Raw genomic sequence first — 130,197 nt, forward strand, 5'->3', positions numbered from 1 at the left:
ATTTTGTAGGCGTAAGGCAGATAACACATGCCAGATCTGTTTAAATTAATGCTGTTCTTGTGTATGAAAAGTAGAACTTTGAGTGAGTGTCTGTTCATATTCTCAGGGGAGATTCTTGGATGTGACTATTGGATACTCAGCACATAACCAACCATAAAACCACACATTTCTGATCGTATTAAACAAATAGTGATGAAGAGAAGAGATATAGCTCTGTCTTTATGCTAAGCTAAGCTAATTGCCTGTTGGCTGTAGATATTAATTGAAAAGATCAAACATCAAACTCTTTGTCTGAAAATGTAAGCCTATGTGGAAGTACCTGCATTCTCTTTAATAACCAGCAGGGGGCGACTCCTGGTTGCAAAAAGAAGCGCAATTGTATGGAAGTCTATGAAAACATTTACCCAATTTCTCACTTGATTTATTACCTAAGTAACGATTTTGCTAAATAGTGCTTTGTTCTCAATCATCAGTTTTAAGTCTCCTTCAGCGAACCATGATTAAAGTATATATTTAGAGTAAAATACACGATAAAGCAGGGTTATGTTTTAAGGCGGGGCTTGTATGTGATTGACAGGTTACTATGAAGTTTGTGTTGTATGTCTTAAAACTTTAACCCTTTCACTTCATGCAAGTTAATTCCAAAGTGTTAGTCACCTTAAATGTCCTCTTCAGCTTTCAGTTCCACCCTTTTGAGTTGCTACTGGTGCCAAAAAACTGAGAAATGCAAAACAAGGAGGTGACGAAGTCCACTTCTTATAGTGTATGGTTCAGATTTGAGTTTTATTGATCTTGTTTTCCTTCTCTTCGCAAAACCTTTAAAAAAGTAAATTTCTTTAATATCACTAAATGACTTCTGAAAAGGCGAAGTACATCTTGTGTAAAGCTTTTGTTGGAAGAAAATTTGAGCCAAATAATATGTAAAGTTTGTATATTTGTGTGATAAGTACATTGTAAAGATTCTCTAAATGCTTATTTGGTTGTTTGTTCATGAGTTCATGGGTATGAGCTCAGTTTGTTTACTTGTTGTGCGGTGTGCTCCTTAATTTAATCATGTAGGCTAAATCCTTTACCAACAACTCTTTAATATCACTAAATGACTTCTGAAAAGGCGAAGTACATCTTGTGTAAAGCTTTTGTTGGAAGAAAATGTCAAATGTAATCTTTGAGCCAAATAATATGTAAAGTTTGTATATTTGTGTGATAAGTACATTGTAAAGATTCTCTAAATGCTTATTTGGTTGTTTGTTCATGAGAAAATATATGAAGGCATGACAGAGTTTTGTGATGTGTTCTTGTCCGCCTTAGGTTCAGGTTTCTGTTGTTTTGCTCTGGTCAGTGATTTTTATACCCTGGGCCTCTCACGTGGCTTTTTTTATAAACTGGTTCCATGTGTATTTCACAGGGTAATCAAAACCACATGTTTTTTGAGATGAGAAGCCCTTCACTCATTATTTACAGTTTTAACCTTTGCAATTAGTTTTTGAAGCGAAGCATTGTCATCACCTAACAGCACTCTTGGGGTCTACTTTCTAAAGTATTCAGCTGGGGCCGTGCCAGATGATTTGTGGCTTATTCATGCTTTGTGCACATAAATGAAGGATAGCAAACAGCTGCAAATTGCTCAAGCTTCCTTCACTTCATCACAGTAAGATACAACACTCCAAATACAATTAAAGTAAAGAAAGTTGTTTTTAAAGTAAAGTTGTTAATGATGTTATACATCATTAACAGCTATGATGTGCCTTTCTGAGCAAGATTTTAACAGGTTGCAACACTTACTGTTTGTATTCTCACGCAGCAGCCTTAATAACAGCTTGTAATATTTTTGACGGTTTTCTTGCAAGTTAAAGTCATTACTTTTAATGGATGACAGTTGACTTGTAGTGAACACATTGTTCTGAGAAATCAGCCTAGTCACTGAACTGCTCTGAACATCTGTTTTTCATTACTGGCTCTTCCAATAGCCCTCTTTCTCAATTGCGCAACATCAGAGTAAAATGCAAATGGATAAAAGGTGTATAAACATGTTGGGGTACATGGTCATAAAGTGGAGCAGAAGTGCACTTTTCCTGGGAAAATATAGAGATCTGAGAGAAGAGCGAGAGATGAGTGCTGGGTGGTGGTATTGCGGAGAGATGGCATGATAAACATGTGACCCAAAACGGAAACAATCAGGCCTTATTACAGACCCCACGTCAGAGCCAGGGCGAGTCATGCAGCTTTGGACGACACACACCAAAACACACGTTCACAGCGAGACATGCATCTACGTTCTGCAACGTCATGATTTTTAGGCATTTCCAAAGCGGTTTGTACAGCCTGTACAATGGGTATGAGCTCAGTTTGTTTACTTGTTGTGCGGTGTGCTCCTTAATTTAATCACGTAGGCTAAATCCTTTACCAACAACTCTGGCATTGTAAAAACAACAAAGATTAAAATCCTTGCAACGGACAGAGTCATGTCAAAACAAGAGATAGGAAAAGGCACAGAGAACTATCCAACAGTCCTTATCAACAGAGCAAATTCAAAAATAATTTTAATTTCATCATATTTCCTGAAAGTTAGCAATTCACTGTCAAAGGCCAGATTTCTTCCACCATTCTGTAAATATTCAATTAGTGAGCTTTACAAAGTCTGAGTTAGTGGCTGAGGTTCTTGCCCCCTGGTCTGTATCCATTTTTAGACGACCCCTGCTCTCATCCAACCCAGTCTCACGGTATTTCGTGTTATAGTCACGACATTTAATCTATTGATTCGTGTTCACCAACACGATTTTCCCCTTTTTTTTTCGTGTCACACAGAACGATTTTAAAAGCAATGTATTTCTATTGGTAGTGTGTTTCGTGCCTGCAACACGTCTTTTTGTCCGGTCGGGTCTTGGAAGACCGGAAGCTGTGTGGTTCATAAAAACATGTTCTTACTCAATATCAAGCCACGATTATTGTTTTTAATTTTAAAACGTATAATGTCGGACTTTCTTGCCGTCCGTGAGGAAAATAAATGGGGCTCAGCCTCAGAATACTGAAATCTGTATTTTTTAAATCTTTTTTTCCTTCTAATTTGTTATTCTTTTCTAAATAACACACTGTTATTTACTCAACAATAACACACAATTATCCTTGTTTTTATTTATTTGTTTAATTCTATAATCTCTGGCTTTTTTGGCGTCCGTCAGGAACTGAATTTCAAAATAAAATAACCGGAAATAGATACACACCCACTGAACTGATTACCCAAGATCCTCAGCTATGGTTTAAGCTCGGTGATTGGATTGTTTAGCCGCAATGCACGTTGGGATATGGTGTTTATGCTATATGAAATCCGAAAAACATTTTTAAAAAAAGAAGAAAATAATACTTTATTCCGAGTGTGCTTGCTTTTCTCTTTGGAAGTCATCACATAACGGCATTGTAATACACGGTTTGGCTGCATTAAATATTACACATCTGCAGTAGTTCTTTATTTATAGAGCCCTGATTAGAAGACCTTTGGACAAACTGGAAGAACTGCCACCGAAACTGAATATGTGACGTGGATCATAAATATATCAGCAATTAAACCACATCTTCAATTTCTCTTCACACAATACGTCTCCTTGCAGTATCAACATTAATTCGGCTGACTTTTATATTTGATCCAATTAGTAGATAGGCTGTATTTACACCATAACGGTGCACAGCTGATAGAAAAGGACTTGTAGTTTTTAAAGATATTACTGATTTTCTTTGAATATAAGAATGTAAATACTGAGTTGAGAGAATAGTCAGGGGGTTTTGGGTGATGGTAGACACATCTATGGAATCACAATTTCAATAGCTTACCATTAAATGACGGATATATTTCTGTCTGTGATGTTTTACAAATCAGATATTAATGTGTAGAAGTAAAACATGTGAAATAATATAGCAATATCCTGTAAAATTATGTGAAAACATGAATAAAACTACACATCTTCAGAAGCTATGCATACATAAGTGTCCTACACTAATAATAAAATGCTATTATGGCTCTGTGTACCTTGTGTGCACCGCCTAGTGGTTAAAGCACGTTATTGAATTATTTTTTTAATGTTACATTTGATGAAAAAAATATTAAGAGTACATACAAAATAGGGGGAAAGTAGAAGGTCAATGATAGAAATATAGAATATAAAAAATCAAGAAGATACTGTAAGTGATCTCTACAATAAAACAGTTTAGTGCCGGATGTACAAAGATATTAATAGGAGGATGTGCAAAACAGAAAAACTAATTAACCTTTATTTAAACATTAAAGAATACTTTAGGTTAAGGTCTTCATTTAAATAATAAAAAAGCTTTGGGGGTATCTACAGATAAATATTAAGCCTGACAGAGTACTTAACGTCTAATATATTGCTTTCCTGCAATGTTAACTATGTTGAAGCACTTATTTTAACTGAAGGGCCCATGTCATGCTTTTCTGGTTATTAGACGGCCCCTTGTGTGTTATGAAGGTTTTTATGCATGTAAACGGTCTGCAGAGTCAAAAACCCTCAAAGTACACCCTGTAGCGAGTAAAACTCTAACACATTCTATGCTGCCCCAAAACGCCTCGTTGGAGATTTCTCATTTTCCATTGTTTACTTCCTGGGTACTGTGACGTGTGAATACCCAGAGGCCACACCCTCTGCCAGCATTTCACGAAACAAAGCTTCACAAACCTTTCAGCGATTCATGCTGGATATGTACAGCGTAGGGCACTGAAGAACGATGCTGTTCCTTTGTTTGGACCAGCGGGAGATTCGGGTACACAACCTGTAAGTATTCATTGTTGTTTGTGTATTTATGATGTTTAAAACAAACAAGGTATCTACCACGACTGTTTAAATGGGTAAACGTTTTTCGGGCTGCTAAATTGGGATCGCGGAGAAATGCTCTCTGCAGACCCATTCTCACAGCGTTATAAACCTTTTTCTTACTCAATAACAAGCCACACTTATTGTTTTTACTTCGGCTGTGAGTGTTTGTGTGTGCTCAGGATTAGTTTCGCTTGTTCTCGCTGTATCGCCGACCCGGAAGCCTGTCCGCTCCTCGCAGCAGATCGCAGCAACGAGCCTCGCAACTTCCCGACCAATCAGAGCACACTGGGCTCACAGGGAGGGGGGGGGGGGGGCGGGGGGGGGGCAGGAGCTCCAACAAGCCGTTTAGGACAGAGAGTGAATACCGGTGAATACACATACTTTACAGAGATGCTGTATGAGAAACCAATGTGAGTTTGGAAAATTGTACAGTATAAATCTATTTTAGTATACCTCAACAATGGAATTATGATCAGTAGAAATGGCCATGACATGGGCCCTTTAACTGATATTATACATATGAATTATACTCTTATGTAGATAGTATAAGAAATGTGCAGAATATGACAGTTTAATGGTGGAGGTATACACACATATTGATAGATGTCTTGTTGAGGAACCTGTGACCCAAGTTGTTCATTCATTGCATAACTTCAACGTAGTTGTGTATATGATATGTCAATAAACCTTTGGGGGGTCTGGTCCCGTTCGAGTCCAGTTTTGGATAGTCTGCCGTGGTTTCGTTCCATTTCAAAGTGCTGTTTGACGCTCGGCGTAACCTTGGCGCACTGCCACTCCAACATCCAATCCCAGAGCTTGAAGATGAATCACGGGGACTGTAGTCCCAAACGATATCTGAGGATTATGGGTAGTGTAGTGTCTTCGGCCATCCTAAACTCCGAAATGTTTTTCGGATTTCATATCGAAATGTCCCATATAGGCCTACGTCTGTTTCCGGTTATTTTATTTTTAAATTCAGTTCTTGACGGACGCCAAAAAAGCCCAAGATTATAGAATTAAACAAATAAATAAAAACAAGGATAATTGTGTGTTATTGTTGAGTAAATAACAGTGTGTTATTTAGAAAAGAATAACAAATTAGAAGGAAAAAAAGATTAAAAAAATACAGATTTCAGTATTCTGAGGCTCTGAGCTCCATTTCTTTTCCTCACGGACGGCAAAAAAAGTCCGACATTATACGATTTAAAATAAAAACAATAATCGTGGCTTGATAATGAGTAAGAACATGTTTTTATGAACCACACAGCTTCCGGTCTTCCAAGACCCGACCGGACAAAAAGACGTGGTGCAGGCACGAAACACACTACCAATAGAAATACATTGCTTTTAAAATCGTTCTGTGTGAAACGAAAAAATGGGGAAAATCGTGTTGGTGAACACGAATCAATAGATTAAATGTTGTGACTATAACACGAAATGCCGTGAGACTGGGTTGTCTCATCGTACATGAGAGGTCAGTCATTGACTTTCTGAAACATCTCACTGCACTTGTCATTAGTGAGCTGCTGCCAAATACTTTTTTAAGGAAGATTTCCAGAAGTTTCCAGAACTGCTGCTTGAGCTACAACACATATTGTTTGACTGTATGGGAAATCAGTGCATATGCAGCAGCAAATAAGAGGTAGCAGATGTGTTACATTATCATCATGTTCTAACAATATACACATTGTTTTATGATTGCATAAGTTATATTTATCCCACCTTTAACCTAACATTTTTGACTGAATTGGCCATGGGTTGCACAATCCTTTTAAATAAAATCTACTTATTGGCTTTATGGCTGAAAGTTAGATGAAAAAGTGCAAGCTAGCAGACAGTTACTGTAGCTTTAAGGCTTTAACAAGGTATTCACAACATGCCCATTAGTCAGTCTCCCTACAGTTACCTATAAAGAAACCTTTTTTGAGAAGCCGCTTACTTACATTCACTTTGTCTGACCTGTAAAGCTACAGTAGGAATGTAAACATGAAAACAACACCATTTTTAATTAGTAGGTTGTTGTTCTTCATAAAGATAATGTTGAAAAGTATTTCAGACATACAGAATTACAAAAGACAGATCTAAAATGATGTTATTTGAGCATTAAATAATGTAAACAACCCTTTTTCAATGCTAAATCTGCTATTTTATCCTGGTTTTGTTTGTTATGTTAAACTAAGCTTGAACATACTTCCCAATATGTCAACAAAAAACGTCATGTCTATCTTCATCTTTATCCTATTCAACCTTAATTCTGCTTTGGCATTGTAATTTACCAGACAGAGCAAAGACATCACACTTTTAATAAGTATTTCTATGACCCACATTCTTAACAAGATAGTTTACACATTTCAGAGCATGAATCTGATCTGAATCTTTATTTATCTTCAATGTATGTTGGTACACAAAAGGAAAAACACTATGCCCTTACAAGCTAGTTCACTTTCATAGAAAAAACTGGGGAAACTGAAGCAGATACTGGATATTTTTTTGGTTTTTCGTTCACATTTTCCCTTTTGCGAACAGGTTTTCCATCAAAGCTGTCTGCATCTGCTAGCTGTCAGCCATCCATGTTGTTCATTAGCGAGCCACTCCACTCAGTTTCCCATGGTTCTTTGTTTGTGTGTCATGTATGAACTATGACCTGTGAGCTGATACTGTCGGACTAAATGATCTGAATGTCAGCAATGCATTGTATCAGCTTCTTTTTCAAATAATAGAAAGGAAAGTTGACAGGACAAGATGCTATGATTGATAATGTGGAAAAAATAACTGAAAAACAACATTAGCGTGGCATTTGACCCACAATATTAACATTTACCTTGATGTTAGATAATGACATTTCTAGGGTGATTTCCTTTAAAGAAACAGTAGGGATCAGGGTTTAGTTCACAGTTAAGGAGACTGTTCATGTTGGATATGTTAAATATTTATTGTTTTAAGAAACTGTTACCATTTCTCTTCCCAACAGAATTCAACCTTTTTCTGCAAAGGCATTGACACGGATAAAATAACCTCTTAACATTAAGTAACTTACAAATGTACATACAAAGTTATCTACTCTGTTGTAAAAATAATAATAAATTAGAACAATAAATAGTGTTATTTGACACAAGCAGCAGAGGTATCGAAAGTCTTTTAAACAAAGTATTTCTGTGACTGCATTTCCTTCGGGTTGTATCCATTACGGTCACATAATTAGGTGCCCCCAAGTCCACTCTTGAGTTTCGCCGGCAGATAATAACTGTCCAAATAAGGCAATTTACCATAAAAGTGATGGAAGGGTCAAATGATGAGTTGGAGATATGTTGGCGGCACATTGCTATATTACAGAGTTGCAGTTCAGATTGTTTGTTGCCCAGGAATGTGAACAACCCCTGCCCCTATGTCCTGTCCGACTCCCCCATCCCACCATCTTAAAAGTTGCCCAGAATGCCGTTCAGTTCTCCAAATTGAGTGTTGTTTCTCAACCCCCCACACCTTGCTATCGCTGTAGCTCGGGGGAGTGGAAAAGAGGCATGTGAAGTGGGAAACAGCATTGGGGTAGATAACCCTGCCACTAGGAGCCCTTGCACAGCGCCTACGTATCAGGAGGCTGCAGGAGGCAGGAGGTCGGACCGCAGAGTTCATGTCTTGTCAGGTTGCCTCAGGGGGGGTCATTCCACTGCGCCAGGACACATGAAGTGCTGATTAGTGTTTGCATCGAGTGGGGAGGCCAGAGATAAGTGGAGAGGAAGACAGATGTCAGTGGAAAAGAGAGGGAGGGGGATGAATGGCCCGCTGGTTCCCACCAGGCCGCCTGACTGTAGGCTGTGAAATCTTGTGCATTTCCTTTCTATGACGACGCACCTTGGCATCCCTACCGGCAACATGTTGACTGTTGATCCGCAGCAGACTGTCTTCATTCTGTCTGTTTCTGTTAAGCTGTTTAAAACAAACATTTTCCACAATCATTAATTTAAGAGCGCACATAGTTTCATAAATAGTGAATGAACGATTCCAGTCTCATTAAGTAACTCGTGCAGAGATTCTTGCCAGACATTTTTGGCTAACCTCTCTTTTCAGTTTATTGTTGTGTCTTTCCTCTTATTGTAAGACTTTACGATGAGTAAAACTCCCTCAAACCATGGACTATCTGCAGCCACACTCAGCCACCGCCATGCCCTCAAACTTGTACTTGTAGGTGACTATGCCTGTGTCGTCCAAGTACAACAGGGAGATGGGGTCCAGCTTGGTGGGCACACAACAAGCCCTTGCAGCCTTCTGAGGGCTGTTGATGTTGATCAGAGTCTGGACTATGGCATGCTTTGTGGGCGTGACATGCTTTGTCAGTGGGAATGAACAAACGCCAGTGCACTCAAAGGCATCGTAACCAGTCGGGGCGAGGATCCAACTGTCCCATCCAATGTCCTTGAACTCTACGTACAGAGATTGTTTCTTGCAGTGGTTTCCCTTGGCATTGCGACGAATGCGAGATGCCGTGTCGTAGATCAGATTGGAGCGCATTTGGATTAGGTCCTCTTCATCTGGCTCTGATTCTTCATCCCCCTCATCCTTCCCCAGCTCCCCCCACAGATCGTTCAGGCCCAAGTCATTTTGAAGAACCATGTTTGAGGTTTCGTGGTCGATCATCTCGTTCAGCTCGCGTTTGTCATCCCGGTGATCGGTACTTTGGTCATCAGAGAAAACAATCAGCAAAGGTTTGTGTTTCTCCTCAGGGCTGGTGTCGATCTTCATATCCCCTTCAAATCCGTCTTTGTTGTCCTCTGTCATGCTTTGAACATTTTCCTCATTAGCCATGCTTACAATGTGCACCTCCAACCGATGCGTGGTGCCATAGTCCAAATTACGCCAACGTTGAACAGCAGCAGTGAGGTCAAAGGCCTCCCAGCCGTTATCGGTGCCGTAGACCTGCCGTGAAGCCAACTCCACCAGCTCTATCCGTTCTTCGTCCTCTTTCAATACATCTCCTCTCAAAGTATTGTTATCAGTCATGTTGTCATCCACGATATGCGAATCCAGCTCATATATCGTCACCTTTCGGTCGACACCAGCATAGAGGTGGCGGTCAGTCTGGACAAGTGTGTAGAGGCGAAGCTCTGCCGCTGTGATGCGTTCATGATGGGGAACTGACACATTAAAGAGTAGTGGGTGACGCCTCACTCCTCCAACACCCACACCACTAGGAGATGAATCTAGGGAAGATAAATACATTGTCAAAGTTGAGCTTTGGTTTATTTTGTTTCTTTAATAAGGTTTTCAGCTTTGCAAAAATGTCCTAACCTAATTTCATCCTCAATTTCATCCGCATTTGGAAAAGATTAAACAATGATATTTATGTAATTGGAAGTAGTTCCATTTCAGAGTAATACTTTTGACATGTTTTGACATACTTATCAGTGCAAGGACATTGCTTTGCACTGAGAACTAATAAGGAACAGGGTCATGACTAAGGCTTGGAATTTAAAACAAAATGTTAGTTCGTACAAGCTTGAAGCTTCAATCTATTAAAAACTTAACATACACAAGAAGACCCTTTTTCTAAGTATCTTACTATGTGTGATGGGGAAAATAAATAATACATGGCAGCAACGAAGAAGTAAAAGGTGGCTCTTAAATTGACTCAATCTATTTGATCAACAGGGGCATTATCAAATGGAGCACTGGATCTTTACCTTCATTTTTGAAGCTGCGGATAATGTTGGCAGTGGGCATGGCAGTGCGGTCATTAGCGAAACGGTTGTAGAGTTCCATCATGTACTCAGGTGGCTCTTCCCTTGTGCTTCCAGGAGGCAGGGGCTGAGGATCCAAGCCAGACAGATTAAAAGTCCGCAGAAACTGTTCCTTCAGGCTCTGCAACAGGCTCTGCATGCTTATGTTGTTGTCCTGCTCCATCAGTGATGTATCCACCACCCCTCCATGCCCGTCTGCCCGATGCCTCTGATTGGTGTTGGAGATAGGGCTGCTCAGTCCACAGAGCCCCTGGAGCAGCAGGATGGAAAACAGCACCAGCAAAGTCTTGGAGCTGCAGATCGTTCCCAGTTGAGAGACCCAAATGCTCGCCATGGGAAAATCTGCAAGTTTCTATTTTATGCCCTTTGGGGTTAGATAAACTGAGGCACCAGTAAAACAAAAATAATTGTGTTTTCTGAACGCCTTAATCCAAATGTTAATCGAAATTGTGGTCAGTTCATCTATAGGCAAAGAAAGGTCTAGATCCCTGTCAGTAGACGTTAGTGGTGTTGACCCTCGCACTGACTGCTCTCTTCCAGATCTCACAGCATTTATTTCATGCACACCTTTTGATGTCCTTTGCAAAAGGGTTGCAGTTCCGGTGACAGGGTGGCCAGGGCTTGGCTTTGTCCGTCCGAGTCATCTCTGTTGTGTCTTCTCCTGTCTCGGTCTCTCTGTGCTCTGCTCTGTTCTTCCCAGCTCTTTCTTTTTGTCCCTTATCTATGATATGGTGGGCTCTGCATTGCTCAGTGCTTATGGTCTCTTTTGCTGGTGTGTGTGTGTGTGTGTGTGCGTGCATGTGCGTGCCTTTAACTTTGTGTGAGGCACATGAGCGTGTGTTATCTCACAACTTCCTTAATGAGGATTTTGTAAACACTGTCCTGTAGCCTCTTCCTTGTGGAAGCGCTATTTTGTTTGGGTGGGTGCTCCAGGGTTGATATTCCTCATTTGTTTATTTGCTTTGTAAATGGTGGAGTTCTGCAAGCTTGACCATTTCTTTATGACAAAATACATCTAGGCTCTGTTGATATCGTTGAATGTAACAGGATGTATCTATTAAACGATATTCGTCCACATTGAAATGGAAATGCAATGAGGTGTGAGGCCTTAATGATAAAGGAGGAATGATACAGAACTGACTGTGTCACAACACAGTAGTACAAAAAAAGCATTCTTGTTCCCTAATGCTTGCTGAAATGTTTTGTGTTTACTTCCTAATTTGGTAAATTGACTGTGTCTGGGCACAAGAAGTTCTACTTAAAAAATGCAGAAGCTAGAACGTACAATGCAATCGGTTACCCACAGAAATGCATAATCATAGTTGTTTTAATGTACCTATAAGGCACAACAAGGGCTGGCCCCACTTTACATTTCTGAATTGTTATGTTCCCTCGCTGAGATCATTTAAGTTTATTGACCTATAGACCAAAATGTTGGCTTAAAACTTAAAAAACACTACTGTAAGGTATATGTCATTTAACACTCTGTTTTATCTTATGACATTTGTTATATATTGTAATTATTCCTGCATTTATTATTGCAATATTATGTTCCTGCAGTAAATCAATCTCGCCCTTTTTTATTTATTTTTATGTATTGGGTATACTGTGTCTAGCATTGTTGGAGGTGCCTGAGATTTACGACAATAAAGCCTTTAAATCTGGAAGTAAATGTGACTGTTGCAGCTGTGGCTTTCACCCTTAAATCCATCTTTTCCTAGTTGTAAAAAACACTGTCAGTCAGTAGTTTTAAGAAGCAAACCCACCTGTTTCCTATGCACTTTGTCCTATAATGTTGCATTCAGTGAAGATTTAACAGGTTTTTTTATTGCTATTTCCTGTTTTACTTTCTCTTTTTTTGTTAACGTTTGCATTGTTCACCACCTAGTGACAATGGTTCCCAAAGCCACTTTGTAAATACACGGTACTCACTTTCACTGCTACCAACATGGAGTCAAGGGGCTGGTAGATGTTTTCTGATCAGATTAATAACAACTCTTCAAATAACTCTACTCATCGTCACCTGAACCCTCATCCCACTACACAACTGTCCTTCATTCCTGAGCTTCTTTGCGTGACCTGCAGATACACTCCTGATTGTGGTGCGTCACAGAGATGGGAAGGAATGAGCTTTTCCTGCCGCTGCCACCCATCTGCCAGGCTGACAATTGACAGACGTGCTGTTATCTTTCACTCTGTTAAACACATCTTCCTGATGACCGTAAGAAGGCTGGATAATGGAAATGTTCTTTTGCTCAAACACACAAGCACACACACATTCACGCAGACAGTCCCATCCATATGGTCTGTATTATGGTCCTAAGGGTGTAAGAAATGTGGATTTATACAGGAAAGAGCTGCTATTTTAGGATTGATCCTCCCCACATACAGTATTATGTGCTGATATTAAATATCTAAATGTTATGGTTTTCATCTGTATTTCCCCCACAATGGTATGTTTTTTTAGGATGGAAAATGTATGAAAAACTAACAGATGGTAGGGGAGAATTTCTATATTCAATTTCCTGTCCTTATCATGTGGGTTTCGCCACACCCCCATCTCTTTAGGAGACTGTAGAGCAGTGACCATCAACTGGTGGACCGCGGGCCACATCCGGCCGGCCAGACATTCTGATCCGGCTCGCACGGCGGGGGTGACTGTGGCGTTGGCGAAGTGGTTAGTGCGTTCGCCCCCCACACATTTTTTTTTTACAACGTCTCGTGAGTAATGTGCAGTACCGGAGTAACAGAGAGGCAGCAGCTGCGGGACAGTAGCCTGCGTACTGCGTAGCCTTCCCTGCCCTGAAGAAGAAGTGATCCTAACGCCCTAGCTATTTAATCTCTATAATGATAAATAGGCTTGTAAGCTCTCAAATAGCAAATTAAATATAAATACCTTAGAGCGCTCCCACTTTAGAGACAGGAGTTGTAGCCTAAACCATTGTGTACCATTGGCGTTACTTGTTATGCAATATGTTATATGTTTAGTTTCAGAGTATCTTTGTTGCTATGTTAGCAAATGTTAGCATGCCAACACACTGAACTAAAATGGATAACACCTAAAAATACCTGATGTTAAATATCAGCATGTCAGCATGATAAGTGTGAGTAATAGGTGTTAGCTTGTTAGCAGGCTGATGCTAACATTTAGCTTCAAGCCGCATGGATGTACGTCAGTTATGATGTATCACCTGCTAGCGGTTTCTACAATCACGCACAATGTCTTCATCAGTATGACAGGACATTGTTTCATTGTTTTTATTTTTCTTCCATTATTTCTGCTTTTTGCTTCATATGAATGCTATTCAGTCTTATTTGCATCTTAGCAATAATGTACAAATACTAAATGTTTTGTTTTCATGCATCAAGAAAAACATGTAAATGTGTGTTTTATTAATTTACCACTGAAACAAAATGGACTTCACTTATAGGATACACGCTGTTCACCATTCAAATATATATATATATCCGCCCACTTGACCTTTAATCAAAGTGTTCAGTCTATGCCAGCCTTTCATTTTCGAGGACAGCAGTAGCAGTAGTCTTTCTTTGTAAATAGTAATATTCAGATATAAACTTTCCTCACAGACACAAACGAATGAGCCAATCATTTATCTTCTACTAAACCGAGCTCAAATGGAAACAATCCAGTGGAGGAAAATAGCATTTCCCATAACCATTTCATGCAAAATTAGCTCTGTTGAAGTTTGCAGAGTCATAAATCTATATTTTAGTGAGTAAAGTAACCGTTAGGTGGGATCTTGTGGCTTTTTGGGGAGGAACTGCTGAGTGTCTCTTTGGAGCTCCTTGTTGCGTCTCTGGGCCTCGTCTCGGCTTCGCTCAGCATTTCTCAGGCAGATCTCCAGGGCAGCCACTTTGCTGCGATCGGCCTCCAGGCCGGACTGGAGCTCTGCCACCGTGGCCTTCAGCTCCTTGTTCTCCTGCTGCAGACTGCAAGAGACGGTGAGAGACACATGAGGCTCACACATACATCTATTCTGGAAACAGCCCAGTCTCTGTGATTGCAAAAACAAACAAATCCAAGAATATTGAGTAAAAGTCCCTGATTGAATTCCCCTATTTTCAATCTAAATCAACTTGTAACAAGAGTTTCCTGGAAGTCAGAGTCATTTTCTTGATTCTAGTCCAGTCACCTTTCCACATGTAACTTTCATTTTTGCAATATTCCCAAAACAAGAAACACTATTTTTGGAACAAAATGGGGCTGGACATAAAACACTATTAGTTGTCAACAGTTCAAGACACAATTTCTGGCAGGTGCCACACAGGAAATGTTTTCTGAATATAATTTGATTTCAATCTTGTGTTTCACTTTAATCTTGGTGTTTGAATTGAAGGACTGCATGCTGCTCCTTTGAGATCCAAGTTTTTAATAAAGCGCAGCAGGAATTACATGATGTGTTGGCCAAACCGAAAGTTAGCATTGTACTGGTTCCCATGACATAAAACAAATGGATTTTCTTTGCCCATAAGATCAGATGAGGTGAGATAGTACTTTATTGAAATTGTTCATTTATTGCAAAGAAATAAGCTCTGTGGAAAGCAAAGGTTAAGATAATGCCAAATGTTGTTCAGCAAGATACTATTTACTTAATATAACCAATGTTGTAATTTGTTCAAGGTAAAGCAGAAGCTCACGTCACATGATAGTGATTGACCCTTTTCCAGCCACTAGAGATCTTTTATTTGATGTCAGTTGTTAAACTCTTCCAGCTAAAACTAAGCGACAGACAAATTACTCAAAACCAAAATTGATTTGGTTGTTTTCAAGGTTGTTAAGCTAAAATAGTTCCTCAAAAGATATTGATCACCTTAATATTCCATTAGACAACATTGTTATAATAGTAATCTTGTGGTAAAGAACTGCTTTATCAGTGATAGTAACTTAAAACTTGAAAAGTGTGTAGCCTACAACATGTTTCTTTAATGGTAAGGGTCTCTCTGGTGTGTAATTCCTCACCTTTCTACGAGCTGGCTGTCTGTCTTCTGCTCCGGCTTGTTGGTGGCTGTGAGGTTCCCTACTCTCTTCTGTTGGGACACCCCAGGCTGGGGGTCACTGTCTGGTTTTTGGGGGCCCGCAGAAGAAGAACTTGTGTTGTCACTTCCTCTTCGGGCCACTAACTTCTCCTCTCCCCCTCCAAACAAAGACCCTGAACTCCGGATGTCCAGGATCTTAAAAATGTCCTCTGACAGCGTCCCGCTCTTCTCCTCCACGCTCTCCTGGATTTGGCTCCAGCGGTTCAGGGCGTCCGCCTTGGCAGCCATGCCAGTGAGCGGGCAGTTGAAGGCTGGCAGGGTCTGGGTGCGTTTTCGGGGGCTTCCCGACCAGCCGTCTGGTGGGGGGGTTCGGGGGTCCTGCTGAGGGATCAGGGGGCTGAAAGAGTCTCTGCTGGGACCCGGACTGTCAATATCCTCCTCTTCTTCTGGAGACTCAGACAGAGAAGCATCTCCCATCTGAGACAAAAGCACATGAAGATTAATGTTGGGAAAATACTGAATGTACTCTTCCAATATCAGAGTCCACATGATAACAAAGGTATCCCAACTGTAGCTGTGTACATGACAGGATGTATGATTACCTAGAAGAGCATCAGGACTGTTTTAGGCATATGATAGCTATGTGATTAACATGATGATTCAGCCTCTATGGAGATAGACATATGACAAGCATGATCATTTCTGACGTGGAGCTAATCTGAAGTAAACATTGAATACTGCTTTATATTCCTCCATCTTGTGACTGTGTAACTCCCTCTCTTGTATATCAGCATGTGAAGGACACTGTTCTGGGAACGAGTTGTACCAAATGCTCTGTATGTGATGACCACTTCCATTCTTGCAAGGATAAGATGTTGAAGCTCAAGCCGGTGACGAGTGATATTTTTCTAACAATTAATAACAGATTTATATCTACTTCTTCGTACGATGTGAAACGTTCAATATGATATGGAACGTTTTTAGTTAATATTCATGTTAGTGTTACAATATAATATATGTACTTTTTTTGCCCAGAAAGTACATTTATTTCAATGATTATCAACATTTATGCAAATTAATTGTCATACTTTTTGAACAGGTTTAAGAAATTGCCCATTAATATGTGTTTTGGCACTTGTCTTTCTTTGACAAAGGAACATTTATTTGGGACTTTCTTGAGACTTGGACAAAAATAAAATAAATATATTATTTTTTTCCACCCCTATTACCCCTTTTCGGGGGGACTACATTTATCATTTTTAAATATCATTTGCAAACAAAAAATAACTTAATCACTTTAGTCATTAGTCCGACAAAAGATGCATGGAAACGTCTTTCTACTAAAACAAATCACAAATAATTTGTTCCATTGCCGAAATACATGCCTTTATACTAAAAGCGCTTAATGTGTGGCCATGCGCTCGTACCTCTGCAGACTCCCAGCCCACGAAGCTTCGGGGCGCGTTCTTCTGGCTCTCAGCCTTCTTTGAAGGCGGGGAGGGAAGAACGTCTTTGGAGAGAGGAAACAGAGCCTCGTGCTGTCGGATCATCACCGTCATCAGCTTCTGGATCTGAGGAGTTGCTGTGAAGAAAACAAACCTGGAAAGATTATCATCAAAACGTCTTCTCTTCAGGTTTTTCTTTTATCTTTTAAATGTCAAAGCAAGATTCAGTTCCATTTTTTTCTTATTTTGTATTTGTGTACAATGCCTGATTGCTACCTAACCCCTTCATAAAAAAGAGAGTATAAGAATAAGAGTCATAGTACAGTATGTCATAACAAAATTAATTCAACAGTCAAAGTTTGTCATAAAAAAAGAACTATATTTAAAAGCCATATTATTTTGTAAAAATAATACTTTGTATAAAAAGTAATTAAAAATCATATTATACTATGTCATAAGAAGTAATTAAAACGTTGTAGTATAAAGTGGTGAAAAAGTCATTATTACAATTTAGCATTGAAAATGCGTATGTGGGGGAAAATGTGATAAAAAAAATAATTGAGGGAAACCTAATGTTTTTATGCAACTGTACATAGATAAGAAGACATAGAAACTGTATGTCAGTAGTAATTTAAGATAGTAGGAAAATGTAAATGGGTGAAGATTTACACAATACACGGGTATCTAAATGAGACAGGCCTTCTTAACCTTGTAAGGTATGTTTTTCAGTGTTATTCAACTTACTATAGAGTTGAAAAAGGAGAAGGATAGTCAGTGTGCAATATTAACACATCATATCATTGACTCATAACATTAGTTGTCACATAAAGTCTGGTTTCAGGGATTTTCCAGATGTTGAGTAATAACGACTTCACAGTCAATGAAGTATATCATATTATAAGCCTAATTGGGACCAGAATCATAGACACATGATTTCAACACGCATCTGCACACATGTTGGTTGGTCAGCAGTGTGTTATCTTTTATCTAAATACTGGTAATATTTACATTAATTATGTGACCGTCTATGTTTCATGTTTCCTATAGATATTTAATTGCTCTTTTCACTGCACTTTTAATGTACAGTTTTACTATTTTGCTGCTGTGTTTATTGTATTTTTGTATAGCTCTGGCACAACAATTTCCTTCGGGATAAATAAAGTCTTATCTTATCTTATCTTACCCTTCATCACAGAGATGGGGTCTTCTATCTGCGGTTTGAGCAGGTTGATGCCCATCACTGTGGCCAAGTTCTCCACATTCATCTTGTTCACACTGGAGTGCTGCTGCACCTCAAACAAAAACCTGCAAAAAGAGAAAGCATCGAAATCAGATGGTTTTAATATTAGTTGGGACGGAAACTGATCTCATTTGGATTATGTTTTTAACAAGAGGGGCTTAGGATCTGGTAAATGTACAGGAAAGTCTCTTGCTCAGGGATGTGTCATTGACCAACGATGTTCTCTCTAAACAGAAATTAACGGGCTGTACCAAATAGTTCAAAGCTTAGCTCATAACATGGACGTCCAAATTGTAATTCAGCATTCAAAAGCTGACCAGAATTGAGTTGTTTATGTTTATAAATCCACTTAGTTTTATATTATCTGTAGGATTAGATTCAAGTGGTGGATGCGTAATGTCATAGCACAAAAATATCACATGTTTGGAGGGGACAAAGCATTGTTACGAGTACGTTAATGTATACATTAGTTCCCCTTTTACTTTCTCAACCCCTCTCTCTCAAACACACAAACACACACACCCTCAACATGAGCTCAGTCCTCAATCTGCATTTAATTATGTTGACTAAACCAACACATTTTAAGTAAAATGTGATATATTCATTAATGGTTTAACTAGATAATCGAATGTATTTAATCCAATATATATCCATTTATTTAAAATGAGGATACAAAATATACATATCTATGGTGAATATATTGAACATTCAATGACATACATATGAAGCTTCATTTGTAAACCTTTTTGTTATAGCCCTAATTGGCCTCATTGTCTAACCAGGAATGTCCCATAATGCTTTGCAATCCAGCTTGTACTCACCGACAGACATAACTGAGAAGGTTGTAGTTGGTTCTGGGAAGAAGAGCAATTTGTTTTTCCAACTTTTTCCAACCCTGAGAGGACACATGAGGAAAAGATTAAAGAACAAGGCCTCACAAAATACCACATGACCTCTCCTGCATGTACAATCAAACATTATATAGTATATATATTATATAATACTGCAGCCAAACGCACCTCTGAGCTGCTCGAGTCCAGCAGGTTGGTGCAGTCCAGGAAGTCTTGGTACTGAGTCCAGGGCACCACGGGCTCCGGGAGCTCGCGCAGGTACAATTTGAGCAGAGACGCCACCGTGTGGACATCTGTGTCACTGTGGGTAAGGACACATATTCTACAATTAACATGCAAATACTGTGTAACCTAAATTAAAAACAATACGTCTGCATGTATTTTTCCTGATACATCATTGACTTTAGTGATGGGAATTACGGCTCTTTGAAGGGACCCGGATCTTATGGCTCCGTTCCTTTCTGAGAGCCGTTCAAAAGAGCAATTTTTAAGGGGGCGGGGTTACTAGGTTTATCTGCGAAATAATCACCAGGATAATGATTGACTGTATTGCCAGGCCTAATGTCTCCTGCCTAAACCTAACCAATCAGAGGCACTCCGGCCTAAACCTAACCAATCAGAGTAGGGGCGGGTCTTCACGGAATAAGCTTGGGGAACAAAATCAAGCTTTTTCACTGTTCACGTAAAGGCGAGTGGAAAAGAACGGCTCTCACCAATTAAGACTCCGTTCCCTTCGTTCGTAGCAAAGAGCCGTTCAAAAGAATCGGATCGTTCGTGAACGTAACATCACTAATTGACTTGCAGTCTGCTTGATTACATGCTGTGAATGTAAAGCCATTGGAAGTTGTGGTCTTTGCCATCATTGTCGTCACTGCAGATAGGCTCTCCTGTAAAGGGTCCTTTATTATATATCATTCAGAATGTGAGCCGAATTATTATCTGAAGTCTACTCTACTCTTAAAAATAAACAGCCTCACGGGGTAAAGGCAAGGAAAGGAAAGGCAAGGCAAGGCAAGGCAATTTTATTTATATAGCACTTTTCAGCACGTGGCGATTTAAAGTGCTTTACAGATTAAAAGCAAAAGACATTTAAGAACAAATACAGCATAAATACATTATTAAAACCAATACAAATTCAAATGAATAGCAGTTTTGTGTAAAAATCTGTTTCTCCAGGGCAGTTTGGCAGACTTTGGCAGTTTGCCACACTGTGGGGAGGAAGGGCTGCGAGCTACCGCTAACGTTCTCTCAGGCCCGGTTCCAGAACAAAATGACTCAGGGTGCATCTGAGATTAGAGAGGGTGCAGTGGTAAAGTGCTATTTTTTTTAGTGGGGAGTGGACCTATCACCCTCTAGGCGGGTCCTCACCTCCTCTAGGGGGGTCCTCACCTCCTCTAGGGGGGTCCGGGGGCATGCTCCCCCGGGAAGATTTATTTTTAAATATTGAAGTTAAAACCATCAATCTGGTGCACTTTGAGAGCAAAATGAAGAGATCTATGGATACATCTCAACATCCATATGAAACAGAACTGTAAACAGATGTACTTTTTCTTTATGGATATTTTACAAATCACTCCCCTTTTAAGACCGAAATGTCTACATGCATAGCAGAAGATGGCATCTTGTTACATGAATATTCCAGCGAATCTCGATTTTGAAACCATGAGCTGCAAAATGAGCGCCTTACCCCACTGTACAGGCGAGTTGGGTACTTTTTTTAATATACGTGGGCAGGCTCTGTTTTGCCGAGGTCCTCTGGCACTTGCGGGCCGCTAAAGGGGTGGCGGTGTTTGGGGCAACGAAGACGGCTGCGGCTGCTCCGCCTCCGTGGGCGAGTCGGGCGGGAGGACGTTAGTGTCCACGACAGTGGCCGCGGGTAACGTAATGTCCCCATGATCTGAACTGTTATTACCTGCAGTAGATGCAGTGTTACTGCTGGCGATAAGGGCTGGTTGTTTTAACAATTTTCTGATCCATCTGTCCATCATTGAGTGCTGTGTAAGCACCTTGCAGATGACGAACGTGCAGCGGCACAGGTCACTCGCACCTGACATAATAACGTTACTTACCGTTTAAATTGACCAAATAAATGCAGCAGACAATGTTATTTAACCACAATTACAATTTTTTTATTTCAACTATATTCTTCTTCTTCTTCTTATTATTATTACTACTATTATTATTATTATTATTATTATTATTATTATTATTATTATTGTTATTATATATGTAATATTTTTCACTTTTCTTTTTTTTTTCCTTTTTTTTTTCACTTTTCCTTTTTTTTTTTTTTTCACTTTTCATTTTTCAAATGAGGGTGCATAACGACTTAACTGAGGGTGCAATGCACCCTTATGCACCCCCGTAGAACCGGGCCTGCCCTAGAGTCTAATTATCCACAGAGGTCTGTCCAAAACCTATGAGCCCGCTGAATCAAATGTTACTGTAAAAATAAGGGTTTCTCCAATGCCATTTGGGTGCTGCTAACATTAGCTCAGCTTCTCTAAAACCTCATGGTCCAGATGTCAGAAGACTAGAATATTTCATGCTGTTAAAAGTAGAGGCAAAAAACGCCAAGATCTAAAAATGTGTCTTAAAACTGGGTCAAAAGTCAGTTGATGAAAGCTTCTTGCAGACAACAAGACTCAACTGAAACCAAATGAAAAGCACCTTTACTTTGGTTAAAATTACACATTTCTCTGGGTTTGTACATTTTGGGAAACAATTGGGATAATGTAAGTACACAACTAAACAAATATAACATAAGCCTAGAGGTTTTTTATACATTTTGATGTGGAAATGTTACGTTAAACCTTTAAATACAACATGTTTAAGAGTTATTTTCCCTTCTTGACCAGATTTGTAAACATTTACATGGGGTTGTTGTACAAACAACAGTCTTTACAAAGTCCTCCAGGATTGTGAGGTCCTTGACATTTCTGATCTCTTGGCTTAATTTTGTATATTTGGCTTAAGCAACAGGCTTGGATTCAATTTCATTGTTTGGGCTCCAAGAGTAAAGTTTGAGGGGAAAACGCTTAACCTTGTGTTCATTGTTAGATTTATGTCCTGCAGTTTGACAATCTTTCATCAGTCTTTTTGACTGCACTCATACTAGATTACAGACAAACATGTAGCTTGAATGTTTTAATGAACTTTTCTCTGAGAAGTTGAGTAACACAGGCTTCCTCCTGCGTGACTGAACAGGATGTGGTGTCGCCTTCAGATCAGACGCTCTGCATCTCTCATCTCTCCTTGTGTTCTCAGAAAGAAAGAAAAAAGCTGATGCTGATCGATTGAAGTTAGAACTTTTTCTCCTTATATAGTAATGACCTTTTTAACTCATAAATGTACCAACCTGGTTTAAAGATTGCTTTAAATTGTGCCCTTTTAAGTGTTTTAAGGTAACCACTTTATGCTGAGTATTTCCTGTTTGTTTCATAACCCAAATAACCCTATTACAAATATAGTAAATGCTACACAATATATATTCACTACTGAAATATACTTGTGTATATTCAGTAAAGGTTAGGGGCTTCCAATAATACAAATAATGTTATATTGAGGTGGAAATCTTAAAATGTTTTAAATTATTAACTAATATAACACCATGTTACTTTGTCAGTTAACTACTAACATTAAGGCATTATTTTTTGTAATACAATATACTGAAATTATATGTTTACATATGCAAATGAGGCATTATCTTATTAAATATCTGGTAATATGCATTCATTTCTATAACACAAATGTGAACCATCCGTTTTTTCCACTCCATGAATCATAAATTACGGTCATGAGTCTGAAAACACTATTTACGACATGTATTAAGGAAAACATTTTATATAAGTCAGGCTCTGAGTGAAATGTGAACAAAGCAATTTGTAAAAACCTTCAGAAGATAGATGAAAATTAAACTTGAAAGGTGTATGGTGTATGTCTGTTCTACTGAAGTGGAGATTTCTGGTGAAAAAGGATGAGAACAACCTCAGTTTGAGAAAACGGCCTTTGACGATAGGTATTGTTAAATTAATTCATGTTGTACACACTACAGGAAAGTAGGGTAAAGATGTGACTTACTGTATAGATACCACCATGAAACTTCCCCAGGTCATTACTGACATAAAAACATAATCTTTTTGTATTTTAAGTTTTACTTTATGTTTAAAAATGCAAATTAGGCATTATTTAACTTATTATTATTTCAACTGTTGGTGAATTAAGGTAGTATCTAAGACACAAATAGACTAAATTAGTGAAATAAACACCTACAATGTGGATGTTCTTTCCACTAGTCTCAAAGAAGACACGTTATGGAAGCAAAATGGTCCAAAATCTTTGTATTCAGTCTGTTCTTACCTGGGGAAGGAGGGCCTCTCTCCGGCGTCGAAGGCGTCTCTGAACTGTTTGACGGCGTTGTCTTGACCCGGCAGGCGGAAGATGCCCTCCTCATTCAGGCCGTGTTCCTTGATGTACTCCACACACTTCTGGACCAGGATCGGCACCATGTGAGGCCCAAACCGCTGCTCATATGTGACAATGTCCATGAGGCTCTTTCCAAACACTGCAAAGGGGTATTAAGTTACATCTTAGACTACTTAAATTATGAGATCAGAAAACGTTTTACACCTTCAAATTTAGGATTGATCTGAAAGATGTAGATATTCTTAGGATATTCAAGATTTCACATATACTTCTTGTTTCATGGCAAAAACGCCGACGTTCAGTAACGAAAATTCCAAAAGTGTACAACTTAACAACTCAAAAAGTACTGACAACATTTGAAGACGATATACTTAATTATTAGGAAGGAGTTTGCTACAGAACAGTGCCTTTAAATGGCTAAAAGTGCACTTTATTTTCCAGAGTGAAGACTATTTAAGATACAGCCATCATGCCTAACTCCTAAGTTTACGGTAGCTTAGCATAAAGACCGGATATGTCTAGCATGGCTGTGTACGAAGGTAACAATAGATTTAGACCCCTAGAAGCATCGCAAGAGCGTATTAATTCAAATGACGTATGATATTTGTTTAATCTCTACATAACACGTTTTAAACGTCATGGTTTTGTGGGGGGTCGTGAGCTGGACCATTTCTTGCCAGAGATAGTGACTTCCTGGCTTTCCTTTTTGATCCTGAGCTAAGCTAAGAGGTGCTACAGTATGAAGCAGGGTAATTCCCTGTTTCCAGCTGTTAGCTCCAGCTACACATTGTTGTGCAGTGGTAACAATCTCCTCATTTACCTCCAGGCAACAAAAACAAATAAATCCATTACTAATTGAGGAAAATATCCAAATAATCCTTACATTTACGGTAAAGACTTGTCACTAAAGCAAGTTCCAGTGTCACACGTTTTGCATAACAATATACATTTTTACTGAACCTCCACTTGTTGGTACTCCAATGACCCGGCGCAGGGTGCGGACCCACTCCTCCAAATCACTCTGAGAGTTAGCCATGAACACATAGGGACATCGCTCTCTGTCTCCTGATGTACCTGGGAAATCATGGTTGTTTTTAGAAAATGGCATCTTAGTACAGCCAACAAGTGGGCACACTGTCAGTAATCTATATAAAGATTTCCAGAGAAGATCTAGATTGCGATCAGTTTGTGGTCGTTTCTGACTTTCCATTACGCAGGTAAATGTGCAGAGTCATGCTGTCAGACACAAGAAACAGACATGTCGTGTAATTATTTATAGTAATGATGGTATACAAATCAAGCTTTAGTGGACATTTCTATGTAGACTATACGTGTATTACGAGGGCATTCAAAGTGAATTTTAATGTATTTATAATGCTCATAAACACACATCATGTGTTCTAATACCAATAGCTATAAGACATTTTATATGTGACTTAGAAGTGTCTCATGGATTCTTTTCAATTGTTATAAAGTAGAGGCTCACAATATATTATCAACATCAAGCTGCAGTCTTACAGTAAACTATAAACGTAACATAAGTTATCATTTGATCTGTTGAAGTAAAAATGTATGACTATCGTATTGAATGCTGATCATAACGTTTTGTTGTTGGTCTTAAGTAAGGCATTTTCATGCGGTTAAAATAACCTATGCAGCATCATAAGTGGTTGTTGTGCTAATTCAATGTCTTATATATAACACTAACACATGCATTGATACCTTCTCTTCCCATTCACACCACATGTTATATTAAAGCACAACTTTGTGACTTTGTTCACTACAAACTCTTCCTCCTACTTATACTTACTCATACTTTTTAAATGTCCCTAGACAATTTTCAGTGGTGTAAAGTAATTAAGTAGATTTACTCAAGTACTGTACTCAAGTACGATTTTTGGGTACTTGTACTTTACTGAAGTATTTCTATTTCATGCTACTTTATACTTCTACTCTACTACATTTTAGAAGACTTTACACATTGTACTTTTTATTCCAAAAAATGTGTTACTAGTTACTTTACATATTAGGATTACTTGTTTATACAAAATATAAATAAACCAACACAACTATTATATATAATTTCAGTTTAAGATATTGAGCAGCAGTATATAAAGTAATTAAATTAGCTTAACCTTTACCAGCAGTGATGAACACGTTAATGCATGGATAATAATAATCCAGTAAATTAATATATATGATTCTGAAATGGGACACGACGCACAATAAGTACTTCAAATCAAATGTGATACCTATACTTTTTTTTACTTTTACGTAAGATTTAGTATGCAGGACTGTCACATTTTTACTTAAGTACAACATCTAAGTTCTTCATCCACCTCTGCCAATTTTGCACATTTCTGAACAAAAATAATCGTAATCTGAACAGCTCACCGTCTTCAAATTCAGATTATATTTCTTTCCTTTTAATATCTGTTCTTAATGTTTTTTTATTATATGTATTACTATTAATCTTACTGTGTTTATGTATGTCATTTTTGTGAAAACCTTTTTGGAAATGAACCAAATTCAGACTCATTATGATAACACATGTACTATTATAGCAAACTATGAGTCTTTACTGCAGTTAATTGTTGAGGTGAGTATTTGTAGTCATGGAATATTATAAGCCCCATTTCTCAACCTATTTTCTTAGTCTCTATCTATATTTTGCTGTAACAATGTAAATGTCCTTCTGGCGGGACGGATACAGGAATTTGTGTTCTGATTCTCTAGTATATAAGTAGTTGTGAGCATCAATAAGACCTTTTTAATTAATTACAGAAACACATCCTTAATGCTTAATGACATAATACACGTGGATGTTTCTCTGCTGTAATGTCACAATAAGACAACGGCACAAGGCATGGAGGTCTCTCTGTAGACAATGCATCTTAAAGTCTGTTATGATCTTTTTCAAAGGTTGATTTCATGCTTACGTGGTATGATTTCGAATATATACTTCCCGGGGTCATCAGGGTTCGGAGGGAGTTCATTAACTTTACTGAACCGCAGCTGGATGACTCCCTGGAGAAGAAAAACACACACTACGTTAGTGACATGTTCAAAGAGAAATTAACAACCAACCACTAATATGAGTTAGTTTTCATTTGTCAGAGTTATCAGAGTCCATGTCAGCAGGTAATTTCCCTGCATGTGTAGCACAGTTTCTTTCATTGTGACACCATTGTGCTTTTGCTGGTTTACAAAACTTAAAAATGCATGACCATCCTCACTGCTTATCCATTACCATTAGGGTCCATATCATATTTTATTTTCTAGATTATCCAGGGGCAACTCATATTGCTCGTCTTTGCAGGTTTACTTGCAGATTCTGGTATTTTTAAAGAAAAAGCACAAGGTATTAGTACCTTTATATAGTTTTATGAATAGCCAAAATATCTAACCTGTTCACAAAGAATGACATCTCATTTAATTGTTTGATATTCAGTGGAATAAATATAAAAAATGAACAACAAATCCGCTCCCCATCACTCTTAAACATTGGAATACTACCAAGTCTGTAGTCATTTATTTGATATGAAGTAATGTTGCAGGTCATCACAACAGTGACTCAAGTCTAATTCATAATGACTTTTGTGCTCTCTACCCAGTTTGAATTACAGCACATTCATTGTATACTGTATGTTTCCCTTTTCACATTATGCAGCCTATTTCCTCTTTATCCCCTACTGCCCCACACCCTTGTTTCTGTTTAGAAACAAGACCAAAGTGGACATGACTAATTATTGTCCCTGCATGGGTTTATGATTTTTTTATTCAACATTTTTTCCAGGGTGCTTTTCTGGCTTCCTGTTTCACTATCACTCATCTCTAGACAGGAACTACATCTGAGGATTTTGGTAGGCCTATTTCTTAAATGTATATGGTTTATAATTTGACCATGCTACCTTTGTAGGGGTTTTGCAATCTTGAGTCAACAAGAGATATTTTGGGGTTTCAGTCAGACAACTCACGTGTTTCTTTAACATGTTTATTAGAAGCAGCATATAGTTGAGTTTGGCGTCTAGGCTCGGGCCTCATCACTCCACAGATATACATAGCATGATGAGTGATGATTAAATAACTAACCCCCCGAGCCTACAGGTGGAAGCTGGGGTGGAAGCTGGGGTGGTGGTGGGGCAGGCGAGCAGCAGCGACGTGGAATTAGCTGCAGCAATAGCAGCAGCAAGCAATGCATAGAGAGATTTCTGGCAGGTTAAATAGAGCGGCATATTAAGGAGACTCTGTTTGGTTGGTTGTAGAGTGGCAAGGGGCGATATGTATGAATGCAGCACAAGTGCTCGAGTTGACTGCCTGAACTAGCTCGCAGGCTTCGCCCCATTTTTGGTGTTGCCAATATGAACTACCACTTTCGTTCACAGTCTAATTAGCAACTTGAGATGCAAGAATGGACGTGTAAGACAACATCTAGTGTAGGGAAATCAAAGTGCGTCCAATACCAAAATCGTATTACTGCATGTCTACAGATTTAACGGTTTTGTTTTGCCATCTTTGAAAGTCGGACTAGTCATGAGACCATTCGAGGTTTAAACATGTAATATTTGTACCTTTTTTAAATGTGATCAGGCCATTAAATGGCTGTTATCAGTTGTTTTAGCTACTACTACTGCTGCAAGAGGGGCAAACTGCACCAACCAGCAGGAGAGAAGTTGCATATCCAACAATGTGAAAGGTTTTCAGTTTCCTAATCTTTAGCTTCAGGTGGTCAGAGAGTGTAGTTAGTTCTAGGAAAATGATATTTGTTTGGTTAAAAATAAGGAGGCCTATTTTTGTTGTCGAACGTCAAATAACGTGGCGTAAATTACATGTGTGACGGCAATTTGTTTACGTAGGAATTTGGTTTCAGATGTGACATACTTCAGCAGACTTCATCCTTTGCATAGGTCATATTTACTATGACTGCAGTAACCATGTAAATAAATGATGATGGCTTTCTAAACCAAAAGTAAGTGAAGCAGATATCTGACAAATATCTAAGACGCTGACAACGGCCATTAAAGAGGGGAAATCATCTGAAACAGGTGTTTGTCTTTACTTCACCTACTTAGAAGTTTGTCAACATTTTGCACAACTTGTAAAGAAAAAAAGAACATTTTGTGTTGAGAGATTTTTGTTGAATGACATGATAAGATAAAAGAGTTTTAAAAAGCAGGCCTTGGCCTCTTGTATGGGTTTGTTTTGTGTACAGGAAGTGTGCAAACGGCAGCAGAGTGTTGTGGTGTTGAATGGAAATTATTGAGGACACATTTTTTATAAATGTATAGTCTATAAATAATATTGATGTTTAAGACAAAAAGTGCTAACATTAGAGGACTAAATACGTGTCTTTAGATGATGCTGGTTAGCACTTTCTATATCTTTACATCACTGAATGTAAAGCAATTGTAATAAAGATGTTGAAATGTCTTTAACAAAGTCCTAACCCTACAAATAAATCGTGTTATGTGCCAAATAAAAAAAGCAATTGTAGCTTTTCAAACTTTGGAATATCAGTTTTTGTAGATAGATTACATTCTCACCTGCACAGTGGTCTCCTTGTCATCTTTGTGGTAGGTCAGCGTGCTTCCTCTCAGCACAAAGTACCGCTGCTGCCAGTTCTTCACCAGAGACCTCTGCTGCTTCTTCAGCCAGCCGGCCTTCAGGGGCCTCTCCATGGACCTGGGGGAGTTAGGGGAGCCCGGTATGGGGCCTCCCTCTCCGGGTGTCACACTCCTGGATCGCGCTGCCAAACACCACAAGAGAGCTGTTGGTAAAAGTGTCATGAACAACAATCGGCAGCGTGCTGTGAAACGACACCAAAACATCAGCGCCCAGCTCAACTGGAGCTAAACACTTCCTCTTTTCTGAAGTGAGGCTGCTTCAGCCTATGAGGTTTCAGAGACCTGTGCGCTGTAGATTATTTGTGTCCCCCACCTTTACGGTTTCATGCTGAAAGGAGTGGACCAGTTTCCTGTGCTAGGTTCATGAATACAACTGTGATTGTTCAACAGAAATAACACTGTGGTCTGCAAAAGACTGAGCATCAAACAATAAAATGCTGAAAGGTCAGAGATTAAAAGATCACACTGCACAGTGTGGGATTTAGTGGCAGTGCAGCCACTGTCTCTTAAAAACATGTTACTGTTTCAAATGCATGATTATTGTTGTGTATCGAAAGAAAACAAAGGTGCAAAAGGTTAGAGCTAACACTTTGTTGTTATCTGGGGGGAAATAATACTTTCCGCAAAACACTATTGACCATGCAGTTTAGTTTTATGGAAACGTAATTATTTGGAGACTGTTGGTATGTCACTGAGTACATTTACTCAAATGCTGTACTTAAGTTCAGATTTGAACTTAAAAATTGCATTTTTCTCTTCATGCCACTTTCTACTTACACTACTTGTCTGTACTGTGTTACAATTATCTGACAGCTTTAGTTACTAGTTCTACTCACAAAGTAAGATTTGTGCAGCACTTCTCACTATTTGTAGCCTTCAGGCAATGTAAAACAAGAACGGTATTTTTAGAGCCAGAGTAGCCCCCTTCTGGGCTCCTGTAGAAACATTGTGCAACATGGAAGAGGACCCGCTCTCTACGCAAACGAAAGAAACAACAACAACCCCTTAGTCTCTGGTGACCATACACTAATCAAAAGATACGGATATTATACTCAGTTATGCCCAGAGTTCCCTCTAAATACAGGCCCAGAAATCTAAATGTTTAGGATTAGAGTTTTTTAAGGTCACTCTTGGTGGACACTTGTCCCCCTTGAGTTTCTTTGAGAGTGACCCTGATGCTTTAATGGAGGGATGAAAGGCGGAGGTCTACGTGGCTCAGAGAGACAGAGTCACACGCAGGACTGAGGACCGCACAGATATCTTGATCATGATTCAGCCCACTCGCTCAGTTGTTCTTCAATTCACCGTGTCTTGTTACGCAAGATGACAGAGGAGAAGAGCAGAAGAAGGGCCACTCCGGGGTAAACAGGAAGCTGCCACATCAACACCGGAGGGCCGGCCGCACTTTGAAGGCCTCCACCTAGAGCTCTGAGGATCCTTTGGTCTCATTTTAATAGTGTCACCTCCCCTGATTAGTGGAAAGTTAAAAGGCTGTTGAGGAAACCTGAAGCCCACACACAGAGAGAGATGTCACACCACACCCACATTTCCTTTAAACTGGCAACAGCACCACAAAGATGTGTTCAGGGACTGCTATTAACAGGAATTAAAATGCAAGACTCAGGACAGAAGAGTTACATATATTGTGGAGTGGAGGCTTTTCATAAAACTTAAGAAATGTGAAATTTCATTAGATTTCATGGTTATAAATTCACCTGTAAAGTTGGGCGTACAGGGCGGAATTTCATAAATCAAGCACAATATTGTTAGTGTGTAATACTGAGGCACCGAGGCCCTTATAGCCCTATTGGAAACGTCTGATTTACAAAATAAATGGATAAATATATATCATCACATGCTTCTGTGATATAACTCTTTCTGTTTGTTTATAACTTGTTTTTAATGATGTTCCTCCATCTTTATTGTGTACCTGTAAATCAATTTAGGCTGCATCTTGCATGAAAGGTGCTATATAAATAAAGTTTATTATTATTATTATTATTATTATGATCTATTATTTTTTTTATTTTTTGTATTATTTTATAATATTATTATTATTGTTATTTTTTTTATTAATCTTGTATTTTTTTTTACTTGTAATTATAATGTCTTTAAAATTAAATTGTCTTTATTTTTCTTTATTTACTCTAATTGATTTATGTGACTTTTATTTAATTTTTTGTGAACATCAGTTTGGTAAACACATGGACTGCCTTTTTTTTATTTTCAATTTTTCGGGGATGTATAATAAACACATTTAATCAGCTTTTTATTTTCCTTATCAGTGTCTACATTCAATGACAGATATTACATTCAAGAGGGTAAATGTAATATTATTCCAGCAGCAACAGCAGCAGTAGTAATAGTAGTAGTAGTTGTAGTAAAGTATAGTGCAGCATACACCTTCAAATAGATGTCCTTTATTACGTTACTATTTTAAATGTAATTAATTACTTGTTATTGATATTTCTCAAATCTTTATATGTGTGTTTGAGTTTATAAAAGTTAAAAAAACTAAAATACATGAAAACTAAACAAGTATTCCTGTACACTGACAGACGTGTGCTTGTGCTTTGGAAATCCTAACATAAGGATGACTGTGCACACATCATACACACACTCACATCATACACACACTCACATCATACACACATAATCACATATATGTAGGCACAGTTACATACAGACAAAGTTCTGCAGAAACTGAGCTCTTGCATCAGTTTCCTGTTGAAAACCTGCGTCACTGCAGCTTCAAAGAATAAAATCAGTCACAGTTAGGGTCAACAAATCATCTCAAGGCAAACAAAAAAACAGGAGGGGGGTCGCCCGCTTTTCAGGAAGTCATGCTTTCATACTAAATTAAGAGCATGGTACCTGATAGTCAGTCAACATGGAGCAGATCAAAATACATAGTACATGTAGCAACTTCCTTCCACAGTGCTGAAATACCACTGATTGTGAAAATGATTACAGAGAAAAGGATGCAGGTAGTGTACAAAGACAGGACTGCACGAAAGAATATGTATCCAGCCACTACTTATGTGCAACCCTCTTTTATTAAATGATGCAACTGCTGTGTGCTCTGAGCCTGAGAGGAAACCAGGCGTGTTGCACTGATGCCGCCCTACGCAAACAAGCACGGCTTTAGGAAGTCTAGACATCTGTAGAGACACTTACTGTATATATAGTATCGACTGCACACCGTATGCATGTCAACCACTGCACTGCTAAATTGTTATGTATAGGTGATTTAGGAAAGCACTCTAAAAGGGACACGTCAGCTCAAAAAAGATCATTTGTGTATCCATTACTAACCCTCTGTGTCATTGAATTCTTAAAGAAAAGTCTTGATGAATGGAACTTAACGGGGGCCTCGTTGAACAACAGCTAAACTATCAAAACATCTGTTTAATCTAAATCAAAGTCTTATTTATCCAGTCCTATCACTCACTTTCAAACAGATGCACTTTCGCTGACACCTTAACAGTTTCACCCTTGGCCTTGTGCATGCACTATACTTTTGAGGTGTTTCAAATAGTGCAGTTTTATTGAAAAGTCATGCTTGTTAACGCAAGACTGAATAAATGAGACTTGGATTTTACTGCACGGGTTGAGTGAGAGTTTGTACTGGAAATAGATGTGTTGGCATTGGTTTAAAAAACTGCTCCCATTTACTTACATTCACAATCATTTTCTCAGTTTTTTCATTCTTAAAACACCAAGGAGATTTCTTCAAGATTTCAAGGTAACACAGGGTGAGGAATCGACATATACATATAATTTTTTTAAGTGATGCATTGCTTTAACCTTTTGAACGTCAAGATATGTTTTAATATAGTTCATTCTATTTTGGATGACAGAGATTTATGTAAAGTGAAAGCCTCCGTTAACACACTGGTTACAATCACCACATGGTAAGCAACCACCAATATGCTCAAAAAACCAACACTGACAAAAGAAAGTGGAGATTTAGTTCCTTATAATACGATTTTCTTTAAACAAAACACCTATTTTACTTTCATCCACATTATGGTTACTCAATAATGCTGTTTATACCAGGAATTCACATGCAAAAACATTTCCTGACTCCAAAATGTACATCACCACATAATTAAAGTACAAAAATAAACGACTTGTCTTTCACATTTCTGAAAAATGTACATTTATTTTTTATATTATAATGTGTTCATCACTTTGATGTTGCGGGTTTTCACTTATATAATGCTGCCGGGTAGCTAACATTTCACAGAGGGATCAATAACGTTTTAATTTATTTAGTAAAACATTATTGTTTGAATATATTTTGTATTAATCTAAATCTTCAAAGCAACTAAAGACATTGTGAAGTAAAAAGTATAATATATGGCTCTGAATTGCAGTGAAGAAGAAGTATAACATAGCAGGAAATGGAAATACTAGTAAATGTAAATGTACTTAGTAACTGTCCACCACTGTAAGAAAACAACAACATCAACTGTTTAGTATATATTGAAACCACAAAAAACCTCTGTGATATATCTGTTTGATAGAAAATTATGAATAATAAAGAAAATAAAACATTCACCAATATCATGGTAACTCATTAATGCTGCATAAACCGTGAACTCACATGCAAAGAAAGTACAAAGTGTAATATGTGCCTCTAAATTGTAGGTAACAAGAAGTATATAGTGGCAGGAAATGGAAATACTCAAGTAAAGTACCTCAAAATGGTTCTTAAAGTGCAGTAATTGAGCAAACTTTCTTAGTTACTATCCACTGCTGTAAAACATTACAAATAAACTGTTAAGCATGTTAAAAAAAAAAAACCTGTACTATATCTATGTGATGCAAAATGAGGAATAATAAAGAAACATATGTGAAGTGCCAAAAAAGTGAAGTGTGACAGTGCTGCACCCACAGTGGAGTCAGTGAACGCATCACCAGGCTTACCTATGCGAGCTGTCTCAGCCTTGAAGGTGCTGAAGTCCCAGTTGCGTCGTAGTTTCAGAGACATTGTCCTTAACTTAAACCAGAGGTCAGCATTTCATTTCACACATACACACACACAATGTGGATGCTGTATCTAACAGATCACACTTCCTACTTCCTGTGTGTTAATCTTTCTTCTTCTTCTTCTTCTTTTTTAAGCTAAACGCGTCCCCTCATGCTGCCTTTACTTCCATGTTCATACTTGTTCTCATAGTGTCTGTATAAATGCCTCCCAGGCTGATTCAGTAAGAGCTGCAGGGCCCCAGGGTTCATGTAACAGTAGTGGGGACTTTTCTTTTATAAATGACTAATGTTCGGTAGTGTCACACAAAAGAAACCACGAGTGTCTCAGAAAGGAAATGGTTTGTACCTCTTGCTGTGCCTCCCTCAGTGTCGCCTTTAAGGCTGCAGCAGAATCATAATGTAAGGTGCATTTTAAGGTGAAATAAGAGATGGAAGAAGTACTTAGATCTTATACTTAAGTAAAAGTAGAAATACCACAGTGTAGGTATACAATTGGAATATTACAAAAAATGAAAGTTTGATTATGTTTTGAGAAAAGACAACATAAATAAACAAGGTTACACATGTCAAATTATTTTTAACATACAATTGCAATATTTAAAAACGTTTTGAATATTTTGTGAAAAAAGTGAATTTCTTGAGAAAAAGGTTGTTTTTCATTAAAAAAGCTGGACATTAAAAAGGCAAAATAATAAACAAGGTGACACAGAGAAATAGTTCTGGCTGTGAAAGACTTGAGGTGTGTTTATAATTGTTTAAAACTGCAGTGTAACTCAGTCGTCTCATTAATAAATGTCAGACTTGCAGTGTGGTATAAAACGCGAAATAAATAAATAAAATGCAAAGCATTAAATGTGTGCAGAGAGCGACCCCATCTGGTCACAACTTTAAATATGTTATCATGTTTATGTGCAAATGAAGAACACTCACTGGTTTAGAACCTTTTTCCTTAAAGGGGACCTATCATGCAAAATGCACTTTTGTAAGGCAAGGCAAGGCAATTTTATTTATATAGCACTTTTCAGCACATGGCGATTCAAAGTGCTTTACACATTAAAAGCAAAAGACATTTAAGAACAAATACAGCATAAATACATTATTAAAAAAGGCATTTAAAAACAGGCATAAAAAGCAAAGATAATGAATAATAAATTGTACGTCTTTTATACATGAATATGTGTCCCCGGTGTTCCAGGGAACTCACCAAGTGTCAGAAAACACAACCCTCTCTCTTTTCCTCCATACCCAAATCTCTAAAAACGGGGCTGCAACGGATCTGATAAAAACTGATCCAGATTTGAACATTTCTCTGACGTCAGGACGGAGGAGCTGACCTATCAGGGGAATGAGAGGTTGCCGTGGCATGGTAACAGCATGGTAACATGACGCTCGTAACTCGGCCCCCTCCTTTGCAGGGGGGCGTGGTCAGCTGCAGCTCATGCAAAGACAGGGCTGGAGGAGAGCAAAATAGAGCGAAATGAGGCATGGCTAAAATGCATGATCTGTTTGGTATTTTGAAAAAGAAAACGTATAAATATACCTTATATAGGTATGGCCCTAGAATATATTATTCAAATATAGCATGATTGGTCCACTTTAAGTGAGTCCCTTTTCTTTTCTGACTTTTTGTCATGGGTATTTCACTTTATATTAAATACATAACAATAACAGTGCAGAACATCTAATAAACTTTACTATGAATCCAGAACAATACAACTGCAAGAGTATTGTTTGTTTGTAGCCTTTATTTATCCAGGTAAAAATCCCATTGAGATCAACGATCTCAGGGGGACCTGCTGCACATTGGTTACACATGTAACACAAAACTAAAAAGGACACATACAACATAATGACAGGGGTACAATTTACAAACGTATTCACAAAGACAGGTACCAGGAGTATCAAATATCAATTCCTCAAGCTGTGCTTTAAAATGATGCAGGGGAACCAAAATGCTAATTTTTTATATTTTTTGCTAGAGGAGCTGCGCACATAAAAGTTGTAGTGCCTAAAACAGTCCTAGCACTTGGTACATGTAATAAAAACACATCCTGGGATCTTAGGCAATAGCTACTTACGACTCTGTGATATCAGTGAGCAGATGTAAGATGGTATAGTTTACCCAGCATGGCTTTATATATGAACATGTACCAATGACTGAGTCTCCGAACAGTAAGTGATGGCAGACTTGCCCTGGCATACAGGGTACAGTGATGAGTAAGTGCTTTACAGTTTGTAACAAATCTCAGCGCACTGTGATAGGCGGCATCTAACTTGATCAGGTAATGGGCAGGTGCATTCATATACAACAAATCACCATAGTCCAGCACAGGTACAAAGGTCACAGAGACTTTTCCTGGCCTCAAGTGAGAAACAGGACTTGTTTCTGAAAAAGAAACCTAGCTTCACCCTTAGCTTTCTAAGAAGATTATTGACCTGAGGTTTAAAGGCAATTATCAAGCCAGATACCAAGGTATTTATAACAGGTAACCACTTCAAGTACTTTTCCTTTCGTAGTAACAATATCCAAAGTTGTCTCCGGTGTCTTTTTGGCTTTTGAAAATAGCATTACCTTAGTTTTATCAACATTTAAAAGAAGCTTAAGCTCAGAGAGCTGAGTCTGAATAATGTTAAAAACAGCCTGTAATTTAACAACAGCCTCCTTAATGGAGGGACCTGCACAATACATCACGGTATCATCAGCATAAAAATGTAAAGTTGCTTCATCAACATTTTGACCTAAACTGTTGATATAGATGGAGAATAAAAGTGGACCTAAAACAGAACCTTGTGGTACACCATTTGTAATGTTTAACCACTCAGAAGACAGCCCATCAAAATGAACACATTGAGGTAGTTCACAAACCACCCCACTGCATGGCTGGATATGCCAATACTGGCCAGCCTCTGCTTCAGGATTTGATGATCGACGGTATCGAATGTTTTGGAAAGATCAATAAACAGAGCTGCACAACTCTGCTTTTTGTCTAAGATATTAGCAATATCATTTACCACTTTCATTGTCGCAGTGATGGTGCTATGTTGCTTTCTGAAACCTGACTGATGTTTACATAGTAGGTCATAGTTACTTAAAAACACCTTTACCTGTTCACTCACTAGGCGTTCAAGAACCTTGGCCAGAACTGATAATTTAGAGATGGGCCTATAATTATTTAATAAAGTGGCCTCCCCTCCTTTTAGTAGAGAAGCTGACTTCCATATTTTTGGAATTGTGTTCGTGCTGAGGGAGAGGTTAAAAAGAGAAGTAAGAGGTGGTGCAATAAAATCTGCAGCCAGGGGCGGCGCCAGGGGGTAGCTGGGAGTTGCTATAGCAACTCCAACAATTGGCCAAGCAACGGCTTAGCAACCCCATTGTTTTGTTATGAAAATGTATCTATATATATTTATACACATTCTCGCGAGATCTATCAGGGGTCATTGTAAGATAAAGGGCGAACTGTTACTTGGCTAATGTTATGTGTGTGTGTGTGTGTGTGTGTGTGTGTGTGTGTGTGTGTGTGTGTGTGTGTGTGTGTGTGTGTGTGTGTGTGTGTGTGTGTGTGTGTGTGTGTGTGTGTGTGTGTGTGTGTGTGTGTGTGTGTGTGTGTTTGTGTGTGTGTGTCTGTCTGTTTGCGGTGTGGTGATGAGGTTAAATGCCACAGCATGCCAGTTGAAACAGTGAACGATCGCTATTGTGTACGCTTAGGGTGTAATGGTATTATACACAAATATTGTAGGAGCACAGAAACAGTGTTCAAATTCTGCTTTTACAAACTTATTTTGGTTGTGCTTACCTTGCAAAGTAATGTTATAAGTGTCAAAGGAATGTTTTAATGTAAATATTAATGATAATATTGTAGCGTGTCCAAGTTAATAGTTATTTCAGTTATCAGATGTGCACAGTTTAGTACATTTGTAAAGTTATTTAGGTAATGCTGTTGGTGGGAGTTAGGGAGAGACCGCCCCTTCCAGGTGTGTGTGTGCGTTTTCCGGTGTGTGTGTAGGGAGTACGAGACGGTAGGAGTTGTGTTCGAGTGTGGGGAAAAGTCATAATGAGTGTTATACTATTGATTGGCTCTGTAAGGCGTGGCTGTGGCCGTCAATACGATAAAATAAAGAGAACGTTTTCGACATTGAAGGCTTGAGTGATCTGTGATCTTGAATAGCGGTGAACGCTACAATATGAACAGGCTCGTGCTTGGCCCACTGGTATTGTTTGTTTATTTATTTTTGAAAATTAACTAGCAACGCCGTGCTGTCATATAGCAACTGCTAAACTACTGCAGCAAAAAAATCCTGGCGCCGCCCATGTCTGCAGCTATCTTTAAATATAAAGGTTCTAAGTTGTCCGGACCAGCCGGTTTTTTAGGATCTAACTTGGTTAACGCTTCATGAACGACTTCAATAGAAAAAGGAGAAAAACTGAAAGGGTTTTCCAAACCACGTTTTTCAGAGTCACAGACTGTGATGTTTACAGAAGCAGAGTTAGTAACATAATCAAACAGAGAGCCACAGGACACAAAATGCTCATTAAAGCAATTTAACATAGTGGCCCTGTCCGATATAGTGCCAGATGCTGTGGTAAGGCAAGGAGGTAGCTCATTACGGATTTCACCGGTGGATAACGATTTTATGGCTTTCCAAAATGTTCTAGGATTATTCAGGTTCTTTGTGGTAACTGACAGATAATACTTAGACTTAGCACTTTTGACATGTGATGTGAAGCTATTTCTTAGCTGCCTAAAACAAAGCCATTCTACCTCTGAGCCTGATTTCCTAGCCTTTGCCCAGGCCTTGTTTCTCTCATGTAGGAGACTAGACAATTCAGCAGAAAGCCAAGGATTTTCTCGTCCCTTCACTCTAAATGTACGCAGGGGTGCATGTCTGTCAATAATTTCCATAAAACCAAGATAAAAATAAGACCATGCAGTTTCAACATCATCACACAGATCAATTTTTCCCCAATCAAAACCAAACAGATCATGTACAAAACCCTGCTCCACAAAATGTTTTGTGTCTCTCTTAATGATAATGCGAGGTTTACCCGTTTGGACCTTTGTGTTCCTAATTGTTGCTACAACCAACACATTCTCACTCCCAGCTCGGCCTATGTTGACGTTATGTCAGGGTCCCTGTCATCACTTTCCAACGCAAGGGGGGGCCCTTTAGCGTCGAGTTTCAACTATCAGGGAGTCCCATTGACTTGCATAGAGCTCCCTGAACGTTGGTAATAGACGAGTTGGGATCGCGGCGAAATGCTCTCTGCAGATCCATTCTCACAGCGTTTATCAACCTTTTTCTTACTCAATATCAAGCCACACTTATTGTTTTTACTTCTTTATTTTAATTGAATAAATTCGAGCTTTTGTTGCTGTCAGTTAGGGGGAGAGTACGGGGCTCAGAATACTGCAATCTGTATTGTTTCATCGTTTTTTCCTTCTAATTTTGTATTCTTTTCTAAACTACACACTGTTATTTACTCAACAATAAGACACAATTATCCTTGTGTTTATTTATTTGTTTGATTAATAAACACAAGTTGGAGTCCGTCAGGACCGAGGGTCGGAGCAGCTCATAGTAGTTGCTTTAGAGAATTTTACACCCGGAAGTAAGTATTCTCTCCGCTTTGCTTGACAAACCCCGTGATTAGTCCTCAAGCTCTGTGATTGGATGTTTGAGTGTGCGCCGAGGGTTACGCCGAGCGTCAAACAGCACTTTGAAATGGGATGGAACCACGTCAGACTGTCCAAAACTGGATTTGAACGCACCCCGTCCCCCCCTCCTCCACCCCGTCCCCAGAACTACACATGCTGGCTATTGTGTGTTTCGCAACATGTTCTATGGCACGTTTCTACTGGGAATTGTAGTTTTAAAAGACGTTTTCGTATTTCCCATAATAAGAAGTTGCCAGTATTACTGTGTACATCCCTGGAGGTTTAGGGGATAGGAAACACTCAAATTTAAAACATATAATTAATAAATGGGTGAAAATTGCTTGTGTCCATAATGGGCAGCATTAATATATACCCACATGACAGCTAAGGTCAGAAGAGCTTTATTTAACAGCTAGTCTTATGTCTGTGACCCCTCCTGTTGTTAATTGATAAGCCTGAAACATGCACTTGTCAAGGTTCAGAGGCACATTTTGCAAATATGGCAGTAGCCATTGATCGTCTTAAGATAAGATATACTTTATTGATCCCAAGTTGGAAATGTTTTCGTTCCAGCAGCATGTGTAACAGTTGTAAATATGCAGTGGTGTTTATTTGTAAATCATTTAGTATAATCACACAAATTCTGTGTTTTATATTGAATAATTCTGTGTTCTTTATTTATTGAATGTTCAATACCTGACAAGGTCAGAGATGAAAAACTTGGGTCGCAGGTTCCTCAACAGTGCATTACAAGACATCTATCGATATGTGTGTACCTCCACCACCGTCATATTCTGCACATTTCTTATTCTATCTACATACATCTCATAAGAGTTTAATACATATGTATAATACCAGTTAAATTAACATTGCAGGAAAGTTGATTGTCAAGTCCCAAAATAAATTATGCAATATATTAGACATTAAGTACTTTGTCAGGCTTAATATTTATCTGTAGATACCCCCAAAGCTTTTTTCTTATTCAAAAGAAGACCTTAACCTAAAGTATTCTTTAATGTTTAAATAAAGCCTAATTAGTTTGTCTGTTTTGCACATCCTCCTGTTAATATCTTTGGACGTCCTGCACTAAACTGTTTTATTGTAGAGAATATAAATCTATTCTAGTAGACCTCAACAATGGAATTATCATCAGTAGAAATGGCCATGTCATGGGACCTTTAAGGTTAACCTGGTATTTTTACTCCACTACATTTATTTGAGTTACTTTACAGATTTGTATTAATGATGTGAAATATAAACAACCCTTAAATCAGACTTTAGTTACACCTGAGTCAAATTCAGTGAAGGTGATTGTCAAGTGCCAACAATCAGGCGAGATATTTGGTGCTTGAAAAGACAAAAGATGTATCTGCAGATCCCTATAAAGCATATTCATTACTCGTTATTCTCTAATCGTTCATTAAAAAGTGTATATAATGGCTATTTTGCACATCCCTTTCAAGATTTCAAGATTTTCAAAGGTTTGACATATCATATACACAACTACGGTGTAGTTATGCAATGAATGAAAAACTTGGGTTGCAGGTTCCTCAACAGTGCATTACAAGACATCTATCAATATGTGTGTACCTCCACCATTAAACTGTCATATTCTGCACATTTCTTATTCTATCTACATACATCTTGTAAGAGTATAATAAATATGTATAATATCGGTTAAAATAAGTGCTTCAACATAGTTAACATTGCAGGAAAGTTGATAGTCAAGTCCCAAAACAAACCATGAAATATATTAGACTTTAAGTATACTTTGTCAGGCTTAATATTTATCTGTAGATACCCCCAAAGCTTTTTGCTTACATGTATTTAAAAGAAGACCTTAACCTAAAGTATCATTTAATGTTTTAATAAAGCCTACTTAGTTTGTCTGTTTTGCACATCCTCCTATTAATATCTTTGTACATCCGGCACTAAACTGTTTTATTGTAGAGATCATTTACAGTATCTTCTTGATATTTTCTATTCTATATTTCTATCATTGACCTTCTACTTTCCCCCTAATTTGTATGTACTCTTAATATTTAAATGTTTTCATCAAATATAACACATTCAACAAAACATGCAGCAGACCTTAGGCAAGGCAAGGCAAGTTTATTTATATAGCACCTTTCAACACAAGGCAATTCAAAGTGCTTTAAAAAAATGAAAGACATTAATAAAAAGGCATTTAAAAACAGTAATTAAAAAGCAACACAATCTACCTGCATTGCAATTACTCTAAACATGTAATAACGTGCTTTAACCAGTAGGTGGTTTGGGTTAAAAAGCTGTCAAGTTTACAGTATTAACACAATAAAATATACTGCTGTTTCCGGTTTAGTTTATGACGGATATATTTTGTTATTCACAGACCACACATATTGTTTTGATATTTGTAACACAAAAGCGATGGAAAAACCCACCGCAACACAGACAAGATGGTCTTAACATGACCCAGCTGCCTAGTTAATACAAAATTATAATATCAAATAAAATATTACTATTAACCTTATTGTGAAATTAAAACAGAACAGTAAAAGAATAGTTTCCGGTCTATTCTGAGGCCCGATCTCTGTAGATAAATAAATAACTAAGCCAGATGAGTAATATTGAATGCAGCAAAACCATTTATTACAATGCATTTATGTGATGACTTTCAAAGAGTAAAGTAAGCACTAGCTGAATAAAGTATGATTTCATCTTACGAAACTTTTTTTTTCATATGGAATACAGTCGGAGGTCAACCAATCACAGAGCTTGAGGACTAATCACGGGGTTTGTTGAGCAAAGCGCATGGTGTAGTCTCATTTCATTTCAATCTTTATTTCGAATAGATTAAAAATATAACAAATAAAATAAAATGATAATATTTATATATTCAGCAAAAAACAAAAAGTCTTGAACAAACAAATGAACAAACAAATGACCATATCTTCCCTTCTAAAAGGGTTACATGAATAATCTTTATTCTCAAAGTAATGATAAACCTGTGAGTTGGATGTAGAAAAGTCAGAATCAATATAGATGTTTTTTATTTTAAAGAAAATTCAGATTTTACATAGTAAAAAACGGTAAATTATAGTGTCCGTCCAAAAATTATTTTTTACTTATAGTGAAAACTACCCTTGGATGATGGGTTAGTAGACTAAAAGCTTTAGGAATCCAAAGTACAACATATAATAAGTACCCTGTATCAAGATTGATGCAAAACAAGTGACATTTGACCTTTTTAGAGAGATGTAGCAAAGAAAACCCACTTCTGGGGTCATTTGGGTGGATTTTCCATATCTCTGGCCGCCCTTGGTCGATTTTGATGGTTGACACCTCTTTCTGACCTTTAGAGCCAATAGAATCGAAGGGGGAGTCCCCCACACACACTCATTGTGAAGAGAAATGGTGGGGGCTTCGCGCATGTAATGTTGCATCAGAGTGAACCTATCTCTAGCTTTGACATCTGGAGACGGAAAAGCAGTTTTAATGCTTATGGATTATCAGAAATCATTTCAAAGAGGACACAGACACATTGGATTAACCTATGGATTAACTTCAGCAGCGTTTTTATCGTTGTAATGCCATTGAAGACCACTTTGGAGAGACTACAGAGCCAAGGTAAAAATGTTAGCATTTTTAGCTACCTAGCGTCACCTGTTTTGATGTCCGTTTTTGCTTATAATGTCGCCATTTCGTATAATTCAGTGATAATGTGGGTGTCCAACGATTCTGTGTCACCTCACGATGTGAAACGATGTCATGGATGGAGAGAAGAGATACATAATAAGGTTTTGTGAGTGATTTTCGGTGCAGTAAGGTGTTAGCATTTTTCGCTCGTTGCTAATTCAGAGGCTCAGTGTTAGCATTGTGGGTTTTATTTAAAAAAAAAAAAAAAAGATCAGTTTGATGAGTTTCTTCCCGTTACATGGATATAAAACATTCATAGTTTATTAAATGAACATGCCCTCAGGCACTGTTTCCTGCAAGATATTGCGGCAGTGCCCCGGTACCGGGGTCTCTCGGGGTTAACAGGTTAATAATAATAATAAATCATGTGTCCGAAAGGGAGTAGGAGGAAGCAAATGCTTATTAATTCCCACCCCTTACTTGATCAATGATTGTCCTTTAAATCATTATGCAAGTTATTCCTACGTACATTTACATTTATACATACATATACAATAATTTCTCATCTTCAATCAACTCTCTTCATTCTCATAGTTTTCCAAAAAAGTCTCAAACGATAGCTGAGGATTATGGGTAGTGTAGTATCTTCGGCCATCCTAAACAACTATTTGTTTCTCAGAGTCGAAGGGGAAAAACACAAAACCATTGTACACAATTTAAACCAATCAATGTTGTGTAATTAACAAGGATAATCTGGTGTTTTTGAGTTGATGAGTAGTGAATAAATCTGTAAAATCAATCGACAGTAAGGAGAATACTTATTTCCGGGAGTAAAATTCTGCGTTATCCAATGGGAATGGACGCTCACGTTGCCTTTAACTGCCGCCGACATGGACCGATGTGGTGCTTCCCTGAGCGTCAAATACCGCCGCCGATGGGAATTCATTGCAATCAGTTGAAAGCTCTTTGTGTCCGTTTATGAAGCTGAAGGAGACTCGGTGCGTCACAACTGCACGCCAAAGGACCCTGACCAAGCGTCGCTATTGGACTATCAGGGAGTGAGACTGTGTTGGAATATTGTGCAACAATGTTAATCCAGTCAGACAGAATTTTCTCATGTGTGAAGTGAACTGTCATAAGACATATTCATTGTATCTCCATCAGCTTCTGTTTCCATGTGTTCAGCTGAGCTGCTGATTGGAGGCTCTGCCTCTCTGTTATCCTCAGTCTGAATTTCATTAAGCAGTGAGGACTGACGACCAACACACTTGTGTCTTTTGAAATCAGTACACCATTTAAATCTTTTGTCACAAACATTGCAGCTGTATATTTCCTCTCCTGTGTGGACTCTCATGTGTTTTTTTAAACCTCCACTCTCTGAAAAAGCTTTCTTACAGACTGAGCAGCTGTGTGGTTTCAGTCCTGTGTGGATTCTCATGTGGTCCTTTAAATTTCTATTCTCTGAAAAAGCTTTCTTACAGACTGAGCAGCTGTATGGTTTCTCTCCTGTGTGGACTCTCATGTGTGTCTTTAAATTTCTATTCTGTGAAAAAGCTTTCTTACAGACTGAGCAGCTAAAGGGTTTCTCTCCTGTGTGGATTCTCATGTGTTCCTTTAAATGTCCACTCTGTGAAAAAGGTTTCTTACAGACTAAGCAGCTAGAGGTTTCCTCTCCTGTGTGGACTCTCAAGTGGTCCTTTAAACTTCCACTCTGTGAAAAAGCTTTCTTACAGACTGAGCAGCTAAAGGGTTTCTCTCCTGTGTGGATTCTCATGTGTCGACTTAAATTTCTTTTCATTGCAAAATATTTGTTACAGACTGAGCAGCTGAATGGTTTCTCTCCTGTGTGGACTCTCATGTGCTCCTTAAAACTTACACTCAATGCAAAAGATTTGGTACAAACTGAGCAGCTAAAGGGTTTCTCTCCTGTGTGGCTTCTCATGTGTCTTTTTAAAGTTTCACTCAATGCAAAAGATTTGGTACAAACTGAGCAGCAAAAGGGTTTCTCTCCTGTGTGGATTCTCATGTGTCGCTGAAAATTGCTTCTATATGTAAAAGATTTCGTACACACAGAGCAGCCAAATTGTTTCTTTACAGCACTACGGCTTGAATCACTGACAGATTCTTGTCTATTTTTCAGTGAGGTTGAGTCTGACGCAGGTTCTCTGGTCTCCTTCCAATCAGCACTGTCTTCAGTGTCACGTTCAGAAGAGTCTCCACTCTCGTCCTCAGTCTTTGGTTGTAAACTGCTTTCTGGATCTGAGTTCCTGGCAGGTTTTGGTCCTCGACAGTCATCTCCATCTGCTTCTGTTTCCATGTGTTCAGTTTGTCTTTGATGAGGCTGTGAGGACTGAGGTTTCTCTTTATCATCTTCACTCTTCACAGGGTCAGGATTGAAAGTGGACTTGGTGATATCAGCCTCCTCCAGCTCTTGAAGCTGCTCTCCCTCCTGACTGATCCCGAGTTCCTCCTGTTCTTGCTTAATGTATGGGAGGGACTCTGGGTCCTCCTGGTCCAGACTGGTGCTCCACTCCTGCTGGTCAGGGAGAAGCTCTTCTTTAACCACCACCAGCAGCTGGACGTCTGCAGGAAACACACAGTCAGAAAAAACTGTTAAGTGTTAGCATTTAAAAAATCGAATCATCATTCAAATGGGAGACATTTTGCAGCCCTAATTGATGCCTTTGTTTTCATACTTTCATATTATCTTTCTTAGTCCCGCCTATTGTGTATTTTTGCCACAATGTAAACAATGAATTGTATTTGGGATCGTTCACAGCTACACTACGCCTATAGAATGGTAATACTCTGTTACAAATAAAAATCCTGCATTTCAACCTTATTTAAAAGGACACCTATCATGCTATATTTAAATGATATATTGTAGGGCCATACCTATATAAGGTATATTTATACGTTTCTGTTTTCAAAATACCAAACAGATCATGCATTTTAGCAATGTCTCATTTCGCTCTATTTGCTGTTCTCCAGCACTGTTTTTGCACGGGGCTGATTCTGTGAGCTGCAGCTGACCACGCCCCCCTGCAGGAGAAGGGAACTGTGCTCTGATCAAGTCAAGCGGGGGAGAAAAATAGATCTCCGTGCTCTGTGTTTTATTATATTATTATAGGCCTACAGAGTCGTTATTCATTTGTTTTAAAGCTCAATAGATAACAAAGAAGACCTTTGACCGGCACTTTTCTAATTTTGTCCGGAAGATTTAAACTTTAACGGACATCTTGACCGGCGAAAGAAAACCTAACTGAAACTCTGCCGCACGGTCCCCTTGTTCCTTGGAAGAGGCGGAGAGGTGGGTGTTTGTCATCTCCTGGTGGACTAACCGGAGAGAATTACAGTGCTTGCCTCGACGGGGAGGGATTGCATTGAATTACAGCAGCGGGAGCAAACGCTTGCCTCGGGGAGGGAGAAAAAAAGCCACAGCGGAGAATAAACAGAATGGTAACCATGGTAACCATGCGCGGGAAGTCTTCTTCGCTGCTTTTGTGGCAGACTACAGCGTCACTTACAGGCCTGGCATATGTACTACAGCGTCTCCAGCGCTTTCGAGCGGCAATGGCCGGCTGTGGCCCAACCCCACATTCCCCTGATAGGTGGAGAGTTGGCCCAATAGCCGTAGCGCCACTTTACTGACGTCAGTAAAGTGTTCAAATCTGGATCAGTTTTTATCAGATCCGTTGCAGCCCCTTTTTTAGAGATTTGGGTATGGAGGAAAATAGAGAGGGTTGTGTTTTCTGACACTTGGTGAGTTCCCTGGAACACCGGGCACACATATTCATGTATAAAAGACGTACAAAAGTGCATTTTGCATGATAGGTCCCCTTTAAAGTGGACATATTATGCTATATTTGAAAAATATATTGTAGGGCCATACCTATACAAAACTTGTCTGTGAAGTTTTTTGCTTAAAATACCAAACAGATCAACCATTGTAGCCATGCCTCATACTACTACTACTCATACCCCTCTATTCCAGCCCTGTTCCAAAAAGGCTGATTCTGCTTTAAATGGAACAGCTGCTGCTAGCCACGCCCCTTTGTAGCGTCACGCAGCTTTCCCCTGCTAAGAGAGTTTTCTACTGGGAGAAACTCAGCTAAACGCTGCTGTGATTAAATGCCATATTATGCTCCAAACCACTTCAAGCATTATTTCTGAAACAGTATGAAGCTCAAACGTTTCTCTCTCGCAGGGTTTACCGCAAGGACATTATGTTACACATATTCTCTCCAGTACAGCGTTAGCTCTGAGTGTTAGCGATGCTTGCTAATGTAAACACAGACCACATTACTCCCAAAACACGCCACGCATTGTTTCTGATACAGCACATAGCTTGACATGTTCTTTCTTAAGTATTTACCGCTAGAACAGTGCCATTATATGTATTTTATATATATATATATATATATATATATATATATATATATATATATATATATATATATATATATATATATATATATATATATATATATCAACTTTTTACTCTAAGTGCCTCCTGCAGACATCCTGCTGAATACACAGACACACAGCTGCGAGAGGGGATTCAGCTAGACGAATGTATAAGGAGACGATAGGTTGGGACCAGGGTTTCCATTAGCCGGTAATTACCAGTTTTTAGCAGGTCAAATGTATTAAAAAACGGTAAATTCAAAACCTGACGGTCACAATGTGCGGTAATAATTAGGGATGCTCCGATTGATTAGCCGCCGATCATTAACGGCCGATATTCACTCTTAATAGTTTGATTGGTGCTCTCTATAAAGGCCAATCAGTAGTGCTGGATTTGATCGATATGGACATAAACGCGAGTGAAGTATAACCGGACGAGAAAGAGAGATCAGAGATCCGATCAGCTGCTGAGTTTGACGGAGACATGCAGCTCTACATGATCACCTGAAACCCCGCCCGCTGTTTAGCGAGATCCATGAGTCTGATACTGACGTGCTGTCAGGAGAGAGAGAGGGAGGGAGAGAGGAAAAGAGAGGCTCCTTTTCTCCCGTGTTATTATTCAAAGATAATGTAAACTTTTGAATAATGTACTTCATCTACTAAAAGTAGTTTGTTTGAATGTAATAATTATGTTGTTTGTTGTTTGGGGAAGCGTATCATTTTTTGAAAAATTAAATCTGAACTTTTCGATCTGTTACGATTATAAACTGAAGCAATATAAAAATGAGCCTCATTAACTGAGTTTTAAACATCAGCATATCCGGTCATAGTCCGGTAATTACCTGCTAACGGAAACTCTGCTACACAATTCTTCGTATTATTATTATTATTATTATTATTATTATTATTGAAACATGACCGCTAACTTTCGAATTTGTCCGGCAAGAATAAATTGTAGCGGAAACCCTGGTTGGGACGTGTCACGTGTGCCGGAGACGATAGGTTGGGACGTGTCACGTGTGCCAAATTTCACCAATGACGTCATAGGAGCCAAATCTTGGATCTGCTCGTTTGCACCCCTGTTCTTTTTGTTTTGGTTTAGAGATGTGGGTCTTAGACTGCTGCAGTGCTCACATGAACCAAAACAGAAAATAAGTGGCGGGGACTAGTGTTGCACGGTGCACAGATACTAGAAAGGTATCGCTATACCCTGCCGTTAAAAACGTTATGATTCCTCCATTTCATTAGTATCGGTACTTTAAGAATGACATTGTTTTAATAAGAGCCGTATTTCCTGTGTGTGTTCAGCGCTCTGCCTCCACTCCCTGCAGCCGATGTCAGCTCCTCTAAGAGACTGTGTTTGTTGTTTGAGATGATGCTGCTATTTTAGTTCATACGTATTTTTGTGTTAAACTTTCCTGTTGGCTCCCAGACCGTAGTCGATGAAAACAAGGGATGACTCTCTGCAGTCTACCAGGGCCGAAGCAACAAACTTTGGGTTCAATAACCCACTTTTCAATAAGGCAGACAGGCAAGCTCTTCTTTGGGAGCCCGTTGCACTTATTAAGGTCTTTGTTACAGATCTAACTTTGAAGACACTCAACAGACCTATTTTGCTGCTGCTTCGTTCGCTTCAAAACACTCTCGCTCGCTCTACCATGCACACACACACACACGCACCACCCCACCAAAAAAAAAGTCATCTGTGGAAGCCGTAATACTGTAAAAAGTAAGACCAATCATTTTAGCCGGCCCGGCTAAAATAACTGGATGGCCTATGTTACGACCCGCCCTCTACTCAGTGGTAGTGGCTCGTGGGGAGACCCGCAACATCAAATAAAAACACACCAAACACGCAGCACTTAACGGCGATTATTTATTTTAAAGCACAGCCGTTACTCACATGGGCCAACCGGCAAATGACCAAGGTGTGGAGGACTGGCAAAACAAACAAAAAGAAGAAGGGGGCCTGGACCAGCCACACCACGGGCCGTAGGACCCAGAGCTTCCCTCCCCTACCCAGAGATCTAACAAAACCCTACGGGTAAAATAAAGCCGCGAAAACCTATACTACCAGATCCTCCAGAGTACACATATTGCCACATTAACACAAGGGATCTACAGATCCAAACAGCAGAGAGAGATTGTCCTCGGACGGAGTCTTCCGGCATAAGGATCAGGAGAGAGAGCTCTTCTCCTCCAGCTTCTCCTTTTAAGTCCACAGCTGAATGGAATTAGGACACCTGGGGGAGGCGGAGCCAGGGGCGGACCAGGTGTACCTGCGCAGCAGAGAGACAGAGAAGACAACAGAAAAGGGAGCACGTAACAGCCTACCTGCCTGTCAGCCTTCCATCTGTGCACAAACTTATCTCGTGCCCTCATTGGTCATGTGCGCGTTCGTGTGTGTTGGAGGAGGGGCTCTATAAGGAAGTGGCAGATTTTCTCCGGTTGTGTATTTTCAAATTCTAGTGATCTCGAGCTTCACCGAGGGCCACATCCAGAAAAAATTACGAAGGGCTGGGCCACTCATAAAGGTGAGGTATATCGCCTCATCAGTTAAGTTATAAGTTAGCAAAATATAGGTAAATTAGGCTCGATACATGAATATGCTTTAAGAAAAAAAAACGCCTACATCACAGCTCTCTATAGGGTTTCATTTATCTTGTTGGCAGCTCATCCCTTAAAAACAGAAGTCTCAGAGTGATTATAATAAGATGACATAGGGTCTATTTCAAGCTTGTTATGTAAATAAGTTATTAGGCTTTTTTGTATCAACTAAGGCGCCGTTTACTCGAGGACAAAACGGCTTGTATCTGCATAGTTTCGCGTGCGTATAGCCCTATTATTTACACAAGGCCGATAGTAACGGACCCCACAAACGTTAACGGGTCCCAAGGTGGATAGATTTGCAAACGAAACTCTCTGGGGGGTCAAACGAGTCCGTGTAATCGCCTCTATACGAATATTTCCTGAAAAAATAATGATAGCCCCACCTCTCCCCACCTCTGCTGCTCACTGCTGTAGCATGGCCAGTAGCCATCTGTAACGATCAACTATCAAAAATAGCTGTGTTAATTAAACGCACAAGGGGTTCTTGAATGAAATAATATTATAAAAGGCAAACCAGAATTGTTAACGCCCAATATACTCCTTAAACAAAATAAACAGAGTCAGATTTCATGCATTGATCCATTATATTGACAATTTTCCAGCCAAACAACACAAACAAAATTAAACAGTCCGCTCTGCGATACACCAAAATTGTCTTTAATGCCTAATCCAGGCCATTATTGTTCATTGCTCCTGCGCCCGTCGGCGGCAAAAAGAGAAATGTTTGTAGGCCTATTCAGGCTATAATCCACACAAAAAAAGGAAACACAGGACCGGCGTGTCCCAGAGGAGCGATCTCACCCGGTGTTTGTAGAGAATATCTCTCTTTCTGAGCGCGTCCTCTCCACGGAGACGTGCTTCTTGGTCGGTCGATGCAATATCCACAGATTCGGTTTCTTTCAGTTAACTTCCCCGTTGCATTTATCCATATATTTACATGCTGAGGAAATTACTATATCCCGCTGAATACCAGCAATCGCCACACACAAAATAACGATAGCCCCACCTCTCCTGCTCACTGCTGTAGCATGGCCAGTAGCTACTGTCAGTAGCTACTGTCAGTAGCTACTGCTAGTGCTACTGCTACTGACCATGCTACAGATGTTAGTACAACCTCTACAGCTCGACCATGCTACAGATGTTAGTGCAAAATCTACAGCTCCTCTACCACAACCATCAGCAACAAGTGGACATGGAGAATTACATTAACTACTACATGATGCTAAATCCACCGCGGGGCGTAAACAGAAGGGTAGCCATGGCAACATTGCTGCGGGGCTGCTCCGTGGTCTTCTTCGCTGCTTTTGGTGTATTTTGGCGGAAGTTACAGCGCCACTTACAGTCCTGGCATATGTACTACAGCGTTTCCAGCGGTCTCGTTTGAACAGACACATTAAATGAAATGAATGCATGTGAACGGAAGACTTTTTTGAAAGCGCATACTGTGCATAAACGCAAACGTTCCCCTGTGCACAACGCCTAAGATTTGTTAGAAAATGTTATCAACATGAATTGACTGAATTTATTTTAAAAGTGGGCTTATTAACACATGATTACTACTGTGTAATATATTTGTACATATATATATTTAAGAAGTACAATATAAGAAAAGCACAAGTTTCATTTGTGGGCCATATTTCATCATACTTTTTTGAATTAGCTGAGTGCCGATTCAAAATGGGCCGCATTTGGCCCCCGGGCCGTAGTTTGGACACCCCTGGTTTAAAGTGTTAATTAAGAGTAAAGGTAACAGACCTGCTCTGTGTATCCGAAGCTGAGGCTGTAAAACAGCGTCCAGTAGTTTCTGGATTCTCTCGTTCTCCTCTTTTGAACGAGACAGCTCCTCCTCGAGCTCTGCTATCGTTTTTTCAAACAGAGCAAATATATCTTCAGCAGCAGCAGTGAGTCGCTGCTTCTTCATCGACAGCAGCATTTGGACTCTACTCATGTTTACTATATCACCTTTTCCTGCTAACTCCGTTAAACACACCGTTTCTCTCTCCATCAAACTCTCAATCTGACTAGTGTTGCTAACGTGTTTCCAGCTAGCATGCTAAACTAGCTCCTATAGTCCGAGGTAAACGCTCCAGAAAAAAGAGCACAGAGTCCATTCGGAGGTTTATCCAGACACACAGATGATGGATCAGTAGTGCTGGAGCTCACACACACTTTCTCAGGAACACACAGAGAGAGAGAGAACCGTAGCGACGAGACGCCACATGGATCCAGGTTAGAAAGAGCTTCTTCTTCTTCTTCTTTTTCTTCTCTCGGTTTTTGGCGGATTGCAAACCACTTTAAAGGTGCATACCGCCACCTACTGTACATGAGTGTGAATCATCATATCATTCCATCTCTTAACTCATGGACGTATCTATGATCTAATCAAAAAATAAATAAATCAACAAAAAACATAAAATAAATAAAACAAAACAAAATAAAAATCTATGATCTTTCCTGACCTAATGTTACATTATTTTTCTTATCCCAGTTTCACTCAGAAAGGTAAACAGTACTTTTCTGGTAGCTCTTACTCCCTCTCCTTTTGTTCCCAAAATACCAACCACACTCCACTCCCTCTCTGCCTCTATAACTTTAGCCTTTAGTTTTTCTCTTTCAGCTTTATAGATGTCACAATGTAACAAGATATGTTCTACATTTTCCCTAACTCCACAGTTCCTACACTTGTCACTGTCCCGTTTCCCCATGACATACAGCGTACCATTCAATGCTGTGTGATTTATTCTGAGTCTAGCTATCATGATTTCCTCCCTTCTGTTTCTTTCTTTATAAATATTAATTGTAATTGTCTTTTGAACTTTGTGATACTCTTTGCCTTTTTGGTCTTTCTCCCACCTTTTCTGCCAGATCTCCATCCCTTTTTTCTAAATTACTGCTTGTCCTTCTCCTTTTCCAAGTTGAACTGGTAATGTTATTTCCTTTTGTAGTGCACTTTTTGCTAATTTATCAGCACACTCGTTCCCTTTCACCCCCTCATGTGCAGGCACCCAGCAGAACTGAAGAGAGGCGAAGTCACGCCCATCTACTTCCGACCCATGGGACCTTATTTCGGAAAAAATATGTATTGAAGTCAATGGGGAGAGAAAGATTATCTTTCGATCCCGTTTGAATTGTGCCACGAATTACACATATGATGTTTGTCAATCTTAACAAATAATTTCCATGTCAAAAAAGTCACAGTTTGTCGTAAAACTGTTGAAATATAAGACTATGAAAAATACGCAACTAGAAAGACTACAAATCCCAGAATCCCGGTCCTGCATGCTGGCTCTTACGGAACCGACTAACTCCCCTTGTGTGTATGTACAGCTCTCAACATGCCCAGACTTGTAGCGGTTTTCACCTCTTTTAATACATTTCGCCTCATTCTAAAAGAAAGAGGTGAAATGTGCCAACGTGACAGCCGTCTTGGTGTGTGGTGCGAGATGGGAGATGTAGTTCATTGAGCGGTTTCACACAAAAGAAAGTGTTACTTCACAGTTTTACGACACATTTTTATTTTTTTGACTTGCAAAATTATCTTTTAAATTGACAAACATAATATGTGTAATTTGTGGCTCAATTCAAACGGGATCGAAAGATAATCTTTCTCTCCCCATTGACTTCAATACATACTTTTTCCGAAATAAGGTCCCATGGAGCTCCCCCGGAAAGGGAGGGACTTCGCCTCTCTATACCGCCTCTGTGAAGTCTTAACAGGCTATGATTAGGCTTGTTTGAGAAAAGCGAGACCTGCGCAGACCTGCACAATTGCGATCAACGTCTTGCTAGTGCGTTGCATGATGGTTAGTCATTTTGTCCGACTTGCTCTGGAGGCTCGCCTACATGAGACGTTGAAATCTCGCGGGACAAAGACGCCCGCAAACTTGAGAGCGAGGCGCGGCGAGGCGGCGCAGTTTCTCTCCACGGGCTGCGGAAGCGAAATGCTTGATGGGAAACGACTCGCTGGTATCAAATCAAATCAAATCAAATCAAATCAAGGTTTATTTATAGAGCACATTTAAAAGCGATTTTTGGTCGGGCCAAAGTGCTGTACATGTAATAACCACAATCACATAAAAACACATTTCTATAATCACAATAAAAAACAATAAATTACAACAGATATTTAAAAAGAAAACACAGGGAAAAGTCAGGTGTCGTGCTCCGCTCTGACTAAAAGGCCAGGGAGAAGAAGTGTGTCTTAAGAGTAGATTTAAAAACCCCTAGGGTCTGGGCCGACCTCACATGGAGGGGCAGAGTGTTCTAGAGCCTCGGGCCAGCACTATCAGCAACAGCTGGTCAGCAGACCTTAAAGCTCTTGTTGGGGTGTAGCGCTGGAGGAGTTCAGCTATATAGGCCGGAGCCAGCCCATTTAGTGCTTTAAAAACAAATAAAAGGAGTTTAAAATAGGCTTGTTTATATAAGCCACAATTTTTCGGGGGCATCAGACAGAAGATCCATGTGGTGATCCGGACATCAATGACTATTATCAGCAGGCAATGCAACAACATGGACTTCAACATCCAGAAACCTGGCAAGCAGCCTCCCAGCTGTTGATTACACTGCAGGGAATAGCTGGGCTGTGAATGGGACAGTACCTTCAGTTGGGCAGCCGTGAGCCCTAACAGAGTTGGCACAAGACATTTGAGGATTTGGGAAACAGTGATTTATTTGCATTTAAGAAAATAAATGTTAATTATTCTTGTGAAAACGCTGCAAAACAGTATTGTGTTCCTTAAACATATTAGCACAACTAATAACGTTGTCTTTATAGACGTCTAAAGAAAACTGTGAAACCGATGTATGAAACATATTTTTCCCCAAACTTCAAACATGAGGAACTCAAGTTTATAAAACTCCAAAAAGCTATACTGGTGATGGTGTTTTACCCCTTTCTTTTACCATTTCACAGATATCCAAAACCTGGGGAGTTTTGGATGCCAAAGTCCATATTGGCTTTGAAACGAGCGTAAGTTTCTAGTAGTGGAAGTGTTATGGTGTTTGCACAGGTGTTTGCCATGGGATAGATAGATAGTCTCCTGTGAAAACGTGACACATGGATGGGGTGTCATTCCTGCAGTGTCTTCAGGCCTGTGAACATGAATAATTCCTCCAGTGACACTGGTCCTTGTTCTGTGAAACAAAGAGCTGTCATTAAATATATTAACATTCATGTAATAACAGCAGATCCTATTCTGATCAGAACAGTATTTTACTGCACAAACCTTCACAGTCCATCAGATAGTCTGCCCAGAAGCTGAGTGCCACGGTTTCTGTAGTCCTCCTGTTGCTCCCTGCTGGACTGAGCTGTGGTAAGAAGAGTCATTCTACTTCAACTGAAGTCAGCCTCTTGTCCGTATGACACAGCACTGGAGCCAGTACACTCGGATGTTGGCAAAGGGCATCCAAAAAGTGTAGGCCAGCCAGTCCATCTTTGAATCTGTTAAAGAATACAATGAATTGTTACAGTCAGTAAAACGCAATTGTAAGGGTTATATATCTCTAAGTAGTATTTAAATACTGTGAAAACAATAACATGATACTGTATATTACTATGAAACACTTATTTTCATAATGTTTAGACAGCAACAATTTTCAAATCATTGTCTGAACTTGACCAATACTTAATATTATAAGTAGAGTCAAAGTAGCAGCATCAGCAGCAGCGGTAATAAGTATGTTTTAATAAGGCCTCAATCAACATTAAATTCCTTTAATTAAAGCACCTATCATTACCTTTCAATTACACTGTGATTCCTGCCGATGGTGTACCAGGTAAGGTATTCTGCCACTACAGTGTGTTTTTCTTCAATGGAGCTGACATGCCTGAAGCAGCCAGCAGTCTGAAGCATGGAGCTGTGTTTCAGTAACACATCTTGCAGAGACTTCAGAGAATGTGCCAACTCAATCTAAATGGAAAACACACACACCATCAAAGATATCCACATAACGGCAAATTATTATAATAGATATCACTCTTCTGATTTGACAAAAGAAAAAAAAAAATGTAAAAAGTAGTTGACTGTCAATGTTTAAAAAAAGGGAATACTCTCAATTTGTTTTTGAGCATTTCAGATTTTCTGCACACAGTCATTTGAATAAGGGGCTTTTCTGTACATTTAAACAAAAGTACTGTGCTTCTTAGCATTTAAAAAAATAACTAATTTATGACAATGACTGGTGTAGTTTCTTGCAATACCTCCCTATCTCATCATCTGTCACATCCGTCACATGTGCACAGAAACCAGGCTGTCCAGCTATGTGGTTCACCAGGTCCCTTGAAAGAAAATGTGGGCCTGGTCCTCCATGAACAATGGACACAGCTATCACCTTCCCTGCCATGAAATATTCATCCTCCCTGATTGCTGGGGGGATACAGATGGTGGAAACTAAATGTAATTACAGTACAGTACTGTACATCATATTGCAAAAACAAATTCTGTACCCTTGAAAATCAGAACGTATTTAACTAACTATATTTAGAGTTGTCTTCATGAGATGTTACAGAAAAATGTAGCTTCATAATATTTGCAGCTTTACAAGCAAATTATAGTTGAACTCTTTCTTTCTCTTAGATAAAGATTTTACAAATTGATAGCTACTTTCCCTGTCTGTAAAGCACATGTACAAATGTTCCCTGTGGAGTTTTCTTGTAATAAACTAAATGAATGTTTACATTAAATGTAGTCTGTGATACCCACTATATATCAAACGCGTATTGGAGTTTAAGTGTTACTTTTAAACTCACAAATAATCAGAATTGAATGTAGCGTATACAAAATGTACAAAGCTAAACATTGTTTACATCAATTTGTACGACTTGCAGTCTCTTTCATGCCTATGCTGGTGCATTTCTGCTACTGGTAGATCATTGAAATATGTATCTTGCAGCGTTCCCATGTTGATGTGGGACAGAACAGGGGCCCAGTCCTAAAATAACTGTCACATAACCCTACTAGAGCTAACAACTCCACAGGGGACCTGTATCTACCCACATATTCATAAAGTTACATTAAAACTACTAAAATAAATAATACTTCAGTATATTATTCCTTCCGTTGACATAGTAACTACAGTATTAGCATACTTGAGCTCTGTCACATGATCTATGGAAAATAATCATGATTAAATCCAACTATGCAAGAGCTGGTCTGACAACAAACCTGGAGCATTGTACACCGAGTACCGACTCTGTGGAGGTCCCTCAAAAATAGGTCGAGACTGCAAAAAGCTCATGAGGAGTGACAGAAATGCTCGCCTTGGTCCACCTGCGTCTATTCCTTCTTCCACAGAGCCTGCATCATCCGTGAACCTCACAAGCAAGTCAGACTTTTCACAGAAGGTTGAACGTCTGAACCCTCTGACAGCTCCATCCCAAACATTTGAGTGAGTTATGTTGAATCTGCTGACAGTGTTGTGGTCTATGGCATCTGCTAAATCTTCAATAATCTGGGCTGCAGATATACTTGTGTCCCTTAAACGACATAAATAGATAACAGAATAAAATTAAGCATATAAAATAATTGTTCTAGTCGAGACTCTGGATTTTTTTTTAAATACCATAACAATGTTTTTTGTATGTTTTATCAAATGTGATTGAAATGTTTCTTCTAATGTAACCTTGACCTCCAATACCACACAAGTTTTCCATTCAAAGAATATAGCCAATAAAATTACAATTTACACAGCTTTCTTTGCAGGGTCAGTGCTTATGGGCACAACATTGAAATCTTGACTCCCGTCCTCATCTTCATCAACTACAATGGGAGCATACAACTGTGTGTATGTGCTGCAAAAAACAAAATGTTATTAAAACGTGTTAGTTTTACCAAAAAGGCATTTTTTAAATGTTTATTATTTTTTTTACTTAAATGTTTTACATGGATTATAAAGAAGGAAACAGCACAAATACCCTACCTCTTCCTTTTCACTCTGATCTGATGCCCTGGAAGAACTGTTTGAAGGAACGAAGGATGGAAGAAAGTGAGGGAGGAAGACAGAGAAAAAAACAAACAAACAAACAAATACAGAATTAATGCACGAGTATTTGCCATGACTGACATTAACACGTTTTTTTTTAATCCAGTCCAATTAATGCATTTCGATTTAAGTACTATATTTATAATTGGCTTGTGGTGCAGACAAATTCCATACATTGTGGTCTTTGGGATATAACTTAATTGTAGGTGGATCCACTCTGATAGTAGATTGTGGCACAGGAGGAATAACAACAACATTTTCTAAATATATAGAACATTAACCTTAATGAAATCAATAACCTTGGTTCACATGGTTATTTTCTCTTTTTGCTATTTTTCTTTAATTTTTCCCCTTTTGTTGATTGTTATTTTATTACATTAACATGTCATGTAACAATTTTTTTTTTTTTTTAATATATATATATCAATTATTTATATTTATTTATTTAGCCTTTATTTATACAGGTGTAAAATCTCATTGAGACACAAGGTCTCATTTTCAAGAGAGACCTGTTCAGTGGTAACACTACCACACAAAGTTACAGACAGACAGGACACTAAACACAGAGGCAACACTGAAATACAACATCGTAAAAAAAAGAAGTAGTAATTGAAATCCATATACAGTATTCAGATATAGCAGGTGCAAACACCCAGAGATGATTTCTCCAGCTTTTTAAAAATGAGTTTAAAATCCGTGATGGGTATCAAACTGGTCAGCTTAAGTTCCTGCTGAAGTGTGTTCCAGGTCGAGGGGGCAGAGTATGATATGGCTTTTTTTCCCAAGCACCGTGCGTACTGAGGGGACGGACAGAGTGATGTAATTTTGAGATCGTAGTCTATAGCTGTACTGTTTGTGTGATATGTAAGTGGATATGTAGAGGGAGAGCAGTCCCTCTCCATTTCTGTATAGTGATGCAGGCAACACCTGAAATGCAGCTGTATTAGCATACTTACGATACAAAAATTTAACTTTTGGTTGCACACCAAAGAAGGGATATTCACATCATGTAGTCAAAGAAGAGATTAACTCTGTTAACGGGTCCAACAAATGCAGTCAAAGCCCTTTGAAGAGTATGTCACCACTGCATTTTTCAAAGGTTTATAATACACGGTGTCAAGAATGAACCTATTACCTTGTTTTCTCTACAGTGCTTTTTGGAGTACTTTCATGCTCAGGTTCCCAGGGCTGAAAGATACAGTAAAAGATTATTCATTGTGCAGCCCCAGTGACCTTACTTGATCTGTAAATGCTGCATGTGTCGCCAGACTTTTATATTGTCCAGTTTAGCCATTTTATGTGAATCCACTTGAAATAATTATGCACCTTTTGGTTGGGAAATTGACATAAAAAGTTGATCTCCTGGTTTGTCCAAACTTTCTACAAAATCTTATGAAGTATGTGAATTAATTTGGAAATGATGCGCCTTTTTTGCAATAAGCCATTACCACTGCTATGCCCCCTTTGAGCCAATTGGCATGAACATTCACAAATGTACACAAACACACACACCTCAGTCACTCTTTTGCGTCTCACGAAGACTTCCTGATCAGAGTCTGATCAGAGTCTGATGCATCCAAATCCGAATTAAAGTCAGTCATCTTCTTGACTGCCAATCGATCTAACCCAGCTGCGTCAGTGTCAGGATCCAGAATCAGTGGAAGAGTTTTCCCTCTGACAGGTTTCATGATGTCCTTTTGAAGAGACATGATTCCAATATGTATCTGTGCAAAGAAAATAAATTAGGTGTAATCAACTTGGTACATGAAACCACACAATTAACAGTGGATAGTAACTATTATTATACAAGTCATTATTTGCTGCAATACCTCAGATAAGTGTGCAGACCCTGTGTAGCAGAAAATGCTTAGAAAAAAAACACTATACAATATACATACATGCATGTATGTGTAAGTCACAACTACCACAATTCTTCCCTGATTGGCAAACAGACGAACAAAATAAAATGCTAATAACAAAAACTCTGCTAAATGGCTATTCACTTTTCAGCAATTCATAGCAGAAACGGATGTAATACATAATTTTAATTAAACGATTTCTAGAAAGTTGTCCACAGTTACAAATAATATTACTTTACAAATCCTGACTTGATTAGGCTAACAAATCCTTATTTTTTGTGCTTTAATAACCCCTTCATAAGTAAAAGAAAAAAAGGATAAGCTTTACCATCACTTGGATACATCACATAGGCCTGCTAATAAGTTATGTTAAAGCTCCCATGTCATGCTTTTCCGGTTATTACCCGTCCCCTTGTGTGTTATGAAGGTTTGTATGCATGTAAACGGTGTGCAGAGTCAAAACCCTCAAAGTACACCCTGTAGCGAGTAAAACTCTAACACAGAAAATACCTCCCCAAAACGCCTCGTTGGAGATACGTCACTGCCCATTTGATTCTTCCGGGTACCGCCTGATGTCATGCGGTACCCGGAACGAAATGGACCAATCCCGAAGAGCTATGGCCACACCAGCAGCGGCGTGTTCCTCCTCCAGAGGTTCGAAGAACCGGCATTTCACAGACGAAAGCTTCCAAAACATTGCCCAGTTTGAGGCCGGATATGCACAGCTTGTTTGGACCGTTTGGAGCAGGGGAAGATCTGGGTATACAACCTGTAAGTTTGCATTGTTATTTGTGTATTTATCAAACAAGACTGTTTAAATGTGTAAACTGTGTTGGACTGCTAAGCCATTGACACAGTGCTAACTGTGCTAACTAAGTTGCTAGAGTTTCCATATATCAACTCTAATATCAGCAGATGGCCTTGCATACATGTATCTCATAGCAGGAGAATGTCTGCATTCACACACACGGAATACTCATACAGTATACTGTACTGTGATTTACCGTACATTGTGACCGTACATATACTGCATGTAGCTAACGAGGCTAGCTGTATGCTAGCGCAAAACAATGTATTCATGCAAGTTACATTGTATGGTAGCAGAATACCCGTATACGATTGCAATTATAAACACGTTATTGCTAGCCTAATATGAACCACTAGCTTTTGTTCATAGTAGTTTTATTACACTGCATTATAGTTGCCTTTCCTCCAAGCTAACGTTCATATCGTCAGTGGCGACTGGTCATTAGGGGCAGGTGGGGCACAGCCCCACCTAGTGTCAGCAGAAAGTATTACAAATAATGATTACAAAAATGCAAAAAAATAAATAAAAAAATATATAAAATATATTTTAAGATCATGTGTAATCATCTGATTCGTCTGTACATTGCTGTTTTAGTCTGTGTTCTTCTAATTAGTGTGTCTACAGTCACAGTGTGTGCCTATTGAGCTGTTTAGAGCCATGTGGGACAAAACCTGATTATGCCCCTTCCTCTCGCTGTGAAGTGAACGTGACTGTAAAAACTACACTGCGCATGCTCAGAGTATTTTGTAATGTAATGTGTGTGGCAAAAAAATAATGACCAGAGGGGCACGGAGCTACCATCCCCACCATACGTCATCTCAAATCATTCAGAGCTGATTGGCTGTAAGTACGTGTGCCGCGAAAAGTGTGCTGTGTGAAGAGGAGACGAGAGAGCTGCAGTGGCGCGTCCTAAAACCAGGAAGTAAGCACAAAAAAGCAATGAGATTTCTCCAGAGGATTTTAGAAAATAGCTCGAAATAAGATCTGTGGGAAACGTACCTGTTAGATAAATGCACGTTTTGATTAGCCGGATAACATCCACATGTCTACCCTACTTTTATAATTTTTTTATCATAAATCTATGGATTAGATTTATGATAGACTTTTGAAACTACAAGAAGATAAGGAGGACTTTTACAAAAAAGTAATAGAAATGTTTGTCCAGAAGGATAGGAAAATGGACTTCATCTTCAAGTCAAGGTAAGACCGCCATTTTATTGAAAATGGGATCTTACTAAGAGAGAACAATTCAATATTTAAATGATAAAATTACATTTTTTGGGTATCCTTTTGTTGAACTGTCTGTTTAAAATTAATCGAAGCATCAGACAAAAAAAGCTTTTGAAAATAATATTATATTTTGGTTTAGGTCAAAATATAATATTTGTAAACCTGAAGAGTCTGTGCCAGTGCCTCACCAGCCATGAACCTCACTGCACGTCACTGCAGAAGCTTATATATAGACATCTAAGTTTTTTGTGCCCCACCACTTTTGTACATATAAAAACGCCACTGCATATCGTGTTAGCTACCAAGGTAAACAAAGCTAGGTTAGCATATTAGCAGGCAAGCTGTTCATTACACAACTACTACTAACGAATCTAAAACAACTACGTTTCTCTAATATTTTGTGATTTGCATTTGATTTCGTCCAGCCAGATCCTGGCGGACAATCCATGACGTGCTAAAAGGCACTTCTACTACTACTGAGGCGTCGTGCTAAAAGGCACCGCACCGACTGTGCGCAGGCAAGATGCGAGGAGGAGGAATGGATGATATACCGTGTATATATGTATATTTATGTTCATTTTGTACATTTCTAAAAATAAAGTTGAATGGAAATACTTAGTAGGCCTATCCTTTCTTCCCTGAATTCATATATAGCAAACCATGATTTGATTTCTCATCAAACAGTAGTAGTTTATAACGGGTAAAAATAACTTACTCTTTGTTATGAGCGGCTCGTAGGCCACAAAGACAAGGAGACATACACGAGTTTACAAAACCACGGCACATTTATTGTGGTAAATGCAGATAGGTGGTTGAGAGGATCGCAGAGTTAGTCTTCCTGCAGCCGCTTTGGAGAGAGACTGGGGCCGTAGTGTCCGGAGGTGTCCGTGATCGTGCTGATTAGCCTCTTCAGCTCCACCCCATCGTAAGACAAAGGCCCTGGGGCCGTCACACTCTTCTATAACAACAGTTAAAAATATATATGTATATAAAATATACGGCTGTGCCGACGCCATGATAAGACTGATGTTACGCTGAGAGCAGCCGGGAAAAGCACTGTTAGACATGGGCGCAGCCTCTCTGGTGGTTGACTAATCAGAACGAGTGGCCGAGCTGACCAATCGGAGCACACTAGGCTCACAGGGAGGGGGGGGCAAGAGCTCCAACGAGTCGTTTAGTGGAGAAAGTGAATACTGCTGAATACACATGCTTGACAGAGATGCTGTATGCGAAACCAATGTGAGTTTGGAAAATTGCACAGTATAAATCTATTTTAGTATACCTCAACAATGTAATTATGATCAGTGGAAATGGCCATGACATGGGCCCTTTAAGGGTGATATTTGACAAATGCGGATAACCAAGAAGATTTTACACGACTAAATACTAAACAACTTCTTAAACCAAACCTGCTAGTGCATCTTTTTGACTATGACCATGACCAAGACCTTTTAGAGTTAACCACACACATTTTTCCCTTTAATCATGATTTACTAATAAAGCTGAGATGTCCAATTGTAACACAGTAAAAGTAATGCTTTTATCAAAAAAATCTAAAACAGGTACCATCTATCGTGCCTAGTAAACCATATCTTCCAGCACTTCCTCCCCCATATTGGCTACCTGTACTGTACTTGTCTGTTCTTTCTTCTTCACTTTTCTCTTCTGGCAAGAGAAATTAAGCCTTTCGTCTGACTTCTTACTTCTGTACTCGAGGAAAGTTTTCAGGAATGGCATTTTTGGGGCAGCAGCTAACGTTACACAAACAGAGAAAAACAATGTTATGATAACCAAGCTGAACTTAGCCTGGGTTATGTTTTTTTTATTCACATTGTATGCGAGTGTGAGTTCAAACCTTATGTCTATGGTTCAAACATGAATCACGAGACGGGTTTTACAGAGCATTGTTACACAGTTTGAGTTGATGTTTTACCTGGAATCGGGCCACTGACGTCCTGTTCATGTTTATTTTCTTTTAATGCAGCCAATGACTGTCCACAAGAACTGCAAAATTGTTGAAGTGACTGAAATGTCTTTACACAACGCGGACAATACATCATTTCAGAGCCAGAAGTCGCAATGGGCGAAAACACGCAGAGTAAAACCAGCGCCTTCGAATATTCTAGACTTCCGGTAGCCGACCAATCACGAAGCGTAATTTCTTGACTGGCAGCAAAAACAACCAATCACAGCAGTTCTTCTCTGGCTGGCTCTGTCGAATCACAAACAAGAAGTGTTCTCCCTAAAGGAATACCCTTTCCGTCCAATGTGAAATGCTGCGGTGTTTTCTGAAATTCTGTGGTGTTTTGTGAAATGTTGTAGTGTTTTGTGAAATGTTGAAGTGTTTTTTGAAATGCTGTGGCGTTTTCTGAAATTCCGTGGCGTTTTGTGAAATGCTGTAGAGTTTTGTGAAATGCTGTAGTGACTTGCACTTCAGGGCCACCGTAATTTCTAGACCTATTTGACAACTTTTAAAACTTTATCAGACATAGTTTGTGAAAAACCATGAAATACTGAAGACAAAAGCAGTGTACAGGAAGTAATGAGGAAACACACATGACTCATGCGTTTGGAATGAAACTCAACCGGATAAACTGTCATGATGAAGCTCCACCTATCACCTGACTCACATGAGATTAACCAGGAAACAGGCTGTTATTCTGCCTCGCTGAGATGACACACACACACACACACACACACACACACACACACACACACACACACACACACACACACACACACACACACACACACACACACACACACACACACACACACACACACACACACACACACATCAGCAAGGTCAACCTCAGTCACTCTTTTGCGTCTCACGAAGACTTCCTGATCAGAGTCTGATGCATCTTGTTGTTCACCTATGGGAAAGCAGCTTGTGAGTGACATTTAGATTTTTTGTTTTTAACCGTTAGAGCCAATAGAATCGAGGGGAAGTTCCTATAAATCCATCTAAACATTACCCATTGGTGAATGAGTGATGCGTAGCCAGATTGCCCAAGACCGGAAACTGTCATACACTCTCGTAGCAACGACATCCTGACTGCAGTGGGGTTTGAACCTGTGCTCCCCTGATCCGAACACCAACGCACCAGACCACTGCACCACACGCCTCCCAACAAGTCATTGGACAGTTTATCAACGACGACAAGTTTTTCTTAATTTTTGTATTGAAGGCCTGTTGGATTTAATCAGCTCGCTTAGCACTGCCAGAAGCCCAGCCTGAAAGGTATTTTGTTGAACAGCTGGTCGTCCGATTCCTGGGCCTTGTGTGAATGCAGCAGCCGTTCGTCGTGCATCTCCTTGGCACGCAGGTCCTCATTCTCCTTGCTGACCATGGCACGGCGGTCCATCGCCATGATGGTGTCAAGGAAGCTGTCATCGCGTGCCCACTTTCCTAAGGTGAAATATGCAAGATACAAGATCAGTTTAATCGCAACGAGACAACATTGTCCAACATTGGACATGGTGCAGTATTCTGGCCCCTGGGCACGTAGCAATGATGTACACATCGCCAGATAGTTAAACCTTTTATTGTTGATAATCTTGTGAAACTGAAGGTAAAAAGCACAAAGCATTGCAATCAATACAATGACATGTTACAAAATATAAACATAAATGAAATCTATAAACATAGATGAATCATTAAACTTACAAACAATGCCTCTCCAAGGTCTACACGAGCAGATGGAGCCGGATGTATGAGGAGGTACAATAACATGTGGCACTCTAGCTGTCGGTTAGAAAAACATGGCCGCTGACCTTTCAACTCAGTCATGTGACTATGTAATGTGACCTCTACAGCCAAAAATAGCATGAATATGCTGCAATCAAGCCAATTGCCTCTAGGAGGTGCTATAACAGCAAAACCGAAACTTACATGTAACGTGACACTCCCCGCCTGGTATTGAACACAATAGCACTATTGGAGAACAAACTACTGGGAGGTAAGTAACAGTCCGTGTGACCCCTAGGGGGACATAAGCGCCACCACCTCTGTGATGGGACGGATGAAGGTCTTTGAGGCTCCTCCTCTGTCCACTTTAACTTCCAACTTCCTGACCTTACCATCGCTTGCAGGAAAAGTTTTTGTAACCAGTGCCATGGGCCACTGGTTTCTTTTCACCTGAGTATCGTGAAGAAGCACCAGGTGTCCTTGCTTAATGTTGTGATGGCTCTTTTGCCACTTTGAGCGACTCTGAAGAGTTGAGGGATGAAGCCAAGTTGAAGACCTCTCAAATTGCTGAGAGCCTCTGTTTCTGTTGCTGCATTCTGTGAATTGAGTTTGAACTTCTGCGTCAGAGTCTGGCTCTATGAGGTTATAAGATGTTTCCACAAAAACGTTGTCCTCTGTACATTGGAAGATCTTACTACCCAGTGAGTCGTCTTCGGTGCGCCAAGCTGAACCACTAGCGAGCTGTGAACCTTCCACGTGAAAAGAACTGCGGACCCCATGTTTATTCTCAGCGAGTTTCTCTTTCGGAGTAAGATGGTTCAGACAGGGCATGAAGTGAGAGTGATGCCCGTTCTCGAAGATGTGAGTGCGGAACACACTTGCATCTTTGGGTTTGTGAGCTGAGCCTAGACAGGCTTCGCCAATGATGACCCAGCCAAGATCCAAGCGTTGGGCATATGGTGCCTCATTGGGTCCATTGTGCTGGTCTCTCACCTTGTGGACTTGTAGGACGTCCCGCCCAAGGAGAAGAAGGATCTGAGCCTCTGGATCCAGTTGTGGAATGTGCTGAGCAATGGAGTGGAGGTGAGTGTGACATTCAGCCACCTCTGGCGTAGGTATCTCTGACCTGTCTTTCGGGATGTAGTTGCATTCTATGAGAGTCGGGAGATTAATGCTGAGACTTCCATCTAAAGGTTGTGCAATGAAGCTTGTGGCTCTCCTTCCAGAAATCTCAGTGAGACCAGCGCATGTCTGTAGTGTGTAGGGAGCGTCTGTGCCTTCAACGCCAAAGAGGTCAAAGAACTCTGATCTGGCGAGTGATCGATTGCTCTGGTCATCAAGGATAGCGTAGAGTCTCACTGACCTGTCAGGTTGTCCCTTAGGATGCACTGTGATGAGGCAGATCTTTGAGCAGGAGCGTGGCCCGTTGTTTTCTCCACAGACCTCCGTACACTTAGAGTTCACTGTCGGAGATGACTCGATGTCATCCTCCCCGCCGTTCTCTGACTCAGGATTCTGGTTATGCCATGGAGCTGGTCCGGGATGAAGAGCTGCTATATGCTTGTTGCTGTTGCACTCTTTACATTGAACTGCAATCTTACAGTCTTTTGCAAGATGTTTGCTAGAAGAACAACATCTAAAACATATGCCACCCTCCCTAAGAAATGCCTTGCGCTCTTCTAGTGTCTTGGTCCTAAAGCCTCTGCAATATTTAAGAGGGTGAGGCTTTTTGTGGAACCCTGAGCGGTCAACAGAGAGAGTTTGTGGAGCTGGATTGTGGAGAGTGGACGAGAGTGGCTGACGTGAGCCCATAGGGTAGGAGCCATCAGGGTTAGCATCAGAATCCGGCTTTATTAGCTGGGATGGTAACATATGTGTTCTTTTCCTGTTAAGGGCGCTCTGAGAGTGATCAAAGGCGACGTTATTGAGAGCAGTAGGATCGTGTGGCTGAGGTTGATGATGTGCGACATCTACGGGTGTATGCTGCGAGGCAGCTTTAGAATGACACTGAACATACTCGCTAGTTCTTTCGTGAGGAGATTGATGTGGAAGAGATTCAAGGCCCTGGAGTCTCTGGAGCCTCCGTCTATTTGTTCTGCTGCAGACTCGAGGGCTTCAGCCTCTGCTTCTGCTGCTGCAATCTCTTTGTCTAGCTTTAGCGTAGCAAGAGCTGCATCCAGCCGAGCCTTTTCCATTAAAAGCTCATTTTCTTTCTGAACGAAAGCTGCACAGGCTCGTGCAGCTAGAACTTTAGCTCATGCTTTAGCTGCAGCTAAGCTAGCTGATGATGTTTTGGAACTTGAGCTGGAGCTATTGGCTACAGACCTGATAAGAAGGCCCCTGTCGGATGATGGACCCGCCTGTTGGTCTTCTGCTAATTGCTAACGTTATATTATCGTTTTATCCCGGAGGGGAAAACTAGTTTCTAATCCTGAGAGAAACACCTCGCCTGAAACACACGATTAGTGCCATGAGTTAGTGAAGCAAATTACAGAACATTGCACACTTATTCACAAGTCAAAACGTGTTCATAGCGGTTACGGCTGAGAATAGCTAGCTAGATGTTGTTAGCCAGCTTGGACCTATGATACCAAGTTCTAGCATGGCTAGCTCGATCAACTGAGCAAATAAAAGTACATCTAAGACCAGTATTGTGCAGATTAAAACAGTGCAGTGCATGTATTTTATTTTACCTTCGTAGTCGTCCCGACATGACTTTGCCAGGTCTGATAACTTTGCTGAGCCACGGAAACTGCATTCAGTAGAAGCTTCTGAATGCGGCGCTTCGCGTCCTCCGAGTAAATCGCCAGAAGCGCCGACACATCCTCATCACTCCACCGCTCCGATGATTTATTTAGTGTTGCTATAATAACTGCTTTCACAAAAGTAATCTCTTCGGGTGCGCTGGCCTGAAGCGAGCAAATACAATGGCTGCTTACAAAAAAAAATTCAGAGTCAAACGGGCGTGGTTTGCATTCCGCACAGCCAATCAGACGTACTAACTATTTTCTCCCACGACAGTCCCTGCTCTCTAGCAGGGACTGAAAAGCGGGTCAGACGAACTAATTTGAACTACTTTAGTTCCTGGGGCTTTTTGGTGTGAACGCAAATATATCGTAGTTCTGATGAACTATTGTGGGAAAAGTACTCCAAAGTACTCCGGTGTGAACGCGCCTTATATCTCCTTGTTTTCTCCGTAAAGCTACGTGGTGTGATGTCTGGTTTTGCTTCCCCTGTCGTGAGTTCTGATCGCTCAGTGATGATACTTATATTTCTGGAATCTGTGGAATCTCAGCTTGCTAATCGATATCTTGTTTGTGCAGATCCGATAAGTAATAAAGGTATTTTACCGTGAGCTCTGTGCTGAGTGTGTTAGCATTTTTTCGCTCAGGGCTCATTTAGACGCTTCTTGTGAGACTTGTGTTTTGTTTCGGTAAAAATGGTTCGTATCGTCAGATAGCTGAATTTCTTCCCGTTAAAGGTGGGGTAGGTAATTTTGGAGAAACCAGCTCGAGTGCGCTAGAATTTGAAAATACACAGCCAGAAAAAATCTGCCACTTCCTTACAGAGCCCCTCCTCCAACACACACGAACGCGCACATGACCAATGAGGGCACGAGATAAGTTTGTGCACAGATGGAAGGCTGACAGGCAGGTAGGCCATCCAGTTATTTTAGCCGGGCCGGCTAAAATGATTGGTCGTGCTTTTTACAGTACTACGGCTTCCACAGATGACATTTTTTATGGATTTTTTGTCAAAGCACTTAAGATATTCATTGCTATCGGGATGTTAAGAGCATTCCATGGAATATAACAAAAACTGTATCTGTATTTTAAAACCTGATCGACTCCATCATGGAACCTTTGGACAGAAACGTGCCTTGCCCTGCATTCATGTAGACTGGCCTGCGCTCTCACTTATCAAGATAAAAGTTGAAATAATCGTCTGTTCTTATTTATTCTAGGACCCATATGCCACTTTATATAAATCTCTGAGCATGATGTGGGGTTAAAAAGAAGTAGTTGGACATTTTATGAACTATATCAATATCATGACTATGTGTTTCATTTTCTTGCAAACCAGCCTTTTTTTGACCCCTTGTAATGCATGTGAATAGCACCTCTGTTACCGTCTGTTAACAGCTAATGTAAACTGGCTGTACTCGTTATGATTTCAAGACGGATTTGATTTTTGTTGTTGAGGAAAACACATGGTGTGTCCTGATTTGTACTCAATTTAGTGTTTCGTTTGTATATATACAGGGAACAGCAGAGGTCGAAGTGCAACAGAGGCTCGTGATGCACAGCATGAAGTTAGATAGATAGATAGATAGATTGTACTTTATTGATCCCAAATTGGGAAATTGTTTTTGTTACAGCAGCATAAAAGGCATTTTACAATAAAACAAAATATACAAGAATAGAAATAAAATAAAATAAAATATAAAATATACATGTCAAAATACAAAATAGAAAATATACATACAGATATTATATATATATATACAAATATATATATATTCAAAATATATGGAATTATGGAGTATTAAATATGAAACAGATTATGTGTGAGTAAAATGTACAACGTGGTTTTATTTCTAGAGAAACTATGGAGCAGAGAGTTCTCTTCCAGCCAGAGGTGATTTGTTGTACAGTGTTATTGCAGTGGGCAGGAATGTTTTCCAGTATCTGTCCTTGAGACAGGGGAGCTGCAGCAGTCTGTTGGAGAAGGAGCTCCGTTGACTGTCCAGCTGCAGGTGGACAGGATGGGTGGGGTTATCCATGAGGGACAACAGCCTGTTCAGTGTCCTCCTCTCCACCACAGCTTCAAAGGGGTCCAGCTTGATGCCGATGACTGACCCAGCTTTCCTGATCAGTTTATTGATCCTGCTGGTGTCACCGGCTCTGATGCTGCCCCCCCAGCAGACCGCAGCAAAGAAGAGTGCACTAGCCACAACAGACTGATAGAAGATCTCCAGCATCTTACTGCATACGTTGACCACGAGCCAGATGCAGTTGGAATAACCATAAAGTAATAACCATGTGTCTCCATGTATGTTAATGTATTGTGCTTTTAAACAAACGTGTTACTGTTTTATGAAAACTGTTTTGAAATAATCACATTTTAATCAAATGGATTAACATGTCCATAACGTTCCCTTTTTTAAATCTATTTGTTTAATCTGCAATGTTTCAATGCTATCAAATATGTAAAGGGTTGGATTGAAATCAGGAAGAGTTTGTCGTATATAGGTTCCGGTAACGCAATTGTGTTTTATAATTTACTTTATTTATTCTTGTCTTATGTGGTTCTTAGCAGATTGTTATTTGCAACTCCTCTTTTCACATGCAGAAAAAAATCACATGAGTGAGTTTACCCAACTCCTAAAATTGCTTGGAAACTGTTGACACATTGTTTTTAAGTTTTAGCAAAGTAACACGTTCTAGAAAACTAAAAAAGTAAGTTTCACCAACTCAAACAATGCAAAAGTTGACTAAACTCTTAAAATTGCTTGGAAACTGTTGACACATTATTTTAAATTTTTACAAAGCAACAGTTTTTACAGTGTTGTTTTCTATAACAAACTAGATAAAACGTTAAAGGTGGGGTAGGTAATTTTGGAGAAACCAGCTCGAGTGCGCTAGAATTTGAAAATACACAGCCGGAAAAAATCTGCCACTTCCTTACAGAGCCCTTCCTCCAACACACACGAACGCGCACATGACCAATGAGGGAACGAGATAAGTTTGTGCACAGATGGAAGGCTGACAGGCAGGTAGGCCATCCAGTTATTTTAGCCGGGCCGGCTAAAATGATTGGTCGTGCTTTTTACAGTACTACGGCTTCCACAGATGACATTTTTTTATGGATTTTTTGTCAAAGCACTTAAGATATTCATTGCTATCGGGATGTTAAGAGCATTCCATGGAATATAACAAAAAGTGTATCTCGAGCCGGTTTCTCAAACTTACCTACCCCACCTTTAAGTGGGTATGACACATTAATAGGTTTTTAAATGTTAAGAAGCCCTGAGACGCTGTTTCTTGCAGATGTTGCGTTTTTGCCCCCTATGAATGTTGTGCAACAATGCTAATCAAGCCAGACAGATTTTTTGTCATGTGTGAACTGTCATAAGACTTATTCATTGTCCTCAGCTTCTGTTTTATGTGTTCAGCTGAGCTGCTGATTGGAGGCTCTGCCTCTCCGTTATCCTCAGTTTGAATTTCATTAAGCTGTGAGGACTGACGACCAACACACTTGTGTTTTTTTAAATGACTATGACATTTAAATATTTTGTCACAAACATTGCAGCTGTATATTTCCCCTCCTGTGTGGACTCTCATGTGTGTCTTTAAATTTCTATTCAGTGCATAAGCTTTCTTACAGACTGAGCATCTGTATGGTTTCTCTCCTGTGTGGATTCTCATGTGCTCCTTTAAACCTCCACTCCGTGAAAAAGGTTTCTTACAGACTGAGCATCTGTATGGTTTCTCTCCTGTGTGGATTCTTATGTGTTTTTTAAAACTGTCACTAAATGCAAAAGATTTGGTACAGAATGAGCAGCTAAAGGGTTTCTCTCCTGTGTGGATTTTCGTGTGTTCCTTTAAACTTCCACTCTGTGAAAAAGATTTCTTACAGAGTGCGCATCTGTATGGTTTCTCTCCTGTGTGGATTCTCATGTGTTTTTTTAAACTTTGACTCAATGCAAAAGATTTGGTACAAACTGAGCAGCTAAAGGGTTTCTCTCCTGTGTGGATTCTCATGTGTCGCTGAATATTTCTTGCATATGTAAAAGATTTCGTACACACAGAGCAGTCAAATTGTTTCTTTACAGCACTACGGCTTGAATCACTGACAGATTCATGTCTATTTTTCAGTGAGTTTGAGCCTGACGCAGGTTTTTTGGTCTCCTTCCAATCAGCACTGTGTTTAGTGTCAGGTTCAGAACAGTCTCCAATGTCATCCTCAGTCTTTGGTTGTAAACTGCTCTCTGGATCCGAGTTCCTGGCTGGTTCTGGTCCTCGACAGTCATCTCCATCAGCTTCTGTTTCCATGTGTTCAGTTTGTCTTTGAAGAGGCTGTGAGGACCGAGGTTTCTCTTTATCATCTTCACTCTTCACAGGGTCAGGAGTGAAAGTGGACTTGGTGATATCAGCCTCCTCCAGCTCCAGAAGCTGCTCTCCCTCCTGAAAGATCCTGAGTTCCTCCTGTTCCTGCTTAATGTGTGGGGGGGGCTCTGGGTCCTCCTGGTCCAGACTGGTGATCCACTCCTGCTGGTCAGGGATAACCTCTTCTTTAACCACCACCAGCTGCTGGACATCTGCAGGAAACAGGAAACACACAGTCAGACAAAACTGTTAAGTGTTAACATTTAAAAATCTAATCACCATTCAAATGGGAGACATTTTGCAACCTTAATTAATGCCTTTGTTTTTATACTTTCATATTATCTTTCTTAGTCCCACCTATTGTGTATTTTTGTTGGCTCAAAACACCTTATGTAGCCCAACCCCGTTCCACTTCCAGTTAAAAATGAAAAAGGTTGTTTTCTTCTGGTTTAGCACTAGCTGCAATGTAAACAATGAATTGTATTTGGGATCGTTCACAGATACACTGCGCCTATAGAATGGTAATACTACAAATATATTTTAGGGCCATACCTATACAAAACATGTCTGTGATTTTTTTTGCCAAACAGATCACCCATTGTAGCCATGCCTCATACTGCTCATACCCCTCTATTCCAGCCCTGTTCCAAAAAGGCTGATTCTGTGACCGTAGCTTTAAAACAGCTGCTGCTAGCCACGCCCCTGTGTAGCGTCACGCAGCTTTCCCCTGCTAAGAGAGTTTTCTACCGGGAGAAACTCAGCTAAACGCTGTCGTGATTAAATGCCATATTATGCTCCAAACCACTTCAAGCATTATTTCTGAAACAGTATGGAGCTCAAAACTTTCTCTCTCGCAGGGTTTACACAAGGACATTACGTTACACATATTCTCTCCATTACAGCATTAGCTCTGAGTGTTAGCGATGCTTGCTAATGTAAACACAGACCATATTACTCCCAAAACACGCCGCGCATTGTTTCTGATCCAGCACATAGCTTGACATGTTGTTTCTTAAGTGTTTACTGCTAGAACAGTGCCATTATATGTATTATATATAACAACTTTACTCTTAGTGCCTCCTGCAGACATCCTGCTGAATACACAGACACACAGCTGCGAGAGGGGATTCAGCTAGACGACTGTATACGGGGGACGGACACGGTTGGGACGTGTCACGTGTGCTGGAGACGATAGGTTGGGACGTGTCACGTGTGCCACATTTCACCAATGACGTCACAGGAGCCAAATCCTGGATCTGCTCATTTGCACCCCGCATTTCTTTTCTTTTTTGAGATGTGGGTAAGGACGAAAAGAGAGAGGGTTGGATTTTCTGAAATGTTGCGAGTCTTCTTACACACCGGGGACACATATTTATTTATGTATAAAATACATCAAAAAGTGCATTTTGCATACTAGGTCCCCTTTAATTAAAAGTATGCAAGTATTTGTTTAAAATAAAAGTGCGCAATACACTACTTTTGAATTCATTATTTAATTGTGTGCATGACAATGCAATTAATCGCAGAAAATCATTTGATTAATCATGATTAAAATGTGTAATCGTTGCCCAGCACTAATAAATTGTCAGAAGTGTTACCAAAGACTTTAACGTGTTACCAAAGAGTTTAAAGCAGGGGGGTCCAAACTTTTTTTCACAGAGGGCCACATACAGAAAAATATACGAAGGGCTGGGCCACTCATAAAGGTAGGGATGGGTACCGAGCCTCGGTATTAAACGGGCCCCCGGGGCTGAATTATTAAAGACTGTGGTACTGTTAACCTGTTAAGCCCGAGAGACCCCGGTACCGGGGCACTGCCGCAATATCTTGCAGGAAACAGTGTGTGAGGGCATGTTCATTTAATAAACTATGAATGTTTTATATCCATGTAACGGGAAGAAACTCATCTAACTGATCATTTTTTTTTTTTTTTCAAAAGAAAACCCACAATGTTCACACTGAGCCTCTGAATTAGCAACGAGCAAAAAATGCTAACAGATGACTGCACCGAAAATCACTCACAAAACCTTATTATGTATCTCTTCTCCACATCCATGACATCGATTCACATCGTGAGGTGACACAGAATCTATGGGTACCCTCATTATCACTGAATTATATGAATTTGCGACGTTATAAACAAAAACAGACATCAAAACAGGTGACGCTAGGTAGCTAAAAATGCTAACATTTTTACCTTGGCTCTGTAGTCTCTCCAAAGTGGTCTTCAATGGCATTAAAACGATAAAAACGCTGAAGTTAATCCATAGGTTAATCCAATGTGTCTGTGTCCCTTTGAAATGATTTCTGATAATCCATGAGCAAACAGACGGATAATCCATGCTTTTACGTTTCTAGATGTCACAGCTAGACTGTAGCTTCACTCTAATGCAAAACTGCATGCGCGAAGCCCCCACCTTTTCTTTTCACAATGAGTGTGTGTGGGGGACTCCCCCTTCGATTCTATTGGCTCTTACGGTCAGAAAGAGGTGTCAACCATCAAAATCGAGCAAGGGGGGCCAGAGATATGGAACATCTACCCAAGTGACCCCAGAAGTGGTTTCTTTGAGCTAAATCTCTCTAAAAAGGTCAAATGTCAATCTTGATACAGGGTACTTATTATATGTTGTACTTTGGATTCCTAAAGCTTTTAGTCTACCTTACCATCATCCAAGGGTAGTTTTCACTATAAGTAAAAAAGAATTTTTGGACGGACACTATAATTACAGTTTTTTACTATGTAAAATCTGAGTTTTCTTTAAAATAAAAAACATCTATATTGATTCTGACTTTTCTACATCCAACTCACAGGTTTATCATTACTTTGAGAAAAAAGATTATTAATTTAACCCTTTTAGAAGGGAAGATATGGTCATTTGTTCTGGGAATGTCATTTTCGAGCCTGAGACCTGAAAAACAGGCTCAGGGCTTAACAGGTTAAGCTCCGACGTTATCGGTCTTTTTATCGGTACTGGAGACATGTAAAAAAGATATGTCATATGTATTATTGCTACACAAACATTATATTGCAGTTTTAGTGTCGCCAACTCTAATACGCAAAAAGCGTGCAAAATGCGTCTTTTTAGTATTTTGGATGGTTCCAATCCAGACGAGAGATCTCTCTCCCCCGCCTGCTTGCGAGGGGGCGGGGCAGTTTACACACGCAGCTGCTACATGCAGCAACACACACACACGGAGGAGATGGCGGAGATAACGCGCTCCGAGGTGTGGTTAAACTTTACCCGTCTTGAGGTGGACAATGCTTGTTACCAAAAGTGCAATAAGAGTTTAGCATGTAAGGGCGGTAACACGAGCAATTTGTCTAAACATTTTTTTAATTTATTTTAAAAGTGGGCTTATTAACACATCAATGCTACTGTGTAATATATTTGTAGATACATATTTAAGAAGTACAACATAAGAAAAGCACAAGTTTCATTTGTGGGCCATATTTCATTATACTTTTTGAATTGGCTGAGGGCCAATTCAAAATGGCCAGCGGGCCGCATTTGGCCCCCGGGCCGTACTTTAGAAACCCCTGGTTTAAAGTGTTAATTAAGAGTAAAGGGAACAGACCTGCTCTGTGTATCCGAAGCTGAGGCTGTAAAACAGCGTCCAGTAGTTTCTGGAGTCTCTCGTTCTCCTCTTTTGAACGAGACAGCTCCTCCTCGTGCTCTGCTATAGTCTTTTCAAACAGAGCAAATATATCTTCAACAGCAGCAGTGAGTCGCTGCTTCTTCAACGACAGCAGCATTTGGACTTTACTCATGTTTACTAGATCACCTTTTCCTGCAAACTCCGTTAAACACTGACTAGTGATGCTAACGTGTTTCCAGCTAGCATGCTAAACTAGCTCCTATAGTCCGAGTTCAACGCTCCAGAAAAAAGAGCACACAGTCCATTCAGAGGTTTATCCAGAAACACAGATGATGGATCCGTAGTGCTGAAGCTCACACACACTTTATCGGGAACACAGAGAGAGAGAACCGTAGCGACGAGACAACACCTCAATCCAGGTTCTTCTTCTTCTTCTTCTTCTTCTTCTTCTCTTTTTAATGGCGGATCGCAAACAGCTTTTGGTTGCATACCGCCACCTACTGTACACGAGTGTGTATCATCATGTCATCCCTCTAATAAACCAGCATATCGAAAACATAAAACTAAGAAACCATAAAATAAATTAAAAATTAAAAAAAAAAAAAAAAATCATCCATGATCTATTCTAACCTACTGTTAGATTATTCTCCCTATCCCAGTTTCCCTCAAAAAGGTGAACAGTGCCTTTCTGGTAGCTCTTATTCCTTCTCCTTCTGTTCCCAGAATACCAGCTACACTCCAGTCCCTCTCTGCCTCTAAAACTGTATCCCTTAATTTTCCTCTTTCAACTCTATAGGTGACACAATGTAATAAAATATGTTCCACATTTTCCCTAACTCCACAGTTCCCACACTTGTCACTGTCACTTTTCCCCATGACATACAGCTTACCATTCAATGCAGTGTGATTTAGTCTGAGTTCATGATTTCCTCCCTTCTATTTCTTTCTTTATAAATATTAATTGTAATTGTCTTTTGCACTTGATGATACTCTTTGCTTTTCTGGTCTTTCTCCCACCTTTTCTTTTTTGGATTTTGTTTCCAAATGTTTAATATGAGTTTTCCATGTACATTTACTATCTAACCGCCCCAGATATTTAAATTCATTGACCTCATTCATCGGCTTTCCATATAATGTAAGCTTCTCAGTCTCCATCTTACGCTTATTCGTACATTTCATGAAGCAAGATTTGCTTGCTGACAGCTTGAAACCCCAGTTGTATGACCACTTCTCCACTTTCTTTATAGCTTTCCCTATCTTTTCAAACACATATGGAACATTTCTTCCCCGTATCCATATGGCCCCGTCATCTGCATATAGCGCAGATTTTATGCATCCATCCGAATTACTAAAAATATCATTTATCATAACGTTAAATAATATCGGGCTGATTGAACTCCCTTGAGGAATACCATTTTCTATACTGCACTCTTTTGAAACCTCTGCCCCTACTTTAACTCTGAATTTCCTGTCTGATAAAAAAGCCATGATCCAGTTATACATTCTCCCTCCAACACCCATTCTACTCAATTTGATGAGCAACCCATCCCTCCACATAGAGTCATACGCCTTTTCAATATCAAAATATACTATTGCCATAACCTCTTTCATTTTCATTGTCTTTTCAACCTCATTGCTTACTCTTACCAAAGCATCAATTGTGGATCTTCCTTTACGAAAACCACTCTGAAAATGACTCAGTAACCCTCTCTGTTCTAAGACGTGTGATAGTCTATGCACTATCATCTTCTCCATCCATTTACACAAGTGTGATGTAAGTGCTATGGGTCCGTAGTTATTCAAGGTTCTTTATTGTCAATCTGACATAGCTACAGAGTAATTATGCAGTTGAAAATCTTATGTCACAGGCTTCTCCAACAATGCAACATAATAACATAATAACAATAAGAGCATGAGCAATACAAAAATAATAATAGTTATAAAAATGAAATAAAGTTATGATGTGGAATAGTGCATTGGGATTGCATTAGTATTGGGATTAGCAGGATCCTTCCCTGGTTTATTAAATGGCAGAGCATCTCGATCCAGGTTGGAAAGAGCTGGGAACTTCACTTCTTCTTCTTCTTTGGTGTTTATTGGCGGTTGGCAAACCAACTTGTAGGTGCATTACCGCCACCAACTGGACTGGAGTGTGGACAAGAGACTATGCAGAAAAGAAAGGAAAGAAAATAAAAAATAAATACAACTCTAGATTATTTGAAATGTATCAATTTCACTTAGAAACTTAATAATTTCACGATATATATTGCCTGATGTTTTCCCTAACAGCCCTGATAGCGAAAAGTCATGATATTTTGCTTTCTTCAGTGTCTGGAAAAGCACATTTCTCTGAGTACTATATTTCCTGCAAAGCAGTAAAACATGTTCGACAGTTTCTGGCTACAGTGTATACATTTTCCGGTTGGATGCTTTCCTATTATACTTAATGTATGATTGAGACCTGTATGACCTATTCTCATCCGAGAAATTACATTTTCTTCCCTTCTTTTAAACCCCACCTTCCTTCCATCCCCCACATACCTTTGAATGTTATCCTTCCTGTATCATTAATGTCCCCATGTTCTTGCCATGTTGTTTGTGCATATTTCTGTATGAATGTTTTAACCTCCGCTTTGCTAAGTGGAACTTCTGTGTTTGTGTTTGTAATTCTGAGTGTTTGTTTGGCCAGAATATCCACCTGTTCATTACCCTACACACCAACATGAGCAGGAACCCAGATGAAACAAGTTGCTATGCCTTTGATTTGCATTTGATATAAAATGAGAAATATTTCATTTATTATGTCCATTCCAAATGAAGATCTGCCTGATCGTATACTCGATAATGCTGAAAAGCTGTCCGATGCAATTACACTGTTATGTATTTATTTCTCCTCTATCCACTTCAATGACAATACCAATGCCAACAACTCTGTGGTGTATACTGACACATGGTCTGTAACCCTTTTCTTTATATGTGTATTACTCACTGGGATATAAACTGCTGCCCCTGCACGCCCTGTCTCTGGATCTTTGGAGCCATCTGTAAATGTAATTGTTGAGTCTGAGTGATATTTTGCAAAATAATTCTGGACTATGCGCCCCATACTGGTAATAGTTCTTTATTTTCCTTCAACTCTTTTTGTATATTGAGGTCTACACTTGGCAATGGGAATAACCAGGGTGGAATGGACGAGATTGGAGCTGTGGGGCAATACTGTATTTTATTTAAACCTATACTTGCTGCTTTAACATCACAAATCCATCCAAAACTTGTTAAATGTGACTCATTGTGCTCCCAGCAGTCTTTCAAAATACTCTTTGCAGGATTATTATCACAATGCCCCTGAAGGTTTACCCAGTATGCCAACATTAACTTCACTCTTCTTATTCTTAACGGCATTTCTCCCATTTCCACCTGTATTGCTGATACTGGAGATGTTTTAAAAGCTCCACTACAAATTCTCAGGGCCTGAGCTGCTGACATGAACGCTATACATCCAGAATACAGATCTCACTCGCTCCCCACTCCTGTCCTGCCAAACACCGAAGTACATTGTTGACCTTTATACATTTATTTTGAACTTTTCCTATATGATTACTCCATGTTAGCTTTCCGTCAAACCAAACACCAAAGAAATGTTATTGTGTTTACCTGTTCAAGAGGTTGTTCATACAGTTGTAATTATACAGGAGCAATTTTATGCCTTTTTGAAAAACAAATGACTTGAGTCTTAGCTACTGACAGTTTGAATCCCCATTTATTTGTATATTTTTCAAAACTTATGTTGGTTCCAACTTTAGTCATTACCGGATAATGATCGCTGCCCACTGTAGTTTGCTTTACCACATTCCATGTACTTATACCTGCTATAGCACTAGATACAAATGTCAGGTCGAGTACTGTTTCTATATTCTTCGTGCAATTATATCGTGTTCCTTCCCCAGTGTTAATACACACTAGCCCATGGTCATCTATAAATTATTCAACTACTGCACCATTTGCATCTGTGCTACTGCTTCCCCATAGCGAGTTATGTGAATTAAAATCCCCACACCATATTACTTTGTCTTGCAGTGAACCCCCAGCATCCTCTAATATACTTTGATTTAATTTCCCACATGGATTATAATAACTATAGGTCCTCTGTCATTCCATACCCTCATAACTATTGCTTCATGATCTGTACTTACATGCATAACTTTGTAACTTATACCACTCTGTATGAATGTTGCAACTCCTCCCCCTCTGCCAGAGTCCCTATCTCTTCTAACTGCAGTATATCCCAGTATATATATTAGGTTTCTCTCCCAGATTGCCATATATTGTTTGAACTCTTGTCCATTTGCAATTAAACTTCTAGCATTCCACTGCAGTACAATTAACACCACCAGGATGAACCAGTCCATGTCTGAGATTGTTGGAAGTCATCATTTAGGATATTTTTAACATTTTCCCAGTGCATCCCTTTCACATCAAGGTACTTCTCAGCTGATTTGACAATTATTTAGATTCTTTCATTCCGGCTTTTAGTCTGCGCTGAACAGACAAAATGGACAAATTGGATAATATATTGATTTCAAACCATGTCAGTGGGCTGCAGCATAATAGATATTTGAAAGTGTAATGCACGAGAATCAGTTGATTGTTACCAATAATGATCCACATTATAATCTGGACATGCAGAAGAGGCTAAATTGCTCACAAAACATTGGAAAAGTAATCTCGCTGTCCTCTACTCATCCGTCATTGTTAAATGTATGCTCCTCCTCACTTGTCGCTTCTGCCCACTTGTCGCTCCTGCCAGTGTATTACAAATAATTCAGTAATTTAGTTAATTTCACTTTGAAGATAGATAGATGGGCTTATTAAGCCTATCGTTTTGTGTTGAACAGCACATGAACAGAATGTAAATGCAACCCTGGGCTCAGAAGGCTGCACCTGCAGTTCCTCTCTGACTTCCATCACTTTCTCTCTTTCTCTCTGCCTGTCCCGTATATATCCCTTACCAAAGCTGAGCTTGGACTGATAGTCTTTTCACTATATCTGTGTCACTGAAAAAATAAAACAATACAATGTTATCTCCTCAACCTTTTACTCAAATTATAATGAAAGAAAAGCATTGAAACTTTCGTTAAAACCCTCCTGTTATATTCGTTTTTTGTAACAGCAATAATATTCGTGGGTCAATTTGACCCAGTGCATGTTTAATTATCCAAAAATGGTCAGAAGCCCCAAAATCCAGATTTTTTTTGTACATAGTTTGTACCTTTTATTACTATCAATGAAATCAATATTTAGTGCAATTGTGTTATTCACCTCTCACAGATCATGGTTCCATAAGAATAAGTCATTCGTTTTTCACAAAACATATACATTCAAACACATTTTTCTATTTACATTGGAAAAACCTTGATATAAAATACATTAGTTTTGCATAACATAACATTTTTTAAATTACTTTTAAAATGTTCCAACTTTTTTTCCAATTGGTTGATGTTGATAAATAGAGACGAGACACCTCTTCTGTTCAGGGTCAAATTTACCCGTTCACTTAGAATCAAGCCAAATAACTCATAAGGATTTGTATTGAAAGTATTTTATTGTAACAGCAATTAAGAATGTGTGTGTGTGTGTGTGTGTGTGTGTGTGTGTGTGTGTGTGTGTGTGTGTGTGTGTGTGTGTGTGTGTGTGTGTGTGTGTGTGTGTGTGTGTGTGTGTGTGTGTGTGTGTGTGTGTGTGTGTGTTCGAGTGGGGTAGTGTGTCCCCTTCAAGGCTCCACTTTCACTGCCAGGTGTGGGGTGTCTCTCTCTCTCTCTCTCTCTCCGTCTGTCTGTCTGTCTGTCTGTCTGTCTGTCTGTCTGTCTGTCTGTCTGTCTGTCTGTCTGTCTGTCTGTCTGTCTGTCTGTCTGTCTGTCTGTCTCTCTGTCTGTGTGTGGAAAATTACGATATATATATACCGTATATCCCATTTGAGCCCTCTGACCCCTTCTAGCCTCCACTTTCACTGGTGTGTGTGTGTGTGTGTGTGTGTGTGTGTGTGTGTGTGTGTGTGTGTGTGTGTGTGTGTGTGTGTGTGTGTGTGTGTGTGTTGAGTGTGAGTGTGAGTGTGAGTGTGTGTGTGTGTGTGTGTGTGTGTGTGTGTGTACATACATTCTGACCCCTTTTAGCCTCCACTTTCACTGCCGGGTCAGAAGCTGTGGCTGCATGACAGGACGACAGGATCTTTAAAGATGTCATGGCAGACAGTAGCAGAAATCTTCCTCTAATCTGGAAGCCATGTTGTCTGTGAGTGAAGCAGTAAACTCAGCAGCAGCCGCTCCCTGTTCCCTGAGACTTCCTCTCACTTTGAGTCTTTGTTCTGGTACAACTGGGAAGAGTTGTGTTTGGTAAAGTTGGATCTTATAGTGTGTATGTGTGTGTGTGTGTGTGTGTGTGTGTGTGTGTGTGTGTGTGTGTGTGTGTGTGTGTGTGTGTGTGTGTGGTGTGTGTGTGTGTGTGTGTGTGTGTGGTGTGTGTGTGTGTGTGTGTGTTCGAGTGGGGTAGTGTGTCCCCTTCAAGGCTCCACTTTCACTGCCAGGTGTGGGGTGTCTCTCTCTCTCTCTCTCTCCGTCTGTCTGTCTGTCTGTCTGTCTGTCTGTCTGTCTGTCTGTCTGTCTGTCTGTCTGTCTGTCTGTCTGTCTGTCTGTCTGTCTGTGTGTGGAAAATTACGATATATATATACCGTATATCCCATTTGAGCCCTCTGACCCCTTCTAGCCTCCACTTTCACTGGTGTGTGTGTGTGTGTGTGTGTGTGTGTGTGTGTGTGTGTGTGTGTGTGTGTGTGTGTGTGTGTGTGTGTGTGTGTGTGTACATACATTCTGACCCCTTTTAGCCTCCACTTTCACTGCCGGGACAACACATATGGCACCAAGGCCTTTCCTTAAAGGAGATAACAGACGTCAGAGTAGATCATAAAACGTCACAGAGCAAAAGGTTAGATATCTAGAAGAATTATTCCTTAACACCAACTATATTTGATAACGTTTTAAAAGTTGTCAAACATGTCTAGAAATACACATATCAGTTACACCAATCCAACATACAGCATTATAAGCAAAGATAAATCTGCCTTTTTGTGGTTGTAGTTTTTACATAATGAAGGATCCTAGGAGATTGAGTCCATGGCTCTGAACACAAATCAGAATGTAATCAGCAGAGTTTTTTGTCTTGTTATATTTCATAATGATAATTCTACCTCTACTGTCACTTTTCACATTGAACATGTGCTCTTTTATTAAATAAACTAAATGCTACAGATGTAGCACTCCAGATAAGACTTCAGCTTACAGCTTCCTGCCTGCTTCCTGCCTAAGACCTGCCTAAGACCAGCATCTGGGAATGTTAAGCCCTCCCACTATTTTCCAAGAGGGCGTTGCCAGATTTTCAATTTCAGGATTTAACCAGGAGATGGCGCTTCATTCACAAATACAGAAAGACAACTTTTCATGGACTTTCAGTTTTGTTTAGAAGAGCATTTGAACACATCAATATTTTAGATCAAATAAAATATATCTAATCTTGTAATTCAATAATATATAGTCTTTATATATTAAATAATCATAATAATAATGTAAATGTTTACTTTACACTTCTTTATTTGTCATGCGGTCTACCTACGCTGTAAAATGTATTATCTCTTCGATTTACACACGGCATCTATTGCACTTCTGTCCATCCTGGGAGAGGGATCCCTCCTCTGTTGCTCTCCCCGAGGTTTCTCCCCATTTTTCCCTTTGAAATGTGGGTTTTTCTCTGGAAGTTTTTCCTTGTACGATGTGAGGGTCTAAGGACAGAGGGTGTCTTTTTCTCATACTGATATTCTGAACAAAGTGCTGTTGTATTTGCTGTAAAGTGTCATTACTGTAGGGTATTTTTATTATATGTACAGCACTTTGGCTCGACCAAAAATCGTTTTAAAAATGTGCTATATAAATAAAACTTGATTTGATTTGATGCTCATACTTTTACCTTTACAATCGTTTGCTTTAATATGCAGTATATTTTTAGTATATTTTTGTGTTTGCTTCCTCCTGCTCCCTTTCGGACACATACTGTATGATTTATTATTATTATTAATATGAAGATATTTTTAAGATAAGATAAGATGTTACTTTATTGATTGAACATTTTAGTTTAGAATGTGCTATCCCACAGTAATTCAGAAGGCTCACAGGTCACATTCCGACCATTATTTAAAACACTGGGTGCTTTCATAGTAATGATGAGAAACTAAGAAATAAGAAATGAATCAAATTAAAATGTAATTATCATATAGTGTATTGTATTATTAAGTAATATCATACATTAACCCCATTATAGCAGATGCCACATTGAATGGATGAACACATTTATGCATCAATAATTACAACAGAGTATTTCTAAATACAAGTTGTAAAAATACTAGGGCTGTCAGTCGATTAAAATATTTAATCGCATGATTGTCCATAGTTAATCGCGATTAATCGCAAATTAATCGCACATTTTTTATCTGTTCTAAATGTACCTTAGAGGGATATTTTTCAAGTTTTTAATACTCATATCAACATATGAGTGGACAAATATGCTTTATATGTTTGTTTATTATCATTTGAACAATGACAACTATTCTCATGAATATTAAACACAACAACCTCTGAACATTAAAAATATTCGCCTCAATTCAACCTGGAACCTCTCTCATACAATAATACTGTGTGTGTGTGTGTGTGTGTGTGTGTGTGTGTGTGTGTGTGTGTGTGTGTGTGTGTGTGTGTGTGTGTGTGTGTGTGTGTCTGTGTGTGTGTGTGTGTGTGTGTGTGTGTGTGTGTGTGTGTGTGTGCGTACATTCTGACCCCTTTTAGCCTCTACTTTCACTGCCGGGTCAGAAGCTGTGGCTACATGACAGGACGACAGGATCTTTAAAGATGTCATGGCAGACAGTAGCAGAAATCTTCCTCTAATCTGGAAGCCATGTTGTCTGTGAGTGAAGCAGTAAACTCAGCAGCAGCCGCTCCCTGTTCCCTGAGACTTCCTCTCACTTTGAGTCTTTGTTCTGGTACAACTGGGAAGAGTTGTGTTTGGTAAAGTTGGATCTTATAGTGTGTGTGTGTGTGTGTGTGAGTGTGAGTGTGAGTGTGAGTGTGAGTGTGAGTGTGAGTGTGAGTGTGAGTGTGTGTGTGTGTGTGTGTGTGTGTGTGTGTGTGTGTGTGTGTGTGTGTGTGTGTACATACATTCTGACCCCTTTTAGCCTCCACTTTCACTGCCGGGACAACACATATGGCACCAAGGCCTTTCCTTAAAGGAGATAACAGACGTCAGAGTAGATCATAAAACGTCACAGAGCAAAAGGTTAGATATCTAGAAGAATTATTCCTTAACACCAACTATATTTGATAACGTTTTAAAAGTTGTCAAACATGTCTAGAAATACACATATCAGTTACACCAATCCAACATACAGCATTATAAGCAAAGATAAATCTGCCTTTTTGTGGTTGTAGTTTTTACATAATGAAGGATCCTAGGAGATTGAGTCCATGGCTCTGAACACAAATCAGAATGTAATCAGCAGAGTTTTTTGTCTTGTTATATTTCATAATGATAATTCTACCTCTACTGTCACTTTTCACATTGAACATGTGCTCTTTTATTAAATAAACTAAATGCTACAGATGTAGCACTCCAGATAAGACTTCAGCTTACAGCTTCCTGCCTGCTTCCTGCCTAAGACCTGCCTAAGACCAGCATCTGGGAATGTTAAGCCCTCCCACTATTTTCCAAGAGGGCGTTGCCAGATTTTCAATTTCAGGATTTAACCAGGAGATGGCGCTTCATTCACAAATACAGAAAGACAACTTTTCATGGACTTTCAGTTTTGTTTAGAAGAGCATTTGAACACATCAATATTTTAGATCAAATAAAATATATCTAATCTTGTAATTCAATAATATATAGTCTTTATATATTAAATAATCATAATAATAATGTAAATGTTTACTTTACACTTCTTTATTTGTCATGCGGTCTACCTACGCTGTAAAATGTATTATCTCTTCGATTTACACACGGCATCTATTGCACTTCTGTCCATCCTGGGAGAGGGATCCCTCCTCTGTTGCTCTCCCCGAGGTTTCTCCCATTTTTCCCTTTGAAATGTGGGTTTTTCTCTGGAAGTTTTTCCTTGTACGATGTGAGGGTCTAAGGACAGAGGGTGTCTTTTTCTCATACTGATATTCTGAACAAAGTGCTGTTGTATTTGCTGTAAAGTGTCATTACTGTAGGGTATTTTTATTATATGTACAGCACTTTGGCTCGACCAAAAATCGTTTAAAAATGTGCTATATAAATAAAACTTGATTTGATTTGATGCTCATACTTTTACCTTTACAATCGTTTGCTTTAATATGCAGTATATTTTTAGTATATTTTTGTGTTTGCTTCCTCCTGCTCCCTTTCGGACACATACTGTATGATTTATTATTATTATTAATATGAAGATATTTTTAAGATAAGATAAGATGTTACTTTATTGATTGAACATTTTAGTTTAGAATGTGCTATCCCACAGTAATTCAGAAGGCTCACAGGTCACATTCCGACCATTATTTAAAACACTGGGTGCTTTCATAGTAATGATGAGAAACTAAGAAATAAGAAATGAATCAAATTAAAATGTAATTATCATATAGTGTATTGTATTATTAAGTAATATCATACATTAACCCCATTATAGCAGATGCCACATTGAATGGATGAACACATTTATGCATCAATAATTACAACAGAGTATTTCTAAATACAAGTTGTAAAAATACTAGGGCTGTCAGTCGATTAAAATATTTAATCGCATGATTGTCCATAGTTAATCGCGATTAATCACAAATTAATCGCACATTTTTTATCTGTTCTAAATGTACCTTAGAGGGATATTTTTCAAGTTTTTAATACTCATATCAACATATGAGTGGACAAATATGCTTTATATGTTTGTTTATTATCATTTGAACAATGACAACTATTCTCATGAATATTAAACACAACAACCTCTGAACATTAAAAATATTCGCCTCAATTCAACCTGGAACCTCTCTCATACAATAATACTGTGTGTGTGTGTGTGTGTGTGTGTGTGTGTGTGTGTGTGTGTGTGTGTGTGTGTGTGTGTGTGTGTGTGTGTGTGTGTGTGTGTGTGTGTGTGTGTGTGTGTGTGTGTGTGTGTGTGTGTGTGTGTGTGTGTGTGTGTGTGTGTGTGTGTGTGTACATACATTCTGACCCCTTTTAGCCTCCACTTTCACTGCCGGGTCAGAAGCTGTGGCTGCATGACAGGACGACAGGATCTTTAAAGATGTCATGGCAGACAGTAGCAGAAATCTTCCTCTAATCTGGAAGCCATGTTGTCTGTGAGTGAAGCAGTAAACTCAGCAGCAGCCGCTCCCTGTTCCCTGAGACTTCCTCTCACTTTGAGTCTTTGTTCTGGTACAACTGGGAAGAGTTGTGTTTGGTAAAGTTGGATCTTATAGTGTGTGTGTGTGAGTGTGTGTGAGTCTGAGTCTGTGTGTGTGTGTGTGTGTGTGGTCTCAGCATGGCAGAATAACAGCCTGTTTCCTGGTTAGTGACATGTGAGTCAGGTGATAGGTGGAGCTTCATCATGACAGTTTACCCGGTTGAGTTTCATTCAAACTGCATGAGTCATGTGTTTCCTCATTATTTCCTGTAGACTCCTTCTGTCTTCATTATGTCATGGTTCTTCCCCAACTATATTTGATAACGTTTTAAAAGTTGTCAAACATGTCTAGAAATACACATATCAGTTACACCAATCCAACATAAGCAAAGATAAATCTGCCTTTTTGTGGTTGTAGTTTTTACATAATGAAGGATCCTGGGAGATTGAGTCCATGGCTCTGAACACAAATCAGAATGTAATCAGCAGAGTTTTTTGTCTTGTTATATTTCATAATGATAATTCTACCTCTTTTGTCTGTATTCACTCTTCTTCTGCTGCATGGACATTAGCTTTTTACCTTTTATAGGGATTATTTTGCATTTTATTGTTTGTATAGTATGTGCACTGAAAGGTTTCCCCCCCAAAATAAAAATCACAAGAACTCATCACGACATTTCCTGTTTAGATTTCACAGGAAGTGGACCGGCGAAGGCGTCTTAGTGTGACGTGTGCAGAGAGAGCTGCTGCTATAAAACAGACGTACCGGCCTCTGCATCCTCGCGTCTACCAGCTGCAGGTACAAAACGCCTCATCGTTATTAAAGGTCTCCTTTCATGCAACATGCACTTTTTCATGTCTTTTATACATAAATATGTGTCCCTGGTGTGTTAGGGAACTCACAAAGTGAAAACCCTCTCTCTTTTCCTCCGTACCCACATCTCTAAAAACGGGGGAACAACGGAGCTGATCCAGATTTGCTGCAGATATGAAAATGTGGGCTGGCTTTAGACCAGGGGTGGGGAACCTCCGGCCCCCGGGCCGTATACGGCCCGCGAGACCATTTGATACGGCCCTCGAGGTAATTTATAAACACGCGCAAAAAAGACAAAAATTAAAGAAATCTAGACCGCAAAGAAATTAAACAAGCGAGTGCCTGTTTTTCCTGGCCAAGGTCAGGGTCCTTGAACACAACACGAGCCTAACGTGTCATCACGTGGTATATGTCTCGTCTGAAACTGGTGCAGTTCTGACGGAGAGCACCAGAACGTCGCTCCGGCCAACAATTACAGTAGGCCTACCCATAAGGAGCCGTACACATGCCGCCGTTTTTGCGTGGCTGTGTCTTTAGTTGAAAGCCCAGTGGCGATCTGTTCATCTGTCATACTGATCATACAGTCAATAACTTTGTTGTTATTAGCATCTGGTTAGCTAGCTATGCTAACGAATTTAAAAAGCTTTTTCTCCAACCAGTGAGGTAAAGGCACATCTTTATATGATCATTATAGTTATAAAAAAACAACAGAATAAAGTAAACATCTTGTGTCCAATATCTTTCTGTTTTGGTGGTCATGCCACAACCGTGCACGTGAATGCATGCGCGAGTCATGGTAAGATATCTGGATTAAGAGGTTGCTTTTTCTTTGCACAGCATGAAAGAAAGGCGAAATTAATGGGCTGTGATTTTAGTATTTTTAAGCAGAGGTCATTAATTTGTATGGCCCTCAGAGGATGTTGAAAAAATGGAAATGGCCCTTGAGAGGAAAAAGGTTCCCCACCCCTGCTTTAGACCCACGGCCCTATCAGAAACCTCGCTATCAGAAACAATGCACAACGTGTTTTGGACGTATTATGGTCTTTGTTTACATTAGCAAGCATCGCTAACACTCAGAGCTAACCTGTACTGGAGAGAGTATGTGTAAAGAAGCAGGAAATAACCTGAGAGAGAAAAAGCATTTGAGCTCCATACTGTTTCAGAAATAATGCTTGATGTGGTTTTGAACATGATATGGTGTTTAATCACGGCAGCATTTAGCTGAGTATTAAGCTACGGACCCAGAATCAGCACTTTAGTAACAGGGCTGAAATAGAGGGGTTTGAGGCTAGAATATATGATCTGTTTGGTATTTTGAGCAAAACACTTCATCGACATGTTTTTTTATATATTTGTATATATCTGAGACCTATAATGTATGCCTAAAAATAGTATAATAGGAGACCTTTAAGGCAGGGATTATGTGCCGTGAGTTCTCCTTAGCAAGGGTCTGCTCTCCTTAGCAACGGTCTACTAGCTAAAATTAACAACCTCTGGACTGTCCGAAATGACCAATCAGAATCGAGTATCTAACTTAGCCATGCAATGAATGTGTGCATACAGGAACACATCGCTGAAACACCCCCCCCCCCCCCCCCCCTCAGGAGTCCTACCTCGCTCCAAAGTTCAAGCAGATAGTGGATTTCTGCCGAGTCAGCGCCGGCAGGGGGGGGGCTCTCGGAGACTTGCTGCAGGAGGAGGCAGGTGAGAGGTTCACCTTTGATCTCCTCTCACTGAATAATGTGCAGATAACACGTAGAAGCTCACGTTTAATATAAATTATAGTCAGTCTCATTTTATTTTTAGGATACACCATGTGTGGCATGCAAGTCCCGGTTATACAGGGTATAGAAATGTCCTGAAATACATTTTAAATATGTTCAAAATACATAGACAGTGAAAATAACAATTAAACCAAATATTAAAGGGGCCCTATTGTGTTTTTTAGTGTGTTCCCTTTCCTGTAGTGTGTTATAAACAGTACAAAGACGTTGAAAGATGAAGCTCACGGAACACAAATTAGTAATTCCCATTTTTTCCTGTTGACTTCAAAGAGTATACAACGTATTAGGCTTGGTTATACAGGCCATTTTAAAATGTACTAAAGGTCCCATGTCATGGCCATTTCTACTGATCATAATTCCATTGTTGAGGTCTACTAAAATAGATTTATATTGTGCAATTTTCGAAAGTCTCATTGGTTTCTCATACAGCATCTCAGTATAGTATGTGTATTCACTCTCTGTCCTAAACGGCTTGTTGGAGCTCCTGCCCAAATATTAGAGGTTTCGTGTGGGGACTTTAATATAAATATAGGGGTCATGACAGGGACACTACATGTGAATAGGGTAAAATATTTAACTAATAGATATCACTATGAAACTTACTCACTTCATTACTGACATTAAGACAATTCATTGTTGTATTACAACTTTTATGAAATATTATGTTTAAATGTGCAAATTAGGCATTTTCTTATCAAATATGTTTTAATTATGGAGTATTCCAGAACAGAATTGTGAACATTTGGTAAATCCAGGTTAAAAATTATTGTTTTGTTTTGTTTGCATACTCAAATCAAGGTTTTACAAGTTTTCTGACGTTTCATGTCTAAATATGCAAATTAAGCTTCATGTGATCCTAACTGTTGGTGAATTCAGGAGAAATCTACAGACCCAAACAGACAAAGGTATTAAAATAAACTCCTGCGTTTTAGCTGCTTTCTTACCAAATGAAGAACTCTCACTGGTTCAGAACCTTTTTCCTTAAGTGAGTCCCTTTTCTTTTCTGACTTTTTTGTACGGGTATTTCACTTTATATTAAATACATAATACATCATGTTATTTTTGACGAGGATTTGTCTTTTAAATCCCATATAAAGCACATTTCAAGGACTGCCTACTTCCATCTACGGAATATTGCAAAAATCAGGCACATTCTAAATCGCAACAATGCAGAAACACTAATCCATGCTTTTATCACCTCCAGGCTGGATTATTACAATTCCCTTTTATCAGGCTGTCCAAACTCATCATTAAAGACCCTTCAATTCATACAAAATGCTGCAGCACGGGTTTTAACAGGAACAAAGAAGATGGACCACATCACTCCTGTTTTAGCAGCATTGCACTGGCTACCAGTTAAGTCCAGGATAGATTTTAAAATACTTTTACCCACATACAAAGCGCTCAATGGTCAGGGACCATCCTACCGACAGGATCTTTTAATCTCCTATTGCCCCTCAAGGGCATTAAGATCCCAGAGTGCAGGTCTGTTGGTGGTTCCCAGAGTCCTCAGGTGCTAGAGCTTTCGGCTACCAAGCCCCGTTCCTCTGGAATCAACTTCCAGTGACGATTAGGGAGGCAGACAGTGTCCACACATTTAAGAGTAGGTTAAAGACTTTCCTCTTTAGTACAGCGTACAGTTGTTGTTTTTACATTGTTTTACATTGCCAATTTAGTTTGTTGACTTGAGACAAATAGGATTTGTGATTTTGGGCTATATAAATAAACTTGAATTGAATTGAATTGAATAACAATAACAGTTCAGAACATCTAATAAACTTCACTATGAACAATAGCAATACAACTGCAGGAGTATGGATAAAGCGAGATGTTTGCATGCATTTTGAGCAGATTTGGGCAGAATCCAGCAGAGTGGATCGTGCTGTTCATCCTATGTAATGTATATGTAAAGAAAAAATACTAAATATTTTAAGATAAAAGCTGTGAAACAATCTCAATAATTGGCAGCAAAAATGTAAGGTTTTTGTAATTGGAATAAAAGGATACATGTTGAGATAGGAAGTTTTAATATCTTAAGAGAAGAGCTTGCATATTAAAAGATAACAAATATAAACTCTTTTGGCTCCTTCCTGTCTTTCTACTGGTTCTTTCTTGGCTTTGTACTGGCTTCTAGCTCTATTCATGTTTTTTTTTAGCTCTATACCTGATAATTTTCAGAACCTGAAGGCTCTATACGGACTATCTTCTGGTTCTTTTCTGGATCCATCACTATCTCTTGTCTCTGTGCAGTGAATTACACTTTTGTTACTGGAGCAGGTAAAGCATACAACAGATACTTTATTGGAGCACGAAGTGGAAGCTTGGATGAAACACAGCGGACTTCTAAACAATGAACTCCCGCAACTTAGAACGCACCCAACTTTATTTCTTCTAATATTGCAATGCAAACCCATGATGTAATGACAGTAATTAAGAATAATTTAGTCAATGAATGCTCATTTCAGTATATTTAATTACATTACATTACATTACATGTTACTTGTTAGACGCTTTTATCCAGAGCGACTTACATACTCAATACTGTGGGCAATCCCCCCAGGAGCAATTTGGGGTGAAGTGTCTTGCTCAGGGACACAACGACATGCTGACTGCAGTGGGGTTTGAACCTGTGTTGATCCCAACACCAAGGCTCTACCCACTGCGCCACACACCTCCCTTAATCAAACAAAACATAAACATATTGGACATGGCCTCAAGACTGTAACCTTTGCATATTCTGTTGAAAAAGTCAATTACTAGCCATACACACATTGCTGTTTTGAATCATTAATATGTGGATGACAGTTGAACTGGATGATGTAACATTTATGCCATCTGTTGGAAAGAAGAGGTATCGCTCTGTTGGCGTTGTTTGGACAACAAAAACAGAGTGAAGCTCTCATTTCATAAACAATCTTTGAGTACAGACACCGTCCTGCAGAGAGCACACAACACGTTTTGCATCACTTTACAAAACGTTTGCATTAAGAAACTAAGACTAGCTGGACCATTGTAAAGGTCAGTCCACCTTAAATGAGCAATGGGTGATCAGCAGGTGAAAGGCAGGACACAGGAACTTGGTCCTGAGGAGATGTAACGATTATTAAACAAGAAATACTCGATTCAAGGAGTCGAAGAAATTAACATTTGTGATTATTAGCAAATCGGTTGCAGGTGGGTGAAATCAGGCTTAGGGAGTACCGTATTACATGTAACGGCATTAGGTCATCAGGATACAAAATAGGCAAATGTATTCCCTTACGGACCGTCTCCACAGCAGCGTTAAAAAATCTTGAAACGCTTCTGCCCATTCACTTTGAATGGGGTGACGTCACTTTCCCTCACTTTTCGCCGAAATGCATTGTGGGCAGGCGAGCGGAGATTCTCAGGATTTTCAAGATTCAAAGTTGAACAATGTTCAACTTTTGAAGCTGAGGTGGAAGCGGCAGCCAATCAAATCCTGTGTACGCAAATCTGGCAGTTCAAGCTCTAGCCAATCAAACGGCGTGTATGCTGGGAGAGACATACCGCAGATCATTTCCTCATATTCCAAAAAATGGAGGAGAAATTAGCGGTAGCGAATCAATCACCCGGTGCTTTATGACCAGACCTACCGGGATATAAACCGGAGGAGCCAGGCATGGAGGGAGGTGGCAGAGACAGTGGTATGTTTTCGCCTGTTTTGGGGAGTTTATATCCAGTTTACTTCGGGCTTTTTGGCTTCGTATGTCGCGGGCGGGAGATTCATGTGATTGGTTGATCGCAAAAAAATCCCCAAGCCTCAGATACGCCCACCTCCAAGATTTTTTTAACGCTGCTGTGGAGACGGTCCGTTACAGTTACGGAAGCAGCTGACGACCAACACACTTGTGTGTTTTGAAATGATTATGCCATTTAAATTTTTTGTCACAAACATTACAGCTGTATTTTTCCTCTCCTGTGTGGACTCTGATGTGTGCCTTTAAACTTCCACTCTGTGAAAAAGATTTGCTACAAGCTGAGCAGCTAAAGGGTTTCTCTCCTGTGTGGGTTCTCAGGTGTCGATTTAAATCTCTTTTCACTGCAAAAGCTTTCTTACAGACTGAGCAGCTGTGTGGTTTCTCTCCTGTGTGGATTGCCATGTGTTCCTTTAAACTTATAATCAATGCAAAAGATTTGGTACAAACTGAGCAGCCAAAGGGTTTCTCTCCTGTGTGGATTCTCATGTGTCGATTTAAATCTCTTCTCACTTCAAATGGTTTCTTACAGACTGAGCAGCTGAATGGTTTTATTCCTGTGTGGACTCTAATGTGTTTATTTAAACTTCTACTCAATGCAAAAGATTTGGTACAGACTGAGCAGCTGAATCGTTTCTTTTCAGCACTACGGCTTGAATCACTGACAGATTTCCATCTATTTTTCTGTGAGTTTGAGCCCGACGCAGGTTTTCTGGTCTCTTCCCAATCACTGTGTTCACTGTCAGGTTCAGAAGAGTGTTCAGTGTCAGGTTCAGAAGAGTCTTCAGCGTCAGTTTCAGAAGAGTCTCCAGTCTTTGGTTGTAAACTGCTCTCTGGATCTGAGTTCCTGGCTGGTTCTGGTCCTCGGCAGTCATCTCCATCAGCTTCTGTTTCCATGTGTTCAGTTCGTCTTTGATGAGGCTGTGGGGACTGAGGTTTCTTTTTATCATCTTTACTCTTCACAGGGTCAGGAGTGAAAGTGGACTTGGTGATCTCAGCCTCCTCCTGGTCCTGAAGCTGCTCTCCCTCCTGACTGATCCTGAGTTCCTCCTGTTGCTGCTTAATGTGTGGGGGGGTGCTCCACTCCTGCTGGTTAGGGAGAAGCTCTTCTTTAACCACCACCAGCTGCTGGACGTCTGCAGGAAACAGGAAACACACAGTCAGAAAAAACTGTCAAGTGTTAGCATTTAACAATCTGGGAGACATTTTGCAGCCCTAATTAATGCCTTTGTTTTTATACTTTCATATTATCTTTCTTAGTCCCGCCTATTGTGTATTTTTGTTGGCTCAATTCACCTCATGTAGCCCAGCCCTTTCCACTTCCAGTTAAAAATGAAAAAGGGGTTTTTCTTCTGGTTTAGCACTAGCTGCAATGTAAACAATGAATTGTATTTGGGATAGTTCACAGCTACACTACGCCTATAGAATGGTAATACTCTGTTACAAATTCAACATTCTGCATTTAAACCTTATTTAAGTAAAAGTATGCAAGTATTCTCAGAAAAATATACAACACGTTCTTATGTAAAAGTAATGATACTGCAATAAAATGTTCCCTGTCAGTGTTTTATTTATGAGGTTTCTTGATTATTGTCAATGTTGCATTTTACTGCTGTACATGTTTAAGGTTGCACTTCTATAAATGATGATAGAAGAGGGAACTCGCAATCTGAATACACCCAAAATGTAATTTTGTATTTTCTTTTTACCTATTTGATTTTCTGTCTCAAGATGAAAAAATAAATACATACATTTAACAATGAATAAATCATTTATAAATACATTTATAAATACATTTAAAACGGGGAACATTAAAATCAGAATCAGAATACCTTCATTAGTCCCACAGAGGGGAAATGTACGTTGTTACAGTAGAAAAAGAGCCACAGACAGCTTAATGTTACATATATTACATGCATTAAAAAGTATTAAAGTACAAATAAATTAAAATAAGATTTTTTAATATAATAAAAAAATAATAAAAGTTACACAATTTACAAAATACATCCTTTAACAGTTCTTAGGATTTAGCAGCCAGGTATATATTGCACAGTTATTATTGTATAGTCTGACCGCTGCAGGAAGGAAGGACCTGCGGTATCTCTCCGTGAGACAGCGGGGGTGCAGCAGCCTGTCGCTGAAGGAGCTGCACAGTGAGGAGAGGGTGTCCTGGAGGGGGTGGGACACATTGTCCAGCAGGGAGGACAGCTTGGCTGCCATTCTCCTGGCTCCCACCACCTCCACAGTGTCCTGAGGTCTCCCCAGGACAGAGCTGGCTTTCCTTACCAGTCTGTTCCGTCTCTTCCTGTCAGCAGCCGAGATGCTGCTGCCCCAGCAGGCCACACCAGAGAAAATGGCTGATGCCACAACAGAGTCATAAAATGTCTGAAGGAGTGCCCCCTGCACCCCGAAAGACCTCAGTCTCCTCAGCAGAAAGAGTCTGCTCTGTCCCTTCTTGTACAGAGCAGCAGAATGAATGAATGAATAGTAGGGCTGGGCAAGTTAACGTGTTATTATCGCGTCCCAACCAATGAGAGTATTTTGGGCGGGCCTTAGACTGCTGCAGTGCTCACAGGTACCTACGTGAAGCATGAAAATAAGTGGCGGGGACAGAAACATGGAGAACGGTACCAAACTCTAACATGGGACATTTTGTATCTGTTTCAGGCAGCGGAGTTGATAGAACCAGAGTTATGTGTAACCACTGCAAAGTTGAATTTCCATATCACTGGACTCGGAGGATGGTGAAGTCAATAAAACTCTATTTTCTAATGTAATTTACTTGCCCCAAGTTAATTTGTTTTCAGTGTGCGTTTAAATAAGTAACATTTAAGTAACAATGAGAACATGTTTTAAGAATTCATTAATTTATAAATGAAGTCACATTTTCTGAACTTTCTTATAAATACGCTTTGGAAAACTTCATAAAAATGCTTTTGTCAACGCCACGGTCATGACACGCCCTCAAACGAGAATACCGCTGTGTGAGACTTCCTGTTCCTCTTTACAGCGATTCTTCGGCAGCTGAACATGTGCTTGCTTCTGAACTACTTCAAATCATCGTAAAACAAGTAAGCATACCACCTGAGTTATTAATTACTTATTTTTAACTAGCAAGTGTTATTTACTTTTCTTGTATTCACTGTTTCGAACGGAACATCGACATTTTAATGCATGCCAGCGCCATTACTGTTGTTAAAGTTAAAAAAGTGGTTAACTTAAAGGTGGGGTAGGTAAGTTTGAGAAACCGGCTCGAGATACACTTTTTGATATATTCCATGGAATGCTCTTAACATCCCGATAGCAATGAATATCTTAAGTGCTTTGACAAAAAATCCATAACAAAATTTCATCTGTGGAAGCTGTGGCGCTGTAAAAAGCACGACCAATCATCTGAGCCGGCGCGGCTAAAATAACTGGATGGCCTACCTGCCTGTCAGCCTTCCATCTGTGCACAAACTTATCTCGTGCCCTCATTGGTCATGTGTGCGTTCGTGTGTGTTGGAGGAGGGGCTCTGTAAGGAAGTGGCAGATTTGTTCCGGCTGTGTATTTTCAAATTCTAGCGCACTCAAGCTGGTCTCTTCAAAATTACCTACCCCACCTTTAAGAGTACGTATTAAGAATCAACTCCGCAAACTGTTCCCCTGTGCCGCTCTAAGCGTTGGCCAGGCACCGCCATGCGACCGCGGGGCTCAGAGGCTCTGCTGCCGAGCATGTTGTGCGGTAAAATACCTCCGCTAAAACTATTGCCTACTACTTTATATCCATGTTTGAATCTACAGGAGAGTTAACGTTAGCTTGGAGGTGCCATTGACTTCGGTTAAGGTGCATTCAGGCGCAATTCAGTAAAAGTGTGTATTGGGCGAAGATGCATTTATAACGTCAGCAAGATGTGTTCAATGTAGTACAATAAAATGCAGTCTTTAGCGAGAAATATCAATAAATACAGTTGTATTAAGGAGATGTTTTACTACAACATAAAGTAGATATTAGACAGTATGCAAACGAGATAAAGGAGTGTATATTGAAGTAATTAGGATCCGCTGTGTAGAGAATCATGGAATTGTACTGGTATCTAAACCATCCTTAAAAAATGCCATCCTTATAAATGTACGTAAATAAAATACCGTTTTAAATGATACTTATGTTTTAATTATGTTTGATTCTATTCAAATCAGGTTTTATTTATATAGCACATTTTAAAAACGATTTTTGGTCGAGCCAAAGTGCTGTACATTAGAGATGGCAAATCCGGATCATTTTACGGACTCAGGGTCTTCTGAGTCAGTCATTGAAGAGATCCGGATCATACGAGTCATTTGAGTCATATGAGTCAGCATCACCAAGACCGTAGAAATCCTATTGGTGAAACCGAAAAGTTGTTGCATTTCACGAGCATATTATTATTCCATATATTTTGAATATATATATATATATTTGTGTATATATATATATATAATATCTGCATGTATATTTTCTATTTCGACATGTATATTTTATATTTTATATTTTATTTTATTTTTATTTCTATTCTTGTATATTTTGTAGTTTTGTTTTATTGTAAAATGGCTTATGCTGCTGTAACAACAACAATTTCCCAATTTGGGATCAATAAAGTACTATCTATCTATCTATTAAACTGACGTTATATTAACCTCCGCTACACAGTGTATTTTGCTTTAATAAAAAATGTTGATCACAAAAAAAAGGGTTATTTTGCGATTTGGCAAATCTGAGTCTGCTGTTGACTCGTGCATGAGGACGAGTCTGCTGGATCTCTGGATCTGCTGCTATATACGGCTCCGAGTCCGCACGAGTCTGCTCTGCTGTGTGTTGCACACACAGTGAGTCAGGATTTGCGAATCCGAGTCTGCTGTGGACTCGTGCATGACGGACGAGTCTGCTGGATCTCTGGATCTGCTGCTATACGGTTACGGCTCCGAGTCCGCACGAGTCTGATCCGCTGTGTGTTGCAGCGAGTCAGGATTTGCGAATCTGCGAGTCTGCTGTTGGAGCCGTCGGCTCCTCTGAGTCCCCACGAGTCTGCAGGAAGTTTCACTGATCCGCGTCCCCTCCCCTGAGCCAAACGATCACTTCTGGCAGCTATCCTGTGACTGTATACTTGCTAAAGGGTAGGTAGATGGACTTGGGGTACGTTGTAAAGTGATTTTACATGTTATAAAGAGAGTAGCGAGTGACGCAATTTATAGTTTTAATTTGTACGTCACACCAAGTGTGGGACTCAAGGACTCGGGTTAATGGAGAGGGGAGACTCGTCATGACCAGCTCATTTCTAGGATCCGGGTTAATGATCCGGATGAATCAGGACTCGCTCATCTCTACTGTACATGCAAATAATAAATAACACATTACTACAATCGCAAACAGAAGACAATCAATTACAACAGCAAATATAAAATCAAATACAGGGAAATGTCATGTGTCGTGCTCAGCTCTGACTAGAAGGCCAGGGAGAAGAAGTGAGTTTTTAGTGTTGATTTAAAAACCCCTAGGGTCTGGGCCGACCTCACATGGAGGGGCAGAGTGTTCCAGAGCCTAGGGCCAGCTGCTGCGAAGGCTCGGTGACCTCGGGTTTTTAGCCTGGTCTTGGGCACTACCAGCAGCAGCTGGTCAGCCGACCTTAGTGCTCTGGCTGGGGTGTAGCGATGGAGGAGTTCTGCTATATAGGCCGGAGCAAGCCCATTTAGTGCTTAAAAACAAATAAAAGGAGTTTAAAATCAATTCCGAACCTAATTGGAAGCCAGTGCAATGAGGCCAGAATTGGGGTGATGTGGTCACGCTTTTTGTGGCCAGTGAGAAGACGCGCAGCTGCGTTCTGCACTAGCTGCAGGCGTCTAATTGACGCCTGGTCCATACCCACGTATAGAGCGTTGCAATAATCCAGCCTTGTGGTTACAAAGGCGTTAATAACCCTTTCTAGGTCTTTAAAAGATAAAAACGGCTTGGTCTTGGCCAATAGTCGTATTTAAAAAAAGCAGGTTTTGACTACGGTACTGACCTGCTTATCAAATTTAAAAGCGCTATTGAAGGTCACTCCAAGGTTCATGACAGAGGGGAGGATGTTTTTATTGAGAGAGCCCAGAATATCAACCGGAGAGGCTGGAGGTTGGGGTCCAAAAAAAGATGACCTCGGTCTTGCTCTCTATAGGTGCGTTCACACCGGAGTACTTTGGTGTACTTTTCCCACAATAGTTAATCAGAACTACGATATATTTGCGTTCACACCAAAAAGCCCCAGGAACTAAAGTAGCTCAACTTAGTTCACTTTTCAGTCCCTGCTACAGAGCAGGGTCTCTCGTGGGAGAAAGTAGTTCCTACGTCTGATTGGCTGTGCGGAATGCAAACCACGCCCGTTTGACTCAGAATTTTTTGTTGTAAGCGGCCATTGTATTTCCTCGCTTCGCAGCACACACGAAGAGATTCCTTTTGTGAAAGCAGTTATTATAGCAACACTAAATAAATCAATTGGAGCGGTGGAGTGATGAGGATGAGGATGTGTCTGCGCTTCTGGCGATTGACTCGGAGGACGCGAAGCGCCACATTCCGAAGCTTCTACTGAATGCAGTTTCTCTGGCTCTGCAAAGTTAGCAGACCTGGCAAAGTCATGTCGGGACGACTACCAAGGTAAAATAAAATACATGCACTGCACTGTTTTAATCTGCACAATACTGGTCTTAGATGTACTTTTATTTGCTCAGTAGATCGAGCTAGCCATGGTAGAACTAGCTAACGTTAGGTCCAAGCTGGCTAATAACATCTAGCTAGCTAGCTATTCTCATCCATGCCCGCTATGAACACGTTTTGACTTGTGAATAAGTGCAATGTTCTGTAATTTGCTTCACTAACTCATGGCACTAATCGTGTGTTTCAGGCGAGGTGTTTCTCTCAGGATTAGAAACTAGTTTTCCCCTCCGGGATAAAACGAGAATATATCGTTAGCAATTAGCATGCTAGCTGGACATAATGCTACCTCTGTGGCTAATGCATAGAGGTAAACAATAGATTGTAGTTGAAGTAATTTCAAGTAATTTGCAACATTCATTCTACATGTTAATGGTAAAAGCTTAAACAGTTGATTACCTGCATGCCACAAAGACTGATGTTCTAATATTTTTGCACATTTAAGTAGAAATGTAATTGAAATTCTATTTACTGGCTTAACATTGTTCCTTCTCATAGTATTATCCTAAATAGTTTGACCTTATTTCCTCAGAAGGCTTCTCAGACTACATGGAGGATCCCTCAGAGAAACACAGTTTCCACGTTCAGTTCCCCCCCGCTGAGAGTAGGCAGCCTGCGCCCGGTCAGCGGACACCATCAGGACCACTATCTGATCACAGAGGATCCCATCCTGACCGCTGCTGCCATACTGCAGCAAACAGGAGGGAACGGAGGTGAAAACACACTTTATACATTTAGATATGTGGAGCACAAAGAAAAGTGTTGAGTTTAACTATAAAAATATTAGTTTCAACTAACCTAATACCGTTATATGAACTTTGCTGTGTTTTCAGCGTAGCTTTGTAAAGGTAACATTTAGCAGCTAAACTGTGGATAACAAGTAAACCACATTGGTTTGTTATTCAATATGGCCACCAAAAGCTTTTTGAATCATTACATGTCACTTGTTAGACGCTTTTATCCAAAGCTTACCTACTCAATACTGTGGGCAATCCCCACAGGAGCACTTTGGGGTGAAGTGTCTCGGGGACACAACGACATGCTACACCCTACCCCTACACACTACCCCTCCGTTTGCGCGTTCGCGCGGAGGGTCCGCCACATTAAGTGCTGTTCCAAACCAACGAGTGTGGAGGGGGAGTGGGCTATCAAGCCCTCAAACAGCGAGTCTGCATCGGTGCTGACTTGAGACCGGTCTCTACCTGACCGGAGTCACGCTGTGTGTGTCCGTCAGGAAACACGCTGTTAAAAAGTAGTTCCAGCAAACATCCACTGATAAATTGCGATGTTAACAACCTCATGATAACCTCATATTTTTTTAACTTAGGATCATACCTGTGTTTAGTCTAGAAAAAGGTAAATGTGTGCATTTTATTATAAAGTTGTGTATATTTACAGACTGTTGCAAAAACTAAGAAGCTTATAAACATCAGGTTTAAAACTAAAAGAGCTTTACAAAAAAGTAACACAATGAAAGATGTTTGGAGTTTTATTTGAGTTATTAATTTACATTTTTTGTCTAAGAGAAGCTGATTTGAAACCGTTGTTACATACAGTTACGGCATTTCCTGTTTCTGCCGGAGAGAGGGGAGTTTGTCCCAAAGCTTGCCGCTGTATTTACTCCCTCCATCTGACAGGAGGGAGCCTCGTTGAGCTGCGAGTGTGGCTACAGACGGAGTTCACTCCGTCACGGAGGGGTAGGGTCGAGGGAGTGGTTTGGGATTGGGCCTCAGAGGTGGAGATCGCCCACAGTGATGACTCTGACGTGGGGGGCTCTCTGTTATGGGCTGCTCCCCTTCTGGTATTTGGACAATGTTGTGTCGTTGTTGCGATTAAACTGATCTTGTATCTTGCATATTTCACCTTAGGAAAGTGGGCACGCGATGACAGCTTCCTTGACACCATGGACTGCCGTGCCATGGTCAGCAAGGAGAATGAGGACCTGCGTGCCAAGGAGATGCACGACGAACGGCTGCTGCATTCACACAAGGCCCAGGAATCGGACGACCAGCTGCTCATGTTGATGCAGCGCCATGCTGACTCGGCGGCGCCAGGTGGAGGTGTCGGCGCGCCAGGTGGAGCAACAAAATACCTTTCAGGCTGGGCTTCTGGCAGTGCTAAGCGAGCTGATTAAATCCAACAGGCCTTCAATACAAAAATTAAGAAAAACTTGTCGTCGTTGATAAACTGTACAATGACTTGTTGGGAGGCGTGTGGTGGAGTGGTCTGGTGCGTTGGTGTTCGGATCAGGGGAGCACAGGTTCAAGCCCCACTGCAGTCAGGATGTCGTTGTGTCCCTGTTATTATATTGTTTTGATACTGACACTTATTGATCTGCTGCTGATAAATAAAAGAGAACCTACATTGCGATTAAACAGAAAATGTATCTTGCTTATTTCTCCTGACACTTTATGGTGACCTGTGTAGCATCCTATACATCACATGTAAGTGATTATTCTGATACCATCATGACACCATGAAACTGGCGAAGCTTTATTTATTGTGTCCCACCCCATATGTGTCTTTGAAAAAGATCATTCAATTGTATTTCAAAATGGCGTCCATCAACACAAACACTATTTATAGAAAGAGAAATGGTTAAGTTTGTAATTAACAGTGTTGTGAGTTCAATATTTTAATTAATTATAGTAAGGGAACATAGGAGGATATATAATAAAGGTGTTAACTGCTGAGCCTATTTACTGTGCAATACTACAGACATGTTAGTGGTATTATTTCTTATCTAACTCTTTCCTATGGTCAGACAAATCAGAAGTCATTTAAACAATTTCAGATTGTTCTTTTTGTTTCTCAATTGATTTTCCAGAATATGCACCACCTAGGCACAGACTTTATATCACAAATAAATGAATGACATGTACTACAGTAATTGATTATATTGATATTGCCTACTCAGATATAAATGTGTATAAAATGAAATCAATTCAAAGTTTCTTGCTGCTTTTAATGCAATTCATGGCTGCAGGGCAAACGTCCAAAATCCTTATTCTACAATCATTTAATCAAGACACTTGTGTATATTTTACTTTAATTTGTAATAAACAAAAAAATATGAATGGTTGTCATCAAGCTGGGTCGCCGGTAAGGCAGTCCATTCCTCCCTGTACTCATCACCACGACGCTCACACAGGTTATGCAATACGCAACATGCTGCCACCTGGATTTTGATATTGTCCATGTTGCAGTCGTTTCGCTTCAAGCACCGCATATCTGGAACACATACAAAGACACAAATTAGCCCGACATAACTCCATAAATCCTACATTAGATAGTATTAATGTGATTTACTGAACGTACCATTGCTGTTCTTTGGGCGTGATAACGGTCATCATCATCAGCTGACGAAACATGTCCATAGCGTGTGCTTGTCGCCGTCCAGTCCTTTTGTTAAGGCTTCTTAACCACGATCTGTATTTGTGGCTGAGTTATTGGCTTAAATAACTCAGCACCAAAACCACAACTTCAGTCAACTCCATAGCGTGTCTGACTGAGGTCGGAAGGTAAACACAAGCATACAGCGGAAGCGGAAGTTTTTTTTCTTCTTCTCTCGGTTTTTTGGCGGATTGCAACTTTAAGGTGCATACCGCCATCTACTGTACTCGCCGTGAAGTTGTTTGCGGCCTGCCAGGAAAAGCTAAGCAGAAGAAGAAGAAGTGACGTCAGCGGCTCATTTGCCTAATCCACCCCCAGGAACTCATTTTGGTGTGAACGCGATCTGCTTTAGTTCATCAGAACTAAAAGAACTCTCATGAACTAAAGTTCTCAGGAACTACTGTGGGAAAAGTACTTGGTGTGAACGCGCCTATTGAGGTTGAGGACATTTTGGCTCAGCCAGGATTTGATCTCTGTCAAGCAGTCCATCAATAGCTGTAATGAGTTCAGTGTTTCCCCTAGGTTTACTGCTTGGGGATATATATTTTTTAAATCCTCTGGAGCAGAGAGAGGAGCTGTGGATTATTGTTATTGATTAATGCATCAGTGTTTCTTTGGGTCAAAATCACTAAACTCACAACTTAAATGATACAGATGTAACAGCTCATTTAGGACAGTTTGAAACGCGAGGGCCGTGGTCGGCACGAGGTCTGCCCGTGATCTGCCCGCGATCAAGAGACAACCTCCAATTTCACTTGAGACCGCCCCCGTGATAAATACATGTAATTATTGTGAAGCCAGCTGTAATGGATCATTGATCCACCAGGGGGTGCAGTGGGGTTCCACACTGGAGCTCATGTGAAATCAACTTCATACAGTACGCTGGATGTACAGTATGTCTGGTACTACTGTATAGCGTATCTTTGTTAAGATCCATATGTCACGGATAGGATCATAGTCTGTGCTAAATAAGAGACATGTAATCATTTACAAAACATCACCATGTTGTTACTGTTATTTAACAAAATAATGTTGTTTAGTCGAAAAAAACGAACGAGAGGAAATGCAGCCGGCTCTCGATTTTTAATCCTAATTTAATCATCATCTTCACCACGATCATTTATGTTTATGTTCGCCGAATTGACATGAAATCACTGACAAATATGAATATACTGTATTCAACTTCATTAAAACGTTATTAACGTGCCTAAACTCAGTAATTCACTAAAAATATTTATATTTTAAATGGAGCCTTGTCAGGCAGATCAGGATCCCGACGCGTAAACACATAGAAAATGTTTTTATTGATTTAAAAAATAGTTGTATGTATTGATTTAAATTGACATGCATCCGCTAAGAAAAATAGTCCGTTGTTACCGTTTTTTAAACAGTCAGAATGAAACGGCAGCTCTCAGCTGTGTGTTTACACACCTAATGGCCCATCAGCCACAGCTCTCTCTCTCTTCTTCTCCAGCAATTAAGTTAACTGTAGGTTACTCTGAGTGACAAGCTTACAGTTAGTGAAGTAACACTTTTTTTTTGTGAGTCACGACTTGGCTGTTTCATTCTAACATAACGCTCCAAATATTACTGTTTCCACTCAGACTTCAATACAGCTACACCATTGTTTGGTTTCCATGGTAGCGCGTCTCTTTAGTAGCGCACACTCCTTTCCTGTAAATTACAGGTCCAGCCAGGCAAAACAGTGCACTTCTCTTTCCCGCACTACTGTGACAGACCATGGGGCTGGGTCAGCCACTAACATATTCATATTTCTCTTCTCAATAAGAGAAATATGAACGTTAGTTTTTAACTGAAATGATCAAATAAAGTCAAAATGTCACAGAGTTTACAAACATTGACCATACCGTTCACCAGCCCCCACCCCCCTATGTTGAGTATACTCTTTGTTTAAAACTAATTGGCCATCGGAATGTGTGTGTCCCAACCCCCCCCCAGTGATATCTCTTCTCCAGCAGTCTGTAGGTTTGTGTTCGCATATTTATGCTGTCGCAGTTCCTGTTGTTTCTATCGCGCATTGCCGGTATGAAAGGGTCTGTGCCGGAAATATCAAACATTTAATAAAAGTGAAAAACAATGAACAAGACTTAACGTATTAATAATAATTAATTATATTTATTCCGTTTGGATGTACGATTTTTGACTTTGTTTAGAGCAGTGATCTTCTCTTCCTCTCTGCAGCAGAGAGCTAAGCGCTGTCAGACCGGACCTAACCCTAACCCTGAAAAGTATTATCACCTGAAAGTAAAATTAATCATTATGTTATTAGTATTAAATTCATATAAGTATTTTTACAACTTGTATTTAGAAATAATATTAAAGCAAACGATTGTAAAGGTAAAAGTATGAGCATCAAATCAAATCAATTAAGGTGACTGAGGCTTTTTAACATAGACTTTTCAGTGTCCCACATCCTGGGGATTGTGTTTACAAACATTGACCGTTCACCATCCCCCACCCCCCTACTGTATGTTGATTTTTGACTTTGTTTAGAGCAGTGAATTCTCTTTCTCTCTGCAGCAGAGAGCTAAGCGCTGTCAGACCGGACCTAACCCTAACCCTGAAAGGTATTATCATCTGAAAGTAAAATGAATCATTATGTTATTAGTAGGGCTGTCAGTCGATTAAAATATTTAATCGCGATTAATCGCATGATTGTCCATAGTTAATCGTGATTAATCGCACCTTTTTTATCTGTTCTAAATGTACCTTAGAGGGATATTTTTCAAGTTTTTAATACTCATATCAACATATGAGTGGACAAATATGCTTTATATGTTTGTTTATTATCATTTGAACAATGACAACTATTCTCATGAATATTAAACACAACAACCTCTGAACATTACAAATATTCGCCTCAATTCAACCTGGAACCTCTCATACAATAATACAATACAAAGTGTGTGTGTGTGTGTGTGAGTGTGAGTGTGAGTGTGTATGTGTGTGTGAGAATGTGGAGACACTGTGCAGCTTAAGGCATATATGCTCGAACGGGAGCTGCCTGGACGCTGCAATCATGTTGCGCGCACTATCCGTGCTGAGTGTGCTGACTTTTCGTACAATGTCCCACTGTCTGGCTACCTGCATAAAGTCAAGTGCTCGGCGCAGTTGTCGGCGAAATGTCACTCCTCTGTTTTCATTGAAACAGCTCCTTATATCCGTTAGCGCAGCTAGCTAGCACCATGTGCTAACAACAACAACAACACGTAAGGTGTGCTTTGCTCGCGCCACACATACACACACCCTCCCGGTCCTCCCAATGGCCAGTCCGGGCCTGCCGGTGAGCGTGGAAGTGTGGTCTGCCACAAGCGGGCGGCAGGAGTGGGGCTGTCAGCATCAGCTTGTAGATGGTATTTTAAACTCGATGCGCTCTGAAACTACGGGGCGGCCGAGGACAAAAAATACACATGCGTTAATCGCGTTAAAAAATATATATAATAATAGTGGCGTTAACTTGACAGCCCTAGTTATTAGTATTAAATACATATAAGTATTTTTACAACTTGTATTTAGAAATACTCTGTTGTAATTATTGATGCATAAATGTGTTCATCCATTCAATGTGGCATCTGCTATAATGGGGTTAATGTATGATATTACTTAATAATACAATACACTATATAATATGATAATTACATTTTAAATGTGATTCATTTCTTATTTCATAGTTTCTCATCATTATTATAACAGTTCTGTTTTATATGAGTGTTGAGAGCTGTATCCATAAATCTCTTAATTTTGCCCTCAAAGTGCACCAGATTGATGCATTTAACTTCAATATAAAGAAAAACATCTTTTGTTGTAACAACAATAACATTATAAATAGTAGCATAGCTGAACATGGTATTGTACATTTAGCTTTGAGTGTTACTGACCTGAGATGTTTTCATTACATGAATTAAGGTGACTGAGGCTTTTTAACATAGACTTTTCAGTGTCCCACATTTTGCACAGAACTGTCCCACATTAGGAAATGCAGATTGTCTGAGACAACTTGGCACTAAGAGTACTGATATGTCTACCATTTCTTTTATGAGTGTAATATCTGCATTTTCTCTTTTGGTTTGATTAGGACACATCCTGGGGATTGTGTTTACAAACATTGACCATACCGTTTACCATCCCCCACCCCCCTACTGTATGTTGATTTTTGACTTTGTTTAGAGCAGTGAATTCTCTTTCAACTTGGCACTAAGAGTACTGATATGTCTACCATTTATTTTCTGAGTGTAATATCTGCATTTTCTCTTTTGAAAAAACAAGTCTTAGTTTGGCCACTCATTTTTAATCACACACGTCTCCCCATCCCATTCAAATTCAAATTATTGACTGAAAGAGCAGTGTTGCCTACATGTAAATGGGTGGCATTGCCTATATGCATTTGAAAATAAATAGTACCCTCCTCTGAGTGACTACCTGTTGACTTCACATCTTGTACTGTGATCTGCATGCACTTATCAAAACATTTAATTAAAGAATGGTGATATACACAGTATATGCTGTGATGCAGCGGGAGGAGGAAAACACACACTTCAAGTCAGATCATCACCCTTGGCTATTTTAATTACCTCTCAAACTACCTAAACTAGTTATAAATGTTTATTTTTACTGTCGGCCTGGTCACTCATTACTGGATCAGCTGCTGCATGAGACAGACACTGAAAAGTATTATCATCTGAAATGAATCATTATGTTATTAGTATTAAATACATATAAGTATTTTTTAGGGCTGTCAAGTTAACGCGTTAATAACGCGTTAACGGAAAAAAAAATGAACGCCACTAATTATTTTAAACGCGATTAACGCATGTGTATTTTTTGTCCTCAGCCGCCCCGTAGTTTCAGAGCGCAACGAGTTTAAAATACCATCTACAAGCTGATGCTGACAGCCCCGCTCCTGCCGCCCGCTTGTGGCAGACCACACTTCCACGCTCACCGGCAGGTAGGGCTGTGCATCTTCACTGGTCTCACGATTCGATTCAATTCGATATCCCGATGCATCACGATTCATACCAATGCGTTGCATCCTCAATTTTCTATATTACTGCACATGGCTTCTTTTTCATCAATGCATACATGCAGTAAATACATATGAACTCTCTTTTTATTATTTAGAAAGTGCTTCAGAAATCAATAACATAAATGTCTTGACATTAATTTATAAACCAAAATAAATTAATTGTATATGTCCTCCCTATATCTGTGTGTGAAGTTGTTCCATCCTCAAAAACAAAAAACTAATGCTTCTGCAGTCTAGCTGCAGCTTCTAGCAACGGTCTTCTGTTAAAAAAAGGACACTGAATGTCCTGAATGTGGCATCACACACAGGACTTGAGTCTGAACACAGCAGACAACAGGAGTATTTACAATAGCATATACAAACAAAAATAGTGCATGTGGGTGCACACTTACATTCTCTGTCTTACTGTTACATAAATCCCATGAATGTATGAGATTAAGTTAGCTTCATTATATCTCAATCAGTGATTAAAGGTGGGGTAGGTAAGTTTGAGAAACCGGCTCGAGATACACTTTTTGTTATATTCCATGGAATGCTCTTAACATCCCGATAGCAATGAATATCTTAAAGTGGACCTATCATGCTATATTTGAATAATGTAGTGTAGGACCATACCTATATAAGGCATATTTATACTTTTTTCAAAATACCAAACAGATCATGCATTTTAGCCATGCCTAATTTCGCTCAATTTGACAATTTATAGCTCTGTTTTTGCAAGGGTTGATTCTGTGAGCAACAGCACCATCTAGAGGCCTGGCATATGTACTACAGCGTCTCCAGCGCTTTCGAACGGCAATGCCGTGGCTGTCTCCTCCTGATTGGTGGAGTTGGCCCAATAGCCGTAGCGCCACTTTCCTGACGTCAGGAAAGTGTTCAAATCTGGATCAGTTTTTATCAGATCTGTTGCAGCCCCTTTTTTAGAGATTTGGGTATATTCACTGCAAATACAACAGCACTTTGTTCAGAATATCAGTATGAGAAAAAGACACCCTCTGTCCTTAGACCCTCACATCATACAAGGACAAACTTCCAGAGAAAAACCCACATTTCAAAGGGAAAAATGGGAGAAACCTCGGGGAGAGCAACAGAGGAGGGATCCCTCTCCCAGGATGGACAGAAGTGCAATAGATGCCGTGTGTAAATCGAAGAGATAATACATTTTACAGCGTAGGTAGACCGCATGACAAATAAAGAAGTGTAAAGTAAACATTTACATTATTATTATGATTATTTAATATATAAAGACTATATATTATTGAATTACAAGATTAGATATATTTTATTTGATCTAAAATATTGATGTGTTCAAATGCTCTTCTAAACAAAACTGAAAGTCCATGAAAAGTTGTCTTTCTGTATTTGTGAATGAAGCGCCATCTCCTGGTTAAATCCTGAAATTGAAAATCTGGCAACGCCCTCTTGGAAAATAGTGGGAGGGCTTAACATTCCCAGATGCAGGATTGCGGTCGAATACTCCAAAAAAACAGCTCCTAAGTTCTAACCCTATCGTCTATTCCTTGACCTCGGAGTGAAACGTCATGGGGTTAAGGGATAGTGGATAGGAGAATTCAAAAGGATTTAGGAGAAGAGACTGCGGTACTTTAGAGAATCCGACTGCACTTTCACTATCCGACGTGTTTATGATGCGCCAGCGGATGTCATAAATGTGCGTCTGCTGCTGTGGGGAAACTATGGAAACTACAGTTTTCTATTCAGCGGACTACAACATGGATGTTTAATAAGAACGAGGGACTACTGTAAACTCATCTAGAGACTCTGCACCGTGCTCTGATGCTGTTGTTTTATGCTTTATGAACGGGGACAACAGAGAAACATATTCTTCATGACCAAAGTTGGAATTGAAATAAAAAAGGAAAGTGAAACTTATGCTCGTCACCCTCTCCCTCCGGTCCACATAAATACAAATGATCCCAATACGTATGATTGTATGAAAAGATCTTAAAATCAATACAAATGTATTTATTATAAACGTTAGTCCTTAACATCTATCACTGTGTATATCACCATTCAAACATCTTTTAAAAGTTGAACAAACCCCACACAGCTCAGTAAAGACTGTGAAATGTTGACTTTATTTGATCATTTCAGTAAAAACTAACGTTCATATTTCTCTTTTTGATTATAATACTGATGAACGTTCAAAACAAAGCACTTTGGCAACTTACCACATACGTTTTAAAATGCTTAATAAGCACCGTAACTTTCATGATATCATTTCTCGTTCATAATCGGTTGTTTCCGTGAACGGCCGACTGTTGTGTGACGGCAAATGCTGCGGCCGCAAGGCATTGTGGGGCAGCATGTTCTCCTCTCCTTTAGGTTAGGGAGGTCCAGTGGTTCCTAAGCTAAAGGAGGTTATAAAGGAAGTTTGAAACCTCCTTTCCTTTTAATTTAGAGAATTCGAACGGCACTTATCATGGCTGCCACTGAGGGACTTCCGGGTCATTTCACTCCGTTAGGAAGGTTCCTAAGCTAAATGGACTATTCGACCGCAACCCTGGTCTTAGGCAGGTCTTAGGCAGGAAGCAGGCAGGAAGCTGTAAGCTGAAGTCCTATCTGGAGTGCTACATCTGTAGCATTTAGTTTATTTAATAATATATCATATTTTGTTCTTTTATTTGCCTCACCAGAAAACAGTCACACCTCCTCTTGAAGACATTTTGCCTCCTGCTATCGACTTCAGGTTCACATTAGGTAAGCCCTTGAGTGTGTCAGACTAAAGTTGTTGTTTCAGAGGTTAATTCAAGACGTGTTATGTTTACATTCTAATATAATGAGCATCAGGTAAACGTACGCATTTCTATTTTTTTTTTAAATCACAGATGTAAACTATGCAGCACTAGTGTCACCACTCAAAGTGATATTTTAAAACCTGATCGACTCCATCATGGAACCTTTGGACAGAAACGTGCCTTGCCCTGCATTCATGTAGACTGGCCTGAGCTCTCACTTATCAAGATAAAATTTGAAATAATCGTCTGTTCTTATTTATTCTAGGACCCATATGCCACTTTATATAAAACTCTGAGCATGAGGTGGGGTTAAAAAGAAGTAGTTGGACATTTTATGAACTATATCAATATCATGACTATGCGTTTCATTTTTTTGCAAACCAGCCTTTTTTTGATGGCTTAAACCCCTTGTAATGCATGTGAATAGCAGCTCTGTTACCGTCTGTTAACAGCTAATGTAAACTGGCTGTACTCGTTATGATTTCAAGACGGATTTGATTTTTGTTGTTGAGGAAAACACATGGTGTGTCCTGATTTGTACTCAATTTAGTGTTTCGTTTGTATATATATATATATACAGGGAACAGCAGAGGTCGAAGTGCAACAGAGGCTTGTGATGCACAGCATGAAGTTATACGTTGCCCACGAGCCAGATGCAGTTGGAATAACCATCAAGTAATAACCATGTGTCTCCATGTATGTTAATGTGTTTTAAACAAACGTGTTACTGTTTTATGAAAACTGTTTTGAAATAATCACATTTTAATCAAATGGATTAACATGTCCATAACGTTCCCTTTTTTAAATCTATTTGTTTAATCTGCAATGTTTCAATGCTATCAAATATTTAAAGGGTTGGATTGAAATCAGGAAGAGTTTGTCGTATATAGGTTCCGGCAACGCAATTGTGTTTTATAATTTACTTTATTTATTCTTGTCTTATGTGGTTCCTAACTCCTCTTTTCACATGCAGAAAAAAAATCACATGAGTGAGTTTACCCAACTCCTAAAATTGCTTGGAAACTGTTGACACATTGTTTTTAAGTTTTAGCAAAGTAACACGTTCTAGAAAACTAAAAAAGTAAGTTTCACCAACTCAAAAAATGCAAAAGTTGACTAAACTCTTAAAATTGCTTGGAAACTGTTGACACATTATTTTACATTTTTACCAAAGCAACAGTTTTTACAGTGTTGCTTTCTATAACAAACTAGATAAAACGTTAAAGGTGGGGTGGGTAATTTTGGAGAAACCAGCTCGAGTGCGCTAGAATTTGAAAATACACAGCCGGAACAAATCTGCCACTTCCTTACAGAGCCCCTCCTCCAACACACACGAACGTGCACATGACCAATGAGGGCACGAGATACGTTTGTGCACAGATGGAAGGCTGACAGGCAGGTAGGCCATCCAGTTATTTTAGCCGGGCCGGCTAAAATGATTGGTCGTGCTTTTTACAGTATTACGGCTTCCACAGATGACATTTTTTTATGGATTTTTTGTCAAAGCACTTCAGATATTCATTGCTATCGGGATGTTAAGAGCATTCCATGGAATATAACAAAAAGTGTATCTCGAGCCGGTTTCTCAAACTTACCTACCCCACCTTTAATGCCCTGGCAGTGGCAAATAGCTTTGGTTTTATGCTTGATTATATTAATGTTTTTTTAGATTTACAAGAAATATTTTAAATGCTACTCTGTAAAGGGAATAGGCCTACTACTGTTAAAAATAACCTTATTTGTTTAAAATAAAAGTAAGCAATTCACTACTTTTGAATTCATTATTGAATTTTGTGCATAACTGTTGGATAAAATACAAGTTGTGTGTAAATATGTGTGACTGCACTGTGTATGACCTTGCAGCTGCCTCTTCTAATGATAGGAGGAGGCAGGGCATTTCAGGTTGTTGATATTTATGAAAGGACACATACTTGTTGTCTCCTAAATACCTCATGGGGCAAAGAGCAACAGTGGCGTGAAGGACGTACGTGACTCTTTCCAGAAGACGTCGCAGATGTCCCCGTCACCTTTCCGACACCTGCTGATGATATTAGCGCCACCTCGATTTATGACTTTGTTGTTATCTCCGTATTTTGGACTATATAAGCCTGATGTTTTGTCCTGCTCCGTTGAGCAACATACCCCATGTGTACGAGTTAACCCATATCCTTTGTATGTGATTTAACTCTGCTCCTTCTTGCAAGAATAAATTAGTACCCGATTATTGATTCTCAACCCGGTGTCGAGTGATATTTTCCTAACAATAACATTGCAAAAAAAACATTTGATCAATCATGATTCAAATGTTTAATCGTTGCCCAGCACTAATAAATAGTCAGAAGTGTTACCAAATAGTTTAAAGCAGGGGTGTCCAAACTTTAAAAAGACAAATGTACGAAGGGCTGGGCCACTTATAGAGGTGAGGTATATTGCCTCGTAAGATAAGTTATAAGTTAGCAAAATGTAGGTAAATTAGGCTCGATACATTAATATGCTTTAAGAAAAAAACAGCCTACATCACAGCTCTCCATAGGGTTTCATTTATCTTTTTGGCAGCTCATCCCTAAAAAAAGGAGTCTCAGTGATTATAATAACATGAAATATGAAGGGTCTATTTCAAGCTTGTTATGTAAATAAGTTATTAGGCTTTTTTGTATCAACTAAGATTTGTTAGAATATGTTATCAACATGAATCGACTACATTTATTTTAAAAGTGGGCTTATTAACACACGAATACTACTGTGTTATATATTTGTACAAATATATTTAAGAAGTACAATATGAGAAAAGCACAAGTTTCATTTGCGGGCCATATTTCATTATACTTTTTGAATTAGCTGAGGGCCGATTCAAAATGGCCAGGGGCATTTGGCCCCCGGGCCGTAGTTTGGACACCCCTGGTTTAAAGTGTTAATTAAGAGTAAAGGGAACATACCTGCTCTGTGTATCCGAAGCTGAGGCTGTAAAACAGCGTCCAGTCGTTTCTGGAGTCTCTCGTTCTCCTCTTTTGAACGAGACAGCTTCTCCTCGAGCTCTCCTATAGTTTTTTCAAACAGAGCAAATATATCTTCAGCAGCAGCAGTGAGTCGCTGCTTCTTCAACGACAGCAGCATTTGGACTTTACTCATGTTTACTAGATCACGTTTTCCTGCAAACTCCGTTAAACACACCGTTTCTCTCTCAATCAAACTCTCGATCTGACTAGTGTTGCTAACGTGTTTCCAGCTAGCATGCTAAGCTAACTCCTATAGTCCGAGGTAAACGCTCCAGAAAAAAGAGCACAGAGTCCATTCAGAGGTTTATCCAGACACACAGATGATGGATCAGTAGTGCTGGAGCTCACACACACTTTCTCAGGAACACAGAGAGAGAGAACCGTAGCGACGAAACGCCACCAGGGGGGTATACTACGAATCTAGTTCAACATATCCTGGATATGTTTTGAGTTATCCGGTTGACTAAATCCAAAACAAACCCGCTCTCGCTAAACGGTCCTACGACGCTGGCTATCAACTCGATCGCTCAAGCCAGCCGTGTCCTATCTAGTTAGGTGCGCGTTCACATACAAGGGGTGGTATTTGGAGTGTTCGACCAATCACAAACATGGACAAGCCGTGTACTGACAGTGCAGCGCGTCATATATTTCCTGAATGAAAAGTCAACTAATATTAGACAAATATGAAGACGTTAAACTTTAAACATCCATGACTTAAACACTTTATCCAGGATAAAAGCCACATAGTTGCAGCTGCAAGGTGAATACTGCTGGTAAAAGAAAAAGTGTTTGAATACGTTCATTAACAGTTTTATGATATCACTGCCCCGTCCAAGACACGAGTGGATCTGACTTTAATTACATTTGACTCGAGTGTTTCGTCAACTTAATGTGTTGCTTAAAATAATACTTCTGCATACAGTATGTGACACTGTGAGTGTTGCACGGCCAGATACGGCTCAAGAAGCTGACTCAGATAAGAAAATATATGATACATTATGATGTGATATCATGTGATATGAATGATAATGGGACACATCGACGTCTGCATTCACAGTGCCGCGGACTGTACTTAATGTTACTCTGATCCGGTTACTTATGTTGTGGCAGATATTTAAGTAAGCTTTCTTAACGCTAATGTTATAATAGTCAGATTGCTCTGAAGATGGGAGGTGATATTCTATTCATTTTCACGTTCACATAGTCGGTGATTTTGGCCGGCCGTCTTTCCTGCAACGGCAGTTTAAACTGTATTTCCTTTCTCCTGTCATATGAATTGATATCTTTAAACTCCGCACACTGAGCTCTGATTAGTCAGCAGGCAGTGCTTTTATCCTGGAACCTATCCTGCTCCGGAGGCTAGCCGTTCAGAATAAGTTATCTAGCCCACTAAGAAGTGAACCAGCGTCGTAGGACCGGAAATCCCTGAAGTTAGCTTGCTAAACGAAAATCCTGATTCGTAGTATAGGCCCCTGGACCCAGTCGAATTGTCAGTTTAGCTCAAGCCCCCAGGAAGTGCGCCGGTGTTCCGGATTAACTGTTTTTTAGATCAACTGGTTTACGGGAGGCAGAGGTGGGGGGCGCGGCCTTCGACTGAAATTCAAATCGAACACATTTCGATCGCTTCTTCTGTGTGTGTCCGCATCTGTAGCCTGTTATTGTCTCATTATACCGCACTGTCAATTAATTAAAAGTAAATATATAAGTCATCATGAACACATCTGCCCATCAGACAGAGGGCTGCTGTGCCTCCTGTCATCATTAATGGACGTCTCTTTAAAATGACCGCTCAGAGGAGAGGAGTTCTCATTTCTCTAACCGCCTGCTGCTTCCCCTCCTCTCTCCTCGGTTCCCCTCCTCGGCTCCTCCGCTCGCATCTCCTGTGGGCGGGACTAAAGGCCCTTACACACCAGGCCGATATCGGCCGTCTTGCGTTGTTGGGCGAAAACGGGTTCCTTGTCGCCCAAATTCAATTTGGTGTGTCCCGAACCCTCGGCCGTGACACGCCTTATTTGGCCTTTCACGGTCGACACCCGGCCGATTCAACATGTTGAATCGGCCGGGTGTTGGACACAAGCTATCGGGCCAAGAAACCACTCTGATCAGCTGTTCAGCTTGCAAATGAGAAGCGAAACGGAAGTGAGGGACGTAAACAAACGATTTAAGGCACAAGACAGCAGCTAAACACCAGCAGGTGATACTTAAAGACATCAAACATAGCCCTTAAATGTCCTCTCTTACCTCCCACACATAGCAGGGACATCTCTGATATCGGCGGGAGCGTCCCCGGCTGTCCTCTGCTGAGAGCTCCGTGATTTGTTTGGTCAAGTCCGGTTTTTCATCTCATCGTAAATTTAGCAAGAAGTGGCCATTATTACATTGCTGACTCAATAAACTACACACCCGCCAGAACACTGCGATCATCAGATGCAGGTCTATTAACTGTGATTTTATAGTATGTCTGCACTTTATGTGCTCATTTCATCATGCATGTATTTTTATATTCTAAAACATGTTTTCGATGGACGAGAGTGAAAATGGAACGGCACCCGCCGCTATTTGTTTGTATATCAGTCTGTTCTTCTTCTCTGTCTTCCGGTTGTTGCCTATTTTGAATGACGAATACACACTACCGCCGGCTGCTGGTAAGGAGAGTTATTGCCACTCACGCATGCGCAGTTCGTACGTGCTCGGCTGTAGTAAAGCGGTGTATTTCAGTGTACACACGGCCAAGACGCAGGAGAACTCGTCGATGGATCTGTCGGTGTCGGATGTCGGCGAGTTCTCTGGTGACTGCCTGGTGTGTAGGGGGCTAAAGTCTCGAGGATAGGAGTCGAGGAGGGGAGTCGAGGAGGGGAATTTTGGCGCATTTCCACTACAGCGCGGAGCCCCGTTTAAGAGAGCTGTGACGTCAGCGGCCCGTCTTTGGTTGCGTTTCCACTTGGCCTAGTACCGGCTAGCGGGTCCTAATTCACAGTTTTTCTGGCCCCATAAAATCATGGTTCTAGGGCCAGGAACAACGAGGCTGAGTCGGGCTGAGTATGCTAAACTAGAGAGAGAATCGCTGGCAAGGGGGCTACAACTACAACAAGATGGACATATTTGACCGTGATTTAATTGTAATACACGTTTCAAAAAGATGCCGAAGTAACAACATACTGATACCGGTTAGTAAAAACCATGAATTAATGCTTTGACAAGTCTGCAGACAGACGGCAGGCGAAAAACCTTTTAAAAAATGCGTGTTTTCTAAATGGAGATTGGCTAAGCTAACGCAGTATATGCTCCGACCGTCCACACTCACAACAACGGCCTATACAGACATAAATAAACCAGCGACTGTATTCACCATGACACAGGCAGTCTGTGGTTTGTACTTGTTTAACTTTTGTCTAGTTTCTGAACATATATGAGGAGCTGTGAGCTCTGAGTGCTAACAGCTAACGGCTGTGTTGTTTTTCTGGGGTTCTCATTGAAGATGACGTCACGGCTCCGCCTACACTGCGTTACTATAGATACTACCCCAGTTCCTAAACTGTAATGGAAATGCGCCATAAAGTGAGCCAGTCCTAACGAGGCCTAGCCATACCGAGCGAGGCCGTGTAGTGGAAATGCGCCATTTGATGAAATGAGAACGGCCCCCGGTGTCGACTGATATTTTCCTAACAATAACATTGCAAAAAAAACATTTCATCAATCATGATTCAAATGTTTAATCGTTGCCCAGCACTAATAAATAGTCAGAAGTGTTACCAAATAGTTTAACGTGTTACCAAAGAGTTTAAAGCAGGGGTGTCCAAACTTTTTTTCACAGAGGGCCACATACAGACAAATGTACGAAGGGCTGGGCCACTTATAGAGGTGAGGTATATTGCCTCGTAAGATAAGTTATAAGTTAGCAAAATGTAGGTAAATTAAGCTTGATACATTAATATGCTTTAAGAGAAAAACAGCCTACATCACAGCTCTCCATAGGGTTTCATTTATCTTGTTGGCAGCTCATCCCTTAAAAACAGAAGTCTCAGTGATTATAATAACATGAAATATGAAGGGTCTATTTCAAGCTTGTTATGTAAATAAGTTATTAGGCTTTTTTGTATCAACTAAGATTTGTTAGAATATGTTATCAACATGAATCGACTACATTTATTTTAAAAGTGGGCTTATTAACACACGAATACTACTGTGTTATATATTTGTACAAATATATTTAAGAAGTACAATATGAGAAAAGCACAAGTTTCATTTGCGGGCCATATTTCATTATACTTTTTGAATTAGCTGAGGGCCGATTCAAAATGGCCGGGGCATTTGGCCCCCGGGCCGTAGTTTGGACACCCCTGGTTTAAAGTGTTAATTAAGAGTAAAGGGAACATACCTGCTCTGTGTATCCGAAGCTGAGGCTGTAAAACAGCGTCCAGTCGTTTCTGGAGTCTCTTGTTCTCTCGTTTTGAACGAGACAGCTCCTCCTCGAGCTCTGCTATAGTTTTTTCAAACAGAGCAAATATATCTTCAGCAGCAGCAGTGAGTCGCTGCTTCTTCAACGACAGCAGCATTTGGACTTTACTCATGTTTACTAGATCACGTTTTCCTGCAAACTCCGTTAAACACACCGTTTCTCTCTCAATCAAACTCTCGATCTGACTAGTGTTGCTCGCGTGTTTCCAGCTAGCATGCTAAGCTAACTCCTATAGTCCGAGGTAAACGCTCCAGAAAAAAGAGCACAGAGTCCATTCAGAGGTTTATCCAGACACACAGATGATGGATCAGTAGTGTTGGAGCTCACACACACTTTCTCAGGAACACAGAGAGAGAGAACCGTAGCGACGAAACGCCACATGGACCCAGTCGAATTGTCAGTTTAGCTCAAGCCCCCAGGAAGTGCGCCGGTGTTCCGGATTAACTGGTTTTTAGATCAACTGGTTTATGGGAGGCAGAGGTGGGGGGCGCGGCCTTCGACTGAAATTCAAATCGAACACATTTCGATCGCTTCTTCTGTCGTTTACATAGATATGTTGTTATATTAGGCTCGGTTGGAAGACTTTGATGCACATTCTGTACCAGTGTGTGAGGTTGTGGTTACGATGGCGATATCCGGACGTGTACAGCGAGGACTACAAAAAGACAAACGAGGTGACTGGGGATGTCTGTTCAAAACATTGCGAGCTCAAATAAATCATTTAAACCAGCTATTGTTGCCAGACTTATCACTGAATATCGTTCTTAATGTGATACCAAGTCCATCTGAGACCTGTGTACACCTTCAGACAGCCTCCAAGTGAAGCGTACGTTGTTAACTCACAGTTTGAGAGCAGCGTGGAGAAGTCTTCAGCTGTGGTATAGCAGCAGAAATGTCATTGCTGCATGTGCAGGGATATTTAGACTTTAAAATGCTGATGGGTCATTAATGTTGGTCTCGGCAAACAATATTAGGAATCCTCTGTTCAAACAAAATATTCAGTGTCCATCGACATGAAAATAACAAAAAAGTTCATGCTGGACTCAAACCCGAGTCCCAACAGCATAAATCATTCAAGCTATGTGCGTTATGAGTGTGCCACAAATCAATACGACATCATGGTCCAGCACAGCTCATTTTGTTATATTAACATTGTTAAAAAGTTCCAGAAAATGCAACCCGACCATCATTTATAATGTGAGCGAATGTATGTACACTTTAAGCCATATAATATATAATATACATATTATAGTATGGCATTTGCTTATAAACAGTATATACGGGGTACGGACTGAGGTCTGTATCCAGCCTCATTAAGACCCACCGAGATCAGATATCCTGATTTCAGCCTGCAAGCCTACATTATGTTGTGATAAGTGTTAATTTTACATATAAATGTGTTCTAGTGCACACATAAAGTTCCAATTTGCAAATCAGGCCATGTGTTTCGTTATATATATAATTGCCATGCACATTATAAACTATACAATATAATATTTAGCCTCACAATATAGACATTTTTAAACGCTTACTTTCTAAATAGGCCCCCATTTCCTGTTGCTATGTCTGCTAATGCAGTAGCTGATAGGATGTAAACCTTGACCAAAGCTGTTGTGCTAGAAACAGAATGCAATTAAAAAAAGGTTTATATTCTAGCAATACTGCCTGTCTTTTCTGTCTTGCGACAGACTCACCAAAATAAAATACTTAACAGCATTGGGTATCAAATCGACTCGACATCATATTATTAACGATGATACAAATGTAAGACTGACAACAACAATAGTTTGTAAAGGATTTATTGACGTGAGTGTTTTGCTGCAAAGTTATAAGGGATAAACGTGTGTGCAGTCTTTCATATTAAACATGATCGCTGGTAGATAGCCACAGAAGTCGGATCACAGTTTAACCTGGGCGGATCACAATTTAACCTGGGCGGATCACAGTTTAACCTGGGCGGATCACAGTTTTACCTGGGCGGATCACAGTTTAACATGGGCGGATCACAGCTGTGGCATCACTGGCATCTGTAGTGAGCTGTGATCCGCCCATGTTAAACTGTGATCCGCCCAGGTTAAACTGTGTTACGACTTATGTGGCTGTGACTTCCGTTATGCATCGATACAGCGAAACAAACCGAATGACGAGGATAGTATCTCACATACGTTGAGAACTACAAACATATATTCATATTTTTTACACTGCCGTGAACATGTTTTCGTTTCTATCTTAATGTTTATGCTTTTAGCTTTGTGGTCTTTGTTCTTATATTTTGTATCTATTTCTGTGTAACTTGGTAATATTAATATTAATTCCTTGTTATTGTTGTCTTTCCATCTGTCGGTGCTGATTATAACGAAACACATGGCCTGATTTGCATATTGGAACTTTATGTGTGCACTAGAATACATTTATATGTAGGATTAACACTTATCACAACATAATGTAGGCTCGCAGGCTGATAAACTAGAATATCTGATCTCGGTGGGTCTTAATGAGGCTTGATACAGATCTCAGTCCGTATATACTATTTATAAGCAGAGATGGGGTCGTTACTAAAAAAAAGTAATATATTACATATTACATATTACTTTAAAAAAAAGTAATATATTACACTACTTCGTTACTCTCTACATAAAGTAACTCGTTACTTTACTCGTTACTTTACTCGTTACTTTACTCGCAGGGCCGGCCCGCCCCTCCCTACAGGCAGATCATGCAGACTGCTAAAGTTTCAAATGTTCTCTTTAGTTCAGTTTCCATTGTCGCATAAGACTGATCCAGATAGCTCTGACTATGGCTGTCCTCTGTCTCCTGCTATCTGTATTTTGCACAGTATATCTCTGAACGATGCGATGGTGATTCCACTGTGCAAATGGGCAACATTACCTCTACTATGAAGGATGCTACAAGCCTGTCCATCTCTGCTTTGGTTACCGGTCCTCCAAATTCTAATTTGTGCCGCTTCAGAGTCGGCGGCGGGGCACTCACAACATCCTCACGCTGGGTTCGGGGGTCCGGTCCTTAGCTATTAGCTTCACCTTAGCATGTGTTCTTTGCAGGTGTTTGTTGAGGTTTGACGTGGTGTTTGCAGCAAAGGATAACAGCTTCTGGCCTGGACACAGTTTGCACCTCACCGTCACATTCCTGTCTATTCTTCGGACGAACTCAAAGTAATGGGCATACCTCCACCCAGTGGCGGCCGGTGGTCTTTTCTTTTGGTGGGGCTCTTGACGTACCGTAAGTGACCTGTCCGGGGGGTCCGGGGGGTTTCCCCCCGAAATTTTTTTTCGAGAAATGACCCCTTAAATGATGACTTCTGGTGATGTTAGAGGGGGGGGGAAAGGAGAGAAATCGAGGCTTAATAAAATATGAGAAGACTGATCAATACCTCCATAATCTTCAGTGTGGAAAATATTATTTATCAACCTGAACATCTACTACTTTACCAGGAATTTGTGTTCTCAGAACTGGTCTGTTTTTTTCTTTCTTAAAACTGTTCATGTTTTATGAACCAACACCTTCACCAAGTAGCTTTACAGTGAACTGCATGTGAGATATAAAATTAATAGCATCTTTTCAGTAGCATTAATTATAAATATTTAAGTGGTTCAATACAAGTCACTACAGCATTTCAAACTGAACTGTGAATAAATGCAATTTAAAAAAATAACCACAGCACAAAATGTCATAAATTGTGTTTTTTCTTTGTTTCCTCTGAGGATTATTTACAAACAGGCTTATTTACATATAGCAATAACTCAGAAATGAAAAAGCTACATCGTCTAACACGAACAAACCAGTTAGCATAATGATAATATATGTGTTATGTACAATGTAACTGGCAAGGCTAGAGCAAGAAAGAACATAAAGTTTGCAAAAGGTTTAAATAACTTCAAGTATCTGTCTTCAGATTACGTGGAGGTTTTAGTCCGATGGGAAGCAGATTTTAAGCGACACCGAAGATAAACCAAAAATGTGGTGGAGCTGCAAACCGTGTAGTGTTGCTGGGACAGAACAGGAGCTATAACCGTTGGAAAATACATCACAGACAATGCAACAAACGTGGAGACAGAACAATCACTTCTGTGATAAATGCCCACTTATTAATAAACTTCTAACAACCATGGGAAACCTCCTCTCTACATATAAAGTGATATCCAAGCATGGGAAACAAAAGACAGCATTTACCTGTTTGCATCCAGCTAGCCAAGCCTTTCTTGTGTACCAGCTACTAAGCCTCGTGTATAAATGTTGTCTTTTTCACGAGATTGCTGCGATATATTCAAATCGGGTTGGTCCGGTGCAAGGTCTTTAAGCAACAATTTATCTGCCAAACTTCTCCTTTCGAAAGGATTGGAGATTAGCTCTTGAACAGAATTAGCCGGGGACCGAGGTCCGGAGACTCCACCTGCACACGAAGCCATCCTCATCAACTACTGCGTCAACCGGATACGAGTCACTGTCCAAACTACTCACAGACTGCACTGGGCGCTGACATTGGCGCCCGGTGACCGTCATCTTTGACGACGCTGATTGGCTGAAATTATATTTTCGCGGCATAGTTTACACGTTACAGATAGCAACAGTCAGCTGCTGGTGGCTGCTGCTGCACTGGTTGAAGGCTCCTCTCTTAGCGCCCAGACGAGAGAGAAGGTGCATGGGCAAGTCCAGGCAGGAAACATGTGACTTATCAGTAACTTTAGACATCGTAAACACAATTTTAAACGAGATTTTATTGTAGATTATACATTTTACTGATACCAATTATATAATATTTACCTTGTTCATTAAAAATAAAAATAAAAACATATATATTTTTTTAAACATATTTTTTTTTTTTTTTTTTAATTTTAATTATTATTTATTTTTTTTCAATATGGGAAGAGGTGGGGCGGCGCCCCTAGCGCCCCTATGGACCGGCCGCCACTGCCTCCACCCCTCGAAAGTTATCACTGACTCTGCCATGTTTATGCAGCATTGCACGTGGAGATGTGGACGCGCAAGTCGCGCAGATTACGTACATATAAACCTGCGGCGGAAACCCCTCTTGTCTGTCAGTGTGATTATGACTGATTTTATAAAAGTAACGAAGTAACGCGTGACGGGGCAATGTTAGTAACTGTAGTGTGATTACTGAATTATAAAAGTAACGCGTTACACTACTCCGTTACCGACAAAAGTAATATTATTACAGTACTTTGTAACGCGTTACACCCAACTCTGTTTATAAGCAAATGCCTATTATAATATTTATATTATATATTATATGGCTTAAAGTGTACATATATTCGCTCACATTATAAATGATGGTCGGGTTGCATTTTTCTGGAACTTTTTAACAATGTTAATCTAACAAAATTAGCTGTGGTGGACCTTAGTGTCTTATTGATTTGTGGCACACTCATAGCGCGCAAGGCTCGAGTGATTTATGCTTTTGGGACTCGGGTTTGAGTCCAGCATGAACTTTGTTATTTTCATGTCGATGGACACTGAATATTATGTTTGAACAGAGGATTCCTAATATTGTTTGCCGAGACCAACATTAATGACCCATCAGCATTTTAAAGTCTAAATATCCCTGCAGCAATGACATTTCTGCTGCTATCTTTGCAAAACGAGTTAACAGTCACATCTTATCTGGATGAGTGCTGCAGAATACCGTTTTTATAAGGGATACATGCAGGGGTTAAATTGGGCCGGGGCTGTCCGGGGCTAAGCCCCGGCACATAGGACGATGCTCTGACTTCATCACCCTCGCACATTTGTATTCCAAAAACGATATGTTAAAACTTTTCTTGTTCTTAATATAGACTATATTTAGGGTCGATATGTGTTGACTTTATTTTAAAATAGCAGATCTCTGTGACCGGATATAGTTTTTCGGTCCCAAGTCCCCCCCACTTTTTCAAATGATTAGTTTAGACCCCCCCACTTTTACTATGCGGAAAGTCCGTGAATCGGTCTATCCACTCGCCGCACTTTGTAGAGCGCTGTGTCAGTGCTTCACTATCAAATGAAATCCATTCCACTTGCTTATTGAGAGAATGCCCAAATCAATGAAACTCCGTACCATGTTTTCACTGCTACTTTGTACCAAGGCAGATTCTCACATAGCGTGCGCATGTTCAAGGAGTGTTGTCATAGTTGGACAGCTCAGGGGCCCTCATTTATAACGCCTTGCGTAGGATTGACGTGAGAAGGTTGCTTACGTAGTACAAAGCAAAAAAATAGGTACAGAAATTCTCCGACATTTTCCGATTCACAAAACATTGCGTACCGGCGAGGGAAGTGCGTACCGGCACTTCCTACGCCTGTTTCCCTTTATAAATCACAATCGACTCGAAATGCGGCGCAGCTTTTGCAGGGCTTCACGTAACGCCCATATTTGCCTATAAATAGTCAAAGAAACGCCCATTCATTCATACATTTTGACTGACTGCATGAAGAAGATCGCAGGAAATTACGACCGAACAGCTAAAAAAGACATCTCACACCGTGTCAGATTTTGGTTATTTTGGGGAGGTCGAGATAAATCATATTGTTTGGTGGATGCAGTTTGAACCAGAGTAGCAGCATGGAGGTCGGATCGTCACCAAAATAAATAAATAAGTGGTCCGAAAAAAGTTAATGACAAAAAAAATACACATAACCTAACCTTCCTCAGGCAGTGTGTTTGTCCCGGGGACAGGAGACACCCCCTTGATGAGAAACTGTAAGAAATGATCGGGGAATCCCTCCGGAGTGGAGTCATGACGACTGGATCTGAATTATTTTTGTTGTATTTGGTGGTTTGTGTTCCAGCTGTCGATCAGCAACTATATATCCATAATCCGCCAGTTAAAGGAAATACAACTAATGTGTTGTGTTATATTAGCTGTACAATTTACCACATATGATGTTCTTAGTTTCCATACCTCCTGTGTTTTACGAGCGACTTATCAAGTCTTGGCAAACAGCATAAAACACGATTAAACGTGATAGTATATAAAACATGCTCGTATCTACAACCTATAGAAATGCAAAACGGCGTCAGTTTAGACGTTATTCTGTCCTCCTGCTTACCGCATCATTTATGAGAAAACATTTCATAACATTAACACAACATATTCGAGGTGGTTTTAAATAACATATCCGTATTTATTTATTTCTCCAAGTTTTTGTGAGCACTGAGGAGTCTCAAACAGGCGTTTGTTTAATCGTTTTAAGATTGGCTTTAATCAATGTTTGAAAATGAATTCTTCATATGATAAATGAGAGGTAACATTTTATTTATTTCCACATATCTCTCTCCATTCTTCCTTCTGCCAACGGTGTCGCAGTTTCTCGTCTCTCCCGTTTGTGTGCTTAGTGCGTACGCATGGGTTAGAGTTTGCGTGGAGGACCGCACATTTTCCCGTCAAGTTAGTATTTTATAAATCGCAAACATTGCGTAGAAACTGGCGTACGCCATTCTTTGAGCGTATATCCCTTTATAAATGAGGCCCCAGATCTGTTGAATGAAGCGATGCCGGTAGCGGAGGTAAGGCACACACACCAAATGTTCAGGAAATGGTTAATACAGCGAAAATCAAAGCTGACGATCTCTTGGTTTGATATGTTTTCTCCCCCAGACAACATGGACATAAGAACATTTTTTTCAAAGAAGAGGAAAGTAAGTCATCAGCTGGTAGCAGTTAATCAGTTAACAGTGATGGCGGCGTCTCACTTCTGGAGAGGAGTTTCGTCTTTATGTCATGATAGAGAGATACAAATACTGAATAGTTTAGATGAGAAAAGGCATCAAAATGCCAGGTTACTAGTATTTATCATGTAAACAGGGAACATGAATAACCCGATCTCTCTGTGCTCATGTAAACACCATATCCCCAATATGATCATAACCGGGATAATACTCATAAACGGCTTACTGATGTCAGACGCAGTCAGTGTGTTTTACTGGAGCCTCAGTTCGATAAGAGATTATTTTCTGAGTTCTTTAACTTAGGTACTCTCTCTCAAAATAGTAATGTGCATTATGTTTTAATTATACTTATCATTCAGAAGCTTTTTGTGTGTGTTTATGTTTTACTGAGTGCTTATAGGCTATTTCCATCCCAGTATTCAGTTAACTATTTATTTGCTGTGCACATTACATAGACTAGCTAATATTCTACCTACTGCTTGGGACTTTGAGTCTTCAAAATGTCCAATGTCACAGACTGTGACTTACTTTAGAGTCAGTTGTATTTACATTCAGTATGACTTGTTATGATTCAATGTGAAAGAGTATACTGCTCAATAAATAATTATCACTTCACCACCTCTCTTGACATCTAGGCACTTGAGAGTGAGTCAGAGGCAGAATACAGGGACAGTGGAGAGAGGTCCATTGCTGAGGTGAGTGATGAAAGGGAAATGACAGTTGAGAGTAAATTGTGATGTGGACTCTCATCCCAGGATTTTAAGGAAATCAGTGGGGATATTGAACAGGAAACATTTCAGTCAAGGGGCATCATATGACCAATATAGACAGAAGAGCAACATTTATTTGAACATTTAAGTCAATGATACCATTCCTAGGTGAACTTAACATCTGTATGGAGTCAGATCAGTCTCAATATTAATAAATGCTCACAGAAGGATTCACAAATGTATTTTGCGATTTATATATAAATGACTCTCCACAACAATATCTCTCAATGTACTCACAAATATTTATTGTTGTATATAAATGTACAAAAAATGGGCATTTAAACTGCTTTTTATTAATTCAAAGACAGCTCTGAATTAATAATCAAATATGTTTCCTTTCTTTACTACTGGATGAAATTACAAAATGTACCCATCATTTTCTTCATGCTAGTATAGCCACATAAAAGTATCAAACCACCTGTTAAAATGCACCAGAATACAGGAAATCTATATTTTTTTTCGCCCCCACACCCCCCGTTAAAAATGTCCCCCCCACATTCAGGATGCTTCCTACGCCCATGTACAGCATACTTTTGGCCATAATCTCGCAGCCCTACAAATGAACTGAGATTTCCACACAAATATTCTTTAGCAAGTGTGCAGAGCAATTTTGATTTAAAATAGCAATTTGAAGGTTGGATATGTGTATACATTTTTGTGTGTACATTAATAATTTAAGATATAAATTAATTCCAATTTATTTGTAGTACTTTCTATTTGTATTGTGTCATTTGGTGGCATCAATGTGTGCATTTGATACAGATAATGGAGCAGTTCCTTTAGGGCCTCATATACAGTATAGCCCTCAAGGTCTAATAATGAGATCCTCGACCCCCCTCCCCTCCCCTCCACACAGAGCCCCCCCACATATCAAATCCCAATTTAACCCCTGGATACATGTGTGTGTAGTCTTTCAGTTTATCTGAGCGGATCAGTTTACCACAGCTGAAGACTTCTCCACGCTGCTTTCAAACTGTGAGTTAACAACGTGCTTCACTTGGATGCTGTCTGAAGGTGTACACACGTCTCAGATGGACTTGGTATCACATTAAGAACGATATTCAGTGATAAGTCTGGCAACAATAGCTGGTTTAAATGATTTATTCGAGCTCGCAATGTTTTGAACAGACATCCCCAGTCACCTCGTTTGTCTTTTTGTAGTCCTCGCTGTACACGTCCGGATATCGCCATCGTAACCACAACCTCACACACTGGTACAGAATGTGCATCAAAGTCTTCCTACCAAGACAAATATAACAAAAGATGTATGTAAACGACAGAAGAAGCGATCGAAATGTGTATTTCAGTCGAAGGTCACGCCTCCCACCTCTGCCTCCCGTAAACCAGTTGATCTAAGAACCAGTTAATCCGGAACACCAGACTCTGAGGAACAAATTCGTAGTGGCCAAACGGCGGTACTACAATTTCCGTATCAGTCTGTGAAGTCACTAGGCCCAGAAATACTTTTTCCCTTTGACTAACATGGGGAAAGAAACGTCTGTAAATCAGCGGATATTTGTTTTTTAAACTAAATAAACTACCCAATATGAACTATTTGATAGCCCTTATTTGAATCATTAGGTCCTTAAAGTTGTCAAATGAACTAAAAGCCGAATCTAGATTTATTTTCTCTCTCCATTCATTCTACTGAGCCAAGAGTGGGAGCTCGGGGGGCGGGGCTTAAGGGGCGCATGTGTTGCTGGCCTCAGGCCTAGGGCAGCGCCATATAGATAGAAGAGTTACGACAGCAGAAGTCCAAAATGCTTGATCGTCACGTGGTTCAGGGAGAGTCAATAGGCTTGTTTGAGACGAGCTGCGGCTCACCTCGAAAGTAGACGAGAATAGCCGATCGCAGCCGGGGGAGGTCTAAAAAAACTCGCCTGAAGTCGGACAGTTCTTCTTCTTCTTCTTCTTC

The 130,197-nt window shown here is 39.8% G+C and overlaps 4 protein-coding genes across 5 annotated transcripts; all 4 read right to left on the minus strand.

The window, feature by feature from the left end:
• Positions 1–7,186: 7,186 nt before the first annotated feature.
• Positions 7,187–12,940, minus strand: bmp10 (bone morphogenetic protein 10). Its single transcript, XM_034148813.1, has 2 exons — positions 10,499–12,940; positions 7,187–10,018 (listed from the first exon to the last, which is right to left on the minus strand). Exons 1-2 carry the CDS (start codon positions 10,887–10,889, stop codon positions 8,955–8,957), a joined length of 1,455 nt encoding a protein of 484 aa, XP_034004704.1. The 5' UTR covers positions 10,890–12,940; the 3' UTR covers positions 7,187–8,954.
• A 964-nt stretch (positions 12,941–13,904) lies between these two features.
• arhgap25 (Rho GTPase activating protein 25) lies at positions 13,905–34,401 on the minus strand. 2 transcript variants are annotated; one of them, XM_034148611.1, is made up of 11 exons: positions 34,071–34,401; positions 29,058–29,260; positions 26,454–26,541; positions 24,475–24,588; positions 23,449–23,653; positions 19,258–19,390; positions 19,060–19,133; positions 18,182–18,303; positions 16,981–17,135; positions 15,537–16,030; positions 13,905–14,506 (listed from the first exon to the last, which is right to left on the minus strand). In XM_034148611.1, exons 1-11 carry the CDS (start codon positions 34,132–34,134, stop codon positions 14,305–14,307), a joined length of 1,854 nt encoding a protein of 617 aa, XP_034004502.1. In that variant the 5' UTR covers positions 34,135–34,401; the 3' UTR covers positions 13,905–14,304. The 2 variants fall into 2 exon arrangements, with proteins under 2 accessions (XP_034004502.1, XP_034004501.1); XM_034148610.1 differs by having other exon boundaries at positions 29,058–29,281.
• A 9,992-nt stretch (positions 34,402–44,393) lies between these two features.
• On the minus strand, positions 44,394–52,488 carry LOC117496927 (zinc finger protein 79-like). Its single transcript, XM_034148779.1, has 2 exons — positions 52,178–52,488; positions 44,394–45,988 (listed from the first exon to the last, which is right to left on the minus strand). The coding sequence occupies exons 1-2, from the start codon at positions 52,425–52,427 to the stop codon at positions 44,520–44,522; spliced, it is 1,719 nt and encodes a 572-aa protein (XP_034004670.1). The 5' UTR covers positions 52,428–52,488; the 3' UTR covers positions 44,394–44,519.
• A 20,494-nt stretch (positions 52,489–72,982) lies between these two features.
• LOC117496782 (zinc finger and BTB domain-containing protein 24-like) lies at positions 72,983–121,379 on the minus strand (the record flags this gene model as incomplete). The annotated part of the gene is made up of 5 exons (XM_034148536.1): positions 121,361–121,379; positions 119,748–119,783; positions 115,310–115,411; positions 94,702–95,613; positions 72,983–73,314 (listed from the first exon to the last, which is right to left on the minus strand). Coding segments are annotated over exons 1-5 (1,401 nt in total), but the record flags the coding sequence as incomplete, so codon positions are not given.
• Positions 121,380–130,197: the final 8,818 nt, after the last annotated feature.

Source organism: Trematomus bernacchii, unplaced genomic scaffold (assembly GCF_902827165.1).
Source record: "Trematomus bernacchii unplaced genomic scaffold, fTreBer1.1, whole genome shotgun sequence".
In the NCBI taxonomy this organism is placed as follows: domain Eukaryota; kingdom Metazoa; phylum Chordata; class Actinopteri; order Perciformes; family Nototheniidae; genus Trematomus; species Trematomus bernacchii.

Bases quoted from the DNA above. Each gene is read 5' to 3' on its own strand.
- arhgap25 (XM_034148610.1), bottom strand. From the start codon at position 34,134: ATGTCTCTGAAACTACGACGCAACTGGGACTTCAGCACCTTCAAGGCT. The intron at 19,391-23,448 runs GTAAGAACAGAC...CCTTACCCACAG, and splicing joins GAGAGGCCCTCCTTCCCCAG to TGACACAGATGTCCACACGG. The intron at 18,304-19,059 runs GTGAGTACAAGC...CTCTTTTTGCAG, and splicing joins CTTCTCAGTTATGTCTGTCG to GTTTTTGTTTGAGGTGCAGC.
- LOC117496927 (XM_034148779.1), bottom strand. From the start codon at position 52,427: ATGGAGAGAGAAACGGTGTGTTTAACGGAGTTAGCAGGAAAAGGTGAT. The intron at 45,989-52,177 runs GTCTGTTACCTT...TGTTTCCTGCAG, and splicing joins GCTTCGGATACACAGAGCAG to ACGTCCAGCTGCTGGTGGTG.
- bmp10 (XM_034148813.1), bottom strand. From the start codon at position 10,889: ATGGCGAGCATTTGGGTCTCTCAACTGGGAACGATCTGCAGCTCCAAG. The intron at 10,019-10,498 runs GTAAAGATCCAG...TATCTTCCCTAG, and splicing joins CCGCAGCTTCAAAAATGAAG to ATTCATCTCCTAGTGGTGTG.